The sequence below is a fragment of the Tursiops truncatus genome, chromosome 4, assembly GCF_011762595.2.
Source record: "Tursiops truncatus isolate mTurTru1 chromosome 4, mTurTru1.mat.Y, whole genome shotgun sequence".
NCBI lineage: Eukaryota > Metazoa > Chordata > Mammalia > Artiodactyla > Delphinidae > Tursiops > Tursiops truncatus.
The window spans coordinates 126,802,493-126,946,671 of NC_047037.1; the positions used below are offsets into that span (position 1 = coordinate 126,802,493).

General features: G+C 36.3%; 1 long non-coding RNA gene across 1 annotated transcript; it reads right to left on the reverse strand.

The window, feature by feature from the left end:
• Positions 1-13,681: 13,681 nt before the first annotated feature.
• On the reverse strand, positions 13,682-119,604 carry LOC141278499 (uncharacterized). The gene is made up of 3 exons (XR_012331262.1): positions 119,512-119,604; positions 117,333-117,418; positions 13,682-15,143 (listed from the first exon to the last, which is right to left on the reverse strand). It is a non-coding gene; the product is annotated as an uncharacterized lncRNA (long non-coding RNA).
• Positions 119,605-144,179: the final 24,575 nt, after the last annotated feature.

Here is a 144,179-nt window from a genome sequence, read left to right on the forward strand (position 1 = left end):
CAAAATGTATTAGTACCTCTTAAATATTCTTCTCCAGTCCATTATACATCATGCCTATTCATATCCTATTGGTCAAGGTATATCACACAGTCAAGTCTAATGTCAGTAGACCAGGAAATACATTGTCCTTTCATAAAGGGCCCATTGAACTCTATGGCAATAAGCATCAATTTACAATTCCCTTATAGGAAAGGAAGAATGAAAAACTGTGTGCAGTAAAACAATCTAGCACAAATATTTACTCTTGTATTTTATCTACAAAGTCATCCTACAAATATCTAGAAAAGCTGGCTCAGTTTTTAAATATCAACAATAATGCTGTCACATTGCTAGTGATTTTTAAAAGTGACTTGAGGATGAGCATTACCATAAGAACTTTGGTTTATAATTTTTAAAATACAGTTATTTTTATCCTTTCTCAGGAACAGTATGAATTATCAATATACCTTATATTCTTATTTCTACTGGGAAATTTTGTATTAAGAAAAGAAGTTATACTTTTTGTACAGCATACAGAATAAATTCATTTATTAATTCATTAAAAGATGTTTTTTGAGTTTCTACAATATGCTACAAAAATAAGTGAGATACACAATCACAGCAAACAGATTGTCAAAGATGAAAATGCCTCATCTTTGGCCTCTTTCTCAACCCTACCCTCTACACCCAGACTAATACTGGATTCCAGGCTTCTTCCAACAGAGTTGTTCCAAAGCTGGTCCATGTGCTGCAAATCTGAATATATATCATTCCCCACAACCACAACCTATCTTGTTCTTTTCAATGGCATTTCATAGCCTTTAGGAAAAATTCAGACTTATTAATACAATTTATAGTGTCCTGTGCGCTCTGGGCTTTCCTCCCTCACTTTGCTCATTTCCTAGGATTCATTGCCATCTCACAACCTATGGCCACTCTGCCCTCTTTTCAGTTCCAAGATTCTATGCAATTTGATGTTTTCTCTTTTTGTACCCAGGAGGTGCCCCTCATCCATTCATACTTCTTGAAAGGACTTTCCTGATTCTTTAATGTAAATAGCATCCTATTTTCTTTGCTTATATCACCCTGTATTTTTCCATTATAACCATATCACGATCTGTACTTATAATATATTTGCAGCATTATTATTATTTTTTGATGTATCTTTTGCCTTTTAGACTTGGGTACTCAAAGTGTGATCCTGTGGACTGGAGCCAGTGGAGAACTCCTTGGTACTAGTTTGTGCAAGATAAGTATAAACACTGAGATAAGGATAAACATTGAGATAGGGATTAGCCTTGAGATAAGGATAAGCATTCAGAAAGTTTGCTGCAATTTGACATGGCCAAGCCACTCAAGTTTCTAATCAGGGAGATGTTTCTGGCCAGCATATAAAACAGGGTGTTGTGAGTCACATATGGTGAAAGCTGTATTCTAATCACATGCAGTGGGACCACATTGCAACATGTGACATTTTCAGATTAGTTTGTGCCCTGTAACTCAAGTATATGTACAATTTTGAGAAAATGTAAGTTTTTGTATATTTTTATAATTTGTTATTTTTAGAAACATGTATATTTTTATTGATACCTGCCTTTCAAATTATAGTTTAACAATATTAGTGATCGTAAGAAAATTTTCAATTTGCCTTATTTTCAACCTAAATTTACATAGGGAGAATTTACTGCATTGGGCTTGTTAAGAGGAGATATACATTCTGTGAATGCTACAGCAGTATTAGCCAAGTGATGGAAGTCATTATGAAGAGCTGAAGACCAAGAGTTCATACTCATTTGACTTAGAAATACAATTCGTAGTATATTGCAATCATTCTTTTAAACCATAATTGAAGATAATGTGCTAAAACCACAGTGTATTATTTGTGGAGATATATTGGATAATTAAGGGATCAAAATTTAAGTGATATTTACATGAAGTATGTAAATAAATATGTTCAAAACCAAGAGTTCTTTGTAAAAAAGACTATTGCATTAAAAATCTGACAGAAACAGATGTTCAACATTTCACATATAAATACTGGTGCTATGTGGGCTTCTTATAATGTAACATTTTGGGTTGCTGAGACTAAATAAAACATATATACAATTGCTGACTCTAGCAAAATATGTTATTAAAGATATTTGTTTGGAGAAAAAGATATTTGCTTGGAAGAATCTGTGGTATGAGTTTAATCAAATATCACTTTCCAATGATACTGTGTATTCAGGAACAGAATGATGATATAGAAGACCAACTCATAGAATAATTAAAGCTAACAGAGTGCTTTTAATTGAAAATAGACTAATGCACAGATACTGCTAACATAACAATTATCATACTGCATTTTCAGTTTGATGGGTGGAACTTTTTTTCTTCATCAGTGACTTAAAATGACTAGATCTGAACACCATAAAACTATGAATGGTTAACCAGTATATTTTGGAAATTAAGTTTTGTGTAGGAGTATGTTATGATAGTATAATATTTATAACAGAAAAAATTTGGGTAGTTTCTTAGATATAAAGTTGAGCTTGCACCAAAATGCAGATCAACACACTGCTTTGTTTATCAAAAAAGTCTTGCTCTGCAAAAAATGTCAGCTTAAATAGAGTGCTTAATAGCATAATAGTTTGTGAATTAAGTAAACACTAATAAATTGAATTTGATATATTTTTATATCAAATGATAATATGGACGCTGATTATAAATTCACATGGTTACATGAAGAGGAATGATGGTTATGTAGAAGAAAAATTCTGTTAAATGTTTTAATTACTTAAAAAGAAATCTCTTAATATTTTAGTAAAATAAGAAACCAGTTTGGTTCCAACTTTTTAAACATATCCAATGATAGCCAGGATTACTTGTTTATATGATGCTTTATGTACATTTAATATTAGTACTTCTAGAAACGGTAGGAATGAAATGTTTTTCAATGGCAGATAAAATTGGAGGGCAAAAATCAAATTTAGGAGCTTTGTAAAAACTAGTTTTTACAGATTTTATGAAATTAATAGCAACAATTATGAATTAGGTAGATGTTAATGTTACTGTTTCACACTTGCAAAAATTTATCACCAAAAATATAATTGAAGGTGTGATGTTTTTTATGTGTCAACTTGACTGGGCTAAGGGATGCTCAGACAGTGGGCGAAGTGTTATTTATGGGAATGTCTGTGAGGATGGTTCTAAAAGATCAGCATTTGAATTCATCAACTCAGTAAAGAAGGTCGCCTTTACCAATGTGGGTGGGTATCATCTAATCCATTGAGGGTCTGAAGAGAACAAAAGAAGGAAGGAGGGTGATTTCACTCTCTCTGGTTGAGTGGGAACATCCATTTTCTCCTAGCCTTTGACATCAGCACTCCTGATTCTGGAATTTGGACTTGGACCGGGACTTTGACATTGGTTTGCCTAGTTCTCTAACCTGAAACCAGCTTTCCTGGGCCTCCAGCCTGCAGGTAGCAGACTGTGGGTCCTCTCAGCCTCCTTAATCATGTCAGCCAATACTTTATTATAAATATCCTTCTATATATCTATATGATCCTATTTTTTCTGTTTCTCTGACTAACTCTAATACGGATTTTGATACTGGAGTAGTTTTAGAGGGGAAGGATTTTAAGAATGAGTTTGCTGAATTGTTTCTGAGGTTTCTAGAATTGGCTCTCTAATCTAATTAGTTTTAAAGATGCCAAAGGCTTTATTTCCAGTAATAAAGACAGCACTGATATTACATGGTGTGAACTGTTTATAGAGATACACAAAATATTGCATTGGGTATTTAAACAACCACTCATCAGAAGCAAGAAGGTAGGTTACTCTGTATCTGATATTTTGGAACATTTTTGGAAAACTAAGGAATATGAAGGAAATGGTTGGTTGCTCCTAATGTTGCTGGACAAAGTGGTGAAAGAAAAACATGAACTCAGGGATTTGAATTCCCAGCTGAAGTGCTGTATAAGTGAGCTAAGAGCTTCTGTGTGTGTTCTGAAGGAGACCCTTATCTCCTGTAGCCACAGCGACTAAATTGCAGGAAATCAAATACAGAAGCTTATCCTGCAATTGGCTGAATTACATGTTGAACTCCCAGCCTCGCAGGGTGTCTACTGTTAAAATGAGGATTAGGAATAAGTGGGATTCTGTAAGTTGGGAAGAGGACTTGTGGGAAGACCAGATGAAGCTGGGGATGTTGGACTTCTAAATTCTGATGAGTCCTTTTGCCAGTAGCAGAGGTCTCCCCACCTCCAGTGGATTGGCCTCCCCACCTTCAGTGGCAGCAGCATCTTCACACTCAGTGGTAGCAGCCCTTCTACTTCAGATTGAAGGGCTTAACTCTGTATTGCCTGAGAAAACAGCAATGGCCTCCCTTGAGGCAGTTGTCATGTAAGACAATTCTGATTCTCCTCCAGGATCCACCCCACCACTCCTCTTTGCTTCAGTACCTATAAAAGGACTCAACTCCCAAGAGGTCCCTAAAGATGAGGTAAAAAGTGTGACCCATGAGGAGATGTGCTACACTTCAAAAGAACTATTTGACCTTTCTCACTTATACAAGCAGAAGTCCAGGGAACTTGGGTGGGAATGGATACTAAAGTTGTGTTAGATAATGGGGGGGAGGAGCATAAATGTGAATCAGGACAAATTTATTGATATGGGTCCACTAAGCAGAGATTCTGCATTTAATGTTGCAGTTTGAGGGATTATAAAGGGCTCTAACAGTTGTTTTTGATTGAGTTGTTGAAATATGGACCAAAAGATGACCCACCTTAGTGAAGTGGAAATTTTCCACCTGCCTTAATTTCATGTAGAGGAAGGGATTGAAAGGTTTAGGGAGAATGGACTATTAGAATGGATTTGTAGGTTAATACCTAGTCACTCACACTGAAGACGTAAGACACATGAAGACATGTCCAGAAGACATAACTTTCACCAATATTTTGAGAAATAAATTTGTAAGGGGAGCCCCAGCATCCCTGAAAAACTCCATATCTACTCTTCCCTATAGTTCAGACCTTACAGTAGGAACAGTAGCCACTGAGTTGGAAAAGCTAAAAGCAATGAAAGGAATTGGATCCAGAGGTGGCAGGGGTCAATTGGCAGCATTCCACCACCAAAGGCAAGGTGGGTGTGGTTATCATAATGGACAGCAGAGTCAAAGCAGCAATCAAACTAGTCTGACTCATGCAGATTTATGGCATTGGTTAGTTAATCGTGGAGTTCCTAGAAGTGACATAAATAGGAAGTCTATTAAATTCTTACTTGATGTGTACAAACAGAAAAGTTCTAGGTCAAGTGTACTTGAATCATAAAAATGGAGTCAAGAGTCAGTCAATTTCCAGAATTGAGCCAATACATAAACCCAGAACTCTTTGAATGAAGAGGTCAGGTCCTCTTGAGGAAGGATCCCTCTAAAATACTGAAAATTTATGTTATTTATCATTCTTCCAGACTTTTCTCCAAAGACCTCTGGCCTTTTACCAGGGTAACAATTGCATTGGGAAAAATGGAAATCATCAGACACTTAAGAGTCTTCTAACTCTAAACTAACACCAATTTCAGGAGACCAGAATGTCACTATCTGCCAGTCATAGTAGGGGTTTACAGAAGTCACATGATCAATGGAGTTTTACTCAGGTCCTTCTCACAGTAAGTTGAGTGAGTCCCAAACCCATTCTTTGATTTCCCCAGTTCCCGAAAGCATAGTTGGAATAGACATAATTAATAGCTGCCACAGCCCCCACATATTTGTTCTTTGACCTGTGCAGTGCAGGCTTTTATGTTGGGAAAGGCCAAGTAGAAGCCATTAGAAGTGCTTCTACGTAGCCTGCCAAAGGCTCCAAACATATTGGAAGTATACATTGATAGAACTAGCTACTGATGAAACACTAAAGATAAATTTTGAAAGTATGCTATCACTTGCTTTATTTTTGAATGTAAGTTAAAAACAAATAAGCTTAGCTTGCTGAACTTATTTTAAAGGCTCTTGTTCCATCCCCCTTTACATCTGTGAGATTGGCTTCTATACAGTGAGTGTCATCAAAACAAAATCTAGAAATAGTACAGACAGTCATCATGTCATGCATTGTTGTCAGTAAAATTTAGATTAGCCATGTTAACAAGGAAGAAAAAAACTGTTTGCATTTATCACATCCAACATCTGTAAATACTTATATACAGAGCATTTTCAAAGTGTGTGTTTGTGTTTATTATATGAAATCACATTTCACTTAGAAATTTTGTTTAGTTGTGATTGTAGAAAGAAAATAGTGTAATAAAAATTCTCTATATAAATGGCCTATGCACATTCTTTTAATAAGCAAAGTATACTATTTTTGAAATTATTTTATTTTTTTATATATTACATTTGTTCCAATTACATTTATAAAACTGGAAGATATTCCTGATTCTAAAAATGAATGTGTTTATATTTTGTGTATCTTTGTTTTATTTGTTTTCTAGCAATCTTATTGTATTTTTCCAAAGTATTCTTCCACAATAAATTTTTAAAAAACCTGTTTCTTCACTATAAATAGTACATTTAACTTTTTAGTTTTGAAATAACTACAGAATCATAAGAAATTGCAAAGATAGTACAGAGAACTCCCATGTACCTTTCACCATATTTCTCTCAAAGATTAAACCTTATACAACTATGATGCAATATCAAAAACAGAAAATTGATGTTAATACGGAATGTGTACTTAGTTCCATCATTTTATCATTTATGTTATGCTAGTGTAGTAACCACAACAATCAAAATACCACAAAGATCTGCCTGGTGCTACCTCTTTATCAACGCACCCATTCTCCTCCACCTCCAACATCCCTACCCCTTGGACACCAAAAATGTATTATTCATTTCTATGATTTTGTCATTTCAAGAATGTGGTATGAATGGAATCATTCAGTATGTGATATTTTGAGACTTTTTTTTTCATTCAGAATACTGCCTTTGAGGTCCATTTAAGTACAATGGATTACAACTCCAACATACCTTTTGAGGGTGATTCAACCCATAATGTTGATCATGGCTAATAATGATCTATAATTTTATTTTTGTTGTTGTTGTTGTTTTTTTTTTTTGCAAGATCTTTTTCAGCTTTTGTTATGAGTATTTGTCTGGACTCATATAGTGATTTAAATATCAGCTTTCTTCCTCTGTTTTCTGAAAAAGTGAGTGTAACTTTGATTTTAATTTTTTTTTTAATTATGGTAAAAGTCACATAATATAAAACACACTATTTTAACCATATTTAACTGTGCTGTTCAGTGGCACTAAGTACATTCACATTGTTGTGCAACTCTCACCATCACCCATCTCCCAAATTTTTCACCTTCCTAAACTGAAATTCTGTCCCCATTAAACACTAACTCCCCATTCCCCCTCGCCATGCCCTCTCACCCCCTGGTCCCTGGCATCGACAAATGTACTTTCTGACTCTATGAATTTGACTATTCTAAGTACCTCCTATAAGTGGAATCAAACAGTATTTGTCTGCACCTAACAAATATTGGAATGCATTTTTAAGGTTAATAATATATGTCCTGCAAACAGATTGTTCCTCTTTTTCCCTCTGTGCTATACAATAGGCTCTCACAAGCCATCTACTTCATCCATAGTAGTGTACATACATCAATCCCAATCTCCCAATCCATCCCACCCATCCCGTCAGCCCTTGGTGTCCATACATGTGTTCTCTATGCCTGTGTCTCTATTTCTCCTTTGGAAATCGGTTCATCTGTACCATTTTTCTAAATTCCACATATATGCACTAATATGATATTTGTTTTTCTCCTTCTGACTTACTTCACTTTGTATGACAGTCTCTTGGTCCATCCACATCTCAGCAAATGGCACAATTGCTTTCTTTTTTATAGCTGAGTAATATTCCATTATATATTTGTACCACATCTTCTTTTTCTGTTCTTCTGTTGATGGGCATTTAGATTGCTTCCATGTCCTATCTATTGTAGATAGAGTTGCAGTGAACATTGGGGTGTGCTTACCTTTTGGAATTATGGTTTTCTCTGGGTATATGCCCAAGGGTGGGATTGCTGGGTCATATTGCAGTTCTATTTTTAGTTTTTAAGAAACCTCCATACTGTTCTCCATAGTGGCTGTATCAATTTACATTCCCACCAACAGTGTAAGAGGGTTCCCTTTTCTCCACACCCTCTCCAGAATTTATTGTTTGTAGATTTTTTATGATGGCCATTCTGGCCGGTGTGAGATGATACCTCATTGTAGTTTTGATTTGCATTTCTCTAATAATTAGTGATGTTGAGCATCTTTTCATGTGTCTCTTGGCCTTCTATATGTTTTTTGGAGAAAAGTCTATTTAGATTTTCCATCCATTTTTTAATTGGGTTGTTTGGTTTTTTTGGATATTGAGTTGCATGAGCTGTTTGTATATTTTGGAGATTAATCCCTTGTCAGTTGCTTCATTTGCAAATATTTTCTTTCATTCTGAGGGTTGTCTTTTCATCTTGTTTATGGTTTCCTTTGCTGTGCAAAAGTTTTTTTTTTTTTAAGTTTCATTAGGTCCCATTTGTTTATTTTTGTTTTTATTTTCTTTACTCTCAGAGGTGGGTCAAAAAATATTCGCTGTGATTTATGTCAAAATGTGTTCTGCCTGTGTTTTCCTCTAAGAGTTTTATAGTGTCTGGACTTACATTTAGGTCTTTAATCCATTTTGAGTTTATTTTGATTTTATTTCTTCAGTGTTAGAATAAACCAGTAAAACTAAGCCTTACATTTTCTTCATAATAACAAATTCAATTTCGTTAATGAAGTACAGGACTATTCATATTTTCTGCCCTAACTCTTGTTATTTTATTATTATCATTGAAACTTGTTAACCAATTTTTTCAGCCATGATACCATCTGAATAATATTTCCCTCCTATGAACTTGTTCATCATGTATTATTTTATCATATTTACTAAACACCTTATGAGTGCTAGGTGCATGCTGGAAAACAGAGGCCAAGACAAAGACACTCTCTGCTTCCAAAGAACACATAGTCCAGTGGAGAATATGGTTATTAAGCAACAATTTAGAATCAAGCATGTTTGGTATAAGGAAAAGAGGACAGTATACTTCAAGCAGGCCTTCATGAATCTGAAGGGTAAACAGAATTCACTCAAAGATAAAAGGGGAGCACTTCTAACCAAAGAAAAAGCTAAACAAAATTGCAGATGCAAGAGATAATAAGGTACATCTAAGAAGTTAACTAAAAAATAGTTCTAATAGGTTTTGGGTGGAGACTTTAGAGTTTTCTATATAAAGTATCATGCCATTTGAAAACCTATTGCTTTTCTGTACACTAATAAAGAGTTATCAGAAAAAGAAAGTAAAAACAAAATGAAAACTAACAACAAAAAAACCCATTGCATTATATTTATATAAAATATAATTTTATATTTAAAATTGCATTATAAAGAATAAAATACCTAGGAATAAAGGGGATAAAAGCTGTATACCCTGAAAACTATAAAACAATTGAAGATGATTCAAAGAAATGGAAAAATATCCCATGCTCTTGGATTGGAAGAATTAATACTGTTAAAAAGGCCATACTACCCAAAGATATCTACAGATTGAATGCAACCTGTATCAAAATACCCATGACAGTTTTCACAGAACTAAAACAAATAATTCTAAAATTCACATGGAACCACAAAAGACCCCAAATTGCAAAAAAAAAAAAAAAAAAAAAATCTTGAGAAAAAAGAACAAAACTGAAATATCAGGCACTGGCACAAAAAACAGACACAAATTAATGAACAGAATAGATAGTACAGAAATAAACCAATGCGTCTATGGTCATTAATCTACAACAATGAAGCAGATTATACAGTGGAGAAAAGATATTATTTTCAAAAAATGGTGCTGGGAAAACTGGACTGCTGCATGCAAAACAATGAGAGTAGAGCATTTCCTCACACCATATACAAAAATAAACTCAAAATGGATTAAATGCTTAAATATAAGACCTGAAACCATAAGACTCCTAGAAGGGAACATGAGAAGAACACTCTGACATAAATCATAGCAATAATTTTTTGGATCTCTCTCTTAAGGCAAAAGAAATAAAATTAAAAATAAACGAATGGGACCTAATTAAACTTAAAAGCATTTGCAAAGCAAAGGAAACCATTTGACAAAACAAAAAGACAACTTATGGAAGGGGAGAAAATATTTGCAGATAATGTCACTGATAAGGGGGTTAATATCCAAAATATATAAACAGCTCATACAACTTAATGTTAAGAACAAAGCCAATCAAAAAATGGGCAGGAAAACTAAATATACATTTTCCCAAAGATGGTTAACAGGTGGATGAAAAGATGCTCAACATCACTAATCATTAGGGAAATGCAAATCAAAACCACAGTGAAATATCTCCTCACACCTGTCAGAATGTCTATCATCAAAAAGACTATGAATAACAAATGTTGGAGAGGATGTGGAGAAATGGCAGCCCTTGTACACTGTTGATGGGAATGGAAATTGGTGCAGTCATGATGGAAAACAGTATGGAAGTTCCTCAAAAAATTAAAAATAGAACTACCATATGACCCAGCAATTCCACTACTGGGTATATATTCAGAAAAAAGAAAAGAAAATACTAATTCAAAAAGTCACATGCACCCCAATGCTCATAGCAGCACTATAGTCATGATATGGAAGCAATCCAAGTGTCCAACAACACACAAATGGATAAAGAAGATTTGGTATACATATACAATGGAATGTAATTCAGCCATAAAAGAGAATGAAATTTTGCCATTTACAGCAATGTGGATGGACCTAGAGAAGATTATGCTTAGTGAAATAAGTTAGACAGAGACAGAGATACTGCATGATATCACTTATATGTGGAATCTAAAAAATAATACAAATGGATACAAAGCAAAACAGAAACAGAATCACAGATATAGAAAAAAAAAACAGTGGTTAGCAGAGGAAAGAGGGAAGGGGGTAAGGCATTAAGAGATACAAACTACTATGTACAAAACAGACAAGCAACGAGAATACATCAGAGACAACTATAGCCATTATCTTGTAATAATTTTTCATGTAATATAACCTGTGAAAATACTGAATGACTATGCTATACACCTGAAACTTATATAATACTGTAAATCAACTATACTTCAATAAAAATAAATTCAGTATTGCTAGATACAGATGGCAATAAAGAAAGAGTAAACAGATATGATGCTAGATAAGTATGTATGACCAAGAAATAGGATGCCTGTAAGTCATGAGATGTGACATTTTCCTAAATGAAATGAAACCTATTGAAGTATTTTAAGCAAAAGAGAATAATGATCAAATTTGCATTTTTCAAGTCAGTCTTCAATGTATAGGATGTATTGGCAAGAAGCAAAATTGGAAGCAGGGCAGTGAGTTAAGAGTCTGCTCTAATTATCTATTCAAAAGACAATGGTATGCATGTGGGATCTAGTTCCCCGACCAGGGATCAAACCTGGGCCCCCTGCTTTGGGAGTGTGGTCTTATCCACTGTGACACCAGATCTCACATGCATGCTGCAACTAAGAGTTCGCATGCTGCAACTAAGGAGCCCGCCTGCTGCAGCTAAGACCCCATGCAACCAAATAAATAAATAAATATTTAAAATAAAAAAGACGATGGTGAGTTGATCAGGAGTTAACAGTGGAATTGTAGAAAAATAGATGGACATATATATCAGAATTGACTTGACCTCATGATTAATTGGAATTATCAAGTAAGGGAACAATGCAGTCATGGGTGACACCTAAATTTCTGGCTTTGATAATTAGATAGATGTGGTTGACATACAATGGAATGAGAAAAGAAAGGGAAATTCAATTCCAGGGAGTGTGTTACTTTTGGATAACAAGATAAAATTGAGGAGGCTCTTGGTTACAAAGCAGAGAGACAGTGTAGTATTGTCAGACTGTCTGAACGTTATCAAGGTTAAAGTTGGCAACCTCACACTGGTACAGATATGCAACATTTAGATTTATAGATGCAAGCAAAGTGAAAGTGATTATTTTGGTCTGAACTGGGTTGGGGTTTTGCCAGACTTGTTGGAGTAGGACAATTCAAAGAGATTGAGTACTGCTACAAAATTCATTGAAAGACTAAATCATGAAGCTTGGTAGGATGTAAAATAAAGAGGAAAGGTACAGCTGGGTAAAGATAAAAATGAGAGATTCAATGGAATTTAAATTCAAAGGAAGCTGAGAAAGAGTTCAAATGGGGGTAGATTAACACAGAGACTTGAAAGATAGAAAGTTGTAGTGGAAATGGGATGTACATGTCTGAAACTTCTGATATAATCCTGGTGATAGAATCTTGAACTAAGAAAGAAAGAGACAAACGTACAGAGGAAGGAGACAAGTGCAAGCCTTGAGTGATATCAATGCTCTTAGCATTCCCTACAATGTCTTTACACTTGGACTCCTGTGTCATCTCTGCTATGAGATTGTAATTTCCTTCATGTCCAGTTTATAACTTATTCTTCTCCCTTCACCAAACACACAAATCTACTAGCATGTGGCATTGTACAAAACAAGGGCTCTATAACTAAATCTTGCAACAATAAATGAGTGAAAATAGTACATAGTGATTTCTCCTAAAATCAGATTATAAAATTACTCAATAACAAGCACAGAGCAAAATATTTCCAAAATGACATCAGACCCAGCAGCTCATAGAGCCTCACTGATTAACTCACAGCCAGAAAAATTCCAATTCTTTTGACCCCCTGCTGTCTCCTTGACTTGCTTATTAAATCCCATTAATATAGTTATGAGAGATGAATGCTTCCATAATGGCATGATTACCAGTCAGAAAGGTCTTAAGTAAAAAGGTCTCCTATAGCAATAAATTTATATAAAAGTTTAGAATGACACAGTAGATATACTATAACTGCAGACCTGGGATAATGCTAAGCAATGTGTGAAATAAATCTCGTATTTGTATTTTTATTCTCATGGTGAATAGGATAAATGCAGCCCCTTTTTCTTGGGAGCTAGCTTCAAAGTAAGCAATACTGTCTACTTAAACAATTTTTTTTTTTTTGAGAAATAGCTTTGAAAGTATCATGCAAACTGACTTTTTAATGATTTTGGGCAACATATTTACATTTCAAACTTTTGAGTTTGCATTTTCCTCTTTTTATGCTGAATCTGTCAACTGGTTGGAATTCGTAATTTATGGCTCTGCGGCAATCCAATATTCTTTATCCGCAAGTGAACCTATTCCCATGAAAGTTTATGTAACACTGATGAAAAACGTTTTAAAAGTAAAAAATATTTCCTGGAATCATTATATGATGTTTATAAATGTGTGATATCCTTGCAGAATTTTTCTGAAAGTTTCGTGATAGTATAAAATTTTTTAAATGTTGAAGAATTAATGAAAATGTAAATTTCTTAAGATACGTCCCACAACACTTCCTTTTTGAGTTATTTATTTTCAGCCTCAAATGTTTACCTTTCTTCTGAAATTAGTTTCACTCATTTTTATTGACCCCTACTACTTATCAGATACATCGTATAATGTTACTATTTGAAAAAAGTATAAATAACAGTCTCTAACTTTAAGTTCTTATGATCAATCTCATAGTGAAAGCAAACTTCTAAACAGATAAGTTAATCTGAGGTTGGGGCACATTTTTTGTGAATATTTATCAGGTCTGATGGGGTTGAAGATATATGAACACATACATGACTACACTGATCATCAATCAACTGTGTTTTATTTATACATCCAGAATGCTTTACTCTTGTTCAATACAAAAATTTTTAACATTCCATTTATTAACCTAACACACAACTATATAATTATATATAATTATGACTTTCTCTATAATTATGACTTTCCTAGGCCATGATTTGTTTTTTAAACCTTCCAGGGTTAAATCAGAATGTGGTTTCAAAGTTACAATGGTCATTTAAAAGCACAGCAGTCAAATATTTACCAGAGTATAAAACTGTACCTGCCCACTTCAGCTTAAAACTTTTTACATTATTTTAAGTTCCAAAGTGCTTATTCACCAGAAAATCAGCCTTTATTTACTGAGCAATTGATTTTGTATGTTAGCATCATTTCTCCAAATTAACCTATTTATACACAAGAAAATGTGGGTGTTTTATAGGGAAACATTTGCTTGATCTGAGTGAACTGTTTTTCATATTTTCATTTCTAAGATCTTACTGAAGAAGAAAATCTAACATCCTGCTTTTCATGGGTCACGGTGTGCCCCATGAAGCATTGCTTTGCTCACACCTCCAGGCTGTGTAATTTGGCTCCTGTGGGTAACAAGAAGAACCAGAAATTCCCCAGGTCCAGTCTGGCCAATGTAAAGGTAGGGCAGGTTTTCCTCATCAGTCAGTGCAGAGAATGAGGGTTGCTCCAATCTCTAGAGGTGGTAGAACAATGGAGTAATCTGGACATGGGCAGTCCATGAGATATCATTATGCCTCTTCCATAAGAAACAGGCAAGGGCCCAAGGTCTGGAGAATGTCTGTGTAGATGAGCTGGCGGCCCTGAAAGGATCTCATGGGTATAAGAACTAGGTCTGCTACACTACCAATTTTTATTATTTAAAAAAAAATCTTCATACACTTCCTCACATGTAATTAATGATGTTGTTCTTCAGCTACTTGTGCTAAAACTACATATAGGAAACCTCAAACCTTACCTCTGTCTGTCCCACAATACTATCAGTATTGAACAGGATAGGTTAATTTTTATTTTTTTCCAGTACGTGGGCTTCTCACTGTTGTGGCCTCCCCCGTTGTGGAGCACAAGCTCCGGACGCGCAGGCTCAGCAGCCATGGCTCACGGGCCCAGCCACTTCACGGCATGTGGGATCTTCCCGGACCGGGGCACAAACCCGTGTCCCCTGCATCGGCAGGCTGACTCTCAACCACTGTGCCACCAGGGAAACCCAGAATAGGTTAATTGATGTAAAATACAATCTTCCAGATTTCAGCAGAGGATAAAATTTATCCTTGCTCCATCAAGCTCAATGCAGATATTCATTGTAAAACCTCTGTAATGCTCTTCCTGTGGTGATTCAGGGGTCAAGGTTCTTTTTTTCTAGTACCCTCCATTGTTACCAAGTGTTTCAAGGTCCTCTGGAGTCTTAAAGTCCTCTGCATCTGGACATTGAACAAGAGAAGAAGGTCCTTTAATGAAATGACTTACATTATTTTCATCTGCATTCTATCAGTCAGAGCTATTTTTCTCTTCCATCATTCTGGAATATAGAATAGATTTGGTGAGTAGCAAGCATTCTTACTAAGTCCACCTTCTACTTAGACTTTTCAAAGACGGAAGGGCCTGGATGCATAGCAACCTCATGAAAGGATACTGGAAAACAAAAAAAAGGCTTTTGGCATTCCTATGTTATTGCCATGATTAGTTGAATTTTGCCTACGCTGGGGAAGAGTTGTGCTGTCTAAACATCAGAAAATATCATGCCTGGAGATACATAATACTCTTGTGCGAGGTTTTTAACTTCAGGTTTTTGGAGGTTGTATTTGTTGGTCATTACAAACTGATATCCTGTGATTTTAAATTCAATCCCATAGAACAACGTTGTCAGAGAAAAAAAAAAAAAATGGTAAGAAATGCGTTGAGTTCTTCATCTCAGCCCATTCCCCAAAAGGCATATTAGTTTAGTTGAACTTCCTTAATAGTAATCAATAGTATCCAACTAACAATTGTAAGATGAGAAAAATTTTCTGTAGAAGTAAAATGCATGACATTGAAAGGAAAAAAAATCCTAAAATTGGCAGAGTATTTAATATAATAGTTTTATATGGAAAACATGATGTATTACTAATGCTTAGCACATAATAAACATTTGATAAATGTTGTGAATACATGTCTGCTAAAGAGTGCATTTCTGGCTAGTTATAAATAACGAGTTTTGCTTTTATGACCTAAATATCAATAGAAAACTTTCCTATAGAAGGGAAATAATTTATGATTCCCAATTGCACTGAGAATCTAAATATTTAAGGCCAAACATGTGATGTTCACTAACTCTGGTGCCAATTATTGTATTTCCAAATGGGAAATTGCCAATTGCTAATTATATCAATGTTCATGTAATTCTATGGCAAGCTTTCACCTTTTGTAGCAGATTGCATTTTCCAAAATGGCTCGTCCTCATGCTCTTCTTAATGTGTCTCTGATATTCCTTCCTTTTATGTGGTGATGTGGTAGAATATGCCTTGCTCACCCTCCACATAACAATTGTGTAGACCTTTGTGACTGTTTCAACAGTATGGCTGAAATGATGTCATAAAATTCCCAAAGTTTGATTATAAAAATTTTATGCATTTTCACCTTGTTCTCTTGGGATATTTGCTCCCCATCACCATGCTGGGAGGAAGGGCAGATGAGCCTTCTTAGACATTAATTAGAACTGAAGAGGCACTTTGTAGGTGTCCAACCAACAACCCAGCCTCTAGACTCAGCCAAAAAGCAATATCAACAACCAGTGGTATGAGTAAAAGCACTACCAGATGATTTAAGCCTCCAGTTAGCAAGTCTTCCCAGGTGTAGCCCTAGATATTGTGGAGTTGAGATAAAGCCATCCTGAACCCCAGAGTTTACAACACTACTGAAATAGTTGTATGTGTGTGTGTTTAACACAGAGAGGTTTTGAGATAATTTATTATGCAACAAGAGTAGCTGGGCCATCCTCCATTCAAACATAATTTTACATCACAACTCCCCATTAAACGATTTTTGTTAGTTTTCCCCTAAAATTATGTAATAGTGTTACATATATATCATCATCAATTGCTCTACTTGACTTGGCTTCTATCAACCATGTAGCACAGAAACATTATTGTTTTAAGATTATACAAATATATTACTATTCAGTCCTAAATATTTTTGACTTTACTATTATTACATGATTTGAATATGCAATGAAATAGATTATGCAAGGGTAACAATTATTAGTGGTATTTTTTTAACCAGTATATTCCCAATGTATAGCAAAAAACTGATGCATGGTAAATGGTCAGCAAATATTGCATGAATAAATGCATACATGGACACTTTTAATCTGATTTAGAAATTTAGATAGAATGTTGTAAGAGCAAAAGTATATAATGCTTGACTTATTTCTAAATGCAAATTTACTATTTAGCTTATCTGCACTTTTGTAGAACTATTTATTTGACCGTTTCAATATATGATAATGAAATTAATTGAAATTGCATCATCTTTTCATCCTATATTATAAAACTTGTAGCTATTCACTTTCTGGAAAATGTTTTTGTCATTTCAATAATAATAACAAAGGTGTCAGTAGTAACAATAGCAGCTAGTATTTTCTGTATGCTTACTATGTGCCAGAAATTGTCCTAAGTTCTGCTTGAGTTACTGAATTATTTTTTTCTTAAGTTAGGTTTTGAGATATAATATACTCACAGTCAATTTCATCCCTTTAAGTTATACAGTTCTATGAATTCTGACAAATGCATACCATTGGGAAATCATCACCACAATCAAGATATAGAATAATTCCTTCACCCTAAAAAATTCTCTCATGCCACTTTGTGGCCAATCCTTTCTCTCATATCCAACCCTTAACAGTCATTTTCTGTCCATATAGTTTTGCCTTTTCCAGCATGTCATATAAATTGAATCATATTGTATGTAGCCATTTGAATTTAGTTTATTTCAATAAGCATAATAGATTTGCAATTCTGCAATGCTGTTGCATTATTTTTGTATTCCATTATATGTCATAATTTGTATACATTTTCCCAGCTGATGGACAGACATTTGGGTTTAGTTTTGGGTGATTATGAATAAAACTGCTATAAACATCTGTATATAGATATTTGTACAAATATGTTTTCATTTTTCTTTCAGATCTACCTAGAAGTGGGATTTTTGGGTTGTGTGGTGAATGGATGTTTAATTTTATAAGAAAGTATCATCTATTTTGCTACTATCCAGCTCATGTTTTATATCAGACTAAGTTTTTAGCAGGTCAATGTGTGTTTTTCTTTTTTGTTTTTGTTTTTTTGCTATTTTTCAATACTAAGTGTCTTTGAGAATAATGTCATCACCTTATTATGTGTAATTGGATATAGTTTTTAAGAACTTGAGTTTTCTTCTTACCTCTTTGAGTCAAATCAATTGCTAGTGACAAAGGAGACATTCAGAGACCAGTAGAATTTTTAGTACTAAAAAACATAAGTTTTCATGCTCACTGAAGACAATACAGCTTCTTACAAACTAACTGGTTTACAGATGAATTTGTCTAATCAAATCAGCAAAGATGCACAGGGAATTTTTCCTTAATTTCCAAACTCATTGATTTCCTATATAGCTAGATGGTCTCCATTTTCCCATTTTTATTTGTATTTTTTGTATTTATGCAATAATAGGTCCTAAAGTACAGTAATCCTTACAAGATAAGATTTCATTTTTATTATGTATAATAGTCCACAGATAAACAGCTTGTGTATAAACCAAAAGAGAATTGATCAAAATCTTTCAAGTGCAGTAAGGAGAGAAAACACAACAAAACAAACTCTTGACCTCAATTTCTATTTCCATCAAACATATCCTTTAATAATTAAAAACCAAAAAACAATCTATTGCCAAGAAAATTCCTCTAGAAGATTAATCTTAAAGTTCTTCAGACTGAAAAAAAATTAGTCAAAAGAGAGTTAGAAATTGTAAATAAGTGGATAAATAGAAAAGACTTTTCACTTGCAAAAAATAGTTTTCTTAAAAGTTGATTTGTTTAAAACAAAATTATTTAATAGTGTGTTGTGAGGAGTTTATAACATCTGTAGAGGTAAAACGTAAAAATAATATAGATGAGTTCTTTGGAAAACAGATTCTGAGACTGAGATTTGCAGGAATTGAATACTTCTCTCAGAAACATCTATCTCAGAAACATTATCTATAAATAAGTAAAGAAAGGAGAATTGGGCAGAGGAAGAAACTTGGGTGAGATAGCTCTTTGACTAAATGAAATTCCTGGGGATAAAATTATCTATGAACCATGATTAGGTAACACTTCAAGTGGAGTGAGTGGGCATCTGGGTGGCACCTCAAGTACCCACTTCAGTCCACCCTATTGCCAAGTTATACTTGATTTGTATAATAAGTTTAGCTCATCTGGGAAGAGTCTCAGGATTCCAATTGGCTTTTTCCTAGGGAAATTTATAAAAATAAAGAAAATGGAGCAAACTACCAACCTTGCCCCTTGTTGGAGGACAATACTGCATGGGTCTCTTGTGCTACTATACATCTTGCCATGTATGTCAGGAATGCAAGACAGGGTGACATTTAAGCAAGACCTAGGGTTAGGTTTGCAGCAAAAGACTTTTAAGGACCAGGTGATGTCTCTCTGAGGCAAAGATAAGGTTTACTTACTGCTTACTATAAAAAAGGTAGATGCCCCAACAAGCTCAGGGATCTTCTTCATATGCCCCACCACATCTACAAGTGCCGCCTGGCCCTCCACTTTGTTCTGTGGAGACAGCAGCTCAAATAATGGACAAAAATATGCTGATTCTCTGGGTAATGACTTTTCTTTCAGCAAAAAATATTTTGTCTCTGGTCAGCAGTGTTTGTCTTCTGTCAGCATCCATGAAGCTATATCAAGGTGACTTGTGAGCTTGCATGTATGATAAAATCTCAGAGACTTTACTGATTGTGACACCTCCAACAGCTGGTCTCAGAATCAGATACTGATATTTATCATTCCCTCCCTCTACTATCCATTCCAGATTTTCCACACCCTCAGCTAATATCTCCGTTTGTCTAGATAGTTTATCTAATCAGGCTGCCTAGGTGCTTAACATTAAGAAGTTCCCAACTCACATTACCATGCCTTTCTGTGAGTGTAGCTGCTGATATTCTTCATTTACTATCAAATATGGGCAGAAGGGTAACAAGAGGAGCCCCTGTGGATCACCTGGGTGCCAAATATTTTCTTCTCTGACTTCATTGTACCAAGATGATAATTATTTTACTAGTTTGCAGATTTCTTGGCTCAAGGATTATGAATGAAAAAGAGACAAGTCTAAAATTTAATAGGATTCTTGTTTTGCCCACTGAAGATCCATACTTCTAGACTCTTAAAACATAGAGTGACAGGGACTTAAAGTGCAATTTCCCCAAGTGGATCACTGAGAGTAAGGGTAAGTGAGCCTGCTTCTATTTCAACCCTTTGGTTTCCAGACCCATGTTCTCTACCATTGGAGATATGGCACCATATAATAGCTGTTGCTTTAGGGTATGTATTTCATCCTGGAAGATGGTGCTTCATACCTGCAGAGTGTATCTCCAACATGATGCCTTAAGAAGGTCATTCTATTTTTCTATCAGCTGACAACTTCTGGCATATCATATAATGCAGTATATGATAAGATCAATGAACTCCAAGGTTGTGTTCCCACTCCCTTAACTCAATTTGTGTAAAATAGATCCCTTTATCCAATGAGGTTCTACACAGAATCCTATGTTGATGGGGCAAACATTTTGCAAGCCTTTGGTTTGTATATTTGGCTGAGGTCCTGCAATCAGGAGAGAGAAGCCACTGGCTAGAATATATGTCAATTATAGTCAAGATGAATCATGTCCCTTCTAGAATTGAAGAGGTCCAAGGTTAACAATTTACCTCTAAACGCCTGGTCAGTTTCCTTGAAGTATAATGCCATATCACAGACTTAAAGTTGGTCTTGGAAGCTAGAAGATTGGACATTTGACTAAAGAAGTAGCCAGCTCAACATTATTGACTGGAATTCCATGCTATTGGGCCCATGCATGGCTCCATCTCTGCCGCTACAGATATTCTGCTCTTAAATCAATTGTGCATCAAAGAGATGGCTGAACAAAGATACTGGCTGATGTCAATGGGTTATTACTAAATCTACAATGTTTCACACCTCTTCTTTGGTGAATGCTCTCTGATGGGCATTAAAAGGTCATAAAAAGGACTATATGTTCATCACATGCTTCTTCCTCCAACCACTTTGTCCCAGATTTAAAAAAATATTTTTCTTTCAAAACTTCTATCAAACCAGCCAAGCCAATGGCTATTGCCTGTGTACCTGTATAAACTCTTACCATGTATCATTTCTCTTTCCATGCAAAGTAATAAGGTGCAACATCAAAAAATCTACCTATTGGATGAATTTACCAGCAACACTGTCTTTCTGGGCTGGTTCTGAGTGGGGTTGCTGTAAAATAACAGTTGATTTTAAGTTTGAACCCTCTTACTAAGCTGAGGCCTCTGGGAAGCAAGCATGACTTCCTCTGTCAGATGGTCATGAGTGGTCTCTTTTATGGCCATAAGCATGAGCCAAAAAAGAGATGCTATTTCAACAGTAAAGAATAACATGGCAGTCTGGGCCACCTGTCATGTACGTTAATTTTGCCATCTGAGACTAATCCCAAATATAATATATTGCTTCGATCTTAAAGTGCAGCTGCATTTTAAGATCCTCTCTGCTCTTTTGGTTTTGTGAATATAACATACTCAGTGCAAGATGGGAAGTTGTGGTCACGTGATCACTTGATATCCCATGATCAGGTGTTCTGTCTCTAGCCCAGTGACATAGTAGGAGCTGCTTTTTGACTCTGTAGATTCATATGATGTGGGTTTGATCCAGAATTCCAGTGTTCTCTGTTGTAATTCTGAGACTAGAACTTGTCACAAAACTGTCCACTAAAGATACCTCTAATGTATAAAGTCTACAACATATGACTCAAGTGTCAGGACTGTTTTCATTATAACCTGGACCTGATGGTGACCATTTCTTTCACTGGGCCCTATTCAAAGCTGGAAAGGTTGCATGCCATTTAGTAAATAGGTTGGATTATTTTTTCAAGTGTGGAATATGTTACTTCAAAGCCCAAAGGGGTCTAACAGGCAATTTTCTTAATTGTGGAAAGTTAGAAATACAATAGTTAATCCATTATTTTGATGGGTATATTCTAGTATCTCCCATATCACTGGTCCCTTAAATATTCACGGACATGGTAGGATCTTTTATCATCGTAGTTTACATTTTCCACCCTCTGGAGCACTTGCATCTTAACATGGCTTCCAATAAACTTGCTGCTTCTTGCTTATCTAGTCTGATTCACACGATGCCACCAATATAGTAGATCAAGTGGAGTGTCCTGACATTTCAAATGCTCTCAGATTCAATTATGACAGAGGATGGGGTTGTAAATTGAGCTCAAGAAGGAAAACTGTAAATGTATATTGTAGCCCATCTCATATGAATGTAACTGTGCCTTGTTCTATTTCTTGATAGGAATCGAAAGAAAACACTCTCTATACTTCATGGGTACAATATATCTGAGACCATGTAAATCTACGCTGGCCAAGAAAATATATCCAGCAGCACAGTTGCAATAGGGACGGTGACCACCTTCAATTTACAATAGCCCACTCATATTTTAAAGAATATTTCCAGATTTTGTAGAGGATAAGCTGATGGTATGGATTTACTTAGGAAAAACACTTGAATGATATTTGCTGTTCTCCCTAAGAAGCAATATTGTTTTGATTTACTCTCTTGGCCAGACAGGGATAGTAGGGCAGTTTCCAAGGTTTCCATTTGAGTGCCCTCACTATAGTAGATCTAATCCTACAGGAAAAATATAATAACACTGTAGAATTCTGCCAACTATCAATGTGAGAATTTCAATTACAAATTTTGAGACCAGGGAACTCACTACTGGGTGAACCATTACTGGGCTTGGACTTCATTATTCCTCATTGTATAGGAGGATGTGATAGAATCAGTGTCAAAGTCACCTAGATCAGGGGTGGGCAGACTTTTTCTTAAAGCACCCCATAGCTAATACTTTAGGCTTTAAGGGTCATACTGTTTCTCTCTCAATTACTCAGCTCTGCTGTTGTAGTACGAAAGAAGCCATAGACAATATATAAACAAGTGACCATGGCTGTGTTCCATTGCAAGGGGGTTAGCTAGACTTTAACTAGGAAGAGTGCGGCATTTATGCAGGTCTAGAGTATTCAGAATAATCTGGGATTCAATATTTTTAAGACATTGCCCACATATCCCCATATCAAGTTGCAGAATTTCACTCCCCTTGAATAAGAATGCTGACATGCCTTAACAGACTTGCTGATCTTGAAAGTTTCAACCTTCACTAGAGGTCTGCTTATATTTTTATAATCAGGTTGTAGACTGGATATTCAACTTTTTTTTTTGCCTTATGGATGTAGGAGATGAGAAGCTCTTTCTGTGCTGCTAAGATGCCCTCTGACTTTCACACTTAGCCTGAAATTAGTGATCAATCACCCTCAGCCTTTCATTGTCATTTTCTAAAACTGAGAGCCCCCAGCAAAAGCCAACCAATTCAATGAACACTATAAAGACTACTTCCAATGAACTCTCAAATGCATGATATATTGCACTCACCAGTGTATTTTCTTCTACCAAGAAAACTTTAATAGTTACACTACTATTGCCTACTAGGGGTTGTCTATACCCAAACTACCAGCCATCTGGCCAATGACACAGCTACAGAATTCCCATTTAGACTGTTTTCTAAGTCCACTCTTGGCACTGAAGTTTGTCTTTCTCCTATTTTGGGAACCAGATACAGAGGTGGAGATTTATATGCACTTGGCTTATTGTGCAGTGCTTTTAGAAACAATACCTGAAAAGAGGTGTAGTTGGTAGGATTAGGGAGTGTTGAACTATGATGCAACTGCAGCAGAAGACTTTGTTAATCCATAGGGAATTCTAAACCTTGAGCTGACCTTTCAGAGATATTCTTAATGGAGGCAAAGGGACCAGACCTTTGTACCCTGCATTGACCAGTCAATGGCTGTGTGCTTTCTCTGGGATGAGTGAGAGCAAGGCAGCTCCACTTAGCTGAAGGCAATTCCTGAGAAGGCCTCAACTTTAGACTGTCAGCAGACAAAGCTCTAGGCATATGAGAACTAAGCATTTCAGTTTTAAAGGGAGAAATCTGTGAACCATACCACTGTATCCAATACGATGATTGTTTGTTTTGCATCTTGCTCCTTAATAAAACCAAGAGCTGAAACTTAGCACACATTGTTGGGCCCTAAAGGAAAATTGTAAATGTAAGTTCATCTATGGAAAAGACACTCATGAATCTTGCCTCTTTGTTTCCGTGTACCCTCCTTTTTTCTCCAGTTCTCTCTTCCCCTAGGTTTGAAACTCTACTGTTCATATAACCACCTCTAATATTGCTGTTTGCTGTCCTGGGTTTAGAGCTCATCTTTGCACCAAGGCTCTGGCTTCCCTCATCTCTTAGGGACTTGAGATTCCCTTTTGTAGTCTAAAAGTAGCTGTTTGGCAAATGCAGACTTGTCATGTCTCTTTCCTTAAATTAGATAGGAATTTGGCTAATTCCAGCTCTTTGAATACACTTTAGGTTATTCAGACTTTACTTAGAAGCTATCAGTTAATAAATGCAATAGATATTTATAAGATACTTACTTTATATCAGACCCTGTACCAGTCTCCAATTATCTTTATCAATATAGGAAGGTATTTCAATTTAATCAGCTTAATTAGATTAATTTTTAGTCTCTACTTAAACTGATTCTCAGAAATACTTCTGGGCCTGAATCACACAAGAGCCAAAAGACTGTAGGGATGCTATAATTTGCTTCTCTATTTTCATATGAATCCATTATCTATTGATATAATAATGCTACACAATAAAACTCACTGCCAAGCATTAATTTTTGCTTATGAATTTTCAGTCATTTGGGAATTTCTGATCTTAGCTGCACTCATGCATCTACAATTAGCTGTGGGTTGGGGAGCAACTCTGCTAATCTTGGCTGGGATGTATTACATGCTTGAAGGTTGGCTGGCTGCACGCTGGTCTAAGATGACATTGGTTAGGACAGTAAGGTTGCCTGCTACTATATCTCTTATTCTCTAGCACGCTAATCTGGACTCTTACACATGGAGTAGGCAGAGTTTCAGAAGAGTGAACAGAATTATATAAGGCCTGTTGAGGCCTCAACTTGAAACTAGCACAAGATCACATCTGCTGCAATCTTGGACAAAGCAAGTGACAAGGCCAGTGCATTTTAAAGGGCTGGGTAAATAGACCTCACTGCTTAATGGGAGGAATTTTGAAAAGTCTCTTTGCAAGAGGTATAGATACCAGAAGAGGAATAATTGGGAATGTTTTTACAGTTAATCTACCACAGTATAAAATTAAGTTTTCCACTGGGCATTTGTTTCTTCCTATATATTCCACAGCTCTAAACTTTTGGATTTCCAAATAAAACCTTTACTAATATTTAGGGTTTCTGAATTTATATCCCACTTGTCAAAATGAAAACAAAATAAAATATTCAAAGCTGTTCAAAAAGCACAGTAAATCCTTGCAAGATTGAACAATCTAGCCATTAATATAAAACCCACTATTCATTTTTGTTAATTCCATTTGCTTTCTGACCACCAAAATAGATACTGGCACAACTGCAGGATTTTCAATTCTTTCAAACAGGAGATGGAAGTAGCAGAAATAGGATCGGGGTATGCAAGGTCAGTACATGATATTTGTTTATAATGTTGCTCTGCCTAGTGTCCCCACTGATTTATACTTGTCACATACTAATGGCTCAGTTCAGCTGCACTGTGGTGCCAATTTTCTTTTGTTATTAGCTTTATATTAAAGTGATTTGTGCAGTGGAGAAAAAATGAATTGCAGGAAGTTAAAAATTCAGAATAATCTTGATGTAATTTTGGAAACTAATATGAAGACTACGGAAGGAAAGATTTTGGCACTTCACTTCTAAGTATGTTAGATAAGATAATCTAAACAAGAAGATACCTAATGTGCTTACAAAATAATGTGTCAAGGGCATATTAATCAATGTACACAGATGTCATTAGGTAGACTATCTCTGAGATTGCTTATGCCTCAAGGCTGAGTGATCAGCAACTATTTGTATTCGTTGTGTCTTATTCTTCAGCATATTTAATACATTTCAGTATTCATATTGTTGCTAATAGTAGCTATTTTTTTGACATTGACATCTTTTTGCTTTACAGACTCTAGATTTGTCTGTATGAATGACAGCTGTTTAACATTCTTGGAATTCCTACTTATGAAGATCACTATGAAGAACCAAACCAGCCCGTCCCAAAATTATTCAATCTATACTAGAATCGGAGACATCTGAAAAAAGTTGACAGTTTAACAGTCTAGATTTTATTTTAGAAATCAGTACACCAGAGCGTTCCACTGCCGACACAATAGTTGTATTATTTGTGTTTGTGTTTTTATCCATTTATGTAAATGAAGATGATGGAATTCAGACACAGTAATGTCTCCATGTGCTCTTTTGGAGCTCAGTATTTCTTATCAGTGTGAGGTTGATTGTCAAGACATATTTGAGGAAGAAAGTACAAAGGAACAAGCTCTTTCCTGCCTTATTTTTCAGGGTTATCATGCATTATGGAATATCTTTAATCAATCCAACATCTTTAAGGGTTATCTTTTGAGTGGTGATACTAACTAAGCATTGACTTGGGGTCAACTGATTATCAGAGTAACAAAAACATTTCATATAGAAATATATGTAGCAGTTTAGATAAAATATTAAGTGATGGTGGGTACATAACAGAATTCTACAGTTCAGATTTTACTAATAATATTCCAATAGGAAAAGACTTCTTGCAATCTGTGATGTTATCCAGGTTCATATCTAATGAAATAATACTATTTTTCATTGTGTAGCAGTTTTTCTATTCAACATTGTTTTCATCTTTATTACCTGACTTGATTCACACAACAATCTGCTGAAATAGATAAATGTGTTTTCCTGATCTTCTGTGAGGAAACTGAGGCATGGATTCTTTAAATACCCTCTATATCTGACATTTGTAGATTGCAAAGACTCTAGCACAATTAGATTTGCAAAGAAAAAGAAAAAAAACAATATATGATTCCATTCAAGGGGGAGACAGAATATCAATAAGTACATAAATAATACACTTTTAAGTGCTGGTAAACAATATGATAAAAATAAAAAGGGGTTATAGAATTTAAAAGTAACCATTGGAGCTCCTTCAAATTGTGCAAATAAAGCAGGTTATAAAGAGAGGCTCACATTTAAATAGAAACTTTAACATCAAGATGGAACCAACCATGTGGAGAACATGAGAGAAAGCAACCAGTTCAAACACCCTTAGATAGAAGCCAACCTGGAGTGCTTGCAAACCTAGAAAGAAATCCAATGAGCCTTCCTACAGAGAGCAAAGTATAACTGGTACAGCATGTAACCAGAGAATTATGCAGCGGCCAGATCCTGTAGAGACTGGTCATTGTAAAAGGTATAAATTTTATTATAAATGAAATGGAAAGCTATGGGGTGGTTTTAGGCATAGCAATTTGAATTTTCAGAAGGTCATGCTGTTTGCTTCTGAACAAGTGGATTTTAGAGCAAGAAGTCCAGTAAGTGTCCATGGTGGTCGTCCAAGTACGCAATATAGAAGGTTGGACTTGGAGTATAACAATGACAGCAGAGAGTAGTAAACAGATAGCAGATAGATTTAGTAAAATTGCTTGAAGATTTGCCTGTAGATTAAAACTAAGAATGAAGACTGACTCCTAAGAGTTTGGATAAACAACTGGGCAAAAGATGATACTATATATCACAGCAAGTGTAAGTGGATGAGGGGTTGATATGGTGAAGTTGATCTACTTGTTAGAATTGTCAGAATGTCACATAAGAAGGTGATGTACACTTCTAAAGTGCAGACAAAAGGAATAGATTGTTATTATTAATGTGGGTCTCATTGGCAGATTGCATTCAAAGGCATGCGACTAGATGAGATCCAGAGAGGGTGTAGATAGAAAAGAAAGACCAGGGCACTGGAGTACATCAGCACTTAGAGACTTAGCAGAAATACTTTGGGAGGTAAAATTATTACTGCTGCAATTTTTTTCACCTTTTGCTAGTAGCTGTAACCCTGTGATTTATAGTACACTTATTTCATACCCTGTATGTATACAATGTGAATTATTAATATTTTAATATTTTTTTATTAGATGCCCTGTTCTTATCTTTCAGTTTTCACCCATAGTTATTTATTTCATGGCAAATGAATTTATTCTTGACCATGAGTGGCAAAACTGTTGGAATCTGTAGTAAAATGGTGTGTGGCACCAGATTTTCATTTGTGTGTGTGTCTGTGTGTGTGACACTATTCGCTGAGTACATTTTTCCCAATAGAAACAAAAATCCAGATATGGTTTCAAAATGTTAACATATTCTTTTTCCAATGATCCAGTAAGAAATAATTGTTATAACATAGAATAACTTCCAGGTAAAGACCATAAAAACAATTATTGTTACCAGAATGGATAGTTTTACTTACTACACATAGCAGGGAGTGTGTTCAGCACCATCTTTCTGTAAATGCAGATGTCATCACAGAAAATAACATCTTTTTTTTGTTTTAATGGATGTGTGTAGTAACTAAAACTTTTTTTTTACAGGCTTAGAATACTCCATTCTCAAAACAAAACAAAAATCTCTCTCTCATACACAGAACAACAGACATAAGAACAGCAACACATGCATACAGCACAAACTTGTCATATAAACCAAAAAGGAAAGGGAACAGAACTGTTGACCAAAGGGGTTCAGGAGTTAACATGCTGCAAGTGCCTGAAACTATTCTTGTTTGTGTGTGAAAACAATCAATCAATGGATTAGGTAGACATAGAAAATTTCATAAAATGGGAAATGTAGCTCTTTTGTTCAGACACAGAGTTCTTATGGGACTTTCTTTATTTCCAAACTAAGAAACATTACAAACTACACGTGGGGCATGTTTGTATAGAAAGGATTTAGTTACAGTCCCTTTGAAGATCCAGGGGCATATATGATGGCAAAAAAATGGGGAAGGATACATCAAAGTTACCAAAGTCAATGCAACTTCTTTACCATTAGCCTAGGATCTGAAATCAGAAATTTTGGGATGCATATTAAGCTCATTAAGCCCATTAAGGGGAGAACTTATTATTAAAGTGGTGGATGATATAGTTCAAGTAGAAGCGACTACTTTATAGGTCTTTTCCTTCAAGAGTCTTTCTTCATCGTTTCTTACCCACATATCTAGTTCTTAAGCTTTCTTTCCTCATGTTGTGACAAAATAAGGACTAAATAAATCCAGCCCCACACAGGCTGTGAGTGGGGCAGGGTAATTTTGGAGGTGGGGATACCGTGACTTTGAACTTATAGCCCTTGGAAAAGCCTCTACACTATAGTGATGCACTAATGGCTATGTTTCAGGCTGTCAATTTATTATGAGGCCAGAGCTCAGAGCGAGGCTTCTTTTGCCTGGATGTGAACTTCTAACAAACTCAAATTCCTCAGATTGTGAAGGATGAGAACAAAATCCAGTTTGTAACTCTTAGAATCTTGCCACAAAATTCCATGGTTGACTGGAAGTTAGACAAGGTTAGCAATTTTCTGAATGTCCCCCCCCCCCACCCCCGCACACTTTTTTCTTAAGCACTTGCTATATATTGAAATTACCTCCTGGGAACAGAATGTTCTCCAAAGCCAAAGAACCAGCCTAGCTAGGCAAATACTCATGTCATCAATTAGCATTTTTAAATGTCTCAAAAAGCATTCTTTGAAGTAATCCTTCCTCAAATCCTGTTTGAAAGTAGATTTAAATAATGGGTAAGTGGATAAACGTCTTGTGGAATTAAATGGATAAAGAGAAAAATGAATTTTGTCATGCATAAAGTTATCCTTAAAAGGATGACTAAGAGGAACTCCTCCTCAAAATGCCAGTACATCCAGATGGAAGATTGTTAAACCAAGTAATTCCTAACTCATGGCAGGAAAGAGGGTGAGGATTTATGAGAAGCAAGTTTAAATGAAGAAGGGAGCTGAAACCGCCCAGTGGAGACAGAAATGTTCTGTTTATATGCCAATTTTTACATGATCCTTTCTATATCATCTTTCCATTTCTCTTTACTTTTGCCTAGCCTCTTTCATCATAAGGACTATGTCTTACACTCATTTTGAGTTCTATTAAGCAATTTGATAGCCACTGAGTTTTCGTTTTTGAATGAAGAATAAATATAGTTATGAATTAAATACAAATTACTTCCAATATTACATAGAACATATCCATATTATCAATAATAATAATCCAAATATTCACATCCTTTTAAAACGGTCATTGATAGAGAAATGATACTATGACATTTTTTTTTCAGTTTTAAATGCCTGTAAAATTAAAGGTAAGCATACTTGTAAACAATGAGCAAAGACTCCGATTAATAATCCAAGTCACTTGAAAGGTCCCCATTTATTCAAGTAATGTTAGTATTGAAGGAGATGATGTAAAAATACATATAACATTGATTGGTATAGAAAATAATTAAACCTATTAAGATATAATCTACAATAACTACCATACACTACCTGGTACATGTTAGAACTTCAACAACTAATTTCTAGCAGAAGAGTTGCATTTAGACACACTAGGAAGCCCCTTCGTGGGTGGAGACTGCGGGTGGCGGAGGGGGGAAGCTTCGGGGCCGCGGAGGAGAGCACAGCAACAGGGGTGCAGAGGGCAAAGCGGGGAGATTCCCGCACAGAGGATCAGTGCCGACCGGAACTCACCAGCCCGAGAGGCTTGTCTGCTCCCCCGCCGGGGCGGGCGGAGCTGTGAGCTGAGGCTCGGGCTTCGGTCGGAGTGCAGGGAGAGGACGGTGGTTGGCGGCATGAACACAGCCTGCAGGGGATTAGTGCACCACGGCTAGCCGGGAGGGAATCCTGGGAAAACTCTGGACCTGCCGAAGAGGCAAGAGACTTTTTCTTCCCTCTTTGCTTCCTGGTGCACGAGGAGAGGGGATTAAGAGTGCTGCTTAAGGATTCCCTGGTGGCGCAGTGGTTGAGAGTCCACCTGCCGATGGAGGGGACACGGGTTCGTGTCCCCGTCCGGGAAGATCCCACATGCCGCGGACCGGCTGGGCCCGTGAGCCATGGCCGCTGAGCCTGTGCGTCAAAAAAAGAGCGCTGCTTAAAGGAGCTACAGAGATGGGCATGAGCCGTGGCTAAAAGCGCGGACCACAGAGACGGGCATGAGACACTAAGGCTGCTGCTGCCGCCGCCAAGAAGCCTGTGTGCAAGCACAGGTCACTATCCACACCGCCCCTCCCGGGAGCCTGTGCAGCTTGCCACTGCGAGGGTCCCGGGATCCAGGGACAACTTCGCCAGGTGAACACATGGCGCGCCTCAGGCTGGTGCAACGTCATGCCGGCCTCTGCCGCCGCAGGCTCGCAACGCACTCCGTACCCCTCCCTCTCCCCGGCCTGAGTGAGCCAGAGTCCCCGAATCAGTGGCTCCTTTAACTCCGTCCTGTCTGAGAGAAGAACAGATGCCCTCCGGTGACCTACACGCAGAGGCAGGGCCAAATCCAAAGCTGAGCCCCCGGAGCAGTGAGAACAAAGAAGAGAAAGGGAAATCTCTCCCAGCAGCCTCAGAAGCAGCGGATTAAAGCTCCACAATCAACTTGATGTACCCTGCATTTGGGGAATACATGAATAGACAATGAATCATCCCAAATTGAGGAGGTAGACTTTGAGACCAAGATTTATGATTTTTTCCCCTTTTCCTCTATTTGTGTGTATGTGTATGCTTCAGTATGAGATTTTGTCTGTATAGCTTTGCTTCCACCATTTGTCCTAGGGGGTCTATCCGTCCAGTTTTTTTTTTTCTTTCTTTTTTTTTCTTAATAATTACTTTTTATTTTAATAACTTTATTTTATCTCTATTTTATTTTATCTTCTTTCTTTCTTTCCCTCCCTCCTTCCTTCCTTCCTCCTTCCCTCCCTCCTTCCCTCCTTTATTTCTTCCTTCCTTCCTGTCTTTCTTTCTTTCTTTCTAATTTTTCCCCTTTTATTTTGAGCTGTGTAGATGAAAGGCTCTTGGTTCTGCAGCCAGGAGTCAGTGCTGTGCCTCTCAGGTGGGAAAGCCAACTTCAAGCACTAGTCCACAAGAGACCTCCCAGCTCCACATAATATCAAATGGCAAAAATCTCCCAGAGATCTCCATCTCAACACCAGCACCCAGCTTCGCTCAACGACCAGCAAGCTACAGTGCTGGATACCCTATGCCAAACAACTTTCAAGACAGGAACACAACCCCACCCATTAGGAAAGAGGCTGCCTAAAATCATAATAAGTCCACAGACACCCCAAAACACACCACCAGATGTGGACCTGCCCATCAGAAACACAAGATCCAGCCTCATCCACCAGAACACAAGCACTAGTACCCTCCACCAAGAAGCCTACACAACCCACTGAACTAACTTTAGTCACTGGGGACAGACACCAAAAACAAAGGGAACTATGAACCTGCAGCCTGTAAAAAGGAGACCCCAAACACACTAAGATAAGCAAAATGAGAAGACAGAAAAACACACAGCAGATGAAGGAGCAAGATAAAAACCCACCAGACCTAACAAATGAAGAGGAAATAGGCAGTCTACCTGAGAAATAATTCAGAATAATGATAGTAAAGATGATCCAAAATCTTGGAAATAGAATAGAGAAAATGCAAAAAAAAAAAAAAAAAAAAAAATTTAACAAGGACCTAGAAGAAATAAAGATGAAACAAGCAACGATGAACAGCACAATAAATGAAATTAAAAATACTCTAGATGGGATCAATAGCAGAATAACTGAGGCAGAAGAACGGATAAGTGACCTGGAAGATAAAATAGTGGAAATAACTACTGCAGAGCAGAATAAAGAAAAAATAATGAACTGAGGACAGTTTCAGAGACCTCTGGGACAACATTAAATGCACCAACATTCGAATTATAGAAGTCCCAGAAGAAGAAGAGAAAAAGAAAGAGACTGAGAAACTATTTGAAGAGATTATAGTTGAAAACTTCCCTAATATGGGAAAGGAAATAGTTAATCAAGCCCCGGAAGCACAGAGAGTCCCATACAGGATAAATCCAAGGAGAAATGTGCCAAGACATATTAATCAAACTGTCAAAAATTACATACAAAGAAAACATATTAAAAGCAGCAAGGGAAAAACAACAAATAACACACAAGGGAATCCCCATAAGATTAACAGCTGATCTTTCAGCAGAAACTCTGCAAGCCAGAAGGGACTGGCAGGACATATTAAAAGTGTTGAAGGAGATAAAACTGCAACCAAGATTCCTCTACCCAGCAAGGATCTCTTTCAGATTTGATGGAGAAATTAAAACCTTAAAAGCTGAGAGAATTCAGCACCACCAAACCAGCTTTACAACAAATGCTAAAGCAACTTCTCTAGGCAAGAAACACAAGATAAAGAAAAGACCTATAATAACAAACCCAAAACAATTAAGAAAATGAGAATAGTAACATACATATTGATAATTACCTTAAATGTAAATGGACTAAATGCTCCCACCAAATGACACAGATTGGCTGAATGGATACAAAAACAACACCCATATATATGCTGTCTACAAGAGACCCACTTCAGACCTAGAGACACATACTGACTGAAATTAAAGAGATGGAAAAAGATATTCCATGCAAATGGAAACCAAAAGAAATCTGGAATAGCAATTCTCATATCAGACAAAATAGACTTTAAAATAAAGACTATTAGAAAAGACAAAGAGGACACTACATAATGATCAAGGGATCCATCCAAGAAAAAGATATAACATTTGTAAATATTTATGCACCCAACATAGGAGCACCTAAATACATAAGGCAAATACTAACAGCCATAAAACGGGAAATTGACAGTAACACATTCATATTAGGGGACTTTAACACCCCACTTTCACCAATGGAGGATCATCCAAAATGAAAATAAATAAGGAAACACAAGCATTAAATGATACATTAAACAAGATGAACTTAATTAATATTTATGGAACATTCCATCCCAAAACAACAGAATACACATTTTTCTCAAGTGCTGATGGAACACTCTCCAGGACAGATCATATCTTGGGTCACAAATCAAGCCTTGATAAATTTAAGAAAATTGAAATTTTATCAACTATCTTTTCTGAACACAATGCTATGAGACTAGATATCAATTACAGGAAAAGATCTGTAAAAACTAAAAGCACATGGAGGATAAACAATACACTACTTAATAAAGGAGTGATCACTGAAGAAATCAAAGAGGAAATAAAAAAATACCTACAAACAAATGACAATGGAGACACGACAACCCAAAATCTATGGGATGCCACAAAAGCATTTCTAAGAGGGAAGTTTATAGCAATACAATCCTACCTTAAGAAACAAGAAACCTCTCGAATAAACAATCTAATCTTGCACCTAAAGCAATTAGAGAAAGAAGAACATAAAAAACCCAGAGTTAACAGAAAGAAAGAAATCATAAAAATCAGATCAGAAATAAATGAAAAAGAAATAAAGGAAAAGATAGCAAAGATCAATAAAACTAAAAGCTAGTTCTTTGAGAAGATAAACAAAATTGATAAACCATTTGCCAAACTCATCAAGAAAAAAAGGGAGAAGACTCAAATCAATAGAATTAGAAATGAAAAAGGAGAAGTAACATCTGACACTGCAGAAATACAAAAGATCATGAGAGAATACTACAAGCAACTCTATGCCAATTAAATGGACAACCTGGAAGAAATGGACAAATTCTTAGAAAGGCACAACCTGCCAAGACAGAATCAGGAAGAAATAGAAAATATGAACAGACCAATCACAAGCACTGAAATTGAAACTGTGACTAAAATCTTCCAACAAACAAAAGCCCAGGACAAGATGGCTTCACAGATGAATTCTATCTTACATTTAGAGAAGAGCTAACACCTATCCTTCTCAAACTCTTCCAAAATATAGCAGAGGAAGGAACACTCCCAAATTCCTTCTACGAGGCCACCATCACCTTGATACAAAAACCAGACAAGGATGTCACAAAGAAAGAAAACTACAGGCCATTATCACTGATGAACATAGATGCAAAAACCCTCAACAAAATACTAGCAAGCATAATCCAACAGCACATTAAAAGGATTATACACCAAGCTGAAGTGGACTTTATTCCAGGAATGTGAGGATTCTTCAATATATACAAATCAATCAATGTGATACACCATATTAACAAATTGAAGGAGAAAAACCATATGGTCATCTCAATAGATGCAGAGAAAACTTTCAACAAAATTCAACACCCACTTATGATAAAAACCCTTCAAAAGGTAGGCATAGAGGGAACTTTCCTCAACATAATAAAGGCCATATATGACAAATCCAGAGCCAACACCATTCTCAATGGTGAAAAACTGAAACCATTTCCACTAAGGTCAGGGAGAAGACAAGGTTGCCAACTCTCACCACTCTTATTCAACATAGTTTTGGAAGTTTTAGCCATAGCAATCAGAGAAGAAAAGGAAATAAAAAGAATCCAAATTGGAAAAGAAGAAGTAAAGCTGTCACTGTTTGCAGATGACATGATACTATACATAGAGAATCCTAACGATGCTACCAGAAAACTACTAGAACTAATCAATGAATTTGGTAAAGTAGCAGGATACAAAATTAGTGCACAGAAATCTCTGGCATTCCTATACACTAATGATGAAAAATCTGAAAGTGAAATCAAGAAAACACTCCCATATACCATTGTAGCAAAAAGAATAAAATATCTAGGAATAAACCTACCTAAAGAGACAAAAGACCTGTATGCAGAAAATTATAAGACACTGATGAAAGAAATTAAAGATGATACAAATAGATGGCGAGATATACCATGCTTTTGGATTGGAATAATCAACATTGTGAAAATGACTCTACTACCCAAAAGCAATCTACAGATTCAATGCAATCCTTATCAAACTACCACTGGCATTTTTCACAGAACTAGAACAAAAAAATTCACAATTTGTATGGAAACACAAAAGACCCCGAATATCCAAAGCAATCTTGAGAACAGAAAATGGAGCTGGAGGAATCAGGCTCCCTGACTTCAGACTATACTACAAAACTACAGTAATCAAGATAGTATGGTACTGGCACAAAAACAGAAAGATAGATCAATGGAACAGGATAGAAAACCCAGAGGTAAACCCATGCACATATGGTCACCTTATCTTTGTTAAAGGAGGCAAGAATATGCAGTGGAGAAAAGACAGTATCTTCAATAAGTGGTGCTGGGAAAACTGGACAGGTACATGTAAAAGTATGAGATTAGAACACTGCCTAACACCATACACAAAAAGAAGCTCAAAATGGATTAAAGACCTAAACGTAAGGCCAGAAACTCTCAAACTCTTAGAGGAAAACATAGGCAGAACACTCTATGACATAAATCACAGCAAGATCCTTTTTGACCCACCTCCTAGAGAAATGGAAATAAAAACAAAAATAAACAAATGGGACCTAATGAAACTTCAAAGCTTCTGCACAGCAAAGGAAACCATAAACAAGACCAAAAGACAACCCTCATAATGGGAGAAAATATTTGTAAATGAAGCAACTGACAAAGGATTAATCTCCAAAATTTATAAGCAGCTCATGCAGCTCAATAACAAAAAACCAAACAACCCAATCCAAAAATGTGCAGAAGATGTAAATAGACATTTCTCCTAAGAAGACATACAGACTCCAACAAACACATGAAAGAGTGCTCAACATCATTAATCATTAGAGAAATGCAAATCAAAACTACAATGAGACATCATCTCACACCAGTCAGAATGGCCAACATCAAAAAATCTAGAAACAATAAATGCTGGAGAGGGTGTGGAGAAAAGGGAAGCCTCTTGCACTGCTGTTGGGAATGTGATTTGGTACAACCATTATGGAGAACAGTATGGAGGTTCCTTAAAGAACTAGAAATAGAACTACCATATGACCCAGCAATCCCACTACTGGGGATATACCTTGAGAAAACCATAATTCAAAAAGAATCATGTACCAAAATATTCATTGCAGTTCTATTTACAATAGCTTGGAGATGGAAATAACCTAAGTGTCCATCATCAGATGAATGGATAAAGAAGATGTGGTAAATATATACAATGGAATATTACTCAGCCATAAAAAGAAACGAAATTGAGCTATTTGTAATGAGGTGGATGGACCTAGAGTTTGTCATATAGAGTGAAGTAAGTCAGAAAGAGAAAGACAAATACCTTATGCTAACACATATATATGGAATTTAAGAAAAAACAATGTCATGAATAACCTAGGGGTAAGGCAGGAATAAAGACGCAGACCTACTAGAGAATGGGCTTGAGGTTATGGGGAGGGGGAAGGGTAACCTGTGACAAAGCCAGAGAGTGTCATGGGCATATATGCACTACCAAACGTAAAATAAATAGCTTGTGGGAAGCAGCCGCATAGCACAGGGAGATCAGCTTGGTGCTTTGTGACCACATAGAGTGGTGGGATAGGGAGGGTGGGAGGGAGGGAGATGCAAGAGGGAAGAGATATGGGAATCTATGTATATCTATAACTGATTCACTTTGTTATAAAGCAGAAACTAACACACCATTTTAAAGCAATTATACTCCAATAAAAATGCAAACAAAAAAGTTCTAAATAAATTTAGAAGTCTAAATGCGTGAAATAGTAAAGCACATGTATCCCTTTTCTATTTTGTAAAATTTCTGCTTTAGTGTTTTGCTCATTTTTCAGTTGGCTGTTTTGTAACTTTTAATGATTTATGTGATACATACACATACATACATATATCCATATACACATATGTCACCTGTGTGTATTTATATGTGTATAGATATATAGATAGATAGATAGATAGATAGATAGATAGATAGATAGATAATGAGTATATGTTTATGTGTCTATACACGTGTTTGTAAGTAAATGTTTATTCTGGACTCGATTCCTTTGTTGGTTTTATGTATTATAAATATCTCCTCTGAGTTTATGACTTTCTTTTATCCTACCTTTTGATGGACTGAAGTTTTACATTTTAACATTCAGATTTACCAGTCATTTTTCTTCATGTTTTGTGCTTTTTAAAATATGTTTAAGAAATCTATGGAACCCAAGAATTTAAAAAAACATTTATATTGTCTTTCTAAATTTTCAAATTTGTTTTTAACTTTTGATCTCAATTTAGCTCAGAATTGGTTCTTATATCTAGTATTATATAGAAAAGTCATTTTCTTTTTTTTTTTTTCCATATGAATAAACCACCAGTTCCCTAACAGATTTTGGGCAGTCCATGATTCTCCCCATATCTAGAATGATCCTAAGTCCAGCCATCATAAGTGTGGATCTCTTTTGGGGCCTTTTATTTTGCTTATTTGTTTAACTCTGCAGGACATGATATTTTTAATTACCCTAGTTTTACAAGTTTCAGTAGACAATGGGACAATCTCCACTTTTTCTTTTACTTATTTGACTATTTGGCTCTTCATTTTCTCATATATTGATAAATTTTTAGAATCAAATCCAATAAAATTATTGTTTGAATTTTCACCCAGATATCTGCATGACTCACTTTCTCACCATCTTTATTCCTTTACCCCAATTTCACAGTTTTTGTGAGGTTTTCCATGGCCACCCTACATAAATTTTTATATTACCAAACTTTTTCTATCCCTCAATACTGACTTACTTTATCACTTAGCACTATTTGCTGCCTACCATACATTTATGATTATGTTGTTTATTGACCATATTTCCCACCAAAATTTAAGCCCTTTGAGGGTAAAAAGTTTTGCCTCTTTCATTAACCATATTATTCTGAATTCCCAGAACGGATCCAAATGAACAGATGGTGCTGTATAAGTATTAATTAAACTAATAAAATAAATGAGTAATAGATTGTTTCAATTCCCACAATAGCGCCAATGGTAAATATTATTCTCAATTATTACATAAGGGAATCTTAAGTTCAGGGATAGTGTCATTATTTGCTTTCTCTAGTAAGAACACAGATGGGATGCAATCTCAGGCTTTCAGGACTTTGGAAACTTTAGCCTTCCCTCACATTATTTTTCCTGGTAGAGACATAGCATGATGCCTTAAACTTATTGGATGTTCAGTAAATTCTTGTTGCTGGCAAGATTTTAGATATTTGTACCCTTCATTAATTTTCATGATTTTTAAGTTTTATTTATATCCTGTTTACTTCACTTAAATGTCTTTGTCTTCTCTATGAAGGACATGTATTATGTGTAATATATATATATTACTTTGTAGCTTATGAAAAATTCAGAGATGTGCATAGAAGTTGGAGGCACCTTCAGCTCATTTCCCTGTTGGACCTGTTCCACACCGACCTTACCTAACACTGAACTCAGATTGCCAGATAATATAACATAAGAAATGTTTTAGATGTGCATCCCTTAGCTTACCTTAAATCTTAGATGAAAATCCTCAAGATTTCCTCCTTGTTTATTGCTTTCTTGCTTTTTTCATTTCTCTCTTCCTTCATTTCTTCCTTCTTTCCTTCCTTGTTATGGAGCAATTGTGAAATTCTTAATGTGAACTGATTATTAGATGATTTTATAAGGTTATCTAATTTATTTGAGGGGACATAATATAATTGTGGTCATGTGGAAGAATGTCATCCTTAGGAGATGCATGCTGAAGTTCTTAGAGATATAGAGCAATGATGTTTGCAATGTATTCTCAAATAATTTCTAAAATGCACACAAACACAGGCATATAAGAGCAAATTTGCCCAAATGTTACCATGTTTTAAATCTAGGTGGGAGTACATGGCTATAAGTTTCTTTCCACTCTTCTGAAGGTTTAAAAGTTTTTATTATGAAAATTGGAAGAAAGACATAGACCCTGTTATGACCCATATTTTGTCAATGTGGTTAGGCTATAGTACCCAGTTATTTAATTAACACTAATCTAGGTGTTGCTGTGAAGATATTGTATAGATATGATTAATATCTATGATTTGGGTAGACCTGATTCAGTCAGTTGAAAGGCTTAATAGCAGAACTAAACTGAAGAAATTCTGCTCATGACTGAAGCTTCAGCTCCTGTCCTAGAGTTCTAGCCTACCCTTCCTGACCCCTGTCCTATGGACTTTGGACTTGCCTAGCAGACTCCAAAATCAAGTAAGCCAATTACTTGCAATTAATCTTTTAGTATATAGCTTCTACTGGTTCTGGTCCTCTGGTTGAAACTTGACTGATATAGACCTTTTCCTCCAGGAACTCACCACCTAGTTGTGGAGACATATGAATAAAAAATTAAAGAGAGGTAACTGCTATATTAGAGATTTCCACAGATTTCTATGATAAGCCATAAGAAGGAAATTTAGCTTAGAGTGGGGGTAATTTCAGAGAAGGCTGTGTAGCTTCTCCAAGGATGAGATGTATGATTCAAGATCTGACAACCATGACATAAATGATAAAAAATAAAGGAAGTTATTTTCAGCTCTAAAACTAAGTTAGTTTATTAACATAAGAAAGTTAGCTGTAAGAATTAAATACAAACACTGGAAACATTATTTGAATAGGGTCACATAACTTCATTCAATACCATTTTTCAATGGAATTTTCTAACAGTCAATTAAAAGATGTGAGTTATGGGTAAGAAGTTGTCTTGGCATTTTTGGAGGGAAAATATACCTTCTGATTTTTATGTTTTGTGAGTTTACTATTCAATTAAAGGTAAATACAGAAGATACTTAAAGTTTGTATTCCTCATGTAGATGGAATGACTACTTCTCAAATAAGATTTTTTTTTCATATTTTTAGCACACATTAAATTGTCTTGGCATAACAAATTATCTAAGTCCAATCTATTAATCTACTCTTAAATTATCCATAGAAATTGTAAATGTACAAGTAGACAATAAATTGCCTAAAACCTAAAGATATTGTTCTTGGCAAAAACTAAGTTATACTCACAGATTTCTTTCTTTACTCCAAAATAGCCACAAAAAAGCAAGACCAGAATGGCAGTGTGGAGGTGTACAGAGTAGGGGTGGTAGATGGGATGAAGATAAAAGGACAGAGACTTCTGGTTGCACCCTGAAGAGTAGCATCATCAGTTTCTTTCATGTTCTAAATAAATGATTTAACTTTTGGCATTATTAATTTTTATTAATCTGAGTCATTTTATCTTACTCTTTCCTTATGCATCCATTTAAGTTTCCATATATGGCCTTCTACTTCTTGTTTTAAAATCACTGTTACTGTGAATGTAAAACTTTTTTCCAAAATTTTGTTTTCTTGTGATGCAAACTTTCCAGATCCATTTAATCAAAATTTTAATCAAAGCATAGTTAGTTTGCTTCAATGATACAAACATGAGCTGTTTTTATGAAGGAAGTCTAAACATTCAGATGTCTTTAGTCTAGGAACTAAATGAAAATTGAGAGAACAATTTATTGGCAAAAGTTCATTTTGTCTAACCTATATGCAAAACAACCCACAACTTTGTTTTTATTCATCTATTGTTCAATCATAGAAAATTTTCATGGGAACCTAAAGCAAAAAATGCTGAAATAAAATATATATTTGGAAGAATCAACTGTACATGAATATGGAATGCCAAAAACAATCCAAATGGTTTTATGCATACACTTTACAAGCAGAAGAATTTCTAAAGGAAAGATAGTACAGAAGAGTATTACATGCAGAGAAGTAAGACCAAAGCAGGAGAACAAATTTAGCAATCTGGGTTCAGTTCCCTAGAACAGGACACATCTCAAATTGATTTTGGAAATCTACTCAAGCTTAAAATCTGGCTAAGTCCATCCTGCTTTTACACTTCCAGATTCTAAGAAAAGTCATTTTCAAGAAAATACACTGAGCTTGCAAGAGAGAAAAATATACCCAGAATGTCAACAGGCCAAGTAGATAGTTGATTTAATAACCTGTGCTTTTAAATGAACAATAAAAACAGAAATGATGAAAAGAAAAATTTAAAGCTAAAAAAAAAACTAAAATCTTTTTCATAAAGACCATGATGCATTAAGTATGTTTGGGGGATTAAGTATGTTGTACTGCCAAAACAACAACAATCAACAAAACTTTTGGTTCCTGCTTAGTTTTAAAAATGAAAACCAAATCATGATTTTTTTCCCAGCTTATGAAAATCCAGTGGAGATTTAGTTTTTGAAAGCATTATAAAGAACCAACAATTCCAAACATTTCCCTCCCCTGCCATTTCTTCTCCCAAGGTTGGCCAGGAGGCACATTCAACGTGCTGCACATCATCACTTTATCTATAAAGACTTGTCCCATGGGTGTGAGGCAGAAGGAATAATTGTTGAAGTCAGGAATGACCTATGTCCCCACCCTTGTGATTAACTCAAACAAGAAGGAATGTGGCAACAGCAGATCCTGGAAAACTTAAACTTGAGATAGAAAATGTGCCCTTGTTTTTCTCAACAGATTGCTAGAATGGTGCCAAATGATCCTGTAATTTGGTAAAGGAGACCAGGAGAGCAGGGTAAGAAACAGCAGGAAAAGGAGAAAAATCTACATTTCTCAAATACTCTTTTTTGTAATTTAGAGTATTGTCTGAATACTTTTAGAGTGTCAGAATAAACTTTTGTTAAGGTTTTTTTTCTTAGTTAATATTCTGTCTGTTTCTTTAATGTTTAATTTTTCTAGAAGAATGTTTAAAGTGTATTATATATTTGTAATCAAATCAAACAAAACAAGTTAAAACTTTAATGAATTACTTAAAAGGTAAGAGACTCTGTGGGAAGTTACAAACATCTGAAGGGACTGAATGAAATTCAAAAGCAGTTTCTCTACAGTAATAATCATATTAACATGAGATAATGAAAAAGAGCATAGATATCCAGAAGAGACTTTTTCAGGCTTAAATATGATATTTATGAAGTATGCTACAGTAATTCAAAATAAAATTTTGCCATTTTGTTTTCATTGCTAGTATTATTTTTTATAGAAATACCTAATTTTCTGTGTTTCATATTGCTTTCGTTGAAATATGAGATTGAAAATGGCTGCATACATATATACAAGTATACAGAAAAACATCTATTTTCACCTATTACTACTTATATAAATATATCATCACTGCAACAGTGAATTCAAATGTGGAAATAAATCCTTGAAGTTTTAACAACTTATAATATAGTGCCTCAGAGACTTCACTGGTGGTCCAGTGGTTAAGACTCTGTACTTCCACTGCAGTGGGTGCGAGTTCGTTACCTGGTAAGGAAACTAAGATCCCACCTGATGTGCAGCACAGTAAAAAAAAAAAAAAAACGGAGAGAGAAAGAACCTCTATCTAAGCTCCACACCTTACACAAACAAACAAAAAAGACAGTGCTTCTTATATTACAAAATATTTTCCTATCCATTTATTAAAAATCTGACATCAAATTTTGTAAGAGTGAACAGATGAGAAACTGAGGTTTAGAGAAGTCAAATAGCTTGGTCAAAGTGAATGTAGCTAAGTTAAGGCAAATAGAACTTAAACCATGTTGCATTCCTTTGAGTCCATTGCTCTTGACATTATGTCTTGATTCCCTTCTAGTCCTTCAGTCCAGACTAATCAACTAACAGGTTAACATAACATTTAGCTTCTGCTCATCTACTTCTAGTAACAGGATGATCATTAAACCATGTACACCAATCGTTTTCATTTTTGAACAGCTTAACTGGGAGTAATTTCTTCCTTCCATTATAATGTTGATTTTAGTTCTGTATTCTGGCGTTATGCAGAATAAGTCTAAACCATTTTACCACATGTCACCTCTTCAGTTATTTCACAAAAGTTGATAAAATTCAAGGGAGGGACCATGATAGATGATACTACAAAACTGGCAGAAGAAATGGACACATGGAGAACAAGTGGATCAAAGTGACATTTCAGAGCTCCTTGGAAATGATTGTGAAACTACAGGTCAAGGATATCAAAAGAAAGGACAAGGTGAGGGTAGGACTAGTATCCATAGGTATATTCAGTAATTTATTCAACCTACTGAACACTCAGTATCAGCCAAGTAAAGTGTTAGGCTCAGGGAGGAGGAGAAAAGATATAAAAATAAAACATGATCTGAATCCAAAGGGAATAGGATATATAATGTGAAGTTTAGCGAGGTTAAAGAGCTTGATCCAAGTTACCCAGGCAGTATAGTTTAGATCCAGGTTTTGAAAGTATGACTCAGTTCCAAAGTTCGTGCCTTTTTCACTATATCATGAGAACGTATGCTGAGCGTTTCTAACAGAAAGAAGTTTTCCGTAATGTCAAACATTGTCAATAAATAGTTAGACAACTTGGAAGTGGGGCCACATTTAGTAATTTTTAAAAAATAAATGTAACCAGAGTTTAATTCGCAATAGTGCAGATGAAATGAAAAGATATACACTTCATACTGTGATTTTTTTAAACCAATTCAGAGGTGGAAAAAAGGAGACAATTGGGGTAGAATTATGCAGGAAAACATTATCAAAGAAAGACAGCTATCTCCCTTTCTCCCTCTGTGTCTCTGTCTCTTTCTCTGTTGCTCTGTCTCTTTCTCTCTCTTTCTCTGTTGCTCTCTCTCTCTCTCTTTATGTGTTTGCTATTAGAAGAAGCCTTATGAATTTCATGTACTTATGGCAGGATTCCTCTCACCATCAGCTCTGTTGACTTCTTGGACCTGATATTTCCTGTTGTAGGTGCTGGCCGTTCATGAATGTTAGTAAGTTTAGCAGTGCTCCTAGCCCCCACTCCCCTACATTAGATGCCAGTAGCACTACCTCCCCAGTACTGAAAATCAAAAATATCTTCACACATTGGCAAATGTCCCCAAGGGGACAAAATTTCTCTCCCTACCCCTAATTGAAAAGCACTGCTTTAAAGCAATGAGAGTGCACGGGGGTGAGGGTATGGGGTGTGTGTGTGGGGGGGTAACAACACAACACCTAGAAAATGATGTAACTTATGAAGAAATAGCGTGGAGGAAGTCACTCTTAGAAGGTAGGAAAGGGGATGACAAAAGGAAGGATGAGCAAAGATAGGGGCTTGGTGCCAGTGTACTCATAACTATTTTTTAACCAGAGAAGTAAAAGTAGAACAGCAATTAAAAATGAGAAGGTGGGGCTTCCCTGGTGGCACAGTGGTTGAGAGTCTGCCTGCTGATGCAGGGGACACGCATTCGTGTCCCGGTCCGGGAGGATCTCACATGCCGTGGAGCGGCTAGGCCCGTGAACCATGGCCTCTGAGCCTGTGGGTCGGGAGCCTGTGCTCCACAACGGGAGATGCCACAGCAGTGAGAGGCACTGAGAGGCCCACGTACAGCCAAAAAAAAAAAAAAAAAATGAGAAGGTGGTTTGATGTTAGTGGACTTTTACTGGCTTGATAAAGAATATAATTAAGGTTTTGCAAAAATAACTTGCCAAGAAAGATTGAGGGAGCAGCTGAGGTTGAATAATAACCTGAAATGGTGCCAATCAGCAAGCTGATGAGATATTCCAAAGCAATGTTCAGCCTCCAGGGAGTCAATGAATAGAAAACAAATGTGAGATCTATCAGTGTTTGAGGGTTTAAAGGAAGGGGCAGGTGTGGCTCTGGAGTAAGTTGGACAGAATTTAGATTCCAGGACAGAGTGGAGGTAAAATGATTGATTAGGTCCAGGCTTGAGTATCAAGAAGAGGGGAAGTGAGGGCGGGAAAACCAGGAAAAAAAGCAGAGGAATATTAATGGATTGGAGGCGTTGATCAATTTCAAAGGTATGTCTCATGTAACAAAGTGGGACAAGTGAAATTCTAAAATGAAATGCAGTTATTCAAAGGATTGGATGTATATATATCCATGGAAGGAAGAGAGCCCTGCTGATGCAGAAGTACAAATGAGATCTGTGCATTAGATATATACTGTCTTGAGTGTTAGGTACTCCCCTCGCTAATCACATACGTGTAGAGTAGTCCCCACTTATCCAAGGGGGGTACATTCCAAGACCTCCAGTGGATTCCTGAAACCATGGATATCACCAAATCCAATATGTATATTATGTCTTTAGCATATATACATATACATACATATACATACATACATATATACATATACTATATTATATATATATAATAAAGTTTAATCTATAATTTGGGCACAGTAAAAGACTAACAACAATAAGTAATAATAAAATAGAACAATATACTGTAATAAAAGTTATGTGAGTCAGGTCTCTCTCTGTCTCTCTCAAAATATCTTGTTTTACAAATTTAATGCTTTTTCCATCTTAACTAAGCACTTACACACTGCGACCATAACTTTTGCATAGCAAAACTAGCACAAATTTCTTTTTCTTTCTTCACAATTTAATGAGTAGAATATTCCTTCCTACTGTAGATCTTAGCAACCTCAGCATATGATTTTTTTTTTCTTTATTGTCAGGAACTTTCACCTTTTCAATTAAAGGAAAGACTTTACAGCTTTTCTTTGGCTTATCTGAATTGCCAGCTTCTCTACTCTTGCACTTTGGGACCATTATTAAGTAAAATAAGGGTTACTTGAACACAAGCACCGCAGTACTGTGACAATAGATATGATCACCAAGAAGGCTACTAAGTGACTAATGGGTGAGATGCCCTGGACGAAGGGATGGATGATTCACATCCTGGACAGGATTGTGAGAAATTTGATAATACTATTCAGAACAGCATACAATTTAAAACTTTTACATTGTTTTATTTCTGGAATTTTTTGTTTAATATTTTTGGACCTCAGTTGATGGTGGTAACTGAAACCTCAGAAAACAAACTTCAGATAAGGGAGGACTATTTTATATGGATATATACAATTTATCTATTTATGTATCTATGTATGTGTGTATGTATGTATCTATCTATCTATCATCTGTCTATCTATCCGTTATCTACCATCCATCTTTCTTTCTACCTAGTTAACATTTTAGAATTTTGTTTTGTTTAAAAAAAAATCATTGATTTCTCATATCATGGTGAAGGAGAGAAAATGTATATCTATAATCTATATGTTAATCAAGAACGACTCTTTAAATGTAAGAAAGAGCTAATTTATTTTTATCTTTCACTGTCCCCTTAAACCTGTACAGAGGGGAATATTTTCCTTCTGCTACTGGATGAAACCTTGATGAGGAACCCATGCATTTCTAGCCACTTTTAGATAGTGTAACATCCTCTGGTCCCTTTAAATTGCAAACATAATTTCATTATTTCAGTAAATTAAAGTATCCCATCACATATATTAATTGACATTTTAAATTTTTATTCAAGATAATTTGCCTTCCCATTTCTCTGCCAGTTAGGGCCAGCCTCAGGAGTACTTCTAGCTATTAGAAAAATGAACCCTCCTGGGCTTCACTGTCCTTGTCATTCAATTCTACTTCCACTACTAGATGCTATTTCTAATCCCTCTGGGGTTGGTGTGAGGGGAGGGAAGATGAAAAATGACGCTAAGAAAAGTTCCTCCTTGACTGGTACTAGAATATGCAGGGTTCATGTATCCTTTGCCTAAAAGATATTTAAAGCTGTGGTTTCTCTTACAGAGTCCTTTGTGAGTTCCTTGAAGGTAACTTAGTGGTATCCATGGACTATAGCTCCCATGATGGGAATGATGCCACCTTTCTCTTGCTTTGCCACTAGGGATTCCCTTTAGCTTATACCTCCAGGAGCCACTTACTGTTGTAATCTTCTGGTTATAGGAAACAGCTCTTTGGGGAGGCGCCATTTTGAATGACCCCCAGGATAATGTTTCTTCTGCATGTGTCACACTTAGTCCATTGGTTTCATGCACTTTAACCTGCCTGTTCCGAGTTGCAAGTGCAGTTACTTTCCAGCTTCAACAACCTACTAGGCTACCACGAATGCTTTGTCTTCTTTAGGCAAGAGTCAACTCGATGTCTCCCACTGGAGTGAATACATGTCATGATTACTTAATGCATCTATTAAAAACCTCTTCTCACTAGATTTGGGGTGATTTCTCAATCATCCCACCTCTACCCATTGCCTTTATGGGAAGGAACAGTGAGTGTCCCAGAACAACAATCTTCCTTACAAAATATCCATTCTCTTGACCCTTCAACAATCCCCACTCTACTGACACTTTATTATCTTTAATCTGAGTAAGAATTTTCTGAGTCAGGAGCCCAAGTATTGAGTAGTTAGAATTTCATTGAAATTTAATTATAGTTTAGTGAATCATATTTATGATTCACAGTTTTATGAGTTATCTTCTATAACTGATACTTCAGTTGAAAACTTAATTTAACATATTGCTTTTATGTATAAAAGAGAAAATGGGTAGGGAGATGTATATACATCTCTGACTTGATTATTACTACACTTAGGGAAATAGACATTACTACAGGGTGATGCAATTATAATACACTGGGGGAGAGAACATAAACAATTAAATATAACAGTAATCTCCTGAATCCATTTCTGTACTCTATTCACAAGGAAGGAACAAATGGGTTTGGTCCAGCTTTCAGACTCTGGAAGGCTTCAATGAGGCTATATACTCAGTTGGATTACCTGAAATGCATACACCCATTTTAAAAGACAATAATTGTATATCAGGATCTATTAGAGAAAATCGTAGACAATTATCCAAAGTGCTTTTTACATATGTTATTTAATACTTATATCAATAGCATGGTACTTGGGAGATAAGGAATTTGAAACCTTGAGAAATAAAGTCAGACTCTCATTTCTGATACTGTGCTCTTTCCCCTTCCCTATATTGGCCTCTGAAAAGGAGGTATTATTAGCTTCTTATAGGCTCCAGCCCAAACATAACTGATCTCTGAGCTGGTATTAAGTAAATCACAGGCTTAGTCTAACTCAATACGGATAAATTTTTGCAGGACTTCGGGAAGTTGATTTTTGGGAGATTTATCAATTCTAAATTTAAAATTCTTCGTGTGTGTCTGTGTGTGTGTGTGTGTGTGTGTGTGTGTGTGTGTGTGTGTGTTGAGAGAGATGATGAATAAGGAGATCCTGATGGCAGACAAAATACACAGGGAATTGACTCTACAACTGGTTTTAGTTTTATTGCATTCGTGGGTATTTACCTATTTCCTCTCCTGCAGAACAAGGTATTATTACCATTAATAAATAGTTCTATTTACTGTTGCTTATTGTGGATAAACTTGGTGTGAAAGCACTCTCACTTCCTATAAGTCAAAAAGACTTTCAGAACTGTACAAGACTAAAAAGAACCACAAGATATATTTAAAGAATATGAAATGGAAGATACTGTCTCCACAAACATTGATGACATTTAAAACCTGCTGAGAGGTGGGGTATTTACTCCATGAATTCCTTGAGTGCTATATTTATTGGCTTCAATAGCTCAATATTCTCATTCAACTTGAAATGTAGAGTCACACTCAGTCTAAACCCCTTCATTCAATGCTCTCTGCTTTCTGAAATCCAGATTCAATTTATGTCATTTTCCACAACGATTTTTCTCTTCTGAAGTGTTTCCTAAATTAAATAAGTGATGTTTCCCCCCTTTATTTCCTTCAATGCAAAATGAAGAAATACCTGGAAAAAGCAACCAACCTGGGAATTGTTTTACAAACATGCACTAACACACCATTGTCCTTCAGAAGATGTAGGAATTATAGAGTTTGGCATGTTTATACCTCTATGAATAATGAATTTTAAAAAAGGCATAATGTATTCAAACTTACATGAGAAATTACATTTTTGTAGATTGTACCCTGACTGGGAAACATTGTATAAGGTTGTTTTAGTCTGAAATTACATTTTCACCTAGTTGTAGTTAAGGGTGCTTTGCTCTTGTCTTTTTATTATTTCATCTTTTTTGATGATTTTTAAGACTCTGTGTTATTCAAAAAAGGTAAATCAATTGTAAATTTTAAACTTGATATTTGGTATAACAGTGCCCAAAGAGTTCACCACTTAAGAGAAGGGTTTAAAACCTTAGGTGTTATAACAGATGGTTTTAAGAAACAAGCCAGAGCAGTCTCTTCAATAACAGTTTAAAAATATTTTGTTTAATTAGTTTTATATACTCAAAATTCTATCCCTCTGAATCTACCTTATAGGAATTAGAGCAACTTTATGAGAGAGAAAATGTGTAGAATATTTATTACAGTATTGTTCATTGTGGAAAAAAATAAAATAAAATAAATGCTCACTCACTTGTAAGAGTAAAATTGAATAAATTACAGCACACTCACAGTGTAAAGCCATTTAAAAATAATTACAACTATAGCAGTTGAATTGAAGGCATATCTACAATATATTATTAAATGATAAAGGCAAATTTCAGAAAACATAATTTTATTTTGGTTCAATAATTTAAAATGTCTTTTTTAATGTGTCCTTGGGCTTCTTCGGGAAAAATAAATCTGTTTGAAGAAGTTAATAAAAATAGAAGTGTGCTTGCAAGGGCATTCATGTAGTCTATAATTTATCATTTTCTTTGTCAAATCACATTTCTCAGTTTGATTTCTGTGCAATTGTTTGATATATCTTTACATCACAGCTGGTATAGATTGGAGAGTAGTCATTAGTAATTGCATGATGATCATTTTCAGTGTGACAGTGTGATGTTCTATCATTTTCAGTGTGATAGTGTGATTGCAGAGATATGGCAATTTTCTTTGCTTTGAAGTCTGCTTTATTTGATATAAATAGTTAATCCAGCTTTCTTTTGATTATTGTTTGCATATGCATGATGTACCATTTTCCATCTGACAATCTTTCAACCGATATGTTTAATCTTTTATATTTAACATAACTGTTAAAATGTTTAGATTTAAAGCTGCCATTTTATTACTTATTTTCTGCTTGTTCCCTTGCTATTCATTTTTTTTTTACTGTCATTTGACCTTTATTTGTGTTTTTAACTATATCTCTTTTTTTGTAGTTATCTTTAGCACTTACTCTAGGGTTATATTATAAATACTTAACTTTTTTTTAACACCTTTATTGGAGTATAATTGCTTTACAATGGTGTGTTAGTTTCTGCTAACATGTGTGTTACAATGGTGTGTTAGTTTAACAAAGTGAATCAGCTACACATATACATACATCTCCATACTTCCTCATACTTAACTTTTGATACTCAATTACAATCAATGTTTTGCCACTTCAAGTGGAATGCAAAAGGCTTCCCAGCATCAAGGGCCCTTTATCCTGCTATGTTCATTTTGAATTGTCTTATGTATTACATCTACATACAATGGAAATCCCATAACAATGTCTAAATTTCCTTCATTGTCAAACATATTTTAAAAAGTCAAGAGGAGGATATTAGTTTTTCACAGTCACCCAATATTCACCATTGCTGTTGCCTTACTTTCATTACTGATGTTCCAGATTTCCCTCTGGTGTAACTTCCTTCAATAATACTTTTAGTGGATATCTGCAATCAATTAATTTTCTTTCTTTTTTTTTTTTTAAATAAGGATATACCTTTGTTTAACCTTCATTCCTCAATGATATTTTCACCAGATATAAAACTCTGAGCTGACAGTCTTTTCTTTCAGCACTTAAAAATACTGTTGTATTTCCTTGGGTCTCTATATTTTCTGATGAGAAACTGGACTCCATTCAAATCCCTATTGTCTAGAATACAATCCAAAATTACTCAGCGTATGAAAAACCAGGAAGATCTCAGTTTGTGTGAGAAAGCAGCAATCAACATATGCCCTTTATTATACAAAACCTAGATAATAGGCAAACAAAAAAGATTTAAAAGACTGCTTAGGGTGAAGGAATGGAATACATCTCTTTAGATGCTTCTGAGATGGATCTACAAATAGATAAAGTAGTGACTAATGGTATGTGTGAATGTGAGTAGGTTTCCCATATAGTCATACAGTAGTCATCATTTATAAACAAAATAACTATTTTCTGCTTGAAAAGTTTTCATTCTATTAAATTGACAAGTTTACTTTCTATTAAGATCCATGCTGTGATCACCTTTCATCAGAAAGTTTCCATCTACCTAGGTTAGGTAGAATAATGATCACATGATGTCCTTATACTCAGACCTTCATTTTTCTTGGTCACTGGAGAATATTCTCATTTTAGATATACTTTTTTTTTCCATAAGAAAACCAATATGCTTTTGAGAAATGTAAAAACATTTTCTCTGCTACACTAAGGCTTAAAACAAAATGTGGAAAAATACTATATTATATGTTATAAAAATAGAATTTTAAACCTGGGAGTGCATTAATGTTCACTTAATTTTGTCCCCTTCTTTTGGTGATAAGCAAATAGGAAGTTGAGTGAATAAATAAGATGCCCAAGATGGTACAGTAACCTAACAATAGAGTCAGACTAGAACTCTGGTTCTCTTTTCCTAGTATTAGCTCAATAGAGTGTTTAGAGGGTTTCCAAAAAGAAATATTCCATCAGCATACAGAATAAAGCTTAACATCTGATGGATATGAAATTGATTTTTAAAAATGGCCCACTTTTACAATAGCCGCAGCAGCTGTATTTTGTTAACACTAGTCTTTGTAAGTAAAGAGAACAGGGCATAATAGAAAAAGCATATATTTGGGCCCACATACCTCTGAGTTCAAACAAATTTACCATCCTTTAATAACTATAGAGTATTTTTTTTCTGAACTTGAATAAAGGGGTAAATTAAACTTGTCCCAAATGAAGAATTGAGCTTGGAAGCTAGCAGTATGTTTTGCACATTCAGTAGTTATATGTTCTTTACCTTTTTTAGCTGAAATGTCATTTAATGAGATGCCCATGAAATTTAATAATTATGTAGTCTAACAAATTATATCATGCAATTATAAAAAAACTTAACAAAATCAAACCAATCTAAATAATTCATATTTTATTTAAAAATTCACATATGAGTACCAATGTTCATTGCATTTACCACTTTTTGTTATCATATCCTAAAAACTAATAAGCTGATATATCAAACATTAAGACTGATGACACAGCCGTGATTTCCAGGCATTATCTCCAAAGGCGTGTCTTCGTTAAGCAGGATGTGGAAATGTTTGTTTAAAGGTGAGAAGAAGGTCTTAAAACAATAAAGCTGAAAGAGGAAGAGCTAAAATTCCTGACACAGCCCTTGGGAAAGGGATGGTAAGGTCTGAATATGAGATGGGAAGGATCAGGTGAATCCACTGACTTCTCATGTGTGAGAAAATGTGCCCCACCAGATTCTCCTGCTGATTCACATATTCTGGATTAATAGTATTTTTCTAATTCATGCACCACATGAAGAGAAATATACTAGCACAGATGTGTGAAAACAGCGACTGCTCAACTTATTTGTTGTGATCACTGAAATCCATTTTCCCATTAGTCTGCTCATTAGTATCCAGGATGAAAGTGCATGCTTTATTGTGCACAGCCAATATACTTCTAGGCCTTCAGCAAGTGAGAAGAAAAGAGAGGAAGTAAGGAGAAAGGAAAACCTTCTGAAAACAGGGCTCCACTATCTGGGGATAGAGGAGGGACCAGGTCGAGCAGAGCAAGCCTCACTCTGCTCCAGGATGTAGCTACAACTGCAAGGCAGGAACTTGCTCATTTGCATTCATTTTCTAGTCCTATTCAGCTTCTCACACATTCTAAGGGCAGGGATAAGTAACAGGTAGGTTGTGAGGGTTCCTCTCTTACTCCATCGTTGCTAATGGAGTATTAGGGCCTGATACTATCTGAAGTTCCTACAAAATTGATCAGTATTTTTGAAATACCACACCTAGGATTTCAGGGACATTGAGGAGACAAGGCTTGTCTTAGGCCAACCCATTGTGTAGAATATGTTGTTTTTCTTACACCTTCTTTGTATGCAATTCCTGTGACAGTATATACATCTTGCTAAAAGTTCTTGCCCTGTCTCTGCTATGACCCCTTCCTCTGACAGAGGTCACATGTCTCAAACTCAACTTCATCTCTTACTTCTATCCACTCCACCATGAATAATTGTTCTTTCACTGATCTCTTTTGGATCTCTTTTGGATTGATCTCTTTTGGATATTTGTTGATCTCTTTTGGATATTTGTAAGACAACCAAGTGTGATTATATTCATAACATAACCTCTAGACCCAGGGCACTGTTTTTAGAAATATACCTTATATCTGATATACCCTCTTTCTTCTTTCCTGTCGGCATGGCAAGGAATATTGACTTTCTACACCCACCATCTACCCAGTCCCTATAAATCCACATGTGAGAACTCATAATGAATTGTGATGAGAATGTACAGTCCTTACCAGTTTATAAGTAAAAATGAAGTGGTATTTTCATTCACATCCCAAATGCAACAACTTTAATCCTCTTTCTATTCCTTAAGCAGGAATTCCAGACTTTTCCACATGATCTTCCACATGACCCAAATATTGCCCTGAACGTACCCAAGTTACTTGTCCTTGTTGGTGATTCCACCTTTCCTTAATTCATGCTTACTCCTTCTTGATTAGAGAACAGGGAAGAATGTGTCTCAGGCAAATCCTCCACATGATTAGAAAATGATGGATATCACGGCTTTGTCTGGAACAAAGTTTGCAATGATCTCTCCTTTCAGAGGAAGGAGAAGGAGTCCAGATTCCCAGATCTTCTCAGACTTTTTCCAACAACTCTCTGATTTTGTACTCCGTTAGAAAGCTCTCTCTGAGTAGTGTGACCACATGTCCCTTTTTGCTCAGGAAACCCTGATGTATCATAGTACTCTCAAAAGTGTCTCTGTATGGACAGTAAATTATAGTTTAGAGTCTCTGAAAATCCACATAGAAGAAAAATACTTAGCATCCCTGAATTCTTTTCCCACTTATGATCCAGGCTGCTTTTTCTCTCTGCTTTGGCTTGTCCATCAAAAAGACACCAGCTACTCTCTGTATTCCAAAACTGCACTGGAATTGCTGGTCCACAAATGACAATCTCTCTAGTATCTATTGCATGTAGGTTTTAAAGTTTTCTTCACAAATCTTTACTCTCTTTTTCCAAAGTCCTCGTGGATAAGACACCCTGGTTCTAAAACATGCAGCATTTTCCCCAAAATGAATTACAGGTATGGGTCCTACCCTCTCCCCAGATCCAGGGATCCCCTCAAAAGTCTGGTTCTAGAAGATGATCCATTATGTTTTTCCCCTGTAACCTGGCTTCAATAAAAGCACTTCTTTTCTAAAAATGGGTTTTGATATATTAGAATCTCCATATATATAAATATTTGTTGTGCCATTCTCTTTTCTCTCAGGAGGCTCCTTCAACTTTCTGTGAATTCATGTGTGTCAGTGTATACAAGGCGAGGAGTGTGACTCAACTCCACTTACTTTCAGTGTTCAAAACACAGTGTTATGTTGAGAGGAGGGAGGACACTACCAACATATGCTCTTGCCCAACACATGGTAGTTTTATTTAGAAGTATAGAGTTATGCTTAAGAGAAAAATTAAAACAAACAAAACAGACTATATCTGGAATAGCATGTCTGTTATCAGCTTCACGAAAGGAAATGAGTCATTGAAAATTAAAAAGGATCTCAGAAGAAAAGTTAGCCACATCAAGGGCCAAAGTCTTTATGCCCCTTTGGCTCCATCTACTCCTATTTAGCAACTCTATCCACTCTTATTAGCAACCCCTTGGCACTCAGCCTTGGTCTGCCTGAGGAGAAATGGTCTTAGCAGTGTTATATCCTGCCCCCCATCTGTTGGTAATCTTCCTTTTTCTGACTTTCCTTCATTTCTAGAAAATGACAACAGTAAACAGTGCAGAGGCTCAAAACTGAATTCACACTCCTACTAGTAAATTGAAATCAGGTCATTATCTTACAAGTTGTAGTCTAATATATGGTCCCTGAATCACACTGCTATTACAATTTATGCTAAAAGTGGTTCATACATAAATACTGGATGCCTTTCTTAATATTCACAAGAATTTTTTAAAGAAAATACCTTTTAATTGAAATTAATTTTTATTTTGTGACATTACTGGCATGTGACACCATGTGAGGATTTTTTTTTTTTTTAACTGAGAGTGCTTTCTGATAGGCCAATGGGAAAGGCAAGAAGAATGGGCTACCTTGGTAAGCTAGTGTTTCAGAGTCCCTTAGGAGGAAATTTGTTTCTTTCTTTATTATCTCTCATAACTACCCTTAGAAATGCTCTAATATTTTCAGGTCCTATATCCCTTGGTTTTTTCTTCTTTCAAGATTTAGTTACCTAGAAGCCAGGTGATGGTATTCAAAATAAATCCAGCACAGTGTTTATACTCACTGTACCAATAAAATCATTCAAAATTCCCTTTTGGTAAATGCAAACATGGACACAATCTTTCACTCCTTTTGGTTTCCATTCTACGTGTAATGTGACTTGGAAGATTTTACTCTCAAGAATTGGAGTCATTGTCCCTGGGTTCGTCTGGTGACTTGCTTTGGCCAAACGGAGTGAAGTAAAAAGGTTTTGATGTGCAGGTTCCAAATCTAGGCTGTGAGAGGACTTACACAATCCCACCCACTCTCCTGGGGCCTCTGTCTTCCCCAAGTAAACAACCCTGGGCTAATCCACTGAAGGATGAGATTTCATGTGACCCCTAATCAAACCAGTCTCCTATTTACCCAGAAAGATTGCTGTCACCTAACTGAGCCCAGCTGAGATCAGAAGAACCACCTTCCTAAACCCAGTCCCTATTGCTGACCCACAGAATCATTAACTAAATAAATGTTGTTGCCTTAAGCCACTATGTTTTGTGATAAATTGGTATGCAATATAAAGTAACGCAATATATCTCTTATAACCCATAATGTAAATTTCAAATGTTGCAACATTCATTGTAGTCAAGATCTTTTATAATTCTCTTTAAGCCTGCATTTCCAGTCTCAGTCCTACTACTCCTCCCTTGACAATTTATTCTAATTTATATACTGTACAAGTTTTCTTCATCAAGCAGTGTTTTCTGTGACTCTGTATTTCCAGTTTTTGTTTGTTTGTTTGTTTGTTTGTTTATACACTGTGCTCTCTGTCATGGTCTCACCTATCTGTTCTTGTGAACTCATACTTTTTCTCCAGACCTAGTTCTAATATTATTGACTCCATAATAATTTTCCCAACTCTCCCCAAAGAATGTAATTTTTGACTTTCTGTTTCCACATTTTCCATATAACTTTAATTTTCCACGTTTATCACAGTACACTGTGTTTTTATGTCTCTCGTCCTAGCATCGTGGCAGAGACATAGCTGCAGTAAATTCATCATTATTTACCGAAATTTGTTCCTTACTCTCCAACCCCACCTCCATAGGAGGGATAAATTTCCCCATTGCAGCTAGTACCAACGTAGTCTAACCTAGGTCTTAAAAAGCATCTGGCTTCCACACGCCTGTGGAAGCTTCCAACCACCCTTACTGGGTTAATTCAGAAAAGCAAATGAACTTCTAATCTCAAAACAAAGAAAGCAAAGAGGAGGAGAGCTGCTCGAGCTTCCCTGCTAACATGTGAGCAAGATATTAATATCAGATTATTTTCCTATTTAGTTGTTACACAATATTAAACAGAGTTCCCTGTGCTATACAGTAGGTCCTTGTTGGTTATGCATTTTAAGTATAGCAGTGTGTACATGTTTGAAAAATAATAGATACATGTATATGTATAACTGAATCACTTTGCTGTACACCTGAACTTTGCTGTGTACACTTTGCTATGTACAGTTTGCTGTACACAACATTGTTAATCAACTATACTCCAATATAAAATAAAAAGTTTTTTTTAAAAAAGAATGAGGGTTTCTCTGGTGGCACAGTGGTTGAGAGTCTTCCTGCTGATGCAGGGGACACGGGTTCGTGTCTCAGTCCGGGAAGATCCCACATGCTGTGGAGCGGCTGGGCCTGTGAGCCATGGCTGCTGGACCTGCATGTCCGGAGCCTGTGCTCCGCAATGGGAGAGGCCACAGAAGTGGGAGGTCTGCGTACCGTAAAAAAAAAAAAAAAAAAAAAGAATGGTGAGAGAGAAAAAAGAGAAATTAATATTAATATCAGGTATTTGGTTCCACAGTATTGTAGTATTAGCTAACTGAGATAATAGCTGAATTGATATTTGACAGGCAAACAAATGAAGTTGAGTTTGTGTAGGCTCCTAAGATATTTTTAATAAGAGAGACATTGAATTAAGACCTAGGAAGTTTTGATTGAAAATAAATTAGAATTGTCTTAAAAGACTATTAAATAGCGTATATGTCATCAGTTCTTTACAGTTAAACATATTTTCATCAGGTTTTATCAGATATTTTGTCTTTGTTCACATCTAGCTTGATTCAAATTTCTCTGCTAATAAATTTATTTTTTTTTTCATGATTTAAATAGGCACTAAGTACTCTTAGATGTTAATCTTATATCCCTGGGTGCACACAGCCTAAGATGATGTGAGAGAATAAAATAAAAAGGAGTGGCATTGCATTCCCTGCTACCCCAATTTCTAAAGTAATATATGTTCAAGTTAAAAAAAATAAAATAAAAATACTGAAATGTATAAATTGTAAGGTAAAATCCCACAATCCTGTTATTTAGAGCAAAGTACCAATAACAGTTTGGTATATAGCCTTTCAGGTTTATTTTTTCTGTGCACATAACACTCTTTCTCTTATTCAATATCATATTGGAAAAAGATTTGCTAGATGTCCATTGTTATCCATTCTAAGAGTAGCATGTATACCATTATTGTTGAAATAAAGTACAAATATGGAGTGATTGTTAGATTTCCAACAGAAAAATTACATATTATACTTTGTTTTTACTTCTGAATAATGTCTATGTGGGAAGATGTTCACATTTTTTTCCACTGAAAGTGTGTGCAATGTACAGAATTATGTGATGCTGGGTTATGACTTATGAATTAAAATATGTAAGTCTAAACAGTTGCCTGGTTTCAGAAATACAAGTGAGATTTTCCATTTTATGAATTGTGGTTTAACATTCTTACCACACCATAATATCAGAGCTTACAAAGCACATGGAGTTGGCATATTACATGAAAATGCTGCCACCCTACAGCATTTTTGTGAAAACTTTCTTGAGGAAAATACTTTTCTTGGAAAAAAAAGATTTTTTAATGAATTGCAGTAATAAAAAAGAAAAGTGTTAAATATCCTTTTATATGTAGATAGTCCCAAATGAAATGTAAACTTTTTATGTAAGTCTAAGTTTATATGACAGCAGAAATTCAATACTTTGATATATATATATTTTCTGAGCCATGTAAGAAAAATCTGAACCTGAATTATCTGTCTTTGCCAAAGGGTTCCTAAGTTGCAGAACCATAACTTGTCCTTTGCTCTGCAAGACTATGACTTTCTTTCTGCTTCTAACTTTATTCAAAATTTATTATGATCTTCATGAAGCATGCAGAGAAGACTTTCTACAGCCATTCAGACAATTCACTCATTTCAGCAAGAGGGACAAACAAGGAGAGAAATAAATATGTATAAATAATAATAGATACTAACATAAATTAATAGATTTAAGCAAAAAATAATATTTCACTTGTAGAATGAAAGGGAACTGGCCATAAGATGGTCTGTGGAAGGTAAGAAAAAGCTAATTTTACTGAGAGAAACAGGGAATCTTTATTTAGTCATTGCTCTAAATGTGTCAGTTAATTCTCAGGAAGCAAAAACTAAGAAAAGCCCCGGAGAACTATTTATAGCTTCACATATCTATATATTGAATAAGAAAAATCTAGGTAATAAGTCTAGTGAACAGGAACTTGAAATATGAATACCATAAAAATAGTTTAAATGTATTAAATGATTATTATGAGCCAGGGTATAAGTGTTATTCATCTATTTAATCTCAAAAATCTATTAGGCAAAATATATGGTGACACAGAGGAGTTAAGTGTTTTGCACAGAGAGTTTAAGTTGACAAGAGGCAGAGTTGGGATACAAATCCAAGCCAGCTGGCTTGTTAGACCCATCTCACAAAACTTCCTTTTACTATATACTTACTCTTTCTAGAAAGTAACTAAGACCTTTTATGAGCATTTGAGTATCTTGGTGATCCTCATCCACAAACTATGCAATCTTTAGAGCTTCCATTCCATTCAATGGGTTCATACATTCACTCTATTTACTTCGTATTCAGAGGAAAAAAAAGTCTATACATGAAAGGTGTTAGAGAGAAGAACAAACATACAGGGATTTGTAGGCAGCCTCTAATTTGGAGATTGAATTCTAGGTTTGACATTTATCCTGGAAGATAATTGTTTTTTTTACTTACAAAATGCCCATCCTTGTCACTGAAACCACAAAGTAAGCTTATAATTGTGTGTGCTTTCAATTTCAGAAGCTGAAGAAGGAAATTACAAGTGGAATATGAAAGTGCTTAGCTTCCCGTATGTTCAAAACAAGGAAATCTAACTGAAAGGAGGAAGGTTAGTATTTTATCTTAAAAATGTGCTTGGGGAGGCAAGCATATAAGCATAGCAGAAAAATTAGTATTAGAAAAAAGAGAGCACAAACTTGATATTTAGGATTTTTTTGTGTGTGTGTGTGTCGATTACCATTTGTCATTTTTAAAAAATGAAGTATAGTTGATTTTGCAATATCATGTTAGTTTTAGGTGTACAACATAGTGATTCAATTTTTTTTTTTTTTTTTACCCATTGTTCTTAGATTTTAATAAGTGATTTAAAGTTCCACATGTATTTGGAGCAACATGAAATTTTGTTTTTGTTTTTTTTGCCATTTATATTTTTTTATTAATTTTTTTACATCTTTATTAGAGTATAATTGCTTTACAATGGTGTGTTAGTTTCTGCTTTATAACAAAGTGAATCAGTTATACATATACATATGTTCCCATATATCTTCCGTCTTGTGTCTCCCTTCCTCCCACTCTCCCTATCCCACCTCTCCAGGGATTTTTTTTTATATTTAAAAAAATACATTAACATATTTTTATTTTATAATAATTTCAGAATTTTTTTAAAAATTGAAAAATCATGCAGTGTTCTGGTATAACCTTCACCCAGGCTTCCTTAAATGTTAATATATTTTACAATGTTAACACAGTAGAATGATCATAAACAGAAAATTAATATTAATATAATATTATTAACTAACCTACAGACCTAATTTGAATTTCACCAATTGTCCAAGTAGATTTTTGGGATTTTCAAACATAATCCGTTGTTTATCATTAGCTAATATGTAATAGTAGTGAAAAGGATCTAATCTTTTAAGACCCATCGTACTTAAAGCAACATTACACCTACCCCCCCATCTGTCATCTATCTTTTCTCTGCCCTTTCTTTGAATTTACATATTCTGATTTTATCACATGGTGCTCTTTGTCCTTCACTATATATTGAGCTCCTCAACAGTAGGAAATTTATGTTTATAATTATACTGTTTTTTTTTTTTTTTTTTTTTTTTTTTTTTTTTAATTATACTGTTTTTTAAAATTTATTTTTTATTGACATATAGTTGACTTACAATGTTGTGTTAGTTTCAGGTGTACAGCAAAGTGATTCAATTTTATATATATATATATGTGTGTGCGTGTGTGTATACATATATATATATATATATATTCTTTTTCAGATTCTTTTCCCATATAGGTAATTACAAAATATATAATTATGCTCTTAATACACAGTGCCTGGCACTCAACAAACATTTTTAAAGAGATTGTTTTATTATAAGTGTAAGAAGTAGATTGATCTATCATGTTTGCTAATGATGAAACTGTATACTTTTAGCTGAATACTGCAGTAGAACGCTTACATAATTTATTTGTATGAAAATGTTTATTCAGCTTTTGTCATTTGGACAGTACATATTCATCTTCTGTGGAGATACACGGATGATGCATGCATAACCTCTGAGTCATTTAATATGTAATAGGAAGCAAAAGACAGATAATCTCACAGTTATAAATCAAGCACCAGGATGGGAAGTGCTCTAAGAGAATCAAAAGATGTACTTTGGGATAATCATTATTGCAGTAGCATTAGGAAGAGCTGAGGTGGGATATTACAGGAAAGAAAGGCATCCTCATGAGGTAATTGTATTAATACTGATTTGAGAGCTTGAACGACTAAACAAGTGTAACTAAGGAAAAATGAAAGACCAAATCCCAGAAGTAGAGAAAATCAAAGGATTAAATGAAGACCTTCAAGATGGCAGAGGAGTAAAACGTGGAGATCACCTTCCTCTCCACAAACATATCAGAAATGCATCTACATGTGAAACAGCTCCTACAGAACACCTACTGAACACTGGCAGAAGACTTCAGGCTTCCCAAAAGGCAAGAAACTCTCCATGTAACTGGGTAGGGCAAAAGAAAAAAGAAAAAACAGAGACAAAAGAATAGGGATAGGACCTGCACTTCGGGGAGGGAGCTGTGAAGGAGGAAAAGTTTCCACACACTAGGAAGCCCATTCAATGGTAGAGGCGGGGTGTGTGTGTGTGTGGCAGGGGTTGGGGGGAAGCTGTGGAGCCACAGAGGAGAGCACAGCAACAGGGTTGTGGAGGGCAAAGCAGAGAGATTCCCACACGGAGGATTGGTGCCAGCAGCCTGAGAGGCTTGTCTGCTCACCCACCGGGATGGGTGGCAGCTGGAGGCTGAGGCTCGGGCTTTGGAGGTCAGACCGCAGGGAGAGGACTGGGGTTGGTGCCAGCAGCCTGAGAGGCTTGTCTGCTCACCCACCAGGATGGGTGGCAGCTGGAGGCTGAGGCTCGGGCTTTGGAGGTCAGACCACAGGGAGAGGACTGGGGTTGGCTGCGTGAACACAGCCTGAAGTGGGGTAGTGTGTTACAGCTAGCTGGTAGAGAATCCGGAACTCTAGAACTGCCTAAGAGGCAAGAGACCATTGTTTTGTGGTGTGCGAGGAGAGGGGATTCAGAGCACCACCTAAATGAGCTCCAGAGACAGACACGAGCCACGGCTATCAGTGTGGACACAAGAGACGGTCATGAGATGCTAACACTGCTGCTGCAGCCACCAAGAAGCCTGTGTGCAAGCACAGGTCACTGTGCACACCTCCCCTCCTGGGAGACTGTGCATCCCGCCACTGCCAGGGTCCTGTGATCCTGGGAGAACACACGGCATGCCTCAAACTGTTGCAACATCATGCTGGCCTCTGCTGCTGCAGGCTCACTCCACGTTCTGTACCTCTCCCACCCAGTGGTCTGAGTGAGCCAGAGCCCCCCGAATCAGCTGCTCCTTTAACCCCATCCTATCTGAGTGGGAACACAGCCCTCAGGAGACCTACACACAGAGGTAGGGCCAAATCCAAAGCTGAACCCCAGAAGCTGTGCGAACAAAGAAGAGAAAGAGAGACTTCCCTGGTGGTGCCGTGGTTGGGAGTCTACCTGGCTATGTAGGGGACATGGGTTCATGCCCTGGTCTTGGAGGATTCCACATGCCACGAGGCGGCTGGGCCCGTGGGCCGTGGCTGCTGGGCCTGTGCGTCCAGAGCCTGTACTCCCCAGTGGGAGAGGCCACAAGAGTGAGAGGTCTGCATACTGAAAAAAAAAAAAAAAAAAAAAGGAAGAGAAAGAGAATTCTCTCCCAGTAGCCTCAGGAGCAGTGGAGGAAATCTCCACAATCAACTTGAGGTACACTGCATCTGTGGAATACCTGAATAGACAACGAATCATCCCACAATTTAGGTGGTGGACTTTGGGAGCAACTATAGACTTGGGGTTTGCTTTCTGCATCTAATTTGTTTCTGATTTTATGTTTATCTTAGTTTAGTATTTAGAGCTTATTATCACTGTTAGATTTGTTTATTTGCTTGCTCTCCTAATTTTTTTCTTATATGTATATTTTTTCTTTTTTCCTTTTTCTCCTTTTGTGAGTGTTGATGTGCTTCTTTGTGTGATTTTGTCTGAATAGTTTTGCTTTTACCATTTGTCCTAGGGTTCTGTCTGTCCATTTTTGTTTTGTTTTTTTTAATATAGTTTTCAGCAGTTCTTATTGTTGCTGGGTTTGTTTTTTTGATTTAGTTGCTCTCTTCTTTCTTTCATTCTTTTTTTAATTACTTTTTAATTTTTTTCATTTTTAATAATTTTTTATTTTAATAAGTTTATTTCTTTTTATTTTATTTATTTTCTTTCCTTCTTTCATTTTTTCTCCCTTTCTTCTGAGCCATGGGGCTGATAGTGTCTTGGTGCTCCAGGTGGGTGTCAGACCTGTGCCTCTGAGGTGGGAGAGCCGAGTTCAGGACATTGGTCCACCAGAGACCTCCCAGCTCCATGTAATATCAAATGGTGAAAGCTCTCCTGGAGATTTCCATCTCAAAGCTAAGACACAGCTCCACTCAATGAGGAGCAAGCTGCAGTGCTGGACACCCTATGCCAAACAACTAGAAAGACAAGAACACAACCCACTGATTAAAAGAGGGGCTGCCTAAAATCATAATAAGATCACAGACACGCCAAAACACACCACCAGACACAGTCCTGCCCACCAGAGAGATAAGATCCAGCCTCATTCACCAGAATACAGGCATCAGTCCCCTCCATGAGGAAGCCCACACAACCCACTGAACCAACCTTACCCACTAGGGGAAGACACCAAAAACAATGGGAACTACGAACCTGCAGCCTGTGAAAAGAAGACCACAAACACAGTAACTTAAGCAAAATGAAAAGACAGACAAACACACAGCAGATGAAGCAACAAGATAAAAACTCACCATACCTAACAAACGAAGAGGAAATAAGCAGTCTACCTGAAAAATAATTCAGAGTAATGATAGTAAAGATGATATAAAATCTTGGAAACAGAATGGAGAAAATACAAGAAACATTTAACAAGGACCTAGAAGAACTAAAGAGCAAGCTAACAATGATGAAAAACACAATAAATGAAATTAAAAATTCTCTAGAAGGAACAATAGCAGAATAACTGAGACAGAAAAACAGATAAGTGAACTGGAAAATAAAATAGTGGAAATACCTACTGAAGAGCAAAATAAAGAGAAAAGAATGCAAATAATTAAGGACGATAATAGAGACCTCTGGAAGAATATTAAATGCACCAATATTCGAATTATAGGGGTCCCAGAAGAAAAAGAGAAAAAGCAAGGGACTGAGAAAATATTTGAAGAGATTATAGTTGAAAACTTCCCTAATATGGGAAAGGAAAGAGTCAATCAAGTCAAGGAAGTGCAGAGTCCCACACAGGATAAATCCAAGGAGAAACACACCAAGACACATATTAATCAAACTATCAAAAATTAAATACAAAGAAAAAATAATAAACTCAGCAAGGGAAAAACAACAAGTAACATACAAGGGAATCCCCATAAGGTTAACAGATTATCTTTCAGCTGAAACCCTGCAGGAAAGAAAGAGTGGCAAGACATATTTAAAGGGAGGAAAGGGAAAAACCTACAACCAAAATTACTCTACCAAGCAAGGATCTCATTCAGATTTGACAGAGAAATTAAAACCTTTACAGACAAACAAAACCTAAGAGAATAGAGCACCACAAAACCAGCTTTACAACAAATGCTATAGGAACTTCTCTAGGCAGGAAACACAAGAGAAGGAAAAGACCTACAATAACAAACCCAAAACAATTAAGAAAATAGGAATAGGAACATATATATCAATAACTACCTTAAATGTAAATGGATTAAATGCTCCCACCAAGAGACATAGACTGGTTGAATGGATACAAAAACAAGTCCCTTACACCCACTTCAGACCTAAGGACACTTACAGACTGAAAGTGATGGGATGGAAAAAGATATTCCATGCAAGTGGAAATCAAAAGAAAGCTGGAGTAGCAATTCTCATATCAGACAAAATAGACTTTAAAATTAACACTATTAAAAGAGACAAAGAAGGACACTCTATAATGATCTAGGGATCCATCCAAGAAGAATACATAACAATTATAAATAGTTATGCACCTAACATAGCAGCACCTCAAGACATAAGGCAAATGCTAACAGCCATAAAAAGGGAAATTGACAGTAACACAGTCATAATAGGGGACTTTAGCACCCCACTTCACCAATGGACAGATCAACCAATATGAAAACCAATAAGGAAACATGAGCTTTAAATGACACATTAAACGAGATGGACTTAATTGATATTTATAGGGCATTCCATTCAAAAACAGCAGAATACACTTTCTTTTCAAGTGCTCATGGAGCATTCTCCAGGATAGATCATATCTTGGATCACAGATCAAGCCTGGGTAAATTTAAGAAAATTGAAATTGTATCAAGTATCTTTTCTGACCACAGCGCTATGAGACTAGATATCAATTACAGGAAAAAAATATGTAAAATATACAAACAAATGGAGGCTAAACAATACACTACTTAATAATGAAGAGGTGACTGAAGACATCAAAGTGGAAATCAAAAAATGCCTAAAAACAAATGACAATGAAAACACGACCACCCAAAACCCATGGGATGCAATAAAATCAGTTCTAAGGGGGAAGGTTATAACAAAAGAATCCTACCTCAAGAAGCAAGAAACATCTCAAATAAACAACCTAACCTTACACCTAAAGAAATTAGAGAAAGAAGAACCAAAATAAACACCCAAAGTTAGCAGACAGAAGAAATTATAAGTATCATGTCAGAAATAAATGAAAAAATAATGAAGGAAATGATAGCAAAGATCAATAAAACTATAAGCTGTTTCCTTGAGAAGATAAACAAAATTGATAAACCATTAGCCAGACTCATCAAGTAAAAAGGGAGAAGAGTCAAATCAACAGATTTAGAAATGAGAAAGGAGAAGTAACAACTGACACTGCAGAAATACAAAGGATCATGAGAGATTACTACAATCAACTATATGCCAATAAAATGGACAACCTGGAAGAAATGGACACATTCTTAGAAACACACAACCTTCTGAGAGTTAACCAGGAAGACATAGAAAATATAAACAGACCAATCACAAACACTGAAATTGAGACTGTGATCAAAAATCTTCCAACAAACAAAAACCCAGGACCAGATGGCTTCACAGGTGAATTCTATCAAACATTTAGAGAAGAGCAAACACCTAACCTTCTCAAACTCTTCCAAAGTATAGCAGAGGGAGGAACACTCCCAAGCTCATTCTATGAAGCCACCATCACCCCGATACCAAAGTCAGAGAAAGATGTCACAAAGAAAGAAAACTACAGGCCAATATCACTGATGAACATAGATGCAAAAATCCTCAACACAGTACTAGCAAACAGAATCCAACCACACATTAAAAGGATCATACAACATGATCAAATGGGGTTTATCCCAGGAATGCAAGGATTCTTCAATATACGCAAATATATCAATCAATGTGATAAACCATATTAACAAATTCAAGGAGAAAAAACATATGATCTTCTCAATAGAGGCAGAAAAAAGCTTTAGACATATTTTAACAACAAGTTATGATAAAAAAAAAAAACCTCCAGAAAGTAGGCACAGAGGGAAATTACCTCAACATAATAAAGGCCATATATGAGAAACCCACAGCCAACATCATTCTCAATGGTGAAAAACTGAAACTATTTCCTCTAAGATGAGGAACAAGACAAGGTTGCTCACTCTCACCACTATTATTCAACATAGTTTTGGAAATTTTACCCACAGCAATCAGAGAAGAAAAAGAAATAAAAATAATCAAAATCAGAAAAGAAGAAGTTAAGCTGTCACTGGTTGCAGGTGACATGATACTATACATAAAGAATCCTAAAGATACTACCAGAAAACTACTAGAGCTAATCATTGATTTTGGTCAATTAGCAGGATACAAAATTAATGCACAGACATCTCTTGCATTCTTATACACTAATGATGAAATATGGTCATCTTATTTTTGATAAAGGAGGCAAGAATATACAATAGAGAAAAGACAGCCTCTTCCTTATGTGGTGCTGGGAAAACTGGACAGCTACATGTAAAAGAATGAAATTAGAACACTTCCTAACACCATACACAAAAATAAACTCAAAATGGATTAAAAACTAAATATAAGGCCAAACACTATAAAAGTCCTACAAGAAAACATAGGCAGAACAGTCTATGACATAAATGACAGCAAGATCCTTTTTGATACACCTCCTAGAGAAATGGAAATAAAAACAAAAATAAACAAATGGGACCTAATGAAACTTAAAAGCTTTTGCAGAGCAAAAGACACCATAAACAAGATGAAAAGACAACCTTCAGAATGGGAGAAAGTATTTGCATGTGAATCAATTGACAAAGGATTAATCTCCAAAATTTACAAGCAGCTCATGAAGCTCAATATCAAAAAAACAAACAACCCCGTCCAAAAATGGGCAGAAGACCTAAATAGACATTTCTCTAAAGAAGATATACAGATTGCTAACAAACTCATGTAAGGATGTTCAACATCACTAATCATTAGAGAAATGCAAATCAAAACTACAATGAGGTATCACCTCACACCAGTCAGAATGGCCACCATCAAAAAATCTACAAACAATAAATGCTGGAGAAAAGGGAACCCTCTTGCACTGTTGGTGGGAATGTAAATTGATACAGCCACTATGGAGAACAGTAAGGAGGCTCCTTAAAAAACTACAAATAGAATTACCATACGACCCAGCAATCCCACTACTGGGCATATACCGTGAGCAAACCATAATTCAAAAAGAGTCATGTACCACAATGTTCATTGCAGCTCTATTTACAATAGCCAGGACATGGAAGCAACCTAAGTGTCCATTGACAGATGAATGGATAGAAAAATGTGGCACATATATAGAATGGAATATTACTCAGCCATAAAAAGAAATAAAAGTGGGTTATTTGTATTGAGGCGGATAGACCTAGAGTCTGTCATACAGAATTAATTGTCAGAAAGAGAAAAACAAATATCGTATGCTAACACATATATATGAATTCTAAAACAAACAAACAAACAAACAAAAATGCTTCTGAAAAACCTAGGGACAGGATAGGAATAAAGATGCAGACGTAGAGAATGGACTTGAGGACATGGGGAGGGCGAAGCGTAAGCTGGGTCGAAGTGAAAGAGTGGCATGGACGTATATACACTACCAAACGTAAAATAGAATGCTAATGGGAAGCAGCCACATAACACAGGGAGATAAACTCTGTGCCTTATGACCACCTACAGGGGTGGGATAGGGAGGTTAGGAGGGAGATGCAAGAGGGAGGAGATATGGGGATGTATGTATATATATAGCTGACTCACTTTGTTATAAAGCAGAAACTAACATGCAATTGTAAAGCAATTATACTCCAATAAAGATGTTAAAAAATAAAAGGATCAAATGAAATTTGCTGATAGATGATTTTAAAGAATGGAAATCTAAGACTTTGATATATGTTGGGAAGGTTTTTTAGGCATTTTCAGAACATTAAAAAAATATCTGAGGCTCATAACCAAAGCAGGTATTTCCTAAACAGGTAAGAGACAAGTCTTGCTATGGACAGGTTTTTAAAATGATACAGTTTTAGTTTTAGAAACAGAAATTTATCAATAACATTTAGGATGGATTAGAGGGAAAACAGGTACTGAATATGAGGAGGCCAGAGGTTATTTTTTCTTGAAAAAGCAAAAAGGACCTGGACTCTGGTATTAGCAATGGGAATTACAGAGAAGGAAGAGATAATTGATGATATGTGGAGGTAATACAAAATACATTGTATAAAGGCCATATAAGCACTTAGCCTAGAAATTGCTTTGATAGAGATAGCATACAAAGAACATATGTGGTACATAAAAAGTTGTGCTAATCCAAAAACAGGTAAAATAGCCAGAGTATTGAGATAAAGCTGTATAAAACAATGAAAATTAAGCTGGGATTTGAACGAAACACAAAAATTGATCGATAGAATATGTGGAAGAATTTCCATGTAGGAAGTCAAAGCATGAGACAGTGGTCCAGAACTAATAGTCTACCACCCTGGTTTAGGGGTGGTATGGTAGAACCCAGACTGATTGAGACTAAATGTTCATACAGAGTAGTTTTAGGGAAAAAATAATTTGGGATAGATAAAACATTATTGCAGACATTATTAACTTGAAAACAGTAGATACATTTTAATGTAATATAGTTGGTATTAAGGTATCTTTGGAGGCTCTGAAACAAACAAACAAACAAATATCAGATATTCTCAATCATTCCTATAGCAATGTACCCTGTAGAATTGAGGTTGGGTGGAATAGAAGACCAAGGTTCCATTGGAGGGCAATTAAAAGGCAATTGAATTGATTTAATATAAAGCTTTTAGACTCCTCACAGGGAGAATGTCCCTAGAAATGATGAAAGGACAAATCCAAGAAATACAAGGACTCAGTGTCTCTTGAAAGAGAAAGGAGAGTGGTGAGCTGAAGATAGCCAGGTGAGTGAGGGGTGGCAGAGAAAGCAAATGGAAGAGTTTGGAAGAGAATCTAGGTCAGTGTGTGTGTATTCATTTGAGGATGATGACAGGATATTCTATTTGAGTAAAAATCTTGGAAGTGGATGGAACTATAAAACTGAAGCTTTAATAAGTAGTTGGGGCTAGAGAGTTACATCTGAATATCATTAATATACAATCAAGTGAGTGGGTGATTTTCTTAAGCACATAGGGAGAGAAGATTAAAGACAATAAACTGATAACTGGGAGGCCATTGATAATATAGGTCATCAAGAAGAAAAGGCAACAAAGAAATCAATGCTGATGGTATAATTAATATAATATATGTCAGTTATTGAGCAATTATTCTGAACCTGGAGCTGTGATAAGAGTTTTACATTTAATGTGATATAACACAATCTTTAGGCAAAGAGGTAAATTTGGTAGAATCTGGTAAAATATAAAAGCAGTGTCTCAGTTATCAAAAGACATGAAGGTCATGATCAAAGGTCTCAAAACAAGATATGGATTAAGATAATTCCTAGGGTCTGGCTAAACTGAATACCACAAACTGGAAAGCCTTCTAAGGAGGTGCAAGGATTTGGAAAGCCAGATTAAAAGCCTCTCTGCTGTTCAATTACTGTGAGAGTCAAAAAAGGTCAAAGAACTCATGTGGGAAAATGAGGCCTTTGTATTGAAATAGACATGATATTACTATGACTGTTTAAGAGATTACAGATGATCCCCAATAGAGATTACAGATGATTTATGAATACAATTACACATGTAATTGTATTCATAAATGTCCTATGGTGGTTCTCATAAAATCAATAAATTGATTATATAGATTTTCCATAAAATAAATAATACTAAGAATAATAATCTGTCACACATTTAGACTTATAATAACCAAAGGATTCTATTAGCCTTGACACTTACAACAAACCTTCAAGATAGATCTCATGACATGATTTTATAGTTAGAAATACTGAGATCTGGACTGTGTAAGTAATTTTTCCAGTTCACCTAGCTGTAATTGCCAGAAACATACATCTGGACCAGAGCTGCATTGTCTCACAGCATCACTCTTTTCCTCTGGTCCATACTGCTTCCTGCAGGATTTTGTTATCTACCTCTCTGCTCCTGAACATAGAAATAAAAGATATGTAATCCATACCAACAAAGCCATTGCATACAATTCTCTTTTAACAATTTTTTCATTAACCTGAAATGTTGGAGAACGGGTCTCAAAATATTTGGCAGTTTGATGGTTTTGATCCCTAAAATGTTGTCCATGTTATAAAAATGGCAAAGACACTCAAGATTAATACCATTTTCTTTATGGTGCCCCTGGTTCCATAGATAATAAACAACTAATGCCACAAATGTGAGTTATGCTCCGGAATGATAGGAAGAGATCAGTTTAAGATGTGAAGAATGAGGGAGTAAACTCTCTCCTGACAGATGGATTGTTTTCATGTTTTTATAATATCCACACAATTTCCATCTGAGGTCATTTTTAATTTACACCACACTTTATCTCTCTTGATCCACCTTTTTCTCAAGGTATGCTGCGCTGAGGTTTTGTTTTTGTTATCCCACCCACATGTGGTTGGCCTATACTAACATACACACACCCAGCTTGGGTTGTTTCCAACACAAATACCAATGGTATTCACACTATGGGAAAGAGAGTAGCTTGGTTAGAATTTGATGTGGAGGTTAATGTCCAAGCCCACACTTACATAGCACAGCTAAATGCTAGAAAAATGAAACGCTGTAGAAATAGAATACTCAGAAGCTTAGAGGCAAATATATGTTTTCTATTTTGCTGCATAAGAAATATAATTATTATTGCCTCTCAACATCTGCATAGGAAACAGAGAAAAGCACAGCATCATTTGAGGAAGGTCAAAAATTCATAGGCTCTTAAGGTGTTTCTCCAACAGTATGTTCTACCTGAAAATACAAACAATCAGTTGTATTCTTTTAGTAGATGGATTTCACACACACAGATACACACACACACCAAACACACCTTATAAAAAGAAGTTAATTTGTGAGTGAACAGTATTCAGAGCTAGTAATGCCACAGGGATTTGTTTACCAATTTTACTTTAAAAATATACACAGAACCGTTAGATATAAAACTTAACTGAGGAGAAACCAGACAGGAAGAAACGTGGGTTTCATACTTAAAAAGCACTTAGGCGGAGGAGAGGGGGAAAATGGAGGAAGAGTAAGACATGGAAATCACTTTCCTTCCCACAGATACACCAGAAATACATCTACACGTGGAACAACACCTACAGAACACCCACTGAACGCTGGCAGAAGACCTCAGACCTCCCAAAAGGCAAGAAACTCCCCACGTACCTGGGTAGGGCAAAAGAAAAAAGAATAAACAGAGACAAAAGGATAGGGACGGGACCTGCACCAGTGGGAGGGAGCTGTGAAGGAGGAAAGGTTTCCACAAACTAGGAACCCCTTTCGCGGGCAGAGACTGCAGGTGGTTGAGGGGGAAGCTTCGGAGCCGTGGAGGAGAGCACAGCCACAGGGGTGGGGAGGGCAAAGCAGAGAGATTCCCGCACAGAGGACCGGTGCTGACTGGCACTCACCAGCACGAGAGGCTTGTCTGCTCACCCACCGGGTCGGGCGAGGGCTGGGAGCTGAGGCTCGCGCTTTGGAGGGTGGATCCCAGGGAGAGGACTGGCAGCATGAACACAACCTGCAGGGGGTTAGTGCACCATGGCTAGCCAGGAGGGATTCCGGGAAAAAGTCTGGAGCTGCCAAAGAGGCTAGAGACTATTTTTTTTTTAATTTTATTTATTTATTTATTTATGGCTGTGTTGGGTCTTCATTTCTATGTGAGGGCTTTCTCTAGTTGCAGCGAGTGGGGGCCACTCTTCATTGCGGTGCGCAGGCCTCTCACTATCGCGGCCTCTCTAGTTGCCGAGCACAGGCTCCAGACACACAGGCTCAGTAGTTGTGGCTCACGGGCCTAGTTGCTCTGCGGCATGTGGGATCTTCCCAGATCAGGGCTCGAACCTGTGTCCCCTGCATTAGCAGGCAGATTCTCAACCACTGCGCCACCAGGGAAGCCCGGCAAGAGACTTTTTCTTCCCTCTTTGTTTCCTGGTGCACAAGGAGAGGAGATTAAGAGTACTGTCTAAAGGAGCTCCAGAGACAGGCAAGAAACGCTAAGGCCGCTGCTGCTGCCACCAAGAAGCCTGTGTGTGAGCACAGGGCACTATCCACACCTCCCCTCCCAGGAGCCTGTGCAGCCTGCCACTTCCAGGGTCCTGTGATCCAGGGACAATTTCGCCGGGAGAACACACAGCACGCCACAGGCTGGTGCAACGTCACGCTGGCCTCTGCTGCTGCAAGCTCACCCCACATCCATAACCCTCCCTACCCCTGGCCTGAGTGAGCCAGAGCCCCTGAAGCAGCTGCTCTTTAATCCGGTCCTGTCTGAAGGAAGAACAGACACCCTCCGGTGACCTACATTTAGAGGCAGGGCCAAATCCAAAGCTGAGGCCCAGCAGCTGTGCGAACAAAGAGGAGAAAGGGAAATTTCTCCCAGCAGCCTCAGGAGCAGTGGATTAAATCTCCAAGATCAACTTGATGTACCCTGCAACTGTGGAATACCTGAATAGACAACGAATCATCCCAAATTGAGGAGGTGGACTTTGAGAGCAAGATGTATTATTTTTTTTCCCCTTTTCCTCTTTTTGTGAGTGTGTATGTGTATGCTTCTGTGAGAGATTTTGTCTGTATAGCTTTGCTTTCACCATTTGTGCTACGGTTATGTCCATACAGTTTTGTTTTGTTTTTTACTTAAAAAAATTTTGTTCTCTTAATAATTATTTTTTATTTTAATAACTTTTTTTATTTTATCTTACTTTATTTTATTTTATCCTCTTTCTTTATTTCTAATTTTTCGCCCTTTTATTCTGAGCCGTGTGGATGAAAGGCTCTTGGTGTTACAGCCAGGAGTCAGTGCTGTGCCTCTGAGGTGGGAGAGCCAACTTCAGGACACTGGTACACAAGAGACCTCCCAGCTCCACGTAATATCAAATGGCAAAAATCTCCCAGAGATCTCCATCTCAACACCAACACCAAGCTTCACTCAACGACCAGCAAGCTACAGTGCTGGACATCCTATGCCAAACAACCAGCAAGACAGGAACACAACACCACCCATTAGCAGAGAGGATGCCTAAAATCATAATAAGGCCACAGACACCCCAAAACACACCACGACGTGGACCTGCCCACCAGAAAGACAAGATCCAACCTCATCCACCAGAACACAGGCACTAGCCCCCTCCACCAGGAAGCCTACACAACCCACTGAACCAACTTTAGCCACTGGAGACAGACATCAAAAACAACAGGAACTATGAACCTGCAGTCTGCAAAAAGGAGACCCCAAATGCAGTAAGATAAGCAAAGTGAGAAGACAGAAAAACACACAGCAGATGAAGGAGCAAGATAAAAACCCACCAGACCTAAAAAATGAAGAGGAAATAGGCAGTCTACCTGAAAAAGAATTCAGAATATGATAGTAAAGATTATCCCAAATCTTGGAAATAGAATAGAGAAAATGCAAAAAAAAATTTAACAAGGACCTAGAAGAAATAGAGATGAAACAAGCAACGATGAACAGCACAATAAATGAAATTAAAAATACTCTATAAGGAACCAATAGCAGAATAACTGAGGCAGAAGAATGGATAAGTGACCTGGAAGATAAAATAGTGGAAATTACTACTTCAGAGCAGAATAAAGAAAAAAAGAATGAAAAGAACTGAGGACAGTCTCAGAGACCTCTGGGACAATAGTAAATGCACCAACATTTGAATTATAGGGTTCCAGAAGAAGAAGAGAAACAGAAAGGGACTGAGAAAATAGTTGAAGAAGTTAGAGTTGAAAAATTCCCTAATATGGGAAAGGCAATAGTTAATCAAGTCCAGGAAGCACAGAGAATCCCATACAGGATAAATCCAAAGAGAAACATGTCACGACACATATTAGTCAAACTGTCAAAAATTAAATACAATGAAAACATATTAAAAGCAGCAAGGGAAAAGCAACAAATAACACACAAGAGAATCCCCATAAGGTTAACAGCTGATCTTTCAGCAGAAACTCTTCAAGCCAGAAGGGAGTGGCAGGACATATTTAAAGTGATGAAGGAGAAAAACCTACAACCAAGATTACTCTACCCAGCAAGGATCTCATTCAGATTTGATGGAGTAATGAAAACATTTACAGACAAGGAAAAGCTGAGAGAGTTCAGCACCACCAAACCAGCTTTACAACAAATGCTAAAGGAACTTCTCTAGGCAAGAAACAGAAGAGAAGGAAAAGACCTACAATATCAAACCCAAAACAATTAAGAAAATGGGAATAGAAACATACATATTGATAATTACCTTAAATGTAAATGGATTAAATGCTCCCACCAAAAGACACAGACTGGCTGAATGGATACAAAAACAAGACCCATATATATGCTGTCTACAAGAGACCCACATCAGACCTAGGGACACATACAGACTGAAAGTGAGGGGATGGAAAAAGATATTCCATGCAAATGGAAACCAAAAGAAAGCTGGAGTAGCAATTCTCATATCAGACAAAATAGACGTTAAAATAAAGACCATTACAAGAGACAAAGAAGGACACTACATAATGATCAAGGGATCATTCCAAGAAGAAGATATAAAAATTCAAAATATTTATAGTCCCAACTTAAGTGCACCTCAATACATAAGGCAGATATTAACAGCCATAAAAAGGGAAATTGACAGTAACACATTCATAGTAGAGGACTTTAACACCCCATTTTCACCAATGGACAGATCATCCAAAATGAAAATAAATAAGGGAACAAAAGTATTAAATAATACATTAAATAAGACCATCAACCTTAATTGATATTTATAGGATATTCTATACAAAAACAACAGAATACACATTTTTCTCAAGGGCTCATGGAACACTCTCCAGGATAGATCATATCTTGGGTCACATATCAAGCCTTGGTAAATTTAAGAAAATTGAAATTGTATCAAGTTTCTTTTCCAACCACAACACTGTGAGACAAGATATCAATTACAGGAAAAGATCTGTAAAAATACAAACACATTGAGGATAAACAATATACTACTTAATAACCAAGCGATCATTGAGGAAATCAAAGAGGAAATGAAAAAATACCCAGAAACAAATGACAATGGGGACGCTATGACCCAAAACCTATGGGATGCAGCAAAAGCAGTTCTACAAGGGAAGTTTATAGCAATAAAATCCTACCTTAAAAAACAGGAAACATCTCAAATAAACAACCTAACCTTACACCTAAAGCAAATAGGGAAAGAAGAACCAAAAAAAATCCAAAGTTAGCAGAAGGAAAGAAATCATAAAGATCAGATCAGAAACAAATGAAAAAGAAATGAAGAAAATGATCGCAAAGATCAATAAATCCAAAAGCTGGTTCTTTGAGAAGATAAACAAAATTGATAAACCATTAGCCAGACTCATCAAGAAAAAAAGGGAGAAGACTCAAATCAATAGAATTAGAAATGAAAAAGGAGGAGTAACAACTGACACTGCAGAAATACCAAAGATCATGAGAGATTACTACAAGCAACTCTATTCCAATAAAGTGGAAAACCTGGAAGAAATGGACAACTTCTTAGAAAAGCACAACCTGCCAAGAATGAATCAGGAAGATATACAAAATATAAACAGACCAATCACAAGCACTGAAATTGAAACTGTGATTAAAAATCTTCCAACAAACAAAAGCCCAGGACCAGATGGCTTAACAGATGAATTCTATCTTACATTTAGAGAAGAGCCAACACCTATCCTTCTCAAACTCTTCCAAAACATAGCAGAGGGAGGAACACACCCAAACTCATTCTACGAGGCCACCATCACTCTGATACCAAAACCAGACAAAGATGTCACAGAGAAAACTACAGGCCATATCACTGGTGAACATAGATGTAAAAATCCTCAACAAAATACTAGGAAACAGAATCCAGCAGCACATTAAAAGGATCATACACCATGATCAAGTGGGCTTTATTCTAGGAATGCAAGGATTCTTCATTGTATGCAAATCAATCAACATTATACACCATATTAACGAATTAAAGGAGAAAAACCATATGATCCTCTCAATAGACACATAGAAAGCTTTCAAAAACATTCAACACCCATTTATGATAAAAACCCTGCAGAAAGTAGGCACAGAGGGAACTTTCCTCAACATAATTAAGGCCATATATGACAAACCCACAGCCAACATCGTTCTCAATAGTGAAAAACTGAAACCATTACCACTAAGAGCAGGAACAAGACAAGGTTGCCCACTGTCACCACTCTTATTCAAAATAGTTTTGGAAGTTTTAGCCACAGCAATCACAAAAGAAAAGGAATCCAAATCGGAAAAGAAGTAAAGCTGTCACTGTTTGCAGATGACATGACACTATACATAGAGAATCCTAACGATGCTACCAGAAAACTACTAGAGCTAATCAATGAATTTGGTAAAGTAGCAGGATACAATATTAATGCACAGAAATCTCTGGCATTCCTATACACTAATGATGTAAAATCAGAAATTGAAATTAAGAAAATACTCCCATTTACCATTGCAACAAAAAGAATAAAATATCTCGGAATAAACCTACCTAAGGAGACAAAAGACCTGTATGCAGAAAATTATAAGACACTGATGAAAGAAATTAAAGATTATACAAATAGTTGGAGAGATATACCATGTTCTTGGCTTAGAAGAATCAACATTGTGAAAATGACTCTACTACCCAAAGCAATCTACAGATTCAATGCAATCCCTATCAAACTATCACTGACATTTTTCACAGAACTAGAACAAAAAATTTCACAATTTATATGGAAATACAAAAAACCCCGAATAGCCAAAGCAATCTTGAGAATGAAAAACAGAGCTGGAGGACTCAGGCTCCCTGACTTCAGACTCTATTACAAAGCTACAGTAATCAAGACAGTATGGTACTGGCACAAAAATAGAAATATAGATCAATGGAACAGGATGGAAAGCCCAGAGATAAACTCACACAGTTATGGTCACCTTATCTTTGATAAAGGAGGTAGGGATGTACAGTGGAGAAACGACAGCCTCTTCAATACGTGGTGCTGGGAAAATTGGACAGGTACATGTAAAAGTATGAGATTTGAACACTCTCTAAAACCATTCACAAAAATAAGCTCAAAATGGATTAAAGACCTAAATGTAAGGCCAGAAACTATCAATCTCTTATAGGAAAACATAGGCAGAACACTCTATGACATAAATCACAGCAAGATCCTTTTTGACCCACCTCCTAGAGACATGGAAATAAAAATAAAAATAAACAAATGGGACCTAATGAAACTTAAAAGCTTTTGCACAGCAAAGGAAACCATAAACAACACCAAAGGACAACCCTCAGAATGGGAGAAAATATTTTCCAATGAAACAACTGACAAAGGATTAATCTCCAAAATTTATAAGCAGCTTATGCAGCTCAATAACAAAACAAAAAAAACCGAATCCAAAACTGGGTAGAAAACCTAAATAGATATTTCTCCACAGAAGATATACAGATTGCCAAAAAACACATGAAAAAATGCCCAACATCATTAATCATTAGAGAAATGCAAATCAAAACTACAATGAGATATCTTCTCACACCAGTCAGAATTGCCATCGACAAAAAATCCAGAAACAATAAATGTTGGAGAGGGTGTGGAGAAAAGGGAACACTCTTGCACTGCTGGTGGAAATGTGAATTGGTACAGCCACTATGGAGAACAGTATGGAGGTTCCTTAAAAAACTACAAATAGAACTACCATATGACCCAGCAATCCCACTACTGGGCATATACCCTGAGAAAACCATAATTCAAAAAGAGTCATGTACCAAAATGTTCATTGCAGCTCTATTTACAATAGCCAGGAGATGGAAGCAGCCTAAGTGTCCATCATCAGATGAATGGATAAAGAAGATGTGGCACATATATACAATGGAATATTACTCAGCCATTAAAAGAAATGAAATTGAGTTATTTGTAGTGAGGTGGATGGACCTAGAGTCTGTCATACAGAGTGAAGTGAGTCAGAAAGAGAAAGAGAAATACCGTATACTGACACATATATATGGATCTAAGAAAAAAATAAATGTCATGAAGAACTTAGGGGTAAGATGGGAATAAAGACACAGACCTATTAGAGAATGGACTTGAGGATATGGGGAGGGGGAAGGGCAAGCTGTGACAAAGTGAGAGAGTGGCATGCACATATATACACTACCAAACGTAAAATAGATAGCTAGTGGGAAGCAGCCGCATAACACAGGGAGATCAGCTTGGTGCTTTGTGACTGCCTAGAGGGGTGGAATAGGGAGGGTAGAAGGGAGGGAGACACCAGAGGGAAGAGATATGGGAACATATCTACATGTATAACTGAGTCATTTTGTTATAAAACAGAAACTAACACACGATTGTAAAGCATTTATACTCTAATAAGGATGTTAAAAACAAAAAACAAAAAAACACCGAGGTGAATTCACACTTCCGCAAATTCAAAACCAAGGAGAAGCCTGGGTAGTGAACAAGGTGAAATTAGGGTAGAGCTGAGACGATGGGTGATTTATTCATGGGCTGATGGATGGAAAGTGTATTTTAAAAGGATAAACAATAGTAAGGACAAAGTGGCACATTAATTCACAGGCAGTTTGTGCTGGGTTGGTTGTGTTGTCATGTATGTTTTAGGTCAGCAGCACCTCCCCAGCCTCAAGTTACTATTACATGACATTTTAATACATGCACATTAACTTCTGAATTCTTTGTCCCTGACCACAAGAATTTCATGTTGAGTGTATGTGGATTTGGGGTCATTCCGGTTGAGGATAATTAGAAAAAGATGGAATTAGGAGATGGGGAGGGGAAAGGAGGCAAAACAGCAGGACAAAGGATTTTGTCAAAGCAGCCATGGAGAAATAAAGGAAGCCCTGAGCTCAGAATCCTTTCACAGGAAGCAAGCTGAGACATATGTAAAAGGGATTGGTAGAGCCAGGTCACAGCACTCTTCCAGCATGAGGGACCTTAGACTGGAAAGTTAAGGCCCTGGATCCCTGCTATTAGCCAAGGAGGGTTGACAAACACCTACTTCACTGTGGCAGAAATGGGTTAAAAATGGCTACAGGAAACTTGTTTTCATCTTGAGTATTCAAATTACATTATGTCTCTGAATAGAATCAAATGCTGAAGTCATCATTAAAAAGACAGTAAATAATTGCATGGAAGGTCAGACTCTGCAGAGGAGAAAGCTTCTTAGCTCATTCACACACAGTGTCTGCAACAGAGCAGAATCTCTAGGCATTTCATTTCAACCACAGGAGGAAGGAAAGAATGGCGAACTGAAATCAATTGTAGAATATTAATTACTGCCTATGTAAGGTGCATCAAATAATGTTTCTATGCTTTGCATCTGTATGTAGTCTGTATAATTTTATTTTCATGGATAGTAAAAATTTTAAAACAAACCTTCATTAAAGAGGTTAACCTGGAAACTCTCTCCTCAGTCACTCTTAAGGCAAGTATTGCAAACTTGGGCACCTTCTGACTCAGCCAGGGAAAACAAGTGAAGGATGCCTCTTACTCTTGATTGGAGTGTGATAGAGAGTGACAGAGATTTTTATAAACTTCAGAGAAAATGCCCCATTTAAAAAAAAAAGAATTCAATTTTATTAAACCACATTGTAAGCCAAAGAAATAGGTCTGCAGGCCACAGAGATTTCTGTGTGAGCATTTCAACCTCTTAATATCTTAAATTCCGTAACAGCAAAGTATCATATCACAGGGGTTTTCAAGATTCTTGTGAGGGGGAAGAGCATGTTAAAATGAAAATGCAAACAGACCAGAACCTTGAATTTAAGAAAACATGTGTTTTCCTGTACTTGTGGCTTTCAACCTTCAATGTCTGATGTTATTTCTTTTTTAAATACTTCATGCTGATGTTTTTGTTGTATTTGGTAAGTGTCGATATTTGAGAGGAAGTTCATGACAATGATAGCCACCTTGGTGTGGCTTAGTCAAAATGAATCCTGGGGTACCAGAGTATTGGATTTGTAAATTAAAAACACAAACAAGGAATATCTATAAATTTTGTCAGGTTAAAAATTCACTTATTGAACAACATTATTGTATAATTGTATTTTTATAATAACTTTGTATATATATGTATGCATAAAAATATATCCAGAAGGACATAAACCAAAATGATAAAACAAAAAAATAAATAAATAAAAAAAACACAAACATATACACACATGAATACATAAACCACACTCAAACAGAAGTCTACCATTATACACACACATGCACACACAGAAGTACAAACTCATGCATACATAACTGCACAAACATATATGCACATACAAATACACAAGCACACACACATGCAAACACACACAAATACATTAACACATACACAGGCAGGCACACAGAAATGCAGAAACTCATTTGGGCTTTTTGTCAGATTGTGTTAAAGGGATATAGACTCCTGTGAGAGAATTTTTTGAGATCTCCGGTAAAGATGAGACAAAATTTGTTCTAATATGGCTCAGAGCCTGCCTAGACCTCACTCCACATTACTTGCTCAGTTAATTTGTACTAACTGCCCTGTACTTATTTTGACTTTACCTGCAGCTGAAAAACATAAGCTTCTGCTGTTTTTTAAAATTTATTTATTTTTATTGAGGCATAGTTGATTTACAATGTTGTGTTAGTTTCAGGTGTACAGCAAAGTGATACATATATAATACATATACATATATATATATTCTTTTTCAGATTCTTTTCCCTTATAGGTTATTACAAAATACTGAGTATAGTTGTCTGTGATATACAGTAGGCCCTTGTTGGTAATCTATTTTATATATCATATGTGTATATGTTAATCCCAACTCCTAATTTTTTCCCCTCTCCCAAGGAGATATGGGTCTTGCCTCTGTTTTTTTGTTTTTTTTTTTTCATTTTGTACATCTCTAATACATCTGGATTTCTCTTTCAAATAACAAAAATGCCATTTCAAATAAAAACAAAAATTCACTAGTCCCCTCTTAAAATATGTGGGCAGACACAAAAAGCCACCTTTCGTATGATTTCATTTACAGGAAACATCCAGAATAGGTAAAGAAACAGAGTAAGAAAGAAGATTAGGGGTTGTCAGGGGCTGGGAAAGGGAGGAATGGGGAGTGCTTGCTTTGGATATATGGTTTTATTTTGCAGGAATGAAATAGTCTGAAACTAGACTGTGGTGATGGTTGCACAGTACTGTGAATGTACTTAATGCTCCTGAATTGCACAATTTAAAATTTAAAAAGCTTAAATTTTATTACTTTGTACTTAAAACATAAAGTACAGGGTGCCATAAATAATGTGAAAGAAAAGGACCACAAAGGCTGTGTATATGTGCATGTGTGTGTCTGGGTATGTATGTGTGTATGTGAGAGATAAAGAAGGAGAGACAGAGAAACTGAGTAGTGTAGCAAAGATGGTAAAATCTTAACAATTGGGGAATCTGGGTGCAAGAGATAAGAGAGATATTTTTGTATTGTTCTTGCAAATTTACTATCAAGTTTTCATTTCTTGAAAAGAATACGAGAGAACAGAAGTAGCAACCTAAAGAGAAGTAGTAGTCTATGCACGTGTGTAAAGTTTATTATGTTTCATGTTAATGTGGTCTAAATAGATTACTTGAAAGGCTGAAATGTTAATGAGGAAAAACCTAACAGTAAGCACATAACATTTTGCAACAGATTGCATTTCTCTCACAAAATGTGGCTGGCTTGACATTTAAAAGAAGGAAACTGCATTGAATATGTATTTGGTTTGAACCAGCTAGATTAGCTTAGATACTTATAATATTTAGTTACCACAATAATTTGCCTTTTTTCTTCTAAATGGAAAAATAACAACGTTGTATAGCCATGTTTTCTAAATTTTAGGATATGCCGTGGTGTTTCTGCTGAGCAGATGTTTTCTTGTTTGCATGTAAAATGGATCTGTTAAAATTTTATAACATGCAGCATTTCATGTTTTCCAAATAGACTTGTTTCAGTGATTTGACGAAAACTTTAGCTAATTTGCCAGAAGTATTTTTCTGAGTGCCAAAAATTTCCATCTCTCTGTGACATTCTTTCTGTCCCTCCTTCAGATTGTGCACAAATGGCAGGACCCCCGCACTGTTTGCAATCTTGCCCCCCTTTCTCAGATGGTTCCTAATTAGAGCTTTAGTCTGGGGTTGAATGTGATCGTTTCAATCATTTTTCCATTTCCCAAAGAGACTATTATTCTCATAAAATGCTTATTAGAGAAGGCATTGGGGATTCAGAACAATTTTACTTTTTGCTTATCTTCCAAGGACCATGAGATCAGGATCCAGATGTTCTGACTTAGACAAGGGCAGAGTTATTCCCTGGCAAAGCAAAAATGAGGTTCTGCATATAAGAGAGAAAAAAGGATGGAGATGTACATGCCTGAAAGACTCAGATATACATGCTTGGCCATTTCTTATATATTCATTGAGAGAGTAAACATGATGATATGCTGAGAGGTCCTTTGACTCTAACCACTGTGAATGCAGTTGAAAAATATACAAGGATTACATCGCAAATTAAAATAAATGTAGCTGGGTCATTGAGAAAATAGGCTATTGTATTTCATGCATTAAAGAAGGTTTAGGTCAGAGTAGTAGCAGAGAAAGGTTTTAAGTGACATTCCCCTTTCTGAGGCATCCTGGACTCCCTTCTTGCTCATTTTTGTGTTCCTGAGACTTCTTATTTCTGAGTTTTTCCTGTCTTTGCATAAATAAAATGCTATTAGAAAATAGCCCTGCTTATTTCTTTCTTTACTTCTTTTCTTTGTTTCTCCACACCTCCCAAATACATTTTGCTTAAGTTGAGAAAATATTACAAGAAGAAAAATAAAAATCATGTTCTAGTAAAATTTTTGAAGAATTAATATAACTATTATTAAAATATTTACCATCCTTTCTAATTGAGTTCCTTAATGTCCCCTTTTTTGTTCATTCATCTCCCCGTATACACTGTTCATCACACCAGTCAGGTTTAGATCCAATGCCTTGTTAGGAAGTTAACCCTGCCCAACATGTTACCCAAGCACATTATAATTTCAGTTAAGTTGTTTGATGGAAAAATACTTCATTAAATTTCAAAACAAAGACTAAAAATGGTATGATTTCAATGGCTTGTAAGAAAAATAATTTTACACATGCATATGCAAATATCCATTATTTTAAACACTGTCTATGACATACCTTTACATATGTTTAAATATGAGAATTTTCCATCTCTAAATGAGACAGAAAAGGCCAAAACAAACAACTTTCTACTAGTGCAATAGTCAGCTTGCATGGAACTTTGCCAATCACCATTAGAAGGCTGAGTGGTGCATCCTAATTAGTGTGGGTGCCTTTTTGCCCTCTTGTCAATTCCCAGATGAGGAAATGGCTTATTGATTCTGAGGTTTTTTTTTTTTTTTTTTTTTCAGCTTAGAGGTCATTACATATGAAGATACCAAAGCTATAAACCATGATGCCCAGGAAGTAAAGCTCAGCTGGCTTTTCCATTTGAAAGAAAATTTCCTTCAAAGAATGCTAACCCCTATCTAAGCTGTCCTGTTCATGCCAGGGAGGTTAGCCTTGGCTAGATCTCCCTCCCTTTCTCTCTCTTTTTCTATCTCTATATAGATATATCTCACAAGGTATTGTGCAATATAAGTGATATTATATTGTGTATATAATACGGATGGTATTGTACTTGATATTTTCTCTGTATGTTTTACCAGTAATATTATTAACCAGTCCTGGGGATGGTTAAAGATATACTTTGAAAAAGTTTGTGTGTTGGCCTGAAATTAAGCTTAAACCTCTGCTTCTTCCTAAGTCATACTATTTCAGAGTTTGGAAAAACATTATTGATTCCATAATCTACTTGTCATCAACTGGGGAAAGAATCTCCATTATGATGTTTCTGACAGGTGTTCACCCTACCTCTTCTTGATATAGTCTTTGAAGTCAAAGACTTGGGTTTACATCTTGACTGTCCTTCTCTCCAGCTTTGGGGTGTTGACAACCCTCTGAGTCTATTTTCCTCATCTAAGTGAGGGTAATACTAGCCATGTCTTTATGTTTGTGGAAGTGTGATGATGTAGTATATACAACATCCTGATTATAGAGACCAGCACAAGTTGATTAATTAATACAAGTTTCTTTATCTACACCTTCCACTTCTGCGAAGCCCATTAACTTTCAAATCAGCATGTTCCATTGCTGAACTGGTATATAGTTGTTATTTATTTTTTAAAATTTTACAGTACACCTTTCTTTTTTTTCCCATCTGTGCTTCTCAGTGTGGTTTTGAGCTCTCTAGAAGTAGTCTCTATCTACTCCTATAGATCAGTAGGGGTTATCTCAAGATAGTAGAATAACTCTGTTATTTTCTAGGCTATGTATTCTCAGTTCCTTTAACTGCCATTGAATTGATAAAGCTTCTGAACATTTTAACTATCCAGTGCTCTCCTGCTGGACAGAATTAAATGGATGAATCTTCCTCCTTCCCAAACCATCCACATTTATCACTCAGAATTACTGATACTATATTTTTATTCATGCATACTTTATTAAATATTTTACCTTATATTGAATTTTAAATCACCTAAAACAATAGTCAGTTTCATGGAAGAATTCACTGGAATTGCATTACACATCTTTCTTATCAGAGCTACACAAAGCCAAGCACACGTTCTACATCTAGCTCTATCTAAACAGATGTTGGTCGCCCATGTAATTGAAACATCCTCTGGTTAGTATGGCAGATTGTTTAAACCAATTAATGAAGTGTATAATTATACACATTTTATCACTCTATAGGATAAAAACATATTTTCAGCAAACATCTTTCTTTAGTCAGTAAGCAACTGCCTTCCCTTTTCTTAGGTTTGATGTGAAAGTGGCCAGGTTGACGTTTAATCCACTAAAGAAAAAAACTAGAGATGAAGGTGAGGGACAACTGTACCATTTTATGAGTATTTGCATTCAATGTTGTTAAATAGTAGCTGTGATTCTACTCTTCTGTTAATGCCAACTCTACCTGGGTCTGGATGAGGTATCAGTTATGATCTGCTTTTGGTTATGATGGGAAGAATAATGTTAAAACTGGAGTTCATATTTAAACTCAATATATATACTAAATTATTATAAATCAAATGGTAATAATCACTTTAATATTAGAATATTAAACCTCTAACAATGTATTCAAGTAATTGTATAATATATATGAAAAAAGTTATGGAAGGGCAAAGTGTGTATCTTTTAAAATATAATTAAAATAAAAATAGTGGTGCTGAAAGTCCAATTTCATAAAAAATTGGGCTTGTGCTAAGTAGTATCCTTCACCTATTCTTTACAATAAGCACCCAAGAGCTCAAGTATAATACTTCTTAAGTTAAACTTAGAAATGAAGATTAAGATAGGTTTGATAAAGAAAAATCCTTTACATTTATTAAACAAAAGCATCCTAGATGAATCATACTCCAGGACTCCGAAAACAAACAAACAAAAAGCAATAAAAGATATATTTGTCTACCTGATCCTAAAATAGTTAACGCTCTTTTTAAAAATTTATAAATAGGCCTTCCCTGGTAGCGCAGTGGTTGCGAGTCCGCCTGCCGATGTGGGGGACACGGGTTCGTGCCCCGGTCTGGGAGGATCCCACATGCTGCGGAGCGGCTGGGCCTGTGAGCCATGGCCGCTGAGCCTGCGCGTCCGGAGCCTGTGCTCTGCAATGGGAAAGGCCACGACAGTGAGAGGCCCGCGTAGAGCAAAAAAAAAAAAAAATTATAAATAACAGAAGCTATCATGAACAATGCCTTATTGTCTCACTCCTTGCCTCATCAACTTGTTTCTTTGATGTTCTTCATGAGGAATTTTAGTGTCATTCCAATTTCATGTGAGAGAGGAAGCATATTTGAAAAATATGTGCTCACCCAGTTTCATTTGCTCTTCTGGACAAAGCATCCTGATTTTCCTCCATTGCTCACCATCCCCACATATCCTCAGTCCACAGGACTTGGATGCAGTTGATTCCACAGAGCATCCCTTTGAGAGAATGTGACCCTGACACTGACATCAGAACTTTGCAGCCCCTTGATCACAGTGATTTTTCTGAAATAGACATGGTACTCAACACAGTGCAAGGAGACTCAATTGCTAGACTTTAGAGAACTGTTAGAAAAAGAATATTATCCTTTCTACTCAAAGATCATAAAAAGATAGGGTGTATTTCATTTTGCAGGAATCTTGTCACTAGGAATGGAAAGGCTGCAGGAAAATGGAGCAAACAGAAAAGGTTCACGATGTAGAGCCAAGACAGAATGAAACTGAAGCTTGAAAGTCATAATTGCCCCTCCCCCCTCACTCCAGCTGTCTTGATAAACTCTGCCTTTATTTTTGTTGTTGATTTTTTCTTAAGATGATTTGAGTTGAATTTTCTATTAATTGTAATGGAAGGAAGCCTAACATACAAGTTAATTCAACTTGGAAAGCTTGAAATCACTTATCCCAGTGACACTGGAAAACCTGGCAGGATTGTGCCAGCTTATTCATGCCAAAAGGCTTGATGCCCTTAGATATGAGACCAGTTCCTTTATAGAGATAGATCTCTCCATTGTGTATTTACCTCTTTTGTAGGACTGGGTCTGTAAATGGAACCTTCTCCTAAGTATCCACTGGTATTTTCTAAGAATGCTTATTCTTCTTTAAGACTGGAGGACTGAACAAGTTCTAGAACTAAATTAATGGAAACATTGTTCTGCTAGGTATTTAATAAACTTTATCCTTGGAACTGGAATCTTTCTTATAAGAAAAGGGCTCATATATGGCCTCTAAGCTTTTAACTGATCGATCAAGCTGATGACTTTTATTGTAACTGCCTAATGCCTTTGTATATATTAAAAATACATTGGAAAACTCTTTTATGCCACCACTTCTTAGAATTGACCAAGCCTGGATTACCTCCTTCTGTGTTGTCTTCCTTTAAAGATGTAATGTCATGTGGAAATCATGTCCACTTTATCTATTTCTAAATCATGACATATGATTGCAATGTAGGTTACTAGATTTCAAAATCAAATTATAAAAAAAAATTGCAACACATACATTTTGTATACAAATATTTTTAAATAAAATAATAATGAATAATGCAAGTCATCCCACCATTGGTAATATTTTTCTAATTTTCTGACATGTCATTAAATTAAAATTTAATATGATTGTATTACACATATTGCTTTATAACCTGCTTTTTTACAAGCAATATATCATGAAAATATTTTATGTCAATACAAATAATTTTCCATTATTATTTAAACACTTGCATTGTACTTTCTTGAGGAAAGTACTTTTTTAAAATAACCAGTTTGCTATTGTTCAATATATCTGGTAACAATGATAAACCTAAGATCTTCCCTGGTGGGTAGAGGGGTTAAGAGTCCACTTTCCAATGCAGAGGACATGGGTTTGGTCCCTGGTGGGGGAACGAAGATCCCACATGCTGCTGGACAACTAAGCCCATGTGCTGCAACTACTGAGCCTGCGCACCATGACTGGAGAGCCTGCATGCCGCAACTACAGAGCCCACATGCTCTGGAGCCTGCATGCCACAACTAGGGAGCTCACACACTAGAGAGAAACCCGTGCACCACAACTTGAGAGCATCCTATGTGCTGCAATGAAAAATCTTGAGTGCTACAAGTAAGACCTGATGCAGCCAAAAATAAATAAATAAATATTTTAAAAGAAAAATGATAAACCTAATACTAATTGCAGGCTACCATTTGTAGCAAACACTGTCAGTGCTCCACACTGGGTCTCTCCGATTGCTCTCCTGGAAATATATGCCCCTGCACTTTTCTGTATGTTTTGCGTCTAAAGACATATGCTCACAGACTTCCTCAGAGGACAGTTCTTAGGCTCCTGGAGCCCTTTATCCACAGGCAGAGTGAATTGAAGACCTGGGCATTTACTTCCCTCTGGTGTGATATTTAGTACAATCAAGGACTGGCCCAGAAAACGACAAAGTCCACATTCTTGACTCAGGACAAACCTGAGGCATAATTCACACTCTAGAGTCCCTCTGTAGGATCAAGGTGGAATGGAATTTTCCTGAAAACATACACTTGCTTGGGCTTCCTCTGCTCCCTTCAGACCTCCCTCGGGAGCACTTTCTGAATGAATCTCTTACAACTGAACCTTCATCTTTACAACTACGTGTTTAAAAATTAATTAATTAATTATTTGGGCTGCGTTGGGTCTTCGTTGCTGCACGCAGGCTTTCCCTAGTTGCAGCGAGAGAGGGCCACTCTTTGGTGTGGCGCGCAGGCTTCTCATTGAGGTGGCTTCTCTCCTTGCGGAGCATGGGCTCTAGGCACACGAGCTTCAGTAGTTGTGGCACTCGGGCTCTGTAGTTGTGGCTCACGGTCTCTAGAGTGCAGGCTCAGTAGTTGTGGTGCATGAGCTTAGTTGTTCCACAGCATGTGGGATTCTCCTGGGCCAGGGCTCAAATCCGTGTCCCCTGCATTGGCAGGTGGATTCTTAACCACTGCACCACCAGTAAAGTCCCTTTACAACTATTTCTAATGAAGCTGACCCAAGACACCAGTATGGATTTTTCAGTAGCATTTTCCATTTAGGAAGGAGCATGGTGGTTCCAAACACTTGAAAAGGATTAGTGGAAAAGTTAAGATATATCAAAACTTATTTATAATAAAGATATGATAAAGCTTCTATTCTTTATCTAGAAGGCATATCTATTTTGTCCCTCAAAAAGAAAGTACATAAAGCAAGTAAATTCTAGAATACATAAAATGTTAATGTTTTAATCAAAATATTAAGGTTTTCATATATTTCAGTAAGTTCTTTTGTTTAATTTATTATTCACAGATTTATATGGTTATTTGATAACCTCTCTCTGGCTTTTTGGTAGTTAGCACAATCCATAGCTAGAAAGAACCTAAAGAATGAATGGATTCTCCAGTCATTCATCCATCCATCCTTTTATTTGATTGTAATAGAATATCTAATATGTTAGTATCTGGACATAAAATATAAAAAAAAAATGGAACCTGACTTCATGGTCTTCAATCTTTAGAGGTTGTTGGATATATAAGTAGATGATTATAGGTCACTGTGATAATATCACTATAATATTATAAAACATTACTATCTATTGTTTATGGAGATATGCACACATATGAATGAAGCAAGGGAGGAGAATATAAAGGACTTCAGTAAAATTATTTTTAATAATATGAAGAAGAGAGGCCAAAATATGAATATTTTGTTTACTCTAAAAATGAATACTCAGGACATTATTGCATTGTCTTTGTTCTTTGAATGATTTTATTTCTTAAGGTCTTAAGATATCATCAATGAAAGAATGATTAGTTTTTCTGGGGTGGGGATTTATTAATGCTCAGATTAGTTGTCAAGAAGACTCAAGTAGGATACACATGTGGACATTCTGAGGGGACAAATAGTGTGAGCAAGGACACAGATTTGGGATTTTTAGTGGGATGATGGGTAATTTGACATAACAGGAATTAGATGGTTAAAATTAAACTATAATAATGGAAACACAGCAAGATCTTGCACAAAGCAGGTGGAAAAACCCGATGACTACTACAAAAAATCTAATATGACATTCTCATGATTGGCTGTGTAATGCAGAGCCTTCTAGATGATGACAGTTACACAATGAAGACATACACTGTAAAGCATGGAATACAGTGTTTGGCCCTGGAATGACATATATTTGCATCTACCTTGGGTCCTAAGATATTATTGTGCATGGTTGTTTTCCTAAACCTGGAATATTGCAATTCTATTTCAAAATATGGATAGCTGATTTCATGTATTTTGAAATTTTATCACTTACTAACAATTACCAAAATTACTTTCCAATTTGAATTTGGGGAAAGAATTTTTTCCACCTCCCCCAAACCCCCAAACTATGTTAATGTTAAATTTGTAGGCTTCCTAGAACACCAGGATCTCTGGATAAACTGTGGACATATTTGTAATTCTCTTTGTTTTAGGAAGAATTTTTGATCAAACTTCTCCTTGAATCAACAGTGTTCCTGATTTTAAAAATGTGTTAAACTTTGCTCAATCTCTATACACAAAATTTTATAATTAAATAACTATCTGTTAATATGGTTAATATTGAAAGATAGTAATGATACTCTTTGGCATATGTTCCGTTGAAGTTAATACTATTTATTTAAAACAACTTCCAAAGCAAAAGTACTTTAAGAATTATGGCCTTACTTGAATAACTCAGTGCATGCGTCTATTTATTTTTAAATAATAGATTTCAGAAAGGGGTCAGGCATCCCATCTAGTATTTTACCAAAGAGGAAATGGATATTCAAATTGGTTAAGTGGTTTGCCCTAATTCAGCAAAAATATTGCAGTTCGTTACTCTTAAATCTTTACTAGACTGACCCAACCCTCAAAAAGTATTTATCAAACTTTGACCCCAAACATCTTTGGCATGCCTTCTAAGAAGAAGCTTTGGAAAACAGTAAAGGTTTTCTGGAATAATGATGTACTCAGCTTTTTCTTTTTCCAGAAATGTTACTATATGAAGGAAATGAGTTCTAATATTAGAATTATAATTTTTATTTGAAGATATTTAACTTGATTATGTGTTTCTCGAATATTAACCTATAGTAGTTGTGATGACTCAAACATATAAATGCATAACATATTCAAAATTCTCTAAAGGCAGTAGATCATGAAACATTTAAGAAGGGCAGTAACATGTGTATGCTGGGAAAGACAAAACACATACATACAAAATAAAGAACAATAACATCAAAGTCAAGTAACCAAACGGAAAGGCATGTAAAGAAGGACTTGAAAAATATTTTAGTACAGCACCTTTTCTTTTCAGTTTAATATTTTGGAATGTAACATAAAAAGTAACTTAAAAGTACAAAAAAAGGTATATTTTAAATATTATGTGATAACTGTCAAATCTTAAAAATGAAGCAATTGACAAACTCTGAGCCAGGTGCAATCAGGGGATAAAAAGAGAGTCAACTGCTGCCTTCAAGGAGATGAATAACTTCATGGAGCAATGAAATAGTAGGAACCATGTTTCAGAGTAACTGGCAATTTTGTAATCTCCACAAAACATTTTCTCTGTCTCAGGGTAAGAATATTTTGACATAATCATGAAATTCTGACCATATCACAATATATATTTCTGGTGTTGAAACAAGATAATTAACTGGCTTTGGAAAGAACTTGGGGCAGTTTTTAAACAATCCATGCATAATGACAGGAAAAACTGTGTCGATGAAGACATAGCATAGGTGGGGAGGAAAAATAAATACAGGGCAAGCTCAGTACCAGAGCTCGCACGTCATGAGGACCCGTGCTGTGAGTCACACATTTCAATAAATAAAGTCTAGTATATTTGTTTTCCAGTGATGTTTAGTGATAAAAGGTAACTTTTAAGGAAAGTTATTATAATTACTATGGATATTAATTTGTGAAGTGTGAGGTCATCTCTTTCATGTGTCTCTAACATGAGACCATAATGATCCTTTTAAAAGGAAGTATCATTTACCTTTGTGAAAAAAGGGGTAACTCTCAGCTTCCACTTTCTGAAGGACTGAAATATTCTTTTTCTCTCTCTCCAAATGGAAGAGTTGGAAGACCTCAGAGGAAGGTTATGAATCTGTAGCAACTTTATCAAATAAAAAAAAGTCTAAATTGAAAAGTCATTAGGGCAATTTTCCATTTATCAAAATTTTCTGTCTTGACTAAAAACAATTCATTTTTAAGTTTTAAGGTCAGTGCTATATTAGATGACTCACCCATATGTTCACTGCTTATAGTTGTCCATATTTTCATTGATTGGATATGTTTCTCTTCCTCAGAACAGCATTGCACTGAGGATGGATGTGGATTCTCTTGGTGTATCACCGAGCTAAACTGAACATAGCATTCTTAGATACTGGCTATGTAGCCCAAAGCCCCTTTGGCTGATGACTGTTACACAAGTAGGACATATACTATAAAACATGGCATAAAGGGTCAACTAAAGGAACCCAAAGCAATCAAAAACATTGAGGTTGCTGAGTAAAAGTACAAACACTTTTATATACTCCTATATAAACATTTATATACTTAAAATCAATTTCTTTTCTATCTCCTATCTTTACTTGGAAGCCAAAGACTTTTTTTCTCTTGAATTTTAAATAACGTGTGGCATGCTGATTTGAGGACCATTTTGCAAGTTCTTACGAACAGATTACCCAAGAGAACAATCACCATGTTCCCTAGTGGCTTATGTCATAACCAATGGAATTGTACTCTTGGGAGGAGGGAGAAGAAGTAAAAACTTGTTTTTGGACCTGTGGTCATGAAACTATGCTTTGTGGTGGGAACCCACTATTGGGTTTTGTTGTCCAGCATTAACATGTCCTTTTGTATGCTGAGGAAATTATAGAAAGTCAGGACAAAACAAACTTTCACATCAGCAGGTCCTCCAATTCACCAGAAGGATGAATTTTGCATTGGAACAGAATGAGGAGGGAGATGAATCTTCTTTCCCATCCAGTTTGGGGGGAAATGATGAAGCACACTCTTTCCAGGGATGCATGATCTTTCTCGGCAGTAGCTTGCTAATGATAAAGCCAATTGACAGGGTCGGCTTTCAGCTTGTCTGGAAATATCAAGAGAGTGTTCTCTGAGTGTTTATGGGTAAAATGAATCAGTTTTCCTTCAAACTGCATCCTGGCTTACCCATGCTACATGCTGAGTGCACACGTCTGTGTCCCTACACAGAGTCTCCCAGTCTCAAAAGCAGCATTATGTTTGCATTTTTTAGACTGTCTCAGAGACACTAAGTATTAGAAGGGCCTGATTATATACTCTAAGCCTTTCCTTAACAGGAGAATAAAGAGTTAATGATTTGTGTACCTTTTCTGAGGTGGTTTTAACTTTGAAATGACTTAGCTTCTTATACTTATTTATCTTTCGTTAGGCATAGAGTGCCATATTATCATGTTTTGTTTATTACTTACTGTTCTCTTGTCCCTCCTCATAACTTAGACCTTTAAAGTATCTGTTGATAATTTTCATATTCTCATTTCATGTTTGTAGAGCCAAGTAACCCATGTAAATTACTTTAATCTCTCTTTCTAAAATCAGTCCTCCATGGCCTTAATTATTCTGAGTGGTGCAGTTTGAACTCCTTGAGCCTCGTTTGGCAGAATGATGGCAAGAGAGCTGGCTCGAGATTGTCAGTAGCAAAGTGTTTGCCATGCCACCACCCTTGTCAAAGGCAGGCTTTCTCTAGGCTACTGAGCACTCTGTAGTCCACTGCTCTCTCTTCCCGGCTTTCCCCCAGCCTGAAAATTCCAGCTGCAATCAGCTGATGAGCTCAGAGCTGCAGGGACAGCTTGACACAAGTTTTGAATCTGATTCAGTTCTCCTGTAATGTTGGGACAGTGAATTCTCAGACGGGGCCTAACAACAACCCTGGCTATGCTGACGCTCTGACCAGAACATTTCAACTTAGCTCAGTCATCTTAAAAACAATGATGGTGGCTGGAAAAAGTTCTTTATGGAAGCCTCTAGATAAAAGCAATTCAAAGATATTTTATTTTCCACTGCACATTTCCAGAGCTTTGATTTCCCTGATGAAATGCTCCTTGCTTGTGATATGTTCCCAGATTTACCTAGATTAGAGGAAGATGTCTACTCAGAGGAAGAGAAGTCAAAACACACAAAGATAATTTCACATCATGCTACTATAGTTGATGCTTTCAAAGAGGATGATGGTATATGTCAGAATTTTTAAAGTCACTATCAAGTTAGTTATTTGCATATCTTTTTTGTTTCCCCTTAAAAAAAAACTCTAAAAATGTAAGAGAGGAGAAATTGCATGAATTTCTTCTTTTACTGAATACCCACCCTTTTAGCCAAAGGATTTTTATGATGTGGATTTTCATGAGTGAAGAGAAAACAGGAAGCACACAGAATGTTAAGTGATATATTTAAGATATTCATTTTTAAGATTAGGTTTGGGTGTGTCTGATTTGGGGGCCCAAGTTCAGTTACCTACTACAATTCTGCATCATTATTCCTCATATTGAGGGGCTAACAGGCAAAAAGCAAGGTACCAGGATATCTGGGTTCCTCACCTGAGTCAGTTGGAAAGAATCCAATTCCTAGCTCATTTAGACTGTTGGCCGAGTTTAGATCTGAAGTTTCCCCTTCCTTCTCTGTTGAATGGGGACTGGCCATTCTTTTAGAGTTCTCTTTACAGCCCTCCATAGTGGCCACCTACATCTCAGAACCAGCAAAGGCATGCTGGAGTTTGGAAGCTCTCTTTCTCTGCTGCCTTCCTCTTTCACCACATCTCTCCAACACCAGCCGGAGAAAATTCTCCACTCTTAAGGATCCATTTGATTAGATGGGACCTCTTAAGGTAATCAGGATAATTTCCCTAATTTTAATGTCTGTAGCCTGAAATTATATCTTTAAAGCCCTTTTTGCCATGTATCATAAGCTATTCACAGGTTCTAGGCATTCAGGCATTTGGGGGCATGGAGTGGGGGAGTTGCAATTATTCAACGTAACACACTATCCAAAAGTCTCTCATATATATATAATGATCTCCCTATCCTATCATCTATCTATCTATCTATCTATCTATCTATCTATCTATCTAATATCTATCTGACACATGTTATGGAGAACTGAAAAAAAAATGATGTTGGCTCAAAAAAAACCTGACTCCAAAAATTCCTTCCTCTACCAGATGTTTACTAACGTGACCCTGCTGGGAATTTGATCATGGGGATTTTCTTTATCTTTTCAAAGTTGTGTTTGTTGCTTGTTGTTGTATTTCCCTAAACAGGTAATTGGGAAATTGATGAGATGGCCACGGGCATGCCTTTAGTGTTACACCTGATATATGAGAAGGGGCAGTGTATTTTGAATCCAATTTTGTTTGACGGGAACCATCACACATCCTATCTCTTAACAAAAGCTGCTTCATAGCAGTTACCCCAGGTCACTGAGACCAAGCCAGAGCCTGTCATTGTGGGAGTGTGTGTGTTTGGGGGTGGGGGGGGGAGATAAGAACCCAGGGGCGGGATCAGCATGGGAAGGAAGCTGGACACTGTCCTCTCTAAGCCTAGCATGTGGGAAACAGCTGGATGCATTAGTTTAACCTTTGTCATTCTTGGCACTGAAAAAGCACATCCAGTTTACACAAAAAGAATTCCCAAATGGAACTTTCACAAAGTTATGGTGAAAAACATTAGGAAAGTGCTGTGAATGAAAGCATGGCATTGATTTTTACCTGGGTTACTCTGCTAAAATCCCATTTCTCTCTCATGTGGTTACTAAGAGGTCCTTGGAAGCATTAAGTGCTCCCCGGGGAAAAGCAAAAATAAGAACAAACAGAATACAATAGCCAAAAAAGAAGGAGGAAGGAACTGTATTAAAACAGGAGGGGAATCTCATTAATTTTCTTCTAATACTGCTTATAGGTGAAAAAGAAAACTACATTCCTAAGAAACCAAGAGAAGGTGTGGAGATTCTCTGAAAGCAAGTTGCTCACCTCCTTATTTGCCTCAAAAAGTTTACCCAATTGAAAATATCCCACTCTCTGGCTAGAGTGTGGTGTTTTACATTATTATAAATGGACCAAGACGGACCTGTGTGCATGGCTCTGGTGAAGGACCCTGCGGGCAGTGGCTGGACATGGTTCTTGATTTTGTGTAATCTTTCCTCCATCAACATCAGTCAGAAAAGAATATCATGTAATTAGGATAATTCATCTTGCCTTTAGAAACCTTGGAACAGTAAATGAGGAGATCCTAAGATTAGTAGCATATTAAAAATATTTTTTTTCTAAAATTATGTCAGCGTTTCCCCATTTTGCAGAGAAAGATTTGTTTTCTTCAACCGAGTTTCTTACCTTATAATAAATAGGTTTACCCTAAAATCCTGATAATGAAAGTACTATGTTCTAATTATAAGAAAACTAACACATATGAAAGTAATGCAGCAGAAAGTAAATATGCTGCCCTTCTTTCACAAGCCATTGGAAAACAGAGAGAGAGAGAGAAAGAGAGTATATGTGTGTGTGTGTGTGTGTGTGTGTGTGTGTGTATGTGTGTGTGTAGCATGATTATGTGATATTACAGGACATTTAGGTTACCATTAATATTTTTTTGTAACAAATTTTGGCAATTATATTTTTTTAATCTAATGAAATTACTTCTGTTAAAACATGGTAGACTGAACATAAATGTTTATCACCAGTCTATCTAAACCTTTAAAAATGTTAGAATTTTTTGCTTCCATAATATTTTTGTGTAGAATGTTTATATTTAATAATATTCCATTTTGGGCTTCCCTGGTGGCGCAGTGGTTGAGAGTCCGTCTGCCGATGCAGGGGACACGGGTTCGTGCCCCGGTCCTGGAAGATCCCACATGCCACGGAGCGGCTGGGCCCGTGAGCCATGGCCGCTGAGCTTGCGCATACGGAGCCTGTGTTCCGCAACGGGAGAGGCCACAACAGTGAGAGGCCCACGTACCGCAAAAAGAAAAAAAAAATAAATAATATTCCATTTTGTTTGGGTTTTATAAATATACTGAAGGTTAATTTTATTTTAATAACTGTCTTAGCCACATTACACAGTTTTTGAAATGTAATATACTAACTTCTAAATAATTTTTCTGTAATAGTGCTTATAGTATTAATTTTATCTTTAACCAGTGAGTTAATTGGAAGACTGTGCTGTTTTAAAAACAAATTGATAAAAATTGTAACTATCTGTTTATCTATCAATCTATCCATCCATCCATTTATCCATCCATCTATCCATTCATACACCCACCCACTCCACCCAATATAACCATTCATCCATCAGTCAACCCTCCATCTGTCATATTCATCTCTATAATTTGTCTTCCATATTTTGTTGTCAACTTCTAATCTGACTATCTTATACTCAGAGAATATCAAATTCATTGATACTGAATATCTAAGATATCTATCGATATCTAAGAAGGCTATGGTAGTTGTCATTATCATTATGAATTTGTGAGATACAAGTTTTTTAACTTTATTTATGTTTGAGATATTTTTAAGCTGTACTATTCAACTCATTGCTTTTTATGCTCTTTATATCTTTTACATGATTTCTAAATTTTACCGTTTTAAAAAATCCATCATAGTTTCATGTAAAACTTTTGACTAAATTCCATTTTCTTAGATATGTAATAGTATTCTACTTCTTGTATTTGCAATTACATTTGCTCTCTTCAACTCAGACCACCCTTCAATTTTCAACCATTTTAATATTCTTCTAAATGTCTTTCTTCGAGGTTTTTCAAAGTGGAGTTTTTAAACCTGATTTGAGGTTTCTTTGAACTGTAGAATCTGCCACATTGATGTCAATAATGAAAATATTTCTTGAATTATTTTTTCTCTATTATTTAATATCCAAGTATATTTTTGTATTTTCTCTTTTGTCACTTGTCAGTGATGGTAGATCTTTTAAGTCTGACCAAATACCTCTGTCACGTGGGATGCATCTTTACTAGTTTTTACATTCTTGTCTTAAGTCATATTTAATATTTCTTCACCAGTATTATAAAATAAACAATAATTTTCTATTCCTTTTCTCCTTCAAGTGACAATAACTGTAAACGTGTCAATAAGTGTAAAAATTCAGAATTTTATTCCCAGACAACGATTAAGCTATAAATAACCATTTCTTCCAGTCTTGTATTAAAGTACTGAGATAGAATGTTATCCTATTTATTTTGTAGTTTATAATCACTTTGTTATGATTCATAAATATTCATCTATACATTCCACTAATGACTGTTTCTACTACAACTCATTTTTCTCTCTTTTGAAGTTGTCAAATTATTTAACTTTCTACTTCTTGTATTACTTCTGCAAACAATATTCTACTTCATTGTATTACTTCTGCAAATAATATACTCAGAAATTGTTTCTGTTGTCTTTATATATGAATAATTTGGGGATTGCTACCTTTGTCTGCCAAAATACTGTAAACGCTCTGCCACTGAATTTTAGCTTCTGTATTGGTAGAACAGGAAACATTTTTATAAACCTAATTCTCTTTCAGGATTTAATAAACTGTTGAGTAATCCTATAAACCCGAAAATATCTTCTTAATCCTTGGAGATCAAGAATGTCACTAGCCAACATAAAAATGCATATCTTTTGCATTAATTATTTCTGGCCTTCAGTAATTTTTTTTAATTGGGGTATAGTTGTTTTACAGTATTGTATTAGTTTCTACTGTACAGTGCAGTGGAGTTCCCTGTGTTATACAGCAGGTTCTTATTAGTTATCTATTTTATACATATTACTCATATTATTGTATACATGTCAATCCAAATCTCCCAATTCATTCCAACCCCTGCTTTTGCCCCTTGGTATTCATACATTTGTTCTCTACCTCTGTGTCTCTATTTCTGCCTTGCAAACTGGTTCATCTGTACCATTTTTCTAGATTCCACATATATGCGTTAATATACGACATTTATTTTTCTCTTTCTGATTTACTTCACTCTGTATGACAGTCTCTAGGTCTATCCACATCGCTAAAAATGACCCAATTTTGTTCCTTTTTATGGCTGAGTAATTTTCCATTGTATATATGTACCACATCTTCTTTATCTATTCGTCTGTCAATGGGCATCTAGGTTGCTTCCATGACCTGGCTATTGTAAATAGTGCTGCAATGAACATTGGGGTGCATGTGTCTGTTTGAATTATGGTATTCTCTGGGTATATACCCAGTAGTGGGGTTGCTGGGTCATACGGTAATTCAATTTTTAGTTTTTTAAGGAACCTCCATACTGTTCTCCATAGTGGCTGTATCAATTTACATTCCCACCAACAGTGCAAGAGGGTTCCCTTTTCTCCACACCCTGTCCAGCATTTGTTGTTTGTAGATTTTCTGATGATGACCATTCAAACTGGTGTGAGGTGATACTTCATTGTAGTTTTAGTTTTCATTTCTCTAATAATTAGTGACATTGAGCAACTTTTCATGTGCCTCTTGGCCATCTGTATGTCTTCTTTGGAGAAATGTCTATTTAGGTCTTCTGCCCATTTTTGGATTGGGTTGTTTGTTTTTTGATATTGAGCTGCATGTGCTGTTTATATATTTTGGAGATTAATCCTTTGTCCACTGATTTGTTTGCAAATATTTTCTCCCATTCTGAGGTCTGTCTTTTCCTCTTGTTTATAGTTTCCTTTGCTGTGTGAAAGCTTTTATGTTTCATTAGGTCCCATTTGTTTATTTTTGTTTTTATTTCCATTACTCTAGGAGGTGGGTCAAAAAAGATCTTGCTGTGATTTATGTCAAAGAGTGTTCTTCCTATGTTTTCCTCTAAGAGTTTTATAGTGTCCGGTCTTACATTTAGGTTCAGTGAATTCTTGTGTTCTAAAATCTCAGTCTGTCTTCACTTTAGGGAATTAAGATGTATGTTTGTTTATTAATTTTTATTCCTTTACTCATTTTGCTTTTTCTGATCTCTGATTATTTCTGCATGAAGTCTCTTGGGAATTTCCTGTACTTCCTACCTTGTTGCTTATAACACCAGTTTTTGTTTGTTTGTTTCTGTATTGTGACTTTGTGTTTTGAGGTAATCCTGAAATTTAATCTTCCAAATCACTCACCAGGTGTTCAGAAATGTCCATTCTTTCATTTTATTTCCTGTATTCACTTACGTATTTCCAGTTCAGGAAACTAACCACCACAATTTCCTTTGGCTATTGACCTTGAATTTAGTATGAAACCAACCAAATAAAATGTATATATATATAAATATATATTTATTATATTACATTATTACACACTAAGTATTATATTTATACTTATTACACATAAGTATTTTGTATATAACATAAGGTATATATATTATATAACATGTATATATGATGTGTACATGATATATATCACATATGTGCCTATACATATAAAAGTTTGTGTAAACTCTCTACACATAATAATGTATATATGTTAGTTTTCATATTTTCTTTAAATATTGAGCCATTTTAGGAAGTGAACTTCAGGGAATTGGAAGAAAAAATTAGGACAGATCCCTAAATGTAACTTTGTGCCTTTAAGATAGAGACCAGACATCTTGCTTCATAACTTTCCAGGCTTAGTAAGAAGGATAGTCAACCCAAATCCAAAAATTTTAATTAAAATTTCTTATCACAGTGAAGGGAAGAAAACAGGATAAAGATGGCTCTATCTTGTACTTCCTAATAACTCAAGATAGGTTCATAATAACTCAATATAGGAAATTGTACATGATATGTGTGGTACACATCATAGAATTGAGTTATTTCTATCAAATCCCATGTGTGAATTCATATTCTATTTGCCCTTAAATTTATCTTGTAAGAATTAGGGAATTCTGTTTAGAATGTTTTATGCCTTCTACCAACATGTATGTTTCTTTTTTTTGTTCACTCAGCAAATATCCATGGAGTGCCTATGATTTGTCAGTGTTACATTGTTCTGTGTTGTAATTTTCTTTAAAATATATCATATGTGATATCTATATCCTGCCATTTAAAATAACATCAAGTCTACCTTGGAGGGAGCTTTTCTTGCAAGACATTCATTGAAGAATCAAGGTTAGAACACAAAGAGAGAAAAGATGGATGCAGACTGATGAAGGTGCAAACCTGCTTGCCAATAAATACCTGTGGTGTGGCATTTATAACACATAAAACCTGTTATTGACATTGTGGTGATGGAGGAAAAAAAGTTTCTATATCTCTAATTGCTGAAGTTTTAGATTATTTGCCCAGAGAAGTTGAATGAACAACTTGGCTTAGGTTAATTCTGCCACAGTTAGAAACTACAGATGCTAAAACATGTTGATTAAGTACAATGATATTTTAATGAAACCTATTAATTCAAACTGACATTTACTAACTTGAAATCAGCTCCTTACTCATCTTCACATTCTGACAGAGGATTTCTATGAACAGATTGTAAAGTGAAGGAGCCCTTAGAATTAGAAATGGGACTAATAGGGGTTCCTACTATGGGTTGCTTTGATTTAGGCTTGGATACAACCACTCTTTCAAAGGTGTTCTCTCACAGACCCTAGGTTGAATCTTATCCTGTGGTCTTGCTCCAGAAGACTTTTGATCCTCCCCAAGGCCTCTTAGGAGAAGGGGAAAAAAACAAACATATTTTTAAACTTGCTGCGTATGACCTCTCATTTCCCCTTATTTTCCACATCCATCATTTTTTTCAGGCAGATCTAACAAATTACTTGCCAAAAATAGTCACCAGTACTAACTTTAACTTAATGGCTGCATATTTAGTGTCCAGATATGAGTTGAGATTTCCTTTGTCATCAGCATTCTAGTCCTAAAGTGTTTTTTAAAGCATGCCAGATAGTTGAATTGGAGACCATTCCTTGGGGGTGCAAATATGTGGAAAAAATAAATAGCATCCCTTTTTCAGTGAAAACTGGCCAGAAACACAAAGCAAGGACTGATACACCAAGTGATTCAAAGGAGGGTTTTTTATCAATATACAAGCTAGAAATTACATTACCTGATTTTACTGTTCTTCCTTTTAAGGATGTGGGGAAAAAGCTATATATTTTAGAGTGTGTACCACAAGCTTACTCCATACTCATTCACTTTGCATTGTTCATGCTAAACAGAGCCTCTTTACTCTCATGTGGAAGAATTTCAAGGAACTTAATGATTTACAAAAATGCATTGTGCTGACATTACAGTGGCCAAAATTCTACCCAGTTCTCATAGATTCAAGGCCAAGAAAATCTCACTGGTGTGATTAGAAATGAAAGGAAATTCTTAGGATCACTGAAGAGTTTAAGAACTATAGGTCTGCTGGATTGCCATTGCCCCTGTTAGTCATTTTTCTATAATTAGGTCAGTATGAATTTCTGAAAAATGGAAGCAAGTCAAATGAAATAAAATAAAGGTTTTAAGGAAATTGGCTTGTGGACAACACCGACTAACATAATTTTATGTTCATACTATAAAGAAAATCAGTGTTTGGACAAGTTATAGGAAATATTGTCAAGTAATCACTCCAAAGAAGGAAATCTAGACATAAATTATGTGTGTCCCCCATTGCAGGGTAAGTGAGGACCGTGTTGAGGGGTCTTGTAGAGAGGTGAGGAACTTAGAATTTCCCAGTAATCAAATCCACAGAATGAAAAATGTAGTTGCCATTTATATTAGTTACAACATTTTTGGTTGCAAGAAACAGACAGTCCCTAGAGTTTGTTTATTAACCACAAAAGGGAACATGGCATAAAATATAGAGGTGCCACACAGGGAGCAGAGTGTAGCTGGGGCTCAGGAATGGACTAGAATCAGGAACAAGGCAGCAAGGAATCCAAAAACATCTCTCTTTCCATCTTCATCTTTCTTTCTCTCTGTCTCTGCTTTATTCTTTCCTCTGTGGAGCAAACTTTATTTTTCTGTCCATAATTTGGAAAACCAGATTGCCAGCTTTGATTACCTATATATTTCTGTTCCTGCATTCATTGTCTTTCCTCTTTTTAAAATAAAATAACATTAATGTTCTAATCTCAGGCCAACTTCCCTCTTCTCTCATTTCCTTGAGTCTCATACCCTACCATCAATTCAAGAACTTTACTCCTGCAATGATCTCTTCCTTCTCTTCCATCGTCAAGTTTTATTTTTTATGTTAGAGGATTTCTAACAGCATACAGACAGGCCTTGATTTCTTCCATATTAAAAATACAAATAACAGATGAACAAAAGCAACAACAACCCCAAACAACAGCGAACACCTCCTGTGTTCCACACCTCTCTACATCTACTACCCCATTCTTCTATTTATCTTAATAGTAAAAATCTTCAAAACAAATTATCAATATTTGACTTCATTTCCATTTTCTTTAGGGTTCCCAATAACACTTTCATTCCTATGCTACTGAAAATGTTGTTGTCAAAAACTTCCATTCTTCCAAAAACTTTTAATTCCCATTTCATTCTACTTCTCAACATTATTTAATAGCATTTATCACTTCCTTCTTGAAAACTTTTTACACTTGACTTTCAAAAAAATCTCAGCTTCCTGGTTTTTCTTCTACATCACTGACTTCTCTTTCCCAGGCTCCTTTGTGGGAGTCTTCATTTTCTGAGCCCCAAAAGGTAAAGTTCCATAGCACACAGAGTTGTGCTATTTTTATTCTCCAGCTAAAATCTCTCCATAGCTAATCTTATACAGTTTCATGACTTTAAGGATTCTCAAATTTCTATTTTCCACCTAACAACCACAAAACTCATATATTCATCTGTATATTTCAGAAGGGCACTTATATGTCTATTTGACATTTTAATCTTAACGTGTTTAAAAGATAACAGTTCCTTTCCCTTCCTGAAACTGCTGATCTTCATTCTTTATCATTTCATTGAAAAATTATATTATTCACTGAATTATTGAAGCCATAAAATTATATTCAATCTTTCCCTAACTCCACATATCTGATCCATTTGAACTACCTTCAAAATATCTCAAACTGTTTCTCAATTCTCACCACTTTCTCAGTCATCTCCTTAGTCCTAGCAAACAACATATTTAACTTGGATCACTACAACTGCTTCCAAAATAACTTGCATGATTTAACTCTTACCCTTTTACAAATCTATTGTCAGCACTGCATGTGAAATATTGTTTTAAAAATGTAATTCAGATCATATAACTCCAAAGTTCAAAACACTGCAGTGACTTCCAATCAAATTTTGAACAAACCCCCAATTTTTTTTTTTTTTTTTTTTTTTTTTTTTTTAAGTTAAGCAGAGAAAGTATAAGATCTCTGTCTGTGTCTGTCTAGATGTATGTATGTCTGTGTGTACATTATACCTCCAGATGGTACTATCAAAATGTTAACAATATTAATATTGTTAACAATGTTAAATTTTCCTGTCCAAAAGCATGAAACCCCCAATTCCTTAGCATGGTCTCAAGGCCTAGCATGATAGGGCAATCTCCTACATCTGTGAATTGATTTTTTACCATGTTCATTTGATCACTCACTTCAGTCATGTTGGCTTTCTTGTGATGCTCTGACATACTAACATTTCTGCTTCTGGAACATTGCAAGTGCTGTTTCCTCCAACTGGTATGCTCTTCACCTGACAGTCTCTAAGATTACTTCCTTTACATTCTTTATGTTTCAGTTTGAATAACATCTACTGTAGAAGCTTATCTGGCCCAGCTTTCCACAGTATCCTTCTTTTCCTAGTCACCTGCTATCTTATCATGCTTTTATTGCCTTCATAGTTCTCATTACATTCCATACTTATCTTGTTTATTCATTTAACTCCTCATTTCCTGGACCCTCTATAGTTCTGTAAACTCTATGAGATCAAGGACTTGTCTTTTACAAGGGCTTCCCAATTTGATACAAATAGATGCTCAGAAATATTGCTTGAAAGATGGGTGGATAAAAGGAAAAATGATGGTAGGAAGAAAGGAGGGAAGGGAAAATTTTAGTTTTAATGTTTTCAATGGTGATATATATATTATTTTCTTTAATTGGAATTTTGGAAGAACTTAACTCACTTGAAATTTCTAATGTAAATAAACTTCATCATCATGCCAGATAGGTGAAAAATTGCAGTGAAAATGACACTTTTTGTGACTAATAAAATTTTTGAAGGAATTTCTCTTTAATTATTATAAGCTGAAGTATATTTTAGAAATAATTTCATATGGAAAAGTGTTTTATATCTTTTAAAATATAAAAGTGTTTTATATTATATAAATACATATATAGATATTAAATGTAATGTAAGAAAAGTAATTTGACACATGTTACTTATGTTTTTAAATTCTTTCAGTGTTTGCAAAAGTACCAGATGCATAAAACTCGTACCTTCAATGTAAAGTTGTTGATGGTCTGTCCTCAGCTTACCTCTCCTGTTTTAAGTACACATACTTTGCAGTTTATGATCTAATCATGGAAAATTAAATCCCCTTCTGCCTGCCACTTTTCCCCTCCCAATCTATGAATGCTTTATCAAAGCTTATTTTTACCCAAAACTCCATTCATATATCACTTCTTTTCCATAACTTCTAGCAGCCATCATCTGTGCTCTCTCTTCCACTCTAGATAGGTTAGGTTTACCTTCCAGTTGGCTCTCAAGGAGTGTAGGGAAGAACACCTTCAGCCTGGAAATTTCCCTTCTCCTCCCCTCTCCCCTGTCTCAGTCACTCCTTCTCCAGAGTAGAGATTCTTATATGGTTGTTCAGACTCCAGGACATGGACAGGTGATCCAGGTCTACTCCAGACAAGCCAGCAACTCCCTACCAAGAAAGCCATCTTCTTTTATCTTACTTTCCAAGTTCCATACTACATTCACAGAAGATTGAAAATGGTAGCATTGTGACTATGAACACGGAGGAAAGAGTCATAACTAGGTTCTTAGGACTTAGTCATGTGCTGCTATCCGGTTTCTAGAGTTGTTTCACATGGGTTATTTTTCATGACTCAATCAGCATGGTGTCATTTGCTAATGTTTCTGTTAATGTATATCCTTAAGTATTCAGGGAAGGAGAGAAGGAAGGCATGGTTATCAGGGCATGTTTGGAGAATTTCCAGTCTTCTAGATTAATACCTTTTATGTCTCCTTACTGCATTGTATCAATACCCTTGTGAGTGTCATAATTTTTCTTACATTATTTGTAATAATTTACAAACTATAATTCTAATTCCATTTTACTTCCAAGGTCTAGCACTGAGCCAAGTGCTTACTGGGGGTTCAGTAATGGTTGGTTGAATGAAAGAGTAGTTGAATAAAGACAATATTCTATGAATGTAGACGTTTTTAAATAGTGCCATTATTTCCTGTCTTTCTTGTGTGTGTGTGTGATGGCTTCCTCTTAGCTAGAATCTGTTCAGGAAATTTTCCTTTTTAGACTTTAAAATTATGTTAGAATAAACAGGTACTCTTACAGCAAAGGGAGCAATGAGTTCAAGTATAGTAAAATAGGTTCTATACTTGCCAACATTTAATAATTTCAAACATGTAAAATATTATTTTAAATGACACCAAAGTAAAGCTAAATAAATTGGAAGCACTGAAACCACTTGTAATTCTAATAATGAGCTATAGAACTTGCACGTTATTTATCTTTGTCCATGATTTTAAGTATGATGTTCAAACGTGTTTTAAGCAATTGAAATTGTTTGCAAGTTACATGTGTCTTGCTTGATTAGGGAGTCTTGAGGCTTTTGTTAAACTTTAAAACTTAAGGTAAATAAGTTCATTTGTACCCTTTATTTAAGATTCCACATATAAGTGATATCATATGATATTTGTCTTTCTCTGTCTGACTTACTTCACTCAGTATGACGATCTCTAGGTGCAGACATGTTGCTGCAAATGACATTATTTTGTTCTTTTTATGGCTGAGTAATATTCCATTGTACATATGTACCACATCTTCTTTATCCATTCCTCTGTTGATGAACATTTAGGTTGCTTCCATGTCTTGGCTAATAGTACTGCAATGAACATTGGCGTGCATGTATCTTTTCGAATTATGGTTTTCTCCATGTATATGCCCAGTAATGGCCTATATGGAAAAAGAATTTAAAAAAAAAACAGAGAGAGTGGATATATGTATTTGTATAACTGATTCACTTTGCTGTACACTTAAAATTAATACAACATTGTAAATCAACTATACTCCAATAAAAATTTTTAAAAAATTGTACCACTAATAAAACATGCTTAAATATTAAAAAACAAAAAAAAAAAACAAAAAAAACTGAAGGTAGAATTATTTTGTCTGATTTAGGTTAGGTAAATCTCAGTTCTCTGTTTAATTTTGTCATGTATATAATGGACTGGTGATATCATTTACTTCATAGAGTGATTTTAAGAATTAAATTATATTATTCATTAAATTTCTGAGCATATTTCCCTAAATATATTAAACATTTAATGTGTGCCCTTGAACAATTTTTAAACTAGTAAATTAGTAATTTGGGGATTAAATAGCAGTAACAGATATTTCTAATTTAAATTAGAATGAAAATATAGATTTTCTAATTTTTATTATAATGATACAAGTATAATAAATGGATTGAGACTATAATGACTAAGGGAAAAAGACTCATCTAAGTAGAATCTGAATTTCAGGTCTATTTTCTGAAATGCAAATTAAATACAGAAACACTACAGCTCTGAGTTTTTCTTCTGTGTCTTTTTCCATGTGACCCTTAGAAACACACCTTAATGTTTAAAAGAATTCAACAAAGGAATCTATAATTCTTTTTAAATAAATGCATTTAACGAATAAAACTTAAAATACTATATCTGAAGACGAGGGGAAGATGGCGAAAGAGTAAGATGCGGAGAACACCTTCCTCCCCACAGATACAACAGAAATACATCTACACGTGGAACAACTCCTACAGAACACCTACTGAATGCTGGCAGAAGACCTCAGACCTCCCAAAAGGCAAGAAACTCCCCACGTACCTGGGTAGGGCAAAAGAAAAAAGAATAAACAGAGACAAAAGGACAGGGACGGGACCTGCACCAGTGGGAGGGAGATGAGAAGGAGGAAAGGTTTCCGCGCACTAGGAAGCCCTTTCATGGGCGGAGACTGCGGATGGCGGAGGGGGATAGCTTCCGAGCTGCGAAGGAGAGCACAGCAACAGGGGTGCGGAGGGCAAAGCGGAGAGATTCCTGCACAGATGATCGGTGCGACCGGCACGTACCAGCCCGAGAGGCTTGACTGCTCACCCGCCGGGGCAGGAGGGGCTGGGAGCTGAGGCTTGGGCTACGGTTGGAGCGCAGAGAGAGGACTGGGGTTGGCGGCGTGAACACAGTCTGCAGGGGTTAGTGCACCACGGCTGGCCGGGAGGGTGTCCGGGGAAATGTCTGGACCTGCCGAAGAGGCAAGAGACTTTTTCTTCCCTCATTGTTTCCTGGTGCTCGACGAGAGGGGATTAAGAGAGCTGCTTAAAGGAGCTCCAGAGACGGGCGCGAGCCGCGGCTAAAAGCGTGGACCTCAGAGACGAGCATGAGACGCCAAGGCTGCTGCTGCTGCCACCAAGGAGCCTGTGTGCGAGCACAGGTCACTATCCACAACCCCCTTCCGGAAGCCTGTGCAGCATGCCACTGCGAGGGTCCCGGGATCCAGGGACAACTTCGCCAGGAGAACACACGGCGCACCTCAGGCTGGTGCAATGTCGTGGCAGCCGCTGCCGCCGCAGGCTCGCCCCCCGGACTCCATACCCCTCCCTCACCCCGGCCTGAGTGAGCCAGAGTCCCCGAAGCAGCTGCTCCTTTAACCCTGTCCTGTCTGAGCCAAGAACAGAAGCCCTCCAGAGGCCTACACACAGAGGCAGGGCCAAATCCAAAGCTGAGCCTCGGGAGCTGTGAGAACAAAGAAGAGAAAGGGAAATCCCTCCCAGCAGCCTCAGAAGCAGCAGATTAAAGCTCCACAATCAACTTGATGTACCCTGCATCTGTGGAATACATGAATAGACAACGAATCATCCCAAATTTAGGAGGTGGACTTTGAGAGTAAGATTTATGATTTGTTCCCCTTTTCCTCTTTTTGTGAGTGTGTATGTGTATGCTTCTGTTTGAGATTTTGTCTGTATAGCTTTGCTTCCACTATTTGTAATAGGGTTCTATCCATCCTATTTTTTTTCCCTAAGAAAAAATTATTTTCCTTAATAATTATTTTTTATTTTAATAACTTTATTTTATTATATCTTCTTTCTTTCTTTCTTTCTTTCTTTCTTTCTTTCTTTCTTTCTTTCTTTCTTTCTTTCTTTCTTTCCTTCCCTCCCTCCCTCCCTCCCTCTCTTCTTACTTTCTTTCTTTCTTTCTTTCACTATTTCTCCCTTTTATTCTGAGCAGTGTGGACGAAAGGCTCTTGGTTCTGCAGCAAGGAGTCACTACCCTGCCTCTGAGGTGGGAGAGCCAACTTCAGGACACTGGTCCACAAGAGACCTCCCAGCTCCTCGTAATATCAAACAGCAAAAATCTCCCAGAGATCTCCATCTCAACAACAGCACCCAGCTTCACTCAATGACCAGCAAGATACAGTGCTGGACACCCTATGCCAAACAACTAGCAAGACAGGAACACAATCCCACCCATTAGCAGAGAGGCTGCCTAAAATCATAATAAGTCCACAGACATCCCAAAACACACCACCAGACGTGGACCTGCTCACCAGAAACACAAGATCCAGCCTCATCCACCAGAACACAGGCATTAGTCCCCTCTACCAGGAAGCCTACAAAACCCACTGGACCAACTTTAGCCCCTGGGGACAGACAGCAAAATCAACAGGAACTATGAACCTGCAGCCTGCAAAAAGGAGACTCCAAACACAGTAAGATAAACAAAATGAGAGGACAGAAAAACAAAAAGCAGATGAAGGAGCAAGATAAAAACCCACCAGACCTAACAAATGAAAAGGAAATAGGCAGTCAACCTGAAAAAGAATTCGGAATAATGATAGTAAAGATGATCCAAAGTCTTGGAAATAGAATAGACAAAATGCAAGAAACATTTAACAAGGAACTAGAAGAACTAAAGATGAAACAAGCAATGATGAACAGCACAATAAATGAATTTAAAAATATTCTAGAAGCTATTAATAGCAGAATAACTGAGGCACAAAAAAGGATAAGTGACCTGGATGATAAAATGGCGGAAATAACAACTGCAGAGCAGAATAAAGAAAAAAGAATGAAAAGAAATGAGGGCAGTCTCAGAGACCTCTGGGACAATATTAAACACACCAACATTCGAATTATAGGAGTTACAGAAGAAGAAGAGAAAAAGAAAGGGACTGAGAAAATATTTGAAGAGATTATAGTTGAAAACTTCCTTAATATGGGAAAGGAAATATTTAATCAAGTCCAGGAAGCACAGAGAGTCCCATTCAGGATAAATCCAAGGAGAAATATACCAAGACACATATTAATCAAACTGTCAAAAATTAAATACAAAGAAAACATATTAAAAGCAACAAGGGGAAAACAACAAATAACACACAAGGGAATCCCCATAAGATTAACAGCTGACCTTTCAGCAGAAACTCTGCAAGCCAGAAGGGACTGGCAGGACATATTTAAAGTGATGAAGGAGAAAAACCTGCAACCAAGATTCCTCTACCTAGTAAGGATCTCATTCAGATTAGATGGAGAAATTAAAACCTTTACAGACAAGGAAAAACTGAGAGAGATCAGCACCACCAAACTAGCTTTACAACAAATGTTAAAGGAACTTCTCCAGGCAAGAAACACAAGAGAAGAAAAAGACCTACAATAACGAACCCAAAACAATTAAGAAAATGGGAAAAGGAACATACATATAACTAATTACCTTAAATGTAAATGGACTAAATGCTCCCCCCAAAAGGCACAGATTGGCTGAATGGATACAAAAACAAGACCCATATATATGCAGTCTACAAGAGATGCACTTCAGACCTAGAGACACATACAGACTGAAAGTGAGGGGATGGAAAAAGATATTCCATGGAAATGGAAATCGAAAGAAATCTGGAGTAGCAATTCTCATATCAGACAAAATAGACTTTAAAATAAAGATATTAGAAGAGACAAAGTAGGACACTACAGAATGATCAAGGTATCGATCCAAGGAGAAGATATAACAATTGTAAATATTTATGCACCCAACATAGGAACACATCAATATATAAGGCAAATACTAACAGCCATAAAAGGGGAAATTGACAATAACACATTCATAGTAGGGGACTTTAACACCCCACTTTCACCAATGGACAGATCATCCAAAATGAAAATAAATAAGGAAACACAAGCTTTAAATGATACATTAAACAAGATGGACTTAATTGATATTTATAGGATATTCCATCCAAAAACAACAGAATACACATTTTTCTCAACTGCTCATGGAACATTCTCCAGGATTGATCATATCTTGGGTCACAAATCAAGACTTGGTAAATTTAAGGAAATTAAAATTGTATCAACTATTTTTTCTGACCACAACACTATGAGACTAGATTTCAATTACAGGAAAAGATCTGTAAAAAATACAAACACATGGAGGCTAAACAATACACTACTTAATAATGAAGTGATCACTAAAGAAATCAAAGAGGAAATCAAAAAATACCTAGAAACAAATGACAATGGAGACACGACGACCCAAAACCTATGGGATGCAGCAAAAGCAGTTCTAAGAGGGAAGTTTATAGCAATACAATCCTACCATAAGAAACAGGAAACATCTCGTATAAACAACTTAACCTTGCACCTAACACAATTAGAGAAAGAAGAACAATAAAAACCCAAAGCTAGCAGAAGGAAAGAAATCATAAAGATCAGATCAGAAATAAATCAAAAAGAAATGCAGGAAACGATAGCAAAGATCAATAAAACTAAAAGCTTTTTCTTTGAGAAGATAAACAAAATTGATACATCATTAGCCAGACTCATCAAGAAAAAAAGGGAGAAGACTCAAATCAATAGAATTAGAAATGAAAAAGGAGAAGTAACAACTGACACTGCAGAAACACAAAAGATTATGAGAGATTACTACAAGCAATTCTATGCCAACAAAATGGACAACCTTGAAGAAATGGACAAATTCTTAGAAATGCACAACTTGCCAAGACTGAATCAGGAAGAAATAGAAAACATGAAGAGATCAATCACAAGCACTGAAATTGAAACTGTGATTAAAAATATTCCAACAAACAAAAGCCCAGGACCAGATGGCTTCACAGGAGAATTCTATCAAACATTTAGAGAAGAGCTAACACCTAACCTTCTCAAACTCTTCCAAAATATAGCAGAGGGAAGAACACTCCCAAACTCATTCTACAAGTGCACCATCACCCTGATACCAAAACAAGACAAGGGTGTGACAAAGAAAGAAAACTACAGGCCAATATCACTGATGAAAATAGATGCAAAAATCCTCAACAAAATACTAGCAAACAGAATCCAACAGCACATTAAAAGGATCATACAACATGATCAAGTGGGGTTTATTCCAGGAATGTAAGGATTTTTTAATATACACAAATCAATCAATGTGATACACCATATTAAAAAATTGAAGGAGAAAAACCATATGATCATCTCAATAGATGCAGAGAAAGCTTTTGACACAATTCAACAACGATTTATGATAAAAACCCTGCAGAAAGTAGGCATAGAGGGAAATTTCCTCAACATAATAAAGGCCATATATGACAGACCCACAGCCAACATCATTCTCAATGGTGAAAAACTGAAACCATTTCCACTAAGGTCAGGGAGAAGACAAGGTTGCCAACTCTCACCACTCTTATTCAACATAGTTTTAGAAGTTTTAGCCATAGCAATCAGAGAAGAAAAGGAAATAAAAATAATCCAAATTGGAAAAGAAGAAGTAAAGCTGTCACTGTTTGCAGATGACATGATCCTATACATAGAGAATCCTAAAGATGCTACCAGAAAACTACTAAAGCTGATCAATGAATTTGGTAAAGTAGCAGGATACAAAATTAATGCACAGAAATCTCTAGCATTCCTATACACTAATGATGAAAAATCTGAAAGTGAAATCAAGAAAACACTCCCATTTACCATTGTTACAAAAAGAATAAAATGTCTAGGAATAAACCTACCTAAGGAGACAAAAGACCTGTATGTAGAAAATTATAAGACACTGATGGAATAAATTAGATGATACAAATAGATGGAGAGATATACCATGTTCTTGGGTTGGAAGAATCAACACTGTGAAAATTACTCTACTACCCAAAGCAATCTACAGATTCAATGCAATGCCTATCAAACTACCACTGGCATTTTTCACGGTACTAGAAAAAAAAATTCACAATTTGTATGGAAACACAAAAGACCCCGAATAGCCAAAGCAATCTTGAGAACGGAAAAAGGAGCTGGAGGAATCAGGGTTCCTGACTTTAGACTATGCTACAAAGCTACAGTAATCAAGACAGTATGGTACTGGCACAAAAACAGAAAGATAGATCAATGGAACAGGATAGAAAGCCCAGAGATAAACCCACAAACATATTGTTACCTTATCTTTGATAAAGGAGGCAGGAATGCACAGTGGAGAAAGGACAGCCTCTTTAATAAGTGGTGTTGGGAAAACTGCACAGGTACATGTTAAAATATGAGATTAGATCACTCCCTAATGCCATACACAAAAATAAGCTCAAAATGGATTAAAGACCGAAATGTAAGGCCAGAAACTATCAATCTCTTAGAGGAAAACATAGGCAGAGCACTCTTTGACATAAATCACAGCAAGATCATTTTTGATCCACCTCCTAGAGACATGGAAATAAAAATAAACAAATGGGACCTAATGAAACTTAAAATCTTTTGCACAGCAGAGGAAACCATATACAAGAGCAAAAGACAACCCTCAGAATGGGAGAAAATATTTGCAAATGAAGCAACTGGCAAAGGATTAATCTCCAAAATTTATAAGCAGCTCCTGCAGCTCAATAACAAAGAAACAAGCAACCCAATCCACAAATGGGCTGAAGACCTAAAGAGACAATTCTCTGAAGAAGATATATATATTGCCAACAAACACATGAAAGAGTGCTCAACATCATTAATCATTAGAGAAATGCAAATCAAAACTACAATGAGATATCATCTCACACCAGTCAGAATGACCATCATCAAAATATCTAGAAATAACAAATGCTGGAGAGGGTGTGGAGAAAAGGGAACACTCTTTCACTGCCTGTGGGAATGTGAATTGGTACAGCCACTATGGAGAACAGTATGGAGGTTCCTTAAAAAACTACAAATAGAACTACCATATGACCCAGCGATCCCACTACTGGGCATATACCCTGAGAAAACCATAATTCAAAAAGAGTCATGTACCACAATGTTCATTGCAGCTCTATTTACAATAGCTCAGAGATGGAAACAATCTAAGTGTCCATCATCAGATGAATGGATTAAGAAGATGTGGCACATATATACAATTGAATATTACTCAGCCATAAAAAGAAACAAAATTGAGCTATTTGTAATGAGGTTGATGGACATAGAGTCTGTCATACAGAGTGAAGTAAGTCTGAAAGAGAAAGACAAATACCGTATGCTAACACATATATATGAAATTTAAGAAAAAAATGTGTCATGAAGAACCTAGGCGTAAGACGGGAATAAAGACACAGACCTACTAGAGAATGGACTTGAGGATATGGGGAGGGGGAAGAGTAAGCTGTGAGAAAGTGAGAGAGTGGTATGGTCATATATACACTACCAAACCTAAAATAGATAGCTAGTGGGAAGCAGCCACAGAGCACAGGGAGATCAGCTCGGTGCTTGTGACCACCTAGAGGGGTGGGATAGGGAAGGTGGGAAGGAGGAAGACGCAAGAGGGAAGAGATATGGGAACATATGTATATGTATAACTGATTCACTTTGTTATAAAGCAGAAACTAACACACCATTGTTAAGCAATTATACTCCAATAAAGATGTTAAAAAAAAAGAAGTAAAATAAATAAATAAATAAATAAATAAATAATAAAATAAAATACTATATATGTCCATATATATCACTTAAGAGTGATATAAGTACATCTTCGTCCCCTTTATAGAGAACATCTGTTAGAAACAAGAGTAACGGAATAATGATAATTACTGTACATCCTAGCCCACTTTCTTCTGATAGCAGTGACCTCTTATGAGCTAACGTCGATTGATGTATTTGAAATGATCACTTAAATACCTTAGATAAGCTTGTTTTATGTTTACCTAGTCTAGGTCTGACTGCAGTGGTTATAAATAGCATTTCCATAGAGCATATCCAACACCCAACCCTTTTATGTAAAGTGTCCCTCTGCAGCTATATCTCCCCTCTAATGCTTTCCTGCTATATAACCCTTCTAAAAACCCATGCTATGTCTACTTATATTTATTCCATTTGGTGGTAAGAACTCCTTTAAGGATATTCCTGACTTATCTTGTCTATAGTCCTATTGACAACTTTCCTCCAATTTTCTTTGTTGATTTTGGCTGTCAACTGTCCTTCACAAGCACAATGAACACCCTGAAATATTCTCTTTTTTTTAATCAATCAAGAATGTAATGTTGACTGGCTCTTTTTATCGCCTAAAAAGCAACTTTAACTCAAGCTCAAAATCTTAGGTGCAAAGTCTCAATTCAAATCATGTAATTGTTGGGTTCTGTTGTACTAAATTCCAGCACATAATAAAATAACAGTTTCTAGTATTTAATGTAAAACACTTTAGAACTTCCACTCTGCTAATCGCAAGAAATGTATCATTTTTTTCCCTTAACCTCACGTCTAAAGACTCTAGGGATGCTTATTAATTCCAAAGAATCAGTACTAGTTACTACTGTATTACAGACAAGAGATTGGAATGTCTGCTAAGCCTGTTCAAGAGCCTTATTCTTGTTTTCACAAGTCACAGAAGTAAAATCACAGGGTTCCTGCTGAAACACAGAAATACAGCAGTTGTGGGCTATACCTGCTGCCTCTGCTGTGTATCCTGTAGATATCAACCAGAATGAAGTCCAGCATTTCAAAATGATGTCAAACAGAATCAGAGTTGAATTGGTTGTTCGTAGCCAGCAACCTGGAACTTAAAATACAAGCAATTTCCGAGTCCCCTCTTCTACCACAAAACCAAAGTAATACCTGGATAACCAAAGGAACCTGCACCTCTTTTTGTACTCCTTGCATGAACTCATTAAAAATCCTGTGATCTCTATCTTCAAAGTAAGTCCAGAATCCAGCCACTTCCATATACTTACACTATTATTATCCCAGTCTAGACTAAAACAGTCTCTTACCTCAGCTGCTGAAATAGCATTCTAACTGGACTTCCTGTTTCAATTCTTGTTCTTCTAGAACTGTTTATATAGTAGCCAGCATTCTCCTAAAATACAAATCACATTATTTCACTTCCAGGGATATAACTGTTCATTGGCTTCCCATAATATTAAGAAGAAAATACAAAACACTCGTACAAGGTTCTCCATCATCTAATCCCTGGCTATACCTCTGATCTCATTTCTAGCCACCATCTCATCTGCTTACTATATTCTAGCTGGATTCCTCTCTCTTGGAGAGGTCTTTCACTGGTATAATTTTCACTGAGACATTCAAATGGCAGCTTCTCTTGCATTCATTCAGCTTTCTCTTCAAATGTCACTTCCTCAAAAAGGACTTCCCTGGCCATCTATCTAACGTATACCCTCATCATTCCCTGCACCTGCCCTGCTTTAACTTTCTTCAGAGTACTTAACAGTATTTGACTTTTTTATCACACAATTATTATTTATTAGTCATTGTCAAACTCAATTATTAGAATATAAAGACAAAGAACAAATCTGTCACTGTTACCAAGGCCTAAACTATCTCTGAGTGTGTATGTGTCTGTGTATAGTAGGTGTTCCATATATATTCCTTATCATATAATGTGATGCATTATAAGAGTATAATGTTGGGATTGGTATAACCAGAGGTAACTACACCAATTTCCCTAGAAGAAAAAGAAATGAGAAAAAAAGCTGGCACCACTAATTTACCAATAATGTTGTTTCTGTCTTACCCCTATATACACACAAAATACCCCCAGAGTGCTAGAATGACTGAATCAGGAGACATTTAAACATCAGCATTATTTGGTGCCCAAAACAAACTATCTGCTTGTGACATATTGGTACAGGCAGTAACCCTGTGTTCCTTTCCCATTCCTCCCTCTTGGGGTTTGGATGTGTGTGTGTGTGTGTGTGTGTGTGTGTGTGTGTGTTAGGACTCAATGGTTTTATTCATCTTCCCTTCTATTTGGTGTAGGTCAGGACTACACCAGTCATCTTCATAAACTTTAAAAATTATACACCACAAATTAAAAGAATTCCAGTCCATTAAAAGCCAGGTGACTCCTTGAGGCTTATACAACATTGCAAATCCTGAAACAGAAATGTTTAAGGTCTGCATGTAAAGGGATATGAAGATAACCCAACTTAATCTGCACTAAGTCCAGCCCTTAATAATGTCTTGTCACCCATTCTTAGGACTTTATAAAGATATTTGTCTTACAACTAATGGTCTTACAATAACTACTTGAGTAACTTTTCCAAAACAACTGCAAGAAAGCTACTGCACGATGACAATGCCTTCACCAGTACAAAGAGTTAGTAAATTTCAACGGCTATTCTCTCATAGAATAAAAAAGTAAAACACAGTTTCCATCCCAGAGCTCAGTACATCTAATACCCTCTGTACCTTAATAATGACCTTTCCCCAACTTTTATTAAATGTAATCCCAATGATAACATCAGCTTGGGGACACTAATCTGAGTCCAGTTTTAGATTTTATGTGACCATAAACATTATAGTAGCCGTTACACGTTTCCTTTGTCCCCTCCTGTGGGCCCAGCTCTTAGCACAATATACGCACACAGTAGGTACCCCAAAATTACAGATACTTCTTCCTTCTCTCCCACTCAGCTGCAAAGGGCACATCTTAAATCTTCCTCCAACCAGGAGTTTTAAAATCCTCACTAACTCATTAAAAACCTGAGGGTAAAACAGGACTAATAATTGTGAGGGCAAAGTCTAGAACTTTGATAGCAGTGGCCTCCAGAGTTTAAGCACAAGAACATGCTGCTGTGTGTGAGTGGGGCAGAGACAAGAAATAAAAATCACACACATTGAAATTAACCACAGGAGGCTGCAGCTGCCTATCCTGGGCCTTGAGGCTGTGCCTTTTCATTTCTGAGGATGACCTTGTTAATCCCAGGGGGCGATGACATGTTAAATTTGAGCAAAAGCCCAAGGATAAGTCTGCCCAATATTTTACCATTAGGAAACATTACATGGACAAGTAGGAGTCGTAAACACCAGCGTATTTTGTATAGACTCCCCTGCCCCCTACATTTTTACTACAAGCTCCTTTAAACATTGAAAAATTTATTGTTTTTATATTATTTTCATAGTTTTAGTATCTAAATGTATCGTTCATACTTGCTCATTTTGCGATTACTAAATCTTCCATCCCTTGCATCTCCAGGCTCCCGTTACACCAGGGTGTGTCTGTGTTCCCACCCTTCACCCCTGAGTGAAGGTTAGAGAATAGCAAGGGGTAATAGCTGATTTAGAGGAAACACTTAGCCACTTCCTATGTCACCATTCAATTAAAAAGGAACAGTCAGCTTTAACGTCATCATTTGTGCCTTGACCGAGTGACTGCCCATTAAGCAGAGGAAGGGCAAAGCCTATCAGTAGCTTAGCAACCAGCACATTTTCCTTCCCTCTTGAGGTGAAGGGCTTTTCAGCAACAATTCCGGTGCAATTGACGTCCATCTGGCTGAGCAGTTTCCTTCCTTTACTGAAATAGGAAGATCCTACAATTATATGCTTACCCCTTGCATAGATGTCAGGGTTTAGACTCATAAAAGGAAATCTTATCCAATTGGATGAATTTCAAGAATAGGACACAATTCCTGAATTAGAAAGCCTATAAAATGCTATTTCATACGTTCACTAACTTTTTTTTTTTTCTTTCCCCTTCCAGATGCTTTTAGTCTGCTAGCCTTTTTTCTACAGGCTGCCTCATCTTAAACTTTCTGGTAGGAGTGAGGCAGACAGATGAAAGAGAAACAATAAAAATTCATGAATTTAAATCTCACAAAACAGGGTGTTTTGTCCTTCAGAGCAGTGTAAGATATCCTCAGGGGTAGTCTTTTCTACAATGCCACAGATGAAGAAAATGTCAAGGCAACGTTTGACGGTAAAGAAATGTCCCAAATGAGCTATTGTCATCTGTAGACATTATCTTAAAAAAATGTTTAAAATAACATAGGTTTCAAAGCAGTTTTAAGCTAAAGCAAATATATTGAACTAATTTTCTTCTGATGAACTAATTCCTTTAGATGAAGGAATACTTTTTTGAAAAATACTATTATAATTTGGTTTTGGAAAATGTTGTATTATGCCTGAGATTTTTTTTTTTTTTTCTCACAGGCAGTAAAATGCTGTTCTTTGAAACCAATGGAAAATATGCTTCTTATTAGATAATAGACATCAAAATTAACAGACTTTGTTATAAGATTGTGTTATTTTCAATATATTCTAAATTTTGGTAAAAATAAACATGATTTATTTCTAATAACTGACAGAAAACGATAAAGGTTTTCTGTTGAATGGTGATTTGCATGCATACAAACGGAGGTAAATTTGATTAAATCTTGATGCTGTAATATTGTCAAACTGTTCTAAAGCTTCTAAGCTTTCCAGGTTCTGACTCTAGGAAGTAGGCAAGTTGCCTCTTTGCCTACAAATAAAGTATTTAGAATATATAAACATTAGTTAACTGTTACTTGTGAATTATGATCATTATTCAAATGGTGGGCTCTTACAAGTAAATTAATGTAAAAATATTTCACCAAAAATAAAATTCTTTAATGTTGATATTTTGCTCTTCATTCCTAGAGAGGTGTTTCCTTAGTTTATAATTTTTTTTTTCTCCCACAGAAAACATACAGTGTGTAGTACATGGTCAGATTGTTTAATCTCATTTCCTGATTCTCTGCTTTATGTCAAGATCCCAGAGAACAGGAGTGGGAGATGAGGAAAGTGTAAAAGGGAATGAGGAAAAAGTTGATCATCACTTTAAGCAACAGGGGCTCCATCCGCTGGCATCTTAAAATTGTTTGCCTGTGGGAAAAAGCTTTTATCCACTGGCTTCCATCCTCCATTGGTTAAAGGTAGAACCAAAGGATGTTAACCTCCCCAAATTTCTAGCACCTAGGCCAGTTAGATTCTCCTCACTCCATCAGAGAAGATTGGCAAAGAAACTAAGAGATTCTTGGTAGAGCTGAAGCAAAATGCTTTCAGGTACAGCTCTGTGAAACTTATTGCTATAGCTGGAGTAAAGGTGAGCCGTTATGGTAAACACAAGAGATGTCCCTAATGAGTTCCATTAAGTCAAATGCATCCCACAGCCCTCAAGGAAGAGACCAGCCACAATCTGTTCTAAAGCCTTAATGCTGAAGAGTTAGCAGAATAAGGTCTGCTTAGACCTTAGTTGCTTTACATTTGTTGAACTGTGGTTGCTACAATGATTCACTTACAATTACCATTGAAAGCACTATGAAATGCCCTAGTCAATACCTTGTGTTCAAAACATAGTTCTTCTTGCCCTCATTTGTAGCAGTAACCCTAGTTCCTTTTGGTATTCATGCTGCATTACCCCCCAATGAAACAAACTCTTCCATGGGTCTGCTTGTTCACAGGAATGAAAGCACAAAGTGGCCCAGTTCTACCTTCTTGATCAGCGGATCCCCTTTTTGTGGGACCTGGACTCCTCAACAGGACAAATTTGTCTTTTGTATGTGTCAATGTGGCTAGGCTGCAGTTCCCAGTTATTCAAATAGTAATCACAGTGTTTTTATGAAGATATTTTATAGATATAATTCAAGTCCATAAATAGTTTATTTTTAAGTAAGAGAGATTATCCTAGATAATCTGGGTAGGTCTGATTTAGTCACTTGAGAGTCCTTAAGAGCAAAGCTGAGGTTTCCCTGAGGAAGAAGAAATTGCTTGTGGATAGTAGCTGCAGACTGTTCCTGAGAGCCCTAGCCTGACTTTCCTGATAGTCTGCCCTACATATTTCTAACTTTTAGACTTGCCTAGCCAGACACTACAATTACACAAGTGATTCATTGCAAAAATACCCTTTCTTTTTCTCTCTCCTTCCCTCCCTCTCCCTGTCTCACATAGAGACACATGTTTTATTTCTCCTACTCATTCTGTTTCTCTGATTGAATCCTGACTGAGCCAGGCTCCATCTCTTCCTGTCTCTGAATTGCAAATGTGTGATTTGTCAAAATTTATATTTGGATATCTTTCATATGCTCTATCAACATCAATTTTATTCCCTTTTTTTCCACATGTTTTGACCTATAATATAACAAATTGCCATAAATTCTTGTTAAAATATTAGGTGGACATGTAACAGATACAATGTTAACTCAAAGAACTTAAGTGTAACTAAGAAACTTTATCTAAAGAGTCAAGTTTCTAAGGAATGAAACTAAAATGATAGGCTGACAGGTAGCAAGTTTGATATTTTTATGTCAGTCATTTCTTTTGTACAGATGCAATAAGGAATTAATTAAATATCCCTTTGGAACAAAAGCTACTTCGGTGAATAATGGTACTTCAAAATAAATTGAGCATTTTAATATTGAAACATCTCATGGGTTAAATGTTCTTTACTGAAATATGATCAGCTACTATGAAAGCCTAACTATTTCTCTCCCAAGACCCATAATTAAATAATAGGCCTCCAGCTAATAGTATTGATGTAAATAAAGAATATATTCATAAATTCTATGGGCTTTTAATGTCATTGAATGATAGAAGTTGGAGTACTTTAAATTTAGCTAATTGGTTTAACATGATCAAGTTATTATAAGTTGAAATCAATGTGCTTTTGTTTGTTTAATACATATTATATACATATATTTTATATGATTACTTGCCATTATATATCTTCTTAGGTGAAATGTCTGTTAAGGATTTTTTATTCTACGGTACATTCTTAAGGTCTCCAACATTCTTTTGCTCTCTATTCTTACATATGAAACTCATTCAACTTCTCCCAAGAAAGTATATCCCAAGGTCTCATCAGTTGTTATCTCCTGATCAAAGAATAGGATCCTTAGGTGATGTGTGGGAGATTACTAAATAAATGAAAATATGGGGTCAAATGGGCCAAATAATTATTCACAATGTTTTGATGTCTCTAAAAATAAGAAATATAGTAGTAGAATCTGAGGTAGATTGTGGTTACCTGAAGATATTTATAGATTTATACAGCTTGTAGTAAACTTAAGTATGAAAATTGTCAATTAGAAGATTTTCAAAACAATTCTTTAGAAAGGTATAGTTAATGAACAATGAAAACCATCAATATCACCAGGAAGAGATAAGAATGAAATATTAACAGAGTAAATAGAAAAAAAATGAGTTGGTATATATAGGAAAAATTCTGATGATTAGATTGCGAGATGATATATGAATTAGTTTACTTAATTTGATTTTCCTTTCTTCTATCACATAATGACCTTCATGAAATGTAAAATTGCTAGTGTAATAGGTGCTTTATGGTACTTTAAGCTTTTTGTTTGTTTTGGTATCTCCCCAGCTGAAATGGAATAGATGACTAAATTAACTATTGTTTCTTATATACTTGCTGAAATACATGAGCTATTCAAGGCATTTTTGCCTTAGAATTTCTTTAAAATTGTAAGTGGAGAAAAATTACAGGAAAACTAATGAGTAAGATTCAAAATTAGTAAAATAAACACAGTTAACCCTGATTTATCTGTGACTTTTATAAACCCTAGCTGGAAACAATGCTATGTAATGGAAAGTGTTCATGACAAATGCTTTAATTTCTTCTTTAGAATGAGACAGGGTTAAATTAACTAATCAATAAACAGAAATCATCACTTCACCCAAATTATTGAATAAAATGCAAATGAGAAATGCATTCATATTTTCAAGATATTAAACATCAACATATAAAATAGAATATAAAAAAGTATGTTATGCCTTTTTCAATCAAGATTAAACAGATTTGTTAACCATCATCACAGATAACTATGAGGGATACAAACAAATTTACTATGTGGAGGTACCTTAGAGATGTCACTTAGGCAGAATTAGAATACTATCTCTGGAAGTTATATTGAAATTCCCCAGCACAGTTCTCAGCTTTATATGTCATGAAGGTAAATTTATTTAATATATTCATATAAACCATTCTTACTGTGGACATCACTATTAACTAGACCCTTTGTTAAATGTATGGGATTAAAGTTTAGAAGAAGTTCTGTGAAATCCCATTAACTTCTTTCCAAAGCCAGCTCATGAGACTGACCTTCTTGCCTAGGATATGACAAATGAATGCCAGTGGTTGCAAGGGTGTGTGAATAAAATTAATACTCCAAGACAGAATTAAGCTTTAGGATGAAATTCTGTAAGGAGTGAATTCTGCCTCTGTAGGTTTTGTCCCCTGTAGGCATCAAAAATTGAAATGCAGTAATTTGGTAAGACTTGTTTTGTTCCTGAATGTCTTCATATATTATTCAAGGGCAAAGTGTTTTTTAATTTGGGAATTTATGTCTGTAGTTAAGAACATCTGAGAAAGATTAATCCATCATTCTATTTTTTAGAAAAGCAAACAAAGAAAGAAAAAACTCTAAGTAGATGGATCAAATTTATATATGTATAATACATATACACACATAAATGTACACATATACATAGACACATATACATAAAGGCTAAATATATTTAACATATAGGACTATAGTTTCTAATCATAATGCCGTAGAGCATGACAAACAGAATAGTCTACATGTCTGGCTGGTCTGGATTATCTTCTGTGAGATTTAGCTTGTTCTTTTTGCAGGAGATCTGGTTTGCAGTCTCTGCTGGCCTGAGCACCTTTTCTTTCTTCCTTTCTTTCTTTAATCAGTGCATCATCACTAAGATACAATTATTGCATGAGTTTGTTCAGAGCTCAGACCTGAAGTATCCTTCCCATATGAACCAGACGATCCTAAGCCCCTCCAAGTCTGGTTAAGGCAAATTTTCAATCTTACAAGCAGACACTCTCTGAGTTTTTCTTCTGCTCTGAATTGTGCTTTATGCTCTGAGAGTTATATACTCTTCCTCTTTTTTGGAGGACATCTTAAAGAAAGGTCCCTGCTGCCTACCCCATCTAAAGCAATTATCTTCCTATTATTCACTTATTCCCTTGTTAAGATTCCTTCATATCACATCACAATGGATATTTGTTTTGTTTGCCTTTATGTTTTTGTCTGTTTCACTCCCTAAAGTTTAAATTCCACAAGGGCAGAGGTCTTTATTTTTATTGTACTATTGTCCCTGATACCTTACACTGTCTGACACACAATAAGGGTTCAAGGAATCGTCTGCTCATTAACGGGTTAGTATCATTGTTAATGCAACTTTAGGCAGAGGTACTCAGTGAACTGGTTAACTTAGTGATCTGACCATATTTGTAAGCCACGCTTGATCTTCTTTCAGAATTTAATATGATATAAATCACAGAGGAATTTCTAAGGGGGCAAGGTTTTTGCACCATCATATGTTGGCCTCTAGTAAGGACAGATGTGAACACCCAGGAAAACAACTATTACCTTAAGGCAATTCTCTGAAGAGGTCAAGGTGTACTACAAACCATTCCCAGCACTTTCAGTGGCCAGGGTAGTAAAGGGCATCTGGGATGGGCAGTAACAATGCTGATTACCATCCATTGGGTTGAATCAATGATATAATTTTAAAAAGAAATTCCTTATCAAATGCTCATTAATTGTATATCTGCAGAGTGCTTTTGAGACTTAGAACTTACTAAAGCTTCAATTAAAGCAGAGTGGTAGCCATAAAATAAAAGGAAATTAGATTCCAAACTTTAGTAATAAAAGTGAGTTTGGTTTTATGTGAGTTTTTCTTTGATAATAATTTCACAACCCATTTGAGAAAAAATAATTCCTGTTCATTAGTCAATAACTATAACTTTAAAACCTGAAAGTGTACCCAAGTATGTTCAGATATTCTTAAGAAGTGATTTTTCTGTCAAAAATTCATGGTATGATACTTGGAACACTCAAGTCTGGCTAATGGCAAGGGACCCACTTCTCTGATGAAGTAATACAAGTCTGGATATTGTCACCATGGAAAAAAGTGATCCCTCCAATTTTTCACTATGAGAAAGCCAGTGCCTTGGACATGATGTTCCCTTCTCTTGAAGGGAGATTTTAAATAGTGGAAAAGAAACTGTGGTTTCAGATTTGTTTTTAAAACAAATTAATATTTTACTTCAATTTCTGTATGACACATCTATAGTTAAAAGAATATTAGGGCTGGGGTAAGTGATGCAACTCTGTTGGTTTGGAGTTGGCAAGATGAGAAATTTGTCTTTCATCTGTTTGAGAACAAAAGATGAAGCATTCAGGGCTTCCCTGGTGGTGCAGTGGTTGAGAGTCCGCCTGCTGATGCAGGGGACATGGGTTCGTGCCCTGGTCCGGGATGAAAAGATGAAGCACTGAAATTAAAAATGTTATAATCTATACTAAATATAAGAAAAATAATTTTCCCTTAGCACATGCATTTCTTTTTTGGCAGACAAATTTTTATCAGGCATGTCTACTGTTTTGGTTAACATCATCTAGCAACTCTCGGTTATAGCTGTCACAAGGGGAAAAAGGGGAAAAGCATCATGCTCAAGTACCTTCTGTAATTTTAGAAGACCAGGATCCTGCATCTTCAGAAGTAAGAAGTAAATGTCAAGTAACATAGTTGTTCTATTAACCTCCTATTATAATAATTCTCACTGAATTAAACTTTCTTCTAGAGCAGTAGGTTTTTATACCTTTTGTTCTGAAGACCCCTTTACACTTTTGATGATTTTAAAATACAAAAATACACAAGCATTAACGTCCATTATCAGCCAAAGTGATGACACCATCACATATCATGTAACTTCTGGAAAACTCCACTATATACTTGTAAGAGGATGAGAGTGAAAGAGACAATTTACATCTTAGCATTATTTTAAAAAGAATTGTATCCACATAGATCTACTGAAGAACCTACAGTGGTTCCAGGACCACACACTGAAAACAGTGTTATTAACTTATTAAAGAAAGTCTAAGGAATTGACTAGAAGGCAGGAATTTAGAATTGCTCAAAATTACTCCTTCTTTATTTCAACTCAGCTTAACTAAACTACAATTAATATAGAACTAACTAAGAAGCGCTACTTGGCAAATAATTCAATACAGTATCATATAGAAGTATATTTGCTTACCTTCTCCCAATATTAGTGTATATTTTTTACTAAATAATTTCTATTACCCTTTGTTGTTAATAGCAAAAGTAAATATTAAATTGGATAAAAGCCCACCTACTTAAATTATTAATAAATTAATTAAATAATTATCGTTTGAATATTAGTTCATACTTCTTAATCATATATATTAATTATTTAAATACATTTTGTTGGGAACTTTAAACTGAGACATACACTTAACTTGTTTTCAAAGGTTTTCAAATCTGTTAGGGAAAATAGATAAGTATATAAATATAACACAAGACAGATTACGTTCAACACATATCTGCTTGTACTATCAGGAAAACCTTCTGGAAGGAGTAAACTTTTTAATGTGAACTATGTTACTTGTAACAATAAAATGGGTGCAAATTATTAGTTCTTGTAATGAATTTGTATTCTCATTAATGACCTTTGTGACTCAGACTTTTCACATCCTAACAGACTCATTTTCACAAGAGGGATTGGAAATAGATGATGAATTTTTATTTAAATTTGTTTCCTTTAGATTGTTTAGATAATTATAGGAAAAGGTAGAGCTATTTTGAAATGTCTTTCCCTTAGGTACAAGAGACTGATTTAATTTAGGGCTGGGACTGAAAGTCTGAATTCAGACAATACTCATTTTTAATCAGTATGTTACTCAGATAACTCAGGTGATACAAAATAAAGTTCATTTGGCAGAGAGTTCAAAGGATATTTATTTAAGCCACATAAAAATATAATGCAATAAGTAGTTTCTAAAGAAACTTATCATAAGAAGGAATCTGACATTTCTAACAAATATGTGAACTAAAATATTTCCTTAAGGTGTATGCACAAATTATTACAGATTACATTTGAACCACAACCAGATCAGAAGATGGGAAGTTAGAGGTTCAACAACTATCTACCTTTAAGGCTATTTTAAATGAAATACTATCCATTTAAGAAATTATCAAAGGAAGTCTATATTCTTTGATATATCTTTCTTAAGCAGATCAGCTTAAATGTATAGAAAATGTAATACATTTGAATCTTTAATGAAACATAGTAGGTTATAAATATTCTAAAAGAAATTCAACATATGCTATTCTTTTATTACTTATATAATGGACATCCGTTGATCTAGACTATAGCCACATTGAAGACATGTCTTCATTATACATTTTCAATGAGCCTCATAGCTTTATTGAAATGGAGGTATTATTACTAACAGTCCTAATTTAGTTTTGAGGAGACTCATGGTAAATCACTCAATTTTCCTGAGCCTAAGTCACAGAGCAGTAAGAATGAGGTCTTCTGACTTATCATCAGTATAATCTTTCCCATCACACCACAACTTCGTCCAGATAGGTGAGCAATATGTCATCCTTTCTGGTTCTGTTATGACCTTGGTAAATAAAAGATTACATGTTGCTTAACTTCATCAGTAACCTTATCAAAACCTATAACCTTAACCTTAGGAGACTAAGAAGAAGATCTCATCATCTCTCTCCTGGAATTTTTTTTTTTTTTAACCTGCTAGTAACTAATCTTGTGTGTGTGTGTCTGTGTGTGGCAAAAGTTTGTGTTCCATAACTAGACATCAAAAGTTTAAAGTAGAAGAGAGGGGGAAGATGGTGGAAGAGTAAGACATGGAGATCACCTTCCACCCCAGAGATACATCAGAAATACATCTACACGTGGAACAACACCTACAAAACACCTGCTGAATGCTGGCAGAAGACCTCAGACCTCCCAAAAGGCAAGAAACTCCCCACGTACCTGGGTAGGGCAAAAGAAAAAAGAATAAACAGAGACAAAAGGACAGGGACGGGACCTGCACCAGTGGAAGGGAGCTGTGAAGGAGGAAATCTTTCCACACACTAGGAGCCCCTTCGTGGGCAGAGACTGCGGGTGGCGTAGGGGGGAGCTTCAGCACCGTGGAGGAGAGCGCAGCCACAGGAGTGCAGAGGGCAAAGCAGGGAGATTTCCGCAGAGGATCGGTGGCAACCAGCACTCACCAGCCCAAGAGTCTTGTCTGCTCACACTCCGGGGCGGGCAGGGCTGGGAGCTGAGGCTCGGGCTTCGGTCAGAGCGCAGGGAGAGGACTGGGGTTGGCAGTGTGAACACAGCCTGCAGTGGGTTAGTGCACCACGGCTAGGCGGGAGGGAGTGTGGGAAAAACTCTGGACCTACCGAAGAGGCAAGAGACTTTTTCTTCCCTTTTTTTGTTTCCTGGTGCGCGAGGAGAGGGGATTAAGAGAGCTGCTTAAAGGAGCTCCAGAGACAGGCGCGAGCCGCGGCTAAAAGCGCGGGCCCCAGAGACGGGCATGAGACGCTAAGGGTGCTGCTGCCGCCACCAAGAAGCCTGTGTGCGAGCACAGGTCACTCTCCACACCTCCCCTCCCGGGAGCCTGTGCAGCCCGCCACGGCCAGGGTCCCGTGATCTAGGGACAACTTCCCCAGGAGAACACACGGCAGGCCTCAGGCTGGTGCAAAATCACTCCGGCCTCTGCCACCACAAGCTCACCCCGCACTCAGTACCCCTCCCTCCCCCAGGCCTGAGTGAGTCAGAGCCCCCGAATCAGCTGCGCCTTTAACCCTGTCCTGTCTGGGCGGGTAACAGATGGCCTCAGGTGACCTACACGCAGAGGCGGGGCCAAATCCAAAGCTGAGCCCCAGGAGGTCTGCAAAGAAGAGCAAGGGAAATCTCTCCCAGCAGCCTCAGGAGCAGTGGAGTAAAGCTCCACAATCAACTTGATGTACCCTGCACCTGTAGAATACATGAATAGACAACGAATCATCCCAAATCAAGGAAGGAGAATTTGAGAACAAGATTTATTATTTTTTTCCCCTTCCCTCTTTTTGTGTGTATGTGTATGCTTCTGTATGAGATTTTGTCTGTATAGCTTTGCTTTCACCATTTGACTTAGGATTGTTTCCATCCGTTTTTTTTTTCCTTACTTAAAATTTTTTTTTCTTAATAATTATTTTTATTATAATAACGTTATTTTATTGTATCTTACTTTATTTTATTTTCTTTTATCCTTTCTTTATTTTCTTTCTTTCTTTCTTTCTTTCTTTCTTTCTTTCTTTCTTTCTTTCTTTCTTTCTTTCTTTCTTTCTCCTTTTTCTCCCTTTTATTCTGAGCCCTGTGGATGAAAGGCTCTTGGTACTACAGCCAGGAGTCAGTGCTGTGCCTCTGAAGTGGGAGAGCCAACTTCAGGACACTGGTCCACAAGAGACCTCCCAGCTCCTCATACTATCAAGTGAAAATCTCCCAGAGATCTCCATCTCAACACCAACACCCAGCTTCACTCAATGACCAGCAAGATACAGTGCTGGACACCCTATGCCAAACAACTAGCAGGATAGGAACACAACAACACCCATTAGCAGAGAGGCTGCCTAAAATCATAATAAGTCCACAGGCACGCAAAAACACACCACCAGACGTGGACCTGCCCACCAGAAAGACAAGATCCAGCCTCATCCACCAGAAGACAGGCACTAGACCCCTCTACCAGGAAGCCTACACAACCCACTGAACCAACCTTAGCCACTGGGAACAGACACCAAAACCAATGGGAACTACGAACCTGCAGCCTGCAAAAAGGAGACCCCCAAAACAGTAAGATAAGCAAAATGAGAAGACAGAAAAACACAAAGCAGATGAAGGAGCAAGATAAAAACCCACCAGACCTAATAAATGTAGAGGAAATAGGCAGTCTACCTGAAAAATAATTCAGAATGATAGTAAAGATGATCCAAAATCTTGGAAATAGAATAGACAAAATGCAAGAAACATTTAACAAGGACCTAGAAGAACTAAAGATGAAACAAGCAATGATGAACAATACAGTAAGTCAAATAAAAAAAAAAAAAACTCTAGAAGGGATCAATAGCAGAATAACTGAGGCAGAAGAACGGAGAAGTGACCTGGAAGATAAAATAGTGGAAATAACTACTGCAGAGCAGAAAAAAGGAAAAATAATGAAAAGAACTGAAGACAGTCTCGGAGACCTCGGGGACAACATTAAACACACCAACATTCGAATTATCAGGGTTCCAGAAGAAGAAGAGAAAAAGAAAGGGACTGAGAAAATATTTGAGAGATTATAGTTGAAAACTTCCCTAACATGGGAAAGGAAATAGTCAATCAAGTCCAGGAAGGACAAAGAGTTTCATACAGGATAAATCCAAGGATAAACATGCCAAGAAACATATTAATCAAACTGTCAAAAATTAAATTCAAAGAAAACATATTAAAAGCACCAAGGGAAAAACAACAAATAACACACAAGGGAATCCCCATAAGGTTAACAGCTGATATTTCAGCAGAAACTCTGCAAGCCAGAAGGGACTGGCAGGACATATTTAAAGTGATGAAGAAGAAAAACCTACAACCAAGATTACTCTACCCAGCAAGGATCTCATTCCGATTTGATGGAGAAATTAAAACATTAACAGACAATCAAAAGCTGAGAGAGTTCAGCACCACCAAACCAGGTATACAATAAATGCTAAAGGATCTTCTCTAGGCAAGAAACACAAGAGAAGGAAAAGACCTACAATAACAAACCCAAAACAATTAAGAAAATGGGAATAGGAACATACATATTGATAATTACCTTAAATGTAAATGGATTAAATGCTCCCACCAAAAGACACAGACTGGCTGAATGGATAGAAAAACAAGACCCATATATATGCTGTCTACAAGAGACCCACTTCAGAACTAGAGACACATACAGGCTGAAAGTGAGGGGATGGAAAAATATATTCCATGCAAATGGAAACCAAAAGAAAGCTAGAGTAGCAATTCTCATATCAGGCAAAATAGACTTTAAATAAAGACCATTACAAGAGACAAAGAAGGACACTACATAATGATCAAGGGATTGATCCAAGAAGAAGATATAACATTTGTAAATATTTATGCACCCAACATAGGAGTGCCCCAATACATAAGGCAAATACTAACAGCCATAAAAGGGGAAATCCACAGCAACACATTCATAGTAGGGGACTTTAACACCCTACTTTCACCGATAGACCGATCATCCAAAATGAAAACAAATAAGGAAACACAAGCTTTAAATTATACATTAAACAAGATGGGCTTATTTGATATTTATAGGACATTCCATCCAAAAACAACAGAACACACATTTTTCTCAAGTGCTCATGGAACATTCTCCAGGATAGATCATATCTTGGGTCACAAATCAAGCCTTGGTAAATTTAAGAAAATTGAAATTGTATCAAGTAACTTTTCAGACCACAATGCTTTGAGACTAGATATCAATTACAGGAAAAGATCTGTAAAAAATACAAACACATGGAAGTGATCACTGAAGAAATCAAAGAGGAAATCAAAAATTACCTAGAAACAAATGACAATGGAGACACAACGACCCAAAACCTATGGTATGCAGCAAAAGCAGTTCTAAGAGGGATGTTTATAGCAATATCATCCAACCTTAAGAAACAGGAAACATATGGAATAAACAACCTAACTTTGCACCTAAATCAACTAGAGAAAGAAGAACAAAAGAACCCCAAAGTTAGCAGAAGGAAAGAAATCATAAAAATCAGATCAGGAATAAATGAAAAAGAATTGAAGGAAACGATAGCAAAGATCAATAAAACTAAAAGGTGGTTCTTTGAGAAGATAAACAAAATTGATAAACCATTAGCCAGACTCATCAAGGAAAAAAGGGAGAAGACTCAAATCAATAGAATTAGAAATGAAAAAGGAGAAGTAACAACTGACACTGCAGAAATACAAAAGATCATGAGAGATTACTACAAGCAACTCTATGCCAATAAAATGGACAACCTGGAAGAAATGGACAAATTCTTAGAAATTCACAACATTCTGAGACTGAACCAGGAAGAAATAGAAAATATGAACAGACCAATCACAAACACTGAAATTGAAACCATGATTAAAAATCTTCCAACAAACAAAAGCCCAAGACCAGATGGCTTCACAGGCTAATTCTATCAAACTTTTAGGGAAGAGCTAACACCTATCCTTCTCAAACTCTTCCAAAATATAGCAGAGGGAGGAATACTCTCAAACTCATTCTATGAGGCCACCACACCCTGATACCAAAACCAGACAAGGATGTGACAAAGAAAGAAAACTACAGGCCAACATCACTGATGATCATAGATGCAAAAATCCTCAACAAAATACTAGCAAACAAAATCCAACAGCACATTAAAAGGATCATAAACCATGATCAAGTGGGGTTTATTCCAGGAATGCAAGGATTCTTCAATAGATGCAAATCAATCAATGTGATACACCATATTAACAAATTGAAGGAGAAAAACCATATGGTCATCTCAATAGATGCAGAGAAAAGTTTTGACACAATTCAGCACTGATTTATGATAAAAACCTTGCAGAAAGTAGGCATAGAGGGAACTTTACTCAACATAATAAAGGCCATATATGACAAGCCCACAGCAAACATCATCCTCAATGGTGAAAAACTGAAAGCATTTCCACTAAGATCAGGAACAAGACAAGGTTGCCCACTCTCACCACTCTTATTCAACATAGTTTTGGAAGTTTTAGCCACAGCAATCAGAAAAGAAAAGGAAATAAAAGGAATCCAAATTGGAAAAGAAGAAGTAAAGCTGTCACTGTTTGCAGATGACATGGTACTATACATAGAGAATCCTAACGATGCTACCAGAAAACTACTAGAGCTAATCAATGACTTTGATAAAGTAGCAGGATACAAAATTAATGCACAGACATATCTGGCTTTCCTATACACTAATGATGAAAAATCTGAAAGTGAAATTAAGAAAACAGTCCCATTTACCATTGCCATCAAAAGAATAAAATATCTAGGAATAAACCTACCTAAGGATACAAAGATCTGTATGCAGAATATTATAAGATACTGATGAAAGAAATTAAAGATGATACAAATAGATGGAGAGATATACCATGTTCTTGGATTGGAAGAATCAATATTGTGAAAATGACTCTACTGCCCAAAGCAATCTACAGATTCAATGCAATCCCTATCAAACTACCACTGACATTTTTCATAGAACTAGAACAAAATAATTCACAATTTGTATGGAAACACAAAAGACCCCAAATAGCCAAAGCAATCTTGAGAACGAACAACGGAGCTGGAGGAATCAGGCTCTCTGACTTCAGACTATACTACAAAACTTCAGTAATCAAGACAGTAAGGTACTTGCACAAAAACAGAAATATAGATCAATGGAACAGGATAGAAAGCCCAGAGATAAACCCATGCAAGTATAGTTACCTTATCTTTGATAAAGGAGGCAGGAATGTACAGTGGAGAAAGGACAGCCTCTTCAATAAGTGGTGCTGGGAAAATTGGACAGGTACATGTTAAAGTATGAGATTAGAACACTCCCTAACACCATACACAAAAATAAGCTCAAAATGGATTAAAGATCTAAATGTAAGGCCAGAAACTATCAAACTCTTAGAGGAAAACATAAGCAGAACACTCTGTGACATAAATCACAGCAAGATCCTTTTTGACCCACCTCCTAGAGAAATGGAAATAAAAACAAAAATAAACAAATGGGACATAATGAAACTTCAAAACTTTTGCACAGCAAATAAACCATAAACAAGACCAAAAGACAACCCTCAGAATGGGAGATAATATTTGCAAATGAAGCAACTGACAAAGCATTAATTTCCAAAATTTACAAGCAGCTCATGTAGCTCAATAACCAAAAAACAAACAACCCAATCCAAAAATGGGCAAAAGACCTAAACAGACATTTCTCCAAAGAAGACATACAGACTGCCAACAAACACATGAAAGAATGCTCAACATCATTAATTATTAGAGAAATGCAAATCAAAACTACAATGAGATATCATCTCACACCAGTCAGAATGGCCATCATCAAAAATTCTAGAAACAATAAATGCTGGAGAGGGTGTGGAGAAAAGGAAACACTCTTGCACTGCTGGTGGGAATGTGAATTGGTACAGCCACTATGGAGAACAGTATGGAGGTTCCTTAAAAAACTACAAATAGAACTACTGTACGACCCAGCAATCCCACTACTGAGCATATACCCTGAAAATAACCATAATTCAAAAGGAGTCATGTACCAAAGTATTCATTGCAGCTCTATTTACAATAGCCAGGAGATGGAAACAACCTAAATGTCCATCATCGGATGAATGGATAAGGAAGATTTGGCACATATATAGAATGGAATATTAGCCATAAAAAGAAACAAAAATTGAGTTATTTGTAGTGAGGTGGATGGACCTAGAGTCTGTCATACAGAGCGAAGTAAGTCAGAAAGAGAAAGCCAAATACCGTATGCTAACACATATATATGGAATTTAAAAAAATTAAAAAATGTCATGAATAACCTAGGGGTAAGAGAGGAATAAAGACACAGACCTACTAGAGGATGGACTTGAGGATATGGGGAGGGGGAAGGGTAAGCTGTGACAAAGTGAGAGAGTGGCATGGACATATATACACTACCAAACCTAAAATAGATAGCTAGTGGGAAGCAGCCACATAGCACAGGGAGATCAGCTCAGTTCTTTGTGACCACCTAGAGGGGTGGGATAGGGATGATGGGAGGGAGGGAGACACAAGAGGGAAGAGATATGGGAACATATGTATATGTATAACTGATTCACTTTGTTATAAATTAGAAACTAACACACCATTGTAAAGCAATTATACTCCAATAAAAAAAATGTTTAAAGTAAAATTGTGGTGGAAAAGTAAGTTAGGGTCTATTCACATTATGATAAAAAGTATAACTAACAAAGAAATCAACCAGAATAAGTTCCTGTTAGGACAATAGCAGAACTGCAATTTCAGCCAGGGTTCCACACCCTTCCAGTATTCCAAGTGTTTCTGGATGAATTAAGAGTATCTCTCTTCCCCTTGTGAGAACCTGCCTGAGCTAGCTTGAGCTTTTTATCATCCAGGAAAATTCCATTCTGGAAGTAAGACAGACTAGATAACTCTAAGATACCTACAATAAATTATCTTAGAATGCAAGTAAACTTTCAAGACATTTCTGAGTGTTCTGACAGACTGCCTTGATTAGTTTATACCACGTGAAATTGCCATTCTTTTCAGGTCAACACCAGTTTGACAATTTCATATGGTTCAACTTAATACCTTCATTGTGTGAGAAACAATAAAGTATTTTCATTAAGGGTATGAACTTTGGCGTCCAAAGACCTTCACTCATATGTCAGCACTTGCCCATGCTAAGTAGGGTGAGTTACTTATCTCTCAAATGGACATTATTATAATAGATATAGGCCTTATAAAATTATTGAAATTGACTAACACTATGAATATATTTATATTTAGCACAGTACTAGATAGAGTAGTACCCAATAAATAATAGCTATTGTAGGGCTAATATTACTGCTAAACTCCTACATTCTAGCTTTGAATCCTACCTTCTAGCTTTCTGGCCCAGGAAGACTTATTAATTACTTCTGATGAACCAGGACTGTACCTCCATTTTTTACTTTACTTCTGTCATGGTTAATCATACAGTGCCTTCCAGACATGGTTTTCTGAGGATACCTACCTGAATAAGCTTGGTTAGTACTAATACTAGAATTTGGTCCTTAAACCTGTAGCTCTTAATGCCCAGAAAACTCTGTCCCATATACGACTTAGAAGATAGAGCACCTTTACACTTGGATTTATACACACAATTTTTTGAACCATTTATAAAAAAAAAAATTGCTTTTGATTCTTACATAGAGGATGTTTTCAGTACTCTATAATAAAGTTAGATGTAAAATAGAATATGTGTTACTCTCCCAACCTCACTACTATTTACTCTTGGCTCTGGACAATCAAGATTCTATACTCGTTCTTCTAGTAGCCTCCCAGACATTCTTTTGGAATTGTTCCTTCAAATTCACAAGCAGACTATTATTACTTTCCCCAGCCATTGGCCTCTCCATGCCTTTGCTCTGACTGTTGTGCAGGCTGGGTTGTAAATTCCTTGAGGACAGGCTCTGCATTATTCACCTTTGCATTTGACTAGCACATAGTTTCTCATATTATAAGCACCTTAATAAATATGTTAAATGGAACTTATCTTACTATCCAAATTATAAGTAGGTAATTACAAAAAGGTGTTTGAAAAATTTATACTTAGAACTTGAAACACTTAGGAAATGTTTTTGTTCATTTTAAATAGTAAATCACATATTGGAAATGTTTTTAGATCTCACAGACCAACCATAATAACCTATTAACTCACCTTGCAGCTGAAATAATACTACCAGGAAAAATAAAGATATTCTACCTGTGTGTCTCAATGACTCTTCAATTTTCTTGAGTACTTGATTCCAGAATTGAAACAGAGCAGACCCTGTAGGCAGAGGTCCCAAGCCCCTGGGCCATGGACCAGTACTGGGTCCGTGGCCTGTTAGGAGCCAGGCCGCACAGCAGAAGGTGAGTGGTGGGTGAGTGAGTGAAGTTTCATCTGCCTCTCCTCATCACTTTCATTACTGCCTCAACCATCCCCCGCAACCCCTGTCTGTGGAAAAATTGTCTTCCACGAAACCAGTCCCTGGTACCAAAAAGGTTGAGGACCACTGCTGTAGGGGCTCCTGGGCACAAGGAGCCTTTCTGTTCAGCCTCCATGACCTTCCCTGAGTTTCAAAGGGCAGATTTAAACAGTTTCTAATCAAGGGGGGAACAACCAACAAACCACCTGAGGCAAGATTAAAGGGACCAGAGGAGCTCATCAAAATTAGGAGACTGATCATCTCAGACCCTGCACACATCCTAATCTTGTCATCAACCCCACCTTTGAAGTATTGTTATAAAACTCCTCATCAAATCCTCCTGGGTTGGGACACATAGTTTTTTAAGGCAGGAGCCGGCTGTGTCCCCATTTGCCTGGCAAAACAATTAAGCTATCCTTTTCTACTTCACCCAAAACTGTGTCTCCGAGATTCCATCTGGCACCGGTACAGAGAGGCTAAGCTATCGGCATCATTTTTGGCGTCCAAAGTGGGGTTGACTTGGGAAGGTCCTGGGGTGGGTATGTCCCTTGGCTTGTTAGAATGCTCCAATGTTTTCTCCATACCAGCCTCTTTCTAGGGAGTGGAGAGTTGGAGAACTCCTATAGAGGCCAGATCACCTGGGACACTTGCCTGGAAAGCCCAAGCCACAGTCATACCCTGTCCGCCATCTCAGCAGCTGGAAATCTGGGGCAGGAGTAGACAGCGGAAGAAGGATCACCCTGGCAGCTGCTGAGGCCATCTTTGCCTTGAGGCTGTTCCTCTCTTCCTCCTGCTTGGACCGCCCTGGTACTCCAAGGACTTATTTTGGGGAAGCAGAAGAGTAGCATCCAGGACACCTTGGCCAGCATGTGATAAGTCCCTAGTATGCACTCTGAGGACCTGTTTAGCCCTGTCTGTTTGGGGGAGCCTTGGTTCCTATTTGGGGGATTTTCCATTCCCAGGAATCTCATTTGGAGGGAGCCTCAGTTCTCATTTAGGGATATTCCATTCCGGGGAATCCCATTTAGAAGGTGTTGCAGGAAAGAAAGTGGGGCACGAGAGGATGGTCACGTCTCAGGTCTCAGGCAAGCCCCTGGGACGGCCAGCAAGTGTGGGTGCTTGGCTCTTGAAAGTATTCAAGAGCGAGCCATAGTAAAGTGAAAGAAGGTTTATTCACAGAGATACACACTCCACAGACAGAATTTGGGCCATCTCGGAAAGTGAGAGAGGCACCAGGGTACACGGCTGTCAGTTTTTATAGGGGTGGGTAATTTCATATGCTAATCAGTAGGAGGATTATTCCAACTATTCTGGGGAAGGGGTGGGGATATCCAGGAATTGAGCCACTGCCCACTTTTTGACCTTTTATGGTAGGCCTTGGAACTATCATAGTGCCTGTGGGTGTGTCATTGCATGCTGATGTGTTACAATGAGTGTATATGGAGGCTCAAGGTCTAGTGGAGGTTGACTCGTCCACCACCTTGGACCTAGCTGGTGCTAACCAGTTTATGTCCTGTCCTCGGGCTATGTCATTCTTTCCAAGTTTGTGCCCTGCCCCCTTCCTATCTGATTGGCAACTGCTTGGACCGAGATCATGGGCTAAGTTGGGACTTGGAAGCAAATTTGGTTTTGGCTTGTTTGGTTTCGGGTTTCTGTTGCTGGTGAGGAGTTTGTTTTGTCCTTAGTCCATGCATGAATGTTCTATCAATCAAACATGGGAAACGCTTCTTCTTTAATTCCATCTGATAGACCCCTGGGGAAACTCCTGGCAGACTGGTCAACCTATAGTTATAAGCCTATGACTAAGAAAAAATAAAATTCTATTGTAATTCTGCTTGACCAAAGTACATTCTTGAAAATGAGGAAAGTTGGTCTTTGAATGGTAGCCTAAATTACTATACTGTTCTTCAGCTAGAGTTGTTTTGTCACAGAAGTGGAAAGACAGGGGAATTTCCATATATCTAAGCCTTCATGAAACTGCATAGTAAGGAAAGTGAACAGCCAGGTAGTAAACTGATGGTACAAAGGGAAAGGAAAAATCTCATCCTGACCATGCAGTCATCAGTAACACGGAAGAATACAAATATACAAACAAATAGCTAGGCCAAATAACCAAAGGCTGAATACCTACCCTGTATGTTGTTCTTGGTGGTGGTAGTGTTGTTTATATATATATATACTGAGATAGTCAACAATGGTGGCACATAATCTTGATCCTATATTATATATCTTGGAAATTCACCTATGTCTAAAATTTCTGCTTTCAAAGCCAACTAAGTATGATTTTTTACTCCTTACTGTTAGCAAAGTTTCCTTTAATTTGTCTAGGTTAAAAGATCTAGGCATTTAAAGGGAAAAAAAATTTCTTTCGTTTGACTACAAAAAATTCTTCAGCCTTTTAGTCCTATTAAAAAAGTCATATAAGATATTCAATTTCAAAGGGACACTATCAGTTTCTTGGTTTTAACCCCACAAGAAACTTTACCTTACATAACAGTCAGTTAAATAGACTCTCAACATCTAAATGAATTGGGTTATTGCCGAAGCTCAGTACCTTGCAAGGTGACACATTTCCTTCCTTCCTTCCTTTCTTCCTTCCTTCCTTTTTTTCCACAGATTATATGGGTAGAATTTAGGATCAATTATATTTTATGACATCAAAGAATCAACCTTACAGCTACATCCATTTATGAGTTCTAAATCATTCTTCTGGAACTAAGCAGAAAAGATCTAATTCCTTTATCTCTTGTTCTCCTTTTTTTCCCACTAAATACCACTCCTCACTCCTAATTAACTCAAAAAATCATCACCAACCTACCACTGTCCCATGTGGCACCAGAGGAAATGAGTTCTCCATGCTTGAATATTAAATTTGAACAAATATTAAATGTCTCACATTAGGGTTTCAAGTAGATGATCTTTATATTTTGTTTAAATTCTAATTTTCTACTATTGTGTAATATCAGTAAAAGAATTATACTCCCCCCTCACCAATAACTAAATGGACATTTACATAATTACCAGGTGTAAAACAGTATTTACTTCATAAGGCTATTTTCAGGGATACATGAAATAATCTATATAAAACACCTAGCACATTGCCTGATATAAAAACAGTGCTCAAAATATAACTTTAAACTAATTACTCTAAAGTTATTTTGTATAAGCTAAACTCAAGGAATAGTTCTATGATACCTTCTAACTTATTTGTGTTTTTGAAACACACATGATAGTGAATTCTGGCTACTCTGTTTATTCTTAGCGTGGTTGAATAACATGTGCACAGAAGCACAGTAATCCCATGGCACTGAGAAAATAATTTTGATTTCAATGTTAGATAGTGAGTGAATCAGCTAGTTAATGGCATGATCAAACAGTAGTGGAAATACCAGTCACTCCCATCACAGCACGAAGATTGATCTGTTTATGGCTGGAAATAATGCACACATTGTTCCTGAAACCAATCTATCACCATAAAATAGCACTATGGTCTAAACACTTTAATCCTTCTCTACATGTGTGCTTTGGCTTGTACTATGGGGAAAATAGTATAAAGTTTAGTAAATAGTTAACATTAAATCAAAAGAAGAGACAGAAGATGATTTTCATGGTGTTATCTGGTTAATCTTAAATACTGACGTGATCTCTATTTCTTTATAAAGACAGGTTGTTTGTTTAACTTGTACACTTTACTTATATATTTTAAAACATGTACACCATTTTAGAAATATCCTATATTTTAGGATTATATTTTAACTTTTTATTCATGTGAATAATGTTGAATCACATATGCAAGAGCATTTTTTTAAGAAAATAGCATCACACACATTTTATTATTTTTTAAAATTAATTAATTAATTTATTTATGGCTGTGTTGGCAAGCGGGGACCACTCTTCATCACAGGCGCAGGCTCAGTAATTGTGGCTCACAGGCCCAGTTACTCCACGGCATGTGGGATCTTCCCAGACCAGGGCTCGAACCCGTGTCCCCTGCATTGGCAGGCAGATTCTCAATCACTGCACCACCAGGGAAGCCCCATCACACACATTTTAAAATTAGAAGTTTTAGAGCCTTGCCCTCTTATAGATTAATTTACACAAAATAACATGAGTAGTTAATAAAAGGTATAGTAACAGCCCATATTTATTGAGCACTTAGTATATGCCAGGCAATGTGTCAAGTGCTTTGCACATATTATATCCCATATCCCTGAAAATATCCCTAAAAGGTAAATTTACCTGTTAATTACTTTGACAGTGACATGCAAATTCCTGTATATTTATTGAGGAGATCATTCTCTTAACTGATAAGTATAGCATTATGGAAAATTAGGATTTAAAGAGAGTATAAAGGTCATCTACCTGAAACCCTAATGTGAGGAATGAACCTTCTGTACACTGTCCCTTCCAAGTTTAATATTTCAGGCACAAGGAACTAACTGCTTCTGGATATGGCTCACCCTATCTTAGAACAGTTTTAGCTGTTGGAAAACTATTTTAAATTCAGCCAAATTCTGTCTTTCTTTAGTTTCCCTAGTTGTCTGTTTTCTAGAAGCAAGACAGAACACATTAGGTGAAGTATTAAGAAATGTACAGTGTGACCTGTCCTGCTGTCTAAGACATTTCTTTCCCAGACAAAACTTCCCAGTTCCTTTTTTTTTTTCCAGTACGTGGGCCTCTCACTGTTGTGGCCTCTCCCGCTGCGAAGCACAGGCTCCGGACGCGCAGGCTCAGCGGCCATGGCTCACGGGCCTAGCCGCTCTGCGGCATGTGGGATCCTCCCCGACCGGGGCACGAACCCGTGTCCCCTGCATCGGCAGGCAGACTCTCAACCACTGCGCCACCAGGGAAGCCCCCCAGTTCCCTTTAATTGTTCTGTATGTGATCTATGTCATTTCTTCACTCTGCTAGCAGCTCTTCTGTGAGTTTTCCCTGGATTACCTCTCTTTATCTTAAAGACCAATACCTAGAATAGCCCACTGGTCAGATCAGCAGCACAGATTTTCTATTCAACTGCCTGATTTCTTATTGTCCCTCTCTTACTCACTGTGAGTTTAACAACTTACTTAAACCTCTCTTTGTTATAAAGTGAGGCTTAAAATAGTCTCTCCCTCATAGACTTGCTGTTAGGTTTCAATGAGATATTCCACATAATGTCCTTAGAATAGTTCTTGGCACATGGAAAATATTCAGCAAATGCTTTGTATTATTATTAATACTATTTGTTTGAAAATTGCCATCATAAATACTATTTTCAAGGTTTGATCATCCCATAGCGTAGTGACAATTTCACCATAATTTTTCTAATGTATCTAAAATGGGGTTAGTTTCTGACAACAGTGGAGATTAAAATTATAGATTGTATATGTTATTGAATAAATGTATAAATAAATGAATGAATAAATAAATGAATAATGTATATGTGTATATATAATGTGTATGTGTATATATATGTGTGTATAGATATTATATATATGTTATATATATGAAATTTACTCCCAAATAGCCAAAGCACTGGTAGTTAAGAAATCATTTTAAAATATATTACTCAATATGTCTACCTTAACTAGGAGACTTCTAATGAAGTTACAAATTAACTTATGCAGTCGATATTTATTGAAAGAAGTAATTGTCAAGTAACATATTTCTTCAGTCAGTTAATCATTTTTTCCTTTCTATATAGTCAATCAAATTAACAGGCGACCTGGATTCTACTTCCTCAAAGTCTCTTGACTTGATTCCTTCCTTTACTTCACCACAGCTCTTGCAAACTCAACCTCATTTTATTTTACTGGTAATCTAGGAAAACCTGATCATTGGTGTCTCTGCAGCTTTCTCCTCAAATCAATTTATCCAGGACACTCCCTGTTACCAGAATCATTTTTCTTAAATGCAAGTTTGATGATTTATAATTTCACTTGTTAAGAACCCACAATTATCTCCTAGGCCACTTACCCGTCATCTGGCCTTCCTTGTAGAGTCTAATTTATCTTTGTAGTGCTGGTTTTTCCTCTTTTTGAAAAATATATACCTTAATCACTAGCCAACACATTCTACACACTTCTCTTTAAATGCAGCCTGAACTTAGAACTCTCATTGCGTTTTTATTTGTTCACATAGGCTAACATTTTCCTCCCACTCATCTTTGCTTATTATGATTCTTCCACTTTGCATCTTAAATACCACTCCATCCATAAAGTCTTTCTGGTTCTCCAGTTCAACACAATCTCTTGAGACAGACGTTAAACCCCAATGTTCT